Source organism: Leptodactylus fuscus, chromosome 1 (assembly GCF_031893055.1).
Source record: "Leptodactylus fuscus isolate aLepFus1 chromosome 1, aLepFus1.hap2, whole genome shotgun sequence".
Lineage (NCBI taxonomy): Eukaryota > Metazoa > Chordata > Amphibia > Anura > Leptodactylidae > Leptodactylus > Leptodactylus fuscus.
In genome coordinates this window covers 92219519-92342706 of record NC_134265.1, presented here as the reverse complement: position 1 = coordinate 92342706, position 123188 = coordinate 92219519, and the positions used below count along the sequence as shown (strand labels likewise).

General features: G+C 43.9%; 2 protein-coding genes across 2 annotated transcripts; one reads left to right on the top strand and one right to left on the bottom strand.

Annotated features, from left to right (window-relative positions):
- The first annotated feature begins 2291 nt into the window (after nucleotides 1-2291).
- Nucleotides 2292-61528, top strand: TCTN1 (tectonic family member 1). Its single transcript, XM_075272859.1, has 14 exons — nucleotides 2292-2655; nucleotides 3041-3161; nucleotides 13237-13364; nucleotides 15835-15989; nucleotides 46369-46456; nucleotides 46756-46862; nucleotides 48288-48308; nucleotides 48621-48746; nucleotides 51701-51820; nucleotides 53536-53617; nucleotides 57416-57557; nucleotides 59033-59204; nucleotides 59503-59625; nucleotides 61348-61528. The coding sequence occupies exons 1-14, from the start codon at nucleotides 2334-2336 to the stop codon at nucleotides 61489-61491; spliced, it is 1851 nt and encodes a 616-aa protein (XP_075128960.1). The 5' UTR covers nucleotides 2292-2333; the 3' UTR covers nucleotides 61492-61528.
- A 1010-nt stretch (nucleotides 61529-62538) lies between these two features.
- Nucleotides 62539-87297, bottom strand: HVCN1 (hydrogen voltage gated channel 1). The gene is made up of 6 exons (XM_075272846.1): nucleotides 87138-87297; nucleotides 72969-73224; nucleotides 72658-72762; nucleotides 69447-69678; nucleotides 67005-67117; nucleotides 62539-62694 (listed from the first exon to the last, which is right to left on the bottom strand). Exons 2-6 carry the CDS (start codon nucleotides 73146-73148, stop codon nucleotides 62614-62616), a joined length of 711 nt encoding a protein of 236 aa, XP_075128947.1. The 5' UTR covers nucleotides 73149-73224; nucleotides 87138-87297; the 3' UTR covers nucleotides 62539-62613.
- Between the last annotated feature and the right edge of the window lie 35891 nt (nucleotides 87298-123188).

Below are 123188 nucleotides of genomic sequence, written 5' to 3'. Positions count from 1 at the left end.
GCAGCCATAAGTGGTGACAACTGGTGAAAGGTTTTTTTTTGGCAGGTACTTCAATACCTTGGTTTTTAAAGGAGCTGAAAAAAAAAGATTTTCTAAGCAGCAAGTTTGTACTTTGACATAAGAAAGTATGTCCACTATGATACTAACCACTCATACAAAAGATGGCTGGAGACACACACAATATTCGTGCTGCTTTTTTTGCTGAAGTTTTTTAAGCCAAAGCCAGAAGTGCATTCAGCTGGAAGGAGCTGGAGAGAAGTCCTTCCTTTATATTTCTAATTCCTTGTTAACCCATTCCTGGCTTTGGCTCAAAAACTGCTGCAATCTCTATGCCAAAAACGATAACGAAAACTTCTATTTGTGTCTTCAACCTCTGGGAGCGTTCACACTACCGTCGGTGTCCGACATGTAGTGTCCGCTCCTAGTGTCCGCTCAAAATCTGTCACGGACATTAGGAGTGGACACGAGCTGTGTCCGTGACACCTGTCATTCATCTCAATGGGCATCGGGTGCGTTCTTTTGCACTCCGTGCCCGTCCTTCCCTGTCTGCAAGTGAAGATGTCCAACTTCTCAAGCGGACAGAAAAACCCTGCATGCAGGATTCTTCTGTCCGCTTGAGAAGTCGTAAAAGTGCAAAAGAACGCACCCGATGCCCATTGAGATGAATGACAGGTGTCACGGACACAGCTAGTGTCCACTCCTAATGTCCGTGACAGATTTTGAGCGGACACTAGGAGCGGACACTACATGTCGGACACCGACGGTAGTGTGAACGCCCCCTAAGTGGTTAAGAAGCGGTGGTAGACTCCCTTTGATGTGGCTCCCAGAAGTAACTACTGCCTGGCTCTGTTTTGTTTTCTATCCTATTATACATTTCATGTTCATTGTCTGTAAATTTCTATACATAATTGGAGTTCTCAGAATATAAATGGTCATTTACATATATGATGATAATTCCAATATATCTACAGTAAATAGTCATTGGACATGATAGCATACCTCCCAACCATCCCAGATTGCGTGGGACATTCACAGATTCGGTGTCCTGTCCCACAGTTCTGGTCGGCGGGAGGTATGTCCCGGTTTCAACTCATCTGCGTCCTCTGGATGCAGATAAGTTGAATACATAGGTGAGTGAAGCACAAGCTGTCACAGCTCAGCTACTGCTTTACTGCTGCTCTCCAGCTAGTGGATGTGTAGGCGCGATGTGATGACGTCACTCACATCGTGTCTACAACTCTATGAGTGAGACTTCGGAGAGAGCTGCAGGTGAGTGTTGGAAAGGGTGAGTATTAGTGTTTTTTTGCCTTAAACACTGTGTTAAACATTGAGGGGGAACATAATGAAGGGGCCCATGAAACTGGGGGCAGATGAAGGGGGGGGGGGAGAATGGCATGAAACTGGGGGCAGAGATGGAGTGGGGAGGGACATGAAACTGTTGGCAGAGATTGGGGGGACATGAAACTGGGGGCAGAGATGGGGGACATGAAACTGTGGGCAGATGAAGGGGTATATGAAACTGGGGGCAGAGATGAGGGGATATGAAACTGGGGGCAGATGGAAGGGTGACATGAAACTGTGGGAAGAGATGGGTAGACATGAAACTGGGGATAGATGAAGGGGTATATGAAACTGGTAAAGAGGTGGAGGGGTCATATAATTTACGGGTGACTGTAGGAGGATTATACTGTGTGGGGGCACATGAAAAATGAATGATAATGGGTGGAGTCAACATAAAAGTGAGCGGAGCTAAACTTGCTGCGGCGCGTTGTGCGCGCTGCACATTTTGTCCTTCTTTCTGTTCCTCGAAAGTTGGAAGGTATGCATCTATATCAAGCAGTACCGGATGGGGGGATTTGTAGCAGACAATATGGGTTGGGGGCATTGATGCACGTGGAGTGAGCGAGCTTGACACTTTTCTTATGCTTGAGGCTCATACCATTACTAATAATATGAGTCTTCAGTAGGTGATACCTTTTTTAATGGCTAACTCATAATGATGACAGAATATGACGTTTCGAAGCTTCCTTATGAGTTAGCCATTAAAAAAGGTATCACCTACTGAAGACTTAAAAAGTTTTTTTTTTTTTTTTCATATTTCATAACCACTGGCTAACACGGTACCAAAACAAACATTTTCCTTTTAATAATATGAGTGAATAGGAGGCTGCCACCAGAGGGCGCACCTTCCAGCAGCAGAGCTGGCTTGTCTTGGTGCTCTCTAGCTTATTCCTGAAGACTTTCACCCTCGCTGACAGGAAGTTGTGTGTCGTCATTGCCTGGATCCAGGACGGGATTGTGTTGTTTATAGCAACGTTTAGCAGGCGGCCGCCATGTCTGTATGTCAGCGCTGTATTGTGGTTCTGTTCGCAGCTGCAGTGTGCAGAGTGTCCGCTCAGGGCACTGAAGGACCCGATGCCACTGGGCAGTTATCTCTGGATAATATCACGGAGCCTGGCGAGCTGCTGGTCAGTGCCACTACCGAGGCAGCAGCGGGAGCCCTGACCTCTGAGCCTGCCACTGGGGGATCTACTAGTTCACCTGACAGGACTGTGCCCTCGGAGGTGCCCGTAGACTTCAGCACCACGTCTGTGCCTGCAGTGACTGTACCAATCTCCAGCCAGGCCCGCTCCATCACTCCTCTAGTAACCAGCGGTGAGCAGACCTGCAGCTGTCTCTATACATCACCTATACATGAGCACCCCCCTTACCCATTGTACATGACTCTAGTATCCATAGATAGATAAATATATAGCCATACTTCCCAGCCCAGGGTAGTAGTTAGTATTGTATGTGACTTTATATGCTCATGTCTTAGAGCTATCATGGCCAGAATATTTAGTGTCCATGTCACAAGAAAGGGAGCAATCCGATTGCCTAAATGTAAGAAATAATGTTTCCATTCACTGACAGCAAGGGCATATTGATCCATAAACTGTATAAGAAAGTTGTATTCCCTTTTTTATCAAAACCATGACAAACAGTTCAGATATTTCTGTGCTTGTCCTTGACACTTCTGACTGTATTTTGTTCCCCTTAGTTGCCAGCCTGTGTACCTGTAACCTTCTGGCAGGCGAGTGTGATGTAAACTGCTGCTGTGATCCTGACTGTAGCGCTACGGATTTTAGCGTCTTCTCTCAATGCTCCATCCCTGTGGTAACGTAAGTAAAAGACTGATGGGGTTAATCTATATGCTATTTTCCTCATAAAATATTGATAGGGTGGATAGAAGCCCCAATATACTTAATAATAAAAACAGTTTATAAATAGTTTTACTTGTACCCTCATTCAGTCTAAGGTTATGTTAAAGTTTTTTTTGATGAAACTTACAAATCATGTAGTCTCGCTGGGGACTTTGCTCCATTGATGTCTGGCCCAAGGTTTTATTTATTCTTTTCTTTTTTTTTCTGGGGATAATAACCTAATTTTGTTGGTACTGTAATCTATAGTTCACTCACAGTAAGGGCCCCTTCATACGGAGTTTACACTCCGTGTATTCTGACTATATGTGTAAAATGTAGTTAGCCATTGAGTTCAAGATGCGTAGACGCACGTTATACGAAAAAGCCATTGAACTCAATGGCTAACTACATTTTACACGTGTATTTTTACACATGTAAAATGGACAGAATACATGGAGTGTAAACTCCGTGTGAAGGGGCTCTAAGTGGGTGGAACTCTGCAAGTAGTTTACTGAGCAACACTTGCCTTCCAGCATTTCCTATGAGGCTCAGAAGTGTGTATATATTTACGTTCATAGAAATTCAGTCACTTGATTTTTTAATGCATTAAAGGATATTTACTGTTTCTGTCTGACCATGACCAGCTGTCAGCCATTTATGAACGAGTCAGACTGTGGAAAAATAGAGTAGTTGGTGGTTTGGCTTACGAACTCCACAGTCCTGGTCTTTTGATAAAATCCCATAATCACAGGTAAAGAGTACAGCTCCTGGTGGTATGTCATCCAATACAGTGGTGTGAAAAGGTATTTGCCCTCTTTCTGATCTCTTAATCTTTTGGATATTTGTCACACTTACATGTTTCAGATCACCAAACAGATTTAATTATTAGTCAAACATAACACAAGTGAACGCAAAATATCGTTTTTAGATGAAGGTCTTTAGTTTTAAAGGAAAAAGTAATTAAAGCCTATAGGGCACTGTGTGAAAAAGTATTTGCCCTCCCCCCCTCCACTTCCAAAAAACCCAAAACTTTGGGAAGCAGAGTTCAATTTCCATAGCCTTGACCAGACCTAATTACTGTCACACCTGTTCTCAAGCACTTAAATAGAATCTGCCTGACAATGTAGACCAAAAGATCATCAGAAGCTAAACCTCATGGGGAGATCCAAAGAAATTCAGGAATATGAGAAACAAAGTAATTGAGAGCTATCAGTTTGGAAAAAGTTATAAAGCCATCTCTAAAGCGTTAGGTCTCAAGAGAACCACAGTGAGATCCATTATCCACAAAAGAAAAACAAAGCATGGAACTGTGGTGAATCTTCCCAGGAGTGGCCGGAGGTCCAACATTACCCAAAGAGTGCAGCGATGAATTATCCAAGAGGGCGAAGAACACCCCACACAACAAAGAACTGCAGGCCTAAGTTAAGGTCAGTGTTCATAAGAAAGAGTCTATGAAAAAATGGGCTGCATGGCAGAGATCCAAGACGAAAACCATTTCTGAGCAAAAATAACATAAAGGCTCGACTCAGCTTTGCCAGAAAACATCTTGATGATCCACAAGACTTTTGATAGAATATCTTATGAACTGACGAGACAAAAGTTGAACTTTTTGGAAGCTGTATGTCCTAATACATCTGGTGTAGAAACAACACAGCATTTCAGAAAAGGAATATCACACCAACATTAAACATGGTGGTGGTAGTGTGGTGGTCTGTGGCTGTTTCGCTGCTTCTGGACCTGGAAGACCTGCTATTGATAAATTGAACCATGAATTCTGCTGTGTACCAACAAATTCGGAAGGAGAATGTCAGGCCAAATGTTCAAGATCTCAAGCTGAAGCGCATTTGGATTATACAGCGGGACAGCGGTCCAAAATACACCAGCAAGTCCACCTCTGAGTGGCTTAAGATAAGCAAAACTAAGACTTTGGAGTGGCCTAGTCAGTCCTGTCCTAAATCTGATTAAGATGCTGTAGCATGACCTTTTAAAAAAAGCAGTTCAGTGTGGGTGAATTGCAACAAGTCTGCAAAGATGAGTGGGCCAAGATTCCTCCATAGCATTGTAAAGACTCATTGGCAGTTATCACAAGCACTTGATCGTAGTTGTTGCTGCTAAGAGTGGCCCAACCAGTTATTACATTTACGGGGCACTTATCACACAGGGACCTGCTGGTTGTCAGTACTGTTTCCCTTAATAATAAAGAACGTCACTTAACACAAGTAAACACAAAATGAAGTTTTTATGTTTGTCTAATTTAAATTTGTGATCTGAAACATTCACATTTGACAAACATCCGAAAGATTAAGAGATCAGGAAGGGGGCAAATACTTTTTCACACCTCTGATGTCCTGACCATAGTATCTAGTAACTCCAGCTGTATATAAGACATGTAAAGCCTCCTCTGACCTTCAAAATAATACAAATAAAAAGAATAGTAAAATGTAAGAAATAGGCTAACACAAAGCTCAGCACTGTTAGGTTGGGCTGCCAGTCCAGTATTTACAGTGAAAAGATGGCTGTGCATATAATAGCATTATACACTGTGAGAAGAGCGTCTCATCTCTCTCCAAATAACAGGGGACCCGTTCCCTGACTGCAGATTAGATTACTTGATTTATATGGACATGGCGTCTGTTTTGTATGCCATCAGTGTTTTTCATACAATGCCACAAGGTGGCAGTCTGATCATTTACTTTTCTTGCAGGCATCCGTAAACACTACGCATTCTCTTCTACTGGTGTAACAGAAATAGCACAGCTAAGTAAGCTTGGATTCTTCTGCAATCGTGACCACATCTGTGAACCTAAATATGACAAGATAGGGCTAGGCAACCACCATTATAGAGATAGGTGCAGTCTCCAGAGGTGTGAATATGCCATAACTTCTGAAGTTGTGATATCCCTTTAACACCATAAACTGTTATAGAAGCAAGCTAACAGAGAGAATTATAGTATGTGGGCACACCAGGAGACACATTGAATTAGATTCAGAGCCTTGATGATAAGCTATGGTGACTATAATGGCTGCATCTCTTCTTTGAGCATCTAAGACTTACAGTGTTGGCCAAAAGTATTGGCACCCCTTCAATTCTGTCAGATAATACTCATTTTCTTCCAGAAAATGATTGCAATCACAAATTCTTTGGTATTCTTATCTTCATTTAATTTGTCTTCAATGGAAAGCCACAAAAAGAATTGTCAAAAAGCCAAATTGGATATAATTCCACAACAAACATAAAAAGGGGGTGGACAAAAGTATTGGCACTGTTTGAAAAATCATGTGATGCTTCTCTAATTTGTGTAATTAACAACACCTGTTACTTACCTGAGGCACCTAACAGGTGGTGGCAATAACTAAATCACACTTGCAGCCAGTTGAAATGGATTAAAGTTGACTCAACCTCTGTCCTGTGTCTTTGTGTGTACCACATTGAGCATGGAGGAAAGAAAGAAGACCAAAGAACTGTCTGAGGACTTGAGAAGCAAAATTGTGAGGAAGCATGAGCAATCTCAATGCTACAAGTCCATCTCCAAAGACCTCAATATTCCTGTGTCTACCGTGCGCAGTGTCATCAAGAAGTTTAAAGCCCATGGCACTGTGGCTAACCTCCCTAGATACCCAGGAAGACCCCACTTCTTACCCAGAGACATAAAAAAGCCAGTCTGGAGTTTGCCAAAACTTACCTGAGAAAGCCAAAAACGTTTTGGAAGAATGTTCTCTGGTCAGATGAGACAAAAGTAGAGCTTTTTGGTAAAAGGCATCAACATAGAGTTTACAGGAAAAAAAAAGAGGCCTTCAAAGAAAAGAACACGGTCCCTACAGGCAAACATGGCGGAGGTTCCCTGATGTTTTGGGGTTGCTTTGCTGCCTCTTGCACTGGACTGCTTGACTGTGTGCATGGCATTATGAAGTCTGAAGACTACCAACAAATTTTGCAGCATAATGTAGGGCCCAGTGTGAGAAAGCTGGGTCTCCCTCAGAGGTCATGGGTCTTCCAGCAGGACAATGACCCAAAACACACTCCAAAAAGCACTAGAAAATGGTTTGAGAGAAAGCACTGGAGACTTCTAAAGTGGCCAGCAATGAGTCCAGACCTGAATCCCATAGAACACCTGTGGGGGGAGGAGAGATCTCTTGATGGCAGTTTGGAGAAGGCCCCCTTCAAATCTCAGGGACCTGGAGCAGTTTGCCAAAGAAGAATGGTCTAAAATTCCAGCAGAGCATTGTAAGAAACTCATTGATGGTTACCGGAAGCGGTTGTTCGCAGTTATTTTGTCTAAAGGTTGTGCTACCAAGTATTAAGCTGAGGGTGCCAATACTTTTGTCTGGCCCATTTTTGGAGTTTTGTGTAAAGTGATCAATGATTTTACTTTTTTTTTTTTTCATTCTCTTTTGTGTTTTTTCATTGCAAGCAAAATAAATGAAGATATTAATACCAAAGAGTTTGTGCTTGCAATTATTTTCTGGAAGACAAGGAGTATTATCTGACAGAACTGCAGGGGTACCAATACCTTTGGCCAACACTGTACATTAGGTTGCAATGAGATTTGTTGCGTCTGTGCTTCTATAGGTTTAAAGAGGGAGCACCTTCTTTCATTGAAGTATACATTGATGTCTTTTTTTCCCTTATGTATTATACTGCCAGGTTTTTCATCTTAGTCTTGGAATACCCTGTTAAAGGAGGTCACCAGAATACAAAAGCAAAAACACTGTTACATAGATGAAGCTGACCTGAAGAAAACATGTTTGCCCCTAAAAAAAAATCTGTGTCTTCGATGCAGAGACATTGTTATTAGAGATGAGCGAACACTAAAATGTTCGAGGTTCGAAATTCGATTCGAACAGCCGCTCACTGTTCGAGTGTTCGAATGGGTTTCGAACCCCATTATAGTCTATGGGGAACATAAACTCGTTAAGGGGGAAACCCAAATTCGTGTCTGGAGGGTCACCAAGTCCACTATGACACCCCAGGAAATGATACCAACACCCTGGAATGACACTGGGACAGCAGGGGAAGCATGTCTGGGGGCATAAAAGTCACTTTATTTCATGGAAATCCCTGTCAGTTTGCGATTTTCGCAAGCTAACTTTTCCCCATAGAAATGCATTGGCCAGTGCTGATTGGCCAGAGTACGGAACTCGACCAATCAGCGCTGGCTCTGCTGGAGGAGGCGGAGTCTAAGATCGCTCCACACCAGTCTCCATTCAGGTCCGACCTTAGACTCCGCCTCCTCCGGCAGAGCCAGCGCTGATTGGCCGAAGGCTGGCCAATGCATTCCTATGTGAATGCAGAGACTTAGCAGTGCTGAGTCAGTTTTGCTCAACTACACATCTGATGCACACTCGGCACTGCTACATCAGATGTAGCAATCTGATGTAGCAGAGCCGAGGGTGCACTAGAACCCCTGTGCAAACTCAGTTCACGCTAATAGAATGCATTGGCCAGCGCTGATTGGCCAATGCATTCTATTAGCCCGATGAAGTAGAGCTGAATGTGTGTGCTAAGCACACACATTCAGCTCTACTTCATCGGGCTAATAGAATGCATTGGCCAGCGCTGATTGGCCAGAGTACGGAACTCGACCAATCAGCGCTGGCTCTGCTGGAGGAGGCGGAGTCTAAGGTCGGACCTGAATGGAGACTGGTGTGGAGCGATCTTAGACTCCGCCTCCTCCAGCAGAGCCAGCGCTGATTGGCCGAATTCCGTACTCTGGCCAATCAGCACTGGCTAATGCATTGTATTGGCGTGATGAAGCAGTGCTGAATGTGTGTGCTTAGCACACACATTCAGCTCTACTTCATCGGGCTAATAGAATGCATTGGCCAATCAGCGCTGGCCAATGCATTCTATTAGCTTGATGAAGCAGTGTGCGCACAAGGGTTCAAGCGCACCCTCGGCTCTGATGTAGCAGAGCCGAGGGTGCACAAGGGTTCAAGCGCACCCTCGGCTCTGATGTAGCAGAGCCGAGGGTGCACTTGAACCCTTGTGCACCCTCGGCTCTGCTACATCAGAGCCGAGGGTGCGCTTGAACCCTTGTGCAGCCTCGGCTCTGCTACATCAGAGCCGAGGGTGCGCTTGAACCCTTGTGCAGCCTCGGCTCTGCTACATCAGAGCCGAGGGTGCGCTTGAACCCTTGTGCAGCCTCGGCTCTGCTACATCAGAGCCGAGGGTGCACTTGAACCCTTGTGCACACTCTGCTTCATCAAGCTAATAGAATGCATTGGCCAGCGCTGATTGGCCAATGCATTCTATTAGCCCGATGAAGTAGAGCTGAATGTGTGTGCTAAGCACACACATTCAGCACTGCTTCATCACGCCAATACAATGCATTAGCCAGTGCTGATTGGCCAGAGTACGGAATTCGGCCAATCAGCGCTGGCTCTGCTGGAGGAGGCGGAGTCTAAGGTCGGACCTGAATGGAGACTGGTGTGGAGCGATCTTAGACTCCGCCTCCTCCAGAAGAGCCAGCGCTGATTGGCCGAATTCCGTACTCTGGCCAATCAGCACTGGCTAATGCATTGTATTGGCGTGATGAAGCAGTGCTGAATGTGTGTGCTTAGCACACACATTCAGCTCTACTTCATCGGGCTAATAGAATGCATTGGCCAATCAGCGCTGGCCAATGCATTCTATTAGCTTGATGAAGCAGAGTGTGCACAAGGGTTCAAGCGCACCCTCGGCTCTGATGTAGCAGAGCCGAGGGTGCACAAGGGTTCAAGTGCACCCTCGGCTCTGCTACATCAGAGCCGAGGGTGCGCTTGAACCCTTGTGCAGCCTCGGCTCTGCTACATCAGAGCCGAGGGTGCGCTTGAACCCTTGTGCACACTCTGCTTCATCAAGCTAATAGAATGCATTGGCCAGCACTGATTGGCCAGAGTACGGAATTCGGCCAATCAGCGCTGGCTCTGCTGGAGGAGGCGGAGTCTAAGATCGCTCCACACCAGTCTCCATTCAGGTCCGACCTTAGACTCCGCCTCCTCCGGCAGAGCTAGCGCTGATTGGCCGAAGGCTGGCCAATGCATTCCTATGTGAATGCAGAGACTTAGCAGTGCTGAGTCAGTTTTGCTCAACTACACATCTGATGCACACTCGGCACTGCTACATCAGATGTAGCAATCTGATGTAGCAGAGCCGAGGGTGCACTAGAACCCCTGTACAAACTCAGTTCACGCTAATAGAATGCATTGGCCAGCGCTGATTGGCCAATGCATTCTATTAGCCCGATGAAGTACAGCTGAATGTGTGTGCTAAGCACACACATTCAGCACTGCTTCATCACGCCAATACAATGCATTAGCCAGTGCTGATTGGCCAGAGTACGGAATTCGGCCAATCAGCGCTGGCTCTGCTGGAGGAGGCGGAGTCTAAGGTCGGACCTGAATGGAGACTGGTGTGGAGCGATCTTAGACTCCGCCTCCTCCAGAAGAGCCAGCGCTGATTGGCCGAATTCCGTACTCTGGCCAATCAGCACTGGCTAATGCATTGTATTGGCGTGATGAAGCAGTGCTGAATGTGTGTGCTTAGCACACACATTCAGCTCTACTTCATCGGGCTAATAGAATGCATTGGCCAATCAGCGCTGGCCAATGCATTCTATTAGCTTGATGAAGCAGAGTGTGCACAAGGGTTCAAGCGCACCCTCGGCTCTGATGTAGCAGAGCCGAGGGTGCACAAGGGTTCAAGTGCACCCTCGGCTCTGCTACATCAGAGCCGAGGGTGCGCTTGAACCCTTGTGCACCCTCGGCTCTGCTACATCAGAGCCGAGGGTGCGCTTGAACCCTTGTGCACACTCTGCTTCATCAAGCTAATAGAATGCATTGGCCAGCACTGATTGGCCAGAGTACGGAATTCGGCCAATCAGCGCTGGCTCTGCTGGAGGAGGCGGAGTCTAAGATCGCTCCACACCAGTCTCCATTCAGGTCCGACCTTAGACTCCGCCTCCTCCGGCAGAGCTAGCGCTGATTGGCCGAAGGCTGGCCAATGCATTCCTATGTGAATGCAGAGACTTAGCAGTGCTGAGTCAGTTTTGCTCAACTACACATCTGATGCACACTCGGCACTGCTACATCAGATGTAGCAATCTGATGTAGCAGAGCCGAGGGTGCACTAGAACCCCTGTACAAACTCAGTTCACGCTAATAGAATGCATTGGCCAGCGCTGATTGGCCAATGCATTCTATTAGCCCGATGAAGTACAGCTGAATGTGTGTGCTAAGCACACACATTCAGCACTGCTTCATCACGCCAATACAATGCATTAGCCAGTGCTGATTGGCCAGAGTACGGAATTCGGCCAATCAGCGCTGGCTCTGCTGGAGGAGGCGGAGTCTAAGGTCGGACCTGAATGGAGACTGGTGTGGAGCGATCTTAGACTCCGCCTCCTCCAGAAGAGCCAGCGCTGATTGGCCGAATTCCGTACTCTGGCCAATCAGCACTGGCTAATGCATTGTATTGGCGTGATGAAGCAGTGCTGAATGTGTGTGCTTAGCACACACATTCAGCTCTACTTCATCGGGCTAATAGAATGCATTGGCCAATCAGCGCTGGCCAATGCATTCTATTAGCTTGATGAAGCAGAGTGTGCACAAGGGTTCAAGCGCACCCTCGGCTCTGATGTAGCAGAGCCGAGGGTGCACAAGGGTTCAAGTGCACCCTCGGCTCTGCTACATCAGAGCCGAGGGTGCGCTTGAACCCTTGTGCACCCTCGGCTCTGCTACATCAGAGCCGAGGGTGCGCTTGAACCCTTGTGCACACTCTGCTTCATCAAGCTAATAGAATGCATTGGCCAGCACTGATTGGCCAGAGTACGGAATTCGGCCAATCAGCGCTGGCCAATGCATCCCTATGGGAAAAAGTTTATCTCACAAAAATCACAATTACACACCTGATAGAGCCCCAAAAAGTTATTTTTAATAACATTCCCCCCTAAATAAAGGTTATCCCTAGCTATCCCTGCCTGTACAGCTATCCCTGTCTCATAGTCACAAAGTTCACATTCTCACATGACCCGGATTTGAAATCCACTATTCGTCTAAAATGGAGGTCACCTGATTTCGGCAGCCAATGACTTTTTCCAATTTTTTTCAATGCCCCCGGTGTCGTAGTTCCTGTCCCACCTCTCCTGCGCTGTTATTGGTGCAAAAAAGGCGCCAGGGAAGGTGGGAGGGGAATCGAATTTTGGCGCACTTTACCACGCGGTGTTCGATTCGATTCGAACATGGCGAACACCCTGATATCCGATCGAACATGTGTTCGATAGAACACTGTTCGCTCATCTCTAATTGTTATATTTCTGTATATGCAAAACTGCAATGTGAAACACCCAGGGTGGCTCCGGTGCTCCAGGCTGCTATTCCCTACTTTGCTATGATTTACTTTCTAAAATTAAACTGGAACAGCATCTGGCTTATGTAAATCCTGGCAAACCTGTATTAGATCATTCCTTTCCCTGCATTAGTTGCAGCAAGGCAGTATAATATTACATGCCATTGTATGCCATGCCATTCACTGAAAAGAGGATTATATCTTTCATCAACTGCCCTTTTCCTTTTGACACATAAAGGGGGAACCCAAGTGGTGAAACTCTATGAAGTAAAAAAAAATAAAAAATTAAGGGGTCTGTCCAGTTTCAAACAAGTATTGCTGCAAGGAAAAGTCATACCGTTTTCTAATATACTTTCTGTATTGATTCCTTATGTTTTTCTAGATCTCTGCTGTCATTCGTTCTACTTACTTCCAGTGGATAAAAACATGCCATGGTCATGTGACATGCGGCTCGTGGACACATGTTGCACAGTCCATGGTGAGGTGATGGTCATGGATGGTATATCACATGACCATGACTGATTCACTGGAAGTACCGTAAGCAGAATAAATGACAGCAGAGATCTAGAAAACCATGAGTTGATACACAGAGTATATAAGAGAATTGTATTACATTTATTTATACCAATAGTAATATTTGTCTGAGAATGAAGAACCCCCTTAATAAAGCATATGGATGGGTTTTCAGATGTTATTTTATGTCTCTTTTTTTCATTTTTGGTTTTACAGTGATGACAGCCAACTGTGCACACGTGAAGCTGTTCTCTATTCCCTCAGTTCTTCAAAAGTCCCTCAGATAGTAAAAGAAACGGTAGAAATTGCAAACCCAAATATTTTCTGCATCCAAGCAACAAACTGTGAGTATTGCTAAAATCCAAAAGATTTGGCAGAAATTGCAATTGTGAGGTTTTGACAAAAGCGGCCTCGAAGAAGAAAGTGCTTTCTAGTTCTATTGAGCCACATGGTGTATTACATGACTCCTCACACCTAGTCAGCAGGGCTTTAGATGGTCATGTGATGCTCTCTGCGATTCATTTTTCTAGGACAGTGTTTCTATTCCTTTTCAAGCCACGTCCACCCTTGTGAAAAAAGTTCCAACCATGTACCCCCAACAGACACTGTGATATCTGTCATGTAACAGATCCTGCTTGTGATCTTAAGTGGGGGAGAAAATCTGGTGTGTATAGTGTGAGGGTCTTTTAGCTTCTGACCAGCTTTTCACACATCAGATCCTAGGTCAGAAGCTATCTGTCTATTCAGCACAGACTACCCACTGCTATGGAGGAGACCCACAGGTAAACCATTATTACCAGCTTGACCTACCAACGGCAGAACTGATTCTGCTCAACTAGAAATGACTTAAGAAGGTTTATCAGGTTGTCTGAAATTCTTAAAGAAGCATTCTGTTTGTTTAAGAAAAAAAAAATAAATTAAAATAAATAAATAAAAAATATATATACATATTCAGCCAGTATTGCCTTATTTGGTTGTTCCTTTCTGTGGGAATCTTTCTCTTTGGTAAGGTCATGTGACACTCTCTCTGATCAAATAAAATGCACAGGAGGAGGGGCCACACGGTGGCTCAGTGGTTAGCACTGCAGCCTTGCAGCGCTGGAGTCCTGGTGTTCAAATCCCGCCAAGGGCAAAAAACCATCTGCAAGGAGTTTGTATGTTCTCCCCGTGTTTGCATGGATTTCCATCCCATATTCCAAAAAAGACATACTGATAGGGAAAAATGTACATTGTGAGCTCCATGTGGGGCTCACAATCTACATAAAAAAAAAAAAAAATGCACAGGAGGTAAAGCTCAGGTCCGTGCCTTCCGGTATAATGGACTATACCACACATGGTCTGCACAGCGGCTGATAGAAGTTTCTGTCACTAGCTACTATTGAGCAGACCGTTCCTGTTACACAAATATAATGAAGGAGCTGACTGCTCAGCCTTTATACTTACAGTCTCTTTGATTATTTAAGACAATATAAGTTATAATTCCAGTGGCTCACAGCAGGTATATATAATATAGTCTATAGTTGCCCATGCGACGCTGTACTGAGGTATTGATCAAGTTCACACAGATTTTTGCAGCTGGATTTTTGAGGCAGATCTGCCTCCAAAAATGTGCCAACCCCCCCCCCCCCAAAAAAAAAATAAATAAATAAAAAAATAAAATTCCCATTTATTTCAATGGGAATCAGGCAGATTCTTTCCTTTAACTGATTTTTCAGGTAAAGGAAAAAAGAAGTATCAGAACCTATCTTCAGGTGGATTCCACCTTACAAGGTCCTTGAAATAAATGGGAGGCAGTGGTTTGTGCAGAGTGGTTCAGTGGTCACTGTATCAGGTAGGTTATTATGTTCATTGTACTCTAACTGAGCTAATATGGCATCTTCTGTATACGGAGTACTATGAATCAGCAGTGCACATTAGGCCTTGCGGGCTCTGTATTCAGGGAGTATGGCAGTTCCTGAAGAAGTAAGGGTAAGCAGACTTATGTAGTATTCAGTCAAATCTATTGCTTTACTCTTTTAAATCCTGAATTTTATGATCATTGATCTTATGTTGTAATATTTGATTGATTTTACAGTGTCTTCTTATCTGGCGTATCTAAATAACCCACTGTACACAAATCCTATGTACATAGATGATAGAGGACCTAAGAAGAAGTAAGATTAGTAGTCCATGAAATGAGATTTCTTATAATACACATGCAAATACCTCACAGTACACGGAGGCTTTACCCGACTTACTTTTATTAACTTTGGCTGTAGTTTCATTATCCTGAAGTACAGGTACATTAGTGTACTATCTGCAGACAGGTAGGATGCTAGGTTAGGGGATTTTCCAAACTATTGGATGTAACAATATGATGCTCATACTGACAACTGCTACATAATACAAATATTGGGTTGTCAAAGTGCTAGCTCTCTAAACTTCCCATTGGCATGACTGTCAATCTATAGTGGATCATGATCAAAGCTGGTTGTTACTTTTTGAGAAACCCTGTATTTTGGGAAGTAGCAGATCACTATAATGTTTGACCCTCCTAACACCACAATTCTTACAGCAATGTTTCTTTTATCCTTACATTCACGGCTGTGGAAACTTCTAATTGTCACTAAATGAACTTATTATTAGTACATTCACTATTTGTGAGCATTTTAAGGTTAAAAGCTGCGGAATGTATGCATGTACTTCAGGCCTATATCTTTTTGCCGTTTTTAGACAATTTACAATGTAGTTTTCTGTAAAAGAGACAAATGTCCAAATTTATGGATAAATTAACTGAAAGGTGATTTCTGTATATTTCAATAATTCTTGCTATAGATCAGCCGGCATTTTCCTTCATAACCCCAGTTGAGCCAACGGCAACAAACTTTGACAGTCTTCTCAAGGAATTTGGTGGATTGGATTTTAACAGTGGAAGTAGTATACAAAGCACAGTTGGCTCAGCTCAAGCCCGGATAGCCTCAAAATATGAGGTTAGTATTGTTTGGATCTCACTTAATATACTTAGTAGACTGAAAGCTCACTTTATCTTTAGGATAGGTCAATCATATAAGATTGGTGGGGGTCCAGCACCAGGCACTCTCATCCATTCACTGGAATTTGCAGCGTACAGTGCACAGTGTATGAAGCCAACAGAAAACACCTCTGTGCAGTAGCTATGCTGTGCATGTGTGTACATGTTGTGCCAGATGTTGGACCCCCACCAATCTCATATACAGTCCTATGAAAAAGTCTCCTCATCCATTTACCTCTTCATACACCTTCAGAGATGCTCTCAAGTGGCTCTTTGGGTGCCACAAATTTCAGGTACTTTACATGCTATAGAAAAAGGGTAGACAACTCCCTGCATGCAAACTTGCTGAGCCCTTCCTTGAATGGAGCATGCTGGGAGTTGTAGTTTCAGCAGCTGCAGTGCTGATCCCCCTTACCATCTTCAGACAAATCTAATATGTAGACTCTTACAGTCCTATGAAAAAGTTTGGGCACCCCTATTAATCTTAATCATTTTTAGTTCTAAATATTTTGGTGTTTGCAACAGCCATTTCAGTTTGATATATCTAATAACTGATGGACACAGTAATATTTCAGGATTGAAATGAGGTTTATTGTACTAACAGAAAATGTGCAATATGCATTAAACCAAAATTTGACCGGTGCAAAAGTATGGGCACCTCAACAGAAAAGTGACATTAATATTTAGTAGATCCTCCTTTTGCAAAGATAACAGCCTCTAGTCGCTTCCTGTAGCTTTTAATCAGTTCCTGGATCCTGGATAAAGGTATTTTGGACAAACAATTCAAGTTCAGTTAAGTTAGATGGTCGCCGAGCATGGACAGCCCGCTTCAAATCATCCCACAGATGTTCAATGATATTCAGGTCTGGGGACTGGGATGGCCATTCCAGAACATTGTAATTGTTCCTCTGCATGAATGCCTGAGGATTTGGAGCGGTGTTTTGGATCATTGTCTTGCTGAAATATCCATCCCCGGCGTAACTTCAACTTCGTCACTGATTCTTGAACATTATTCTCAAGAATCTGCTGATACTGAGTGGAATCCATGCGACCCTCAACTTTAACAAGATTCCCGATGCCGGCATTGGCCACACAGCCCCAAAGCATGATGGAACCTCCACCAAATTTTACAGTGGGTAGCATGTGTTTTTCTTGGAATGCTGTTTCTTTTTGGACGCCATGCATAACGCCTTTTTTTATAACCAAACAACTCAATTTTTGTTTCCAAAATGAAGCTGCCTTGTCCAAATGTGCTTTTTCATACCTCAGGCAACTCTATTTGTGGCATACGTGCAGAAACGGCTTCTTTCTCATCACTCTCCCATACAGCTTCTATTTGTGCAAAGTGCGCTGTATAGTTGACCGATGCACAGTGACACCATCTGCAGCAAGATGATGCTGCAGCTCTTTGGAGGTGGTCTGTGGATTGTCCTTGACTGTTCTCACCATTCTTCTTCTCTGCCTTTCTGATATTTTTCTTGGCCTGCCACTTCTGGGCTTAACAAGAACTGTCCCTGTGGTCTTCCATTTCCTTACTATGTTCCTCACAGTGGAAACTGACAGGTTAAATCTCTGAGACAACTTTTTGTATCCTTCCCCTGAACAACTATGTTGAACAATCTTTGTTTTCAGATCATTTGAGAGTTGTTTTGAGTATCCCATGATGCCACTCTTCAGAGGAGATTCAAATAGGAGATCAACTTGCAATTGGCCACCTTAAATACCTTTTCTTATGATTGGATACATCTGGCTATGAAGTTCAAAGCTCACTGAGGTTACAAAACCAATTTTGTGCTTCAGTAAGTCAGTAAAAAGTAGTTAGGGGAATTCAAATCAATAAAATGATAAGGGTGCCCATACTTTTGCACCGGTCAAATTTTGGTTTAATGCATATTGCACATTTTCTGTTAGTACAATAAACCTCATTTCAATCCTGAAATATTACTGTGTCCATCAGTTATTAGATATATCAAACTGAAATGGCTGTTGCAAACACCAACATATTTAGAACAAAAAATGATTAAGATTAATAGGGGTGCCCAAACTTTTTCATAGGACTGTAAATAACCTCTCCTAAGCACAGGTCCTCAATATGAAATCTTGGATAACCCCTTTAATATATATTGCCTGCTGTATGATTTTTTTTGTGATATTTAGGGCAGCACCCTTCATTCTAATGTCAATAAAAAGTTCCACTACAACGAAAGCAACTAGAACAAGCAGTGCAAAGTATGTACATATACATATATATATATATATATATATATATATATATATATATATAAAATGAAAAATATGAATGGGCACTCAGCCTCTCAAAAATATATATATAATAAAATAAATGAACTGGTGACTCACAGTTTCTCAATGAATAGAGTATAGGAATAGGTGTCCTTTAGGAAATTCTGAATGGATGCACGGAAAAGGCTCTCTCTGGCTGGAGTCGTAGCACAATGCAGACAAAAAGAAGAAGAAAATTCCGGCACGCCAGGACTCTGATGATTATAGATAAAACTTCGCTTTTATTGGATTTTCTTTAAAAATAGTACATCTTAGGAGTGGGGTAAGTCCACATGCAAGGGTAGTAACTATATGGCGTTATAGTTACTACCCTTGCGTGTGGACTTACCCCACTCCTAAGATGTACTATTTTTAAAGAAAATCCAATAAAAGCGAAGTTTTATCTATAATCATCAGAGTCCTGGCGTGCCGGAATTTTCTTCTTCTTTTTGTCTGCATTGTATATATATATCAATGCTGCATATTTAATCCACGACTTTCAGCTTGTACAGTGCAAGGGTTGAAAACTGTTAAAGGGGCTCTATCAGCAAAATCATGCTGATAGAGCCCCACATATGCGTGCATAGCCTTTAAAAAGGCTATTCAGGCACCAGTAAAGTTATATTAAACTACACCCCCCCCCCCCCCCCCCGTTTTAAAATAATAGCCTAAAAAAGAATGTGCTCTACTTACGGATCGTGCCCGCTGGCGGGCATTCAGGGTGTTTCTTCATCTTCTTCCCCGCCTCTTCTTCCTCAGATGTCTTCGGGTCCCGTCCTCCTCCGGCGCTCGCGAGCGGACACTGATATAAAAAAAAATAGCTTGGGCGCATGCGTAGTAGCATGCGGCTTCTACTACGGCTACTGCGCATGCGCCCAGGCTATTTTTTTTTATCAGTGTCCGCGAACAAGCGCCGGAGGAGGACGGGACCCAATGACAGAGGAAGAAGAGGCGGGGATGAAGATGAAGACACACCCTGAATGCCCGCCCAGCGTGCACGTTCGGTAAGTAGAGCACATTCTTTTTTAGGTTATTATTTTAAAACGGGGGGTAGTTTAATATAACTTTACCGGTGCCTGAATAGCCTTTTTAAAGGCCATTCACGCATATGTGGGGCTCTAGCAGCATGCTTTTGCTGATAGAGCCCCTTTAAGGGACCCGCAGTTATTCCTGCAGGTGTGTTTTTTGCTGTGGTGTTCTGTAGAGAAACATACCATAAATTCTGTACTATGTGCTCTGTATGTAGCTCTAGCCAAGCTAAGCCTTTGTTAATATTAGAGAAATTGTCTATATGAGGATTGATGAAGGCACATCGGGAGCTGATCCTGCTGATTTTAGCTATATATATTATAATTAGAGATGAGCGAACAGTGTTCTATCGAACTCATGTTCGATCGGATATTAGGCTGTTCGGCATGTTCGAATCGAATCGAACACCGCGTGGTAAAGTGCGCCATTACTCGATTCCCCTCCCACCTTCCCTGGCGCCTTTTTTGCTCCAATAACAGCGCAGGGTAGGTGGGACAGGAACTACGACACCGGTGACGTTGAGAAAAGTAGGCAAAACCCATTGGCTGCCGAAAACATGTGACCTCTAATTTAAAAGAACAGCGCCGCCCAGGTTCGCGTCATTCTGAGCTTGCAATTCACCGAGGACGGAGGTTTCCGTCCAGCTAGCTAGGGCTTAGATTCTGGGTAGGCAGGGACAGGCTAGGATAGGAAGGAGAAGACAACCACAACAGCTCTTGTAAGAGCTAAATTCCAGGGAGAAGCTTGTCAGTGTAACGTGGCACTGACGGGCTCAATCGCCGCAACCCAGCTTTCCCAGGATCCTGAATGGAATACACTGTCAGTGTATTCCCGTATACCCGATATATACCCCGATACCCGTTCCAACGGTGTGCCCCCCCACCTTCACCCCAGAAATACCCTGCAAGTCCCCTAGCAATAGAATTGGGGCTATATACACCCACAATTTTTACTACTGGTATACAGTGCCATTGTCTGACTGGGAATTCAAAGAATATATTGGGAATACAAATACCCTCATTTCTTGCTACTGCCATATAGTGCCAGTTTCTGACTGGTAATTCAAAGAATATATTGTGGTTACGTGCACCCACAATTTTTACTACTGGTATACAGTGCCATTGTCTGACTGGGAATTCAAAGAATATATTGGGAATACAAATACCCTCATTTCTTGCTACTGCCATATAGTGCCAGTGTCTGACTGGGAATTCAAAGAATATATTGGGGTTACGTGCACCCACAATTTTTACTACTGGTATACAGTGCCATTGTCTGACTGGGAATTCAAAGAATATATTGGGAATACAAATACCCTCATTTCTTGCTACTGCCATATAGTGCCAGTGTCTGACTGGGAATTCAAAGAATATATTGTGGTTACGTGCACCCACAATTTTTACTACTGGTATACAGTGCCATTGTCTGACTGGGAATTCAAAGAATATATTGGGAATACAAATACCCTCATTTCTTGCTACTGCCATATAGTGCCAGTGTCTGACTGGGAATTCAAAGAATATATTGGGGTTACGTGCACCCACAATTTTTACTACTGGTATACAGTGCCATTGTCTGACTGGGAATTCAAAGAATATATTGGGAATACAAATACCCTCATTTCTTGCTACTGCCATATAGTGCCAGTTTCTGACTGGTAGTTCAAAGAATATATTGGGGTTACGTGCACCCACAATTTTTACTACTGGTATACAGTGCCATTGTCTGACTGGGAATTCAAAGAATATATTGGGGTTATAAATACCCTCATTTCTTGCTACTGCCATATAGTGCCAGTGTCTGACTGGTAATTCAAAGAATATATTGGGGTTACGTGCACCCACAATTTTTACTACTGGTATACAGTGCCATTGTCTGACTGGGAATTCAAAGAATATATTGGGAATACAAATACCCTCATTTCTTGCTACTGCCATATAGTGCCAGTGTCTGACTGGGAATTCAAAGAATATATTGGGGTTACGTGCACCCACAATTTTTACTACTGGTATACAGTGCCATTGTCTGACTGGGAATTCAAAGAATATATTGGGAATACAAATACCCTCATTTCTTGCTACTGCCATATAGTGCCAGTGTCTGACTGGGAATTCAAAGAATATATTGTGGTTACGTGCACCCACAATTTTTACTACTGGTATACAGTGCCATTGTCTGACTGGGAATTCAAAGAATATATTGGGAATACAAATACCCTCATTTCTTGCTACTGCCATATAGTGCCAGTGTCTGACTGGGAATTCAAAGAATATATTGGGGTTACGTGCACCCACAATTTTTACTACTGGTATACAGTGCCATTGTCTGACTGGGAATTCAAAGAATATATTGGGGTTATAAATACCCTCATTTCTTGCTACTGCCATATAGTGCCAGTGTCTGACTGGTAATTCAAAGAATATATTGGGGTTACGTGCACCCACAATTTTTACTACTGGTATACAGTGCCATTGTCTGACTGGGAATTCAAAGAATATATTGGGAATACAAATACCCTCATTTCTTGCTACTGCCATATAGTGCCAGTGTCTGACTGGGAATTCAAAGAATATATTGGGGTTACGTGCACCCACAATTTTTACTACTGGTATACAGTGCCATTGTCTGACTGGGAATTCAAAGAATATATTGGGAATACAAATACCCTCATTTCTTGCTACTGCCATATAGTGCCAGTGTCTGACTGGGAATTCAAAGAATATATTGTGGTTACGTGCACCCACAATTTTTACTACTGGTATACAGTGCCATTGTCTGACTGGGAATTCAAAGAATATATTGGGAATACAAATACCCTCATTTCTTGCTACTGCCATATAGTGCCAGTGTCTGACTGGGAATTCAAAGAATATATTGGGGTTACGTGCACCCACAATTTTTACTACTGGTATACAGTGCCATTGTCTGACTGGGAATTCAAAGAATATATTGGGAATACAAATACCCTCATTTCTTGCTACTGCCATATAGTGCCAGTGTCTGACTGGGAATTCAAAGAATATATTGGGGTTACGTGCACCCACAATTTTTACTACTGGTATACAGTGCCATTGTCTGACTGGGAATTCAAAGAATATATTGGGAATACAAATACCCTCATTTCTTGCTACTGCCATATAGTGCCAGTGTCTGACTGGGAATTCAAAGAATATATTGGGGTTACGTGCACCCACAATTTTTACTACTGGTATACAGTGCCATTGTCTGACTGGGAATTCAAAGAATATATTGGGAATACAAATACCCTCATTTCTTGCTACTGCCATATAGTGCCAGTTTCTGACTGGTAATTCAAAGAATATATTGGGGTTACGTGCACCCACAATTTTTACTACTGGTATACAGTGCCAATTTCTAACTAGGAATTCAAAATGCGCAAGGCTCCCGGAAAGGGACGTGGACGAGGCCGTGGGCGAGGTCGGGGGAATGGTTCTGGGGAGCAAGGTAGCAGTGAAGCCACAGGGCGTCCCGTGCCTACTCCTGTGGGGCAGCAAGCATTGCGCCACTCCACAGTGCCAGGGTTGCTTGCCACATTAACTAAACTGCAGGGTACAAACCTTAGTAGGCCCGAGAACCAGGAACAGGTCTTGCAATGGCTGTCAGAGAACGCTTACAGCACATTGTCCAGCAGCCAGTCAGACTCTGCCTCCTCTCCTCCTATTACCCAACAGTCTTGTCTTCCTTCCTCCCAAAATTCCGAAGCTTTACAGAACAATAACCCAAACTGTCCCTGCTCCCCAGAGCTGTTCTCCGCTCCTTTCATTGTCCCTCAACCTGCCTCTCCACGTCACGATTCCACGAACCTAACAGAGGAGCATCTGTGTCCAGATGCTCAAACACTAGAGTCTCCTCCATCTCCGTTCGATTTGGTGGTGGATGACCAGCAACCCACCCTCATCGACGATGATGTGACGCAGTTGCCGTCAGGGCATCCAGTTGACCGGCGCATTGTGCGGGAGGAGGAGATGAGACAGGAGTTGGAAGAGGAAGTGGTGGATGATGAGGACACTGACCCGACCTGGACAGGGGGGATGTCAAGCGGGGAAAGTAGTGTGGATGTTGAGGCAGGTGCAGCACCAAAAAGGGTAGCTAGAGGCAGAGGCAGAGGTCAGCAGCTTAGGCGAAGCCAGGCCACACCCGGAATCTCCCAAGATGTTCCAGTTCGTACCCAGCCCCGAAAAACTCCCACCTCGAGGGCACGTTTCTCGAAGGTGTGGAGTTTTTTCAAGGAATGCGCCGAGGACAGATATAGTGTTGTCTGCACAATTTGCCTCTCGAAATTGATTAGGGGCTCTGAGAAGAGCAACCTGTCCACCACTTCAATGCGCCGTCATTTGGAATCCAAGCACTGGAATCAGTGGCAGGCAGCAACGGCAGGACAAAGGCCGCCTGCCGTTCACGCCACTGCCACTGCCTCTGCCACTGCCTCTGCCTCTGCCACTGCCACTGCTGACTGTGCTGGCGATGCACTCCAGAGGACGAGCCAGGACACCACTTCATCTGCCTCCGCCACTTTGTTGACTTCTACCTCATCCTCCCCTGGTCCTGTCTTATCTCCTTCTCCTGCACCATCAAAGGCACCATCAGGCGTTTCTTTACAACAACCCACCATCTCTCAGACATTGGAGCGGCGGCAGAAATACACTGCTAACCACCCACACGCGCAAGCCTTGAACGCCAACATCGCTAAACTGCTGGCCCAGGAGATGTTGGCGTTCCGGCTTGTTGAAACTCCCGCCTTCCTGGACCTGATGGCAACTGCGGCACCTCGCTATGCCGTCCCTAGCCGTCACTACTTCTCCCGGTGTGCCGTCCCCGCCTTGCACCAGCACGTGTCACTCAACATCAGGCGGGCCCTTAGTTCCGCGCTTTGCACAAAGGTCCACTTGACCACCGACGCGTGGACAAGTGCATGCGGACAGGGACGCTACATTTCACTGACGGCACACTGGGTGAATGTAGTTGAGGCTGGGACTGCTTCCCAAACTGGCCCGGTGTACCTCGTCTCCCCGCCTAACATTCCTGGCAGGGACACGAGAAGAACACCCCCCCCCCTCCTCCTCCTCTACCGCCTCCTCCTCCGCCACCGCCTCCTCCTCCGCCACCGCCTCCTCCTCCGCTGTTAGATTGACCCCAGCTACGAGTTGGAAACGTTGCAGCACTGGCGTTGGTAGACGTCAGCAGGCTGTGCTGAAGCTGATCAGCTTGGGGGACAGACAGCACACTGCCTCCGAGGTGAGGGATGCCCTCCTCGATGAGACGGCAATATGGTTTGAGCCGCTGCACCTGGGCCCAGGCATGGTCGTTTGTGATAACGGCCGGAACCTGGTAGCAGCTCTGGAGCTTGCCGGACTCCAACATGTTCCATGCCTGGCCCACGTCTTCAACCTAGTGGTGCAACGTTTCCTAAAGAGCTACCCCAATGTTCCAGAGCTACTGGTGAAAGTGCGGCGCATGTGCGCCCACTTTCGCAAGTCGACAGTAGCCGCTGCTAGCTTAAAATCTCTCCAGCAACGCCTGCATGTGCCACAACACCGGCTTTTGTGCGACGTCCCCACACGCTGGAACTCAACGTTTCAGATGTTGAATAGAGTGGTTGAGCAGCAGAGACCTTTGATGGAATACCAGCTACAAAACCCTAGGGTGCCACAAAGTCAGCTGCCTCAGTTTCACATCCATGAGTGGCCATGGATGAGAGACCTTTGTGACATCCTACGGGTCTTTGAGGAGTCCACAAGGAGGGTGAGCTCTGAGGATGCGATGGTGAGCCTTACAATCCCGCTCTTGTGTGTTCTGAGAGAATCCCTGATTGACATCAGGGATAACTCAGATCACACAGAGGAGTTAGGGATAGCATCCAATCCGTCACAGCTGGAGAGTAGGTCCACACATCTGTCCGCTTCACTGCGTTTAATGGAGGAGGAGGAGGAGGAGGAGGAGGAGGAAGAAGAGTTGTCCGATGATGTGATGGTGATACAGGAGGCTTCCGGGCAACTTCGAATCGTCCCATTGTTGCAGCGCGGATGGGTAGACATGGAGGATGAGGAGGAAATGGAGATTGAACTTTCCGGTGGGGCCAGAGGAGTCATGCCAACTAACACTGTGGCAGACATGGCTGAGTTCATGTTGGGGTGCTTTACAACCGACAAGCGTATTGTCAAAATCATGGAGGACAACCAGTACTGGATCTTTGCTATCCTTGACCCCCGGTATAAAAACAACATCTCGTCTTTTATTCCGGTAGAGGGGAGGGCCAATCGCATCAATGCTTGCCACAGGCAATTGGTGCAGAATATGATGGAGATGTTTCCAGCATGTGACGTTGGCGGCAGGGAGGGCAGTTCCTCCAGTAGGCAACCAAGTTCTCACCGGTCCACACAAACGAGGGGCACACTGTCTAAGGTCTGGGACACCTTGATGGCACCCCCTCGCCAAAGTGCCGCCACGGAGGGTCCTAGTGTCACCAGGCGTGAGAAGTATAGGCGCATGTTGCGGGAATACCTTTCCGACCACAGCCCTGTCCTCTCCGACCCCTCTGCGCCCTACACGTATTGGGTGTCGAAGTTGGACCTGTGGCTTGAACTTGCCCTATATGCCTTGGAGGTGCTGTCCTGTCCTGCCGCCAGCGTCCTATCTGAGAGGGTGTTCAGTGCAGCCGGTGGCATCATCACTGACAAGCGCACCCGTCTGTCAGCTGAGAGTGCCGACCGGCTCACTTTGATAAAAATGAACCACCACTGGATAGAGCCTTCATTTTTGTGCCCACCTGTGTAAAGCACCCCAACATGAAACTCCATGTCTGTACTCAACCTCTCCAATTCCTCCGCATCCTCATACTCATCCACCATAAGCGTTGCACAATTCTGCTAATACTAGGCTCCCTCCAACATGATTTCCCCCAACTCTGCTGGTTAGAGGCTCCCTCCACCCTGATTTCCACCAACTCTGCTGGTTAGAGGCTCCCTCCACCCTGCTTTCCCACAACTCTGCTGGTTAGAGGCTCCCTCCACCATGAATTTGCCCAAACTGGGCTGGTTAGAGGCTCCCTCCACCATGAATTGGTCCAAACTGGGCTGGTTAGAGGCTCCCTCCACCATGAATTGGTCCAAATTGGGGTTTTTAGAGGCTCCCTCCACCATGAATTGGTCCAAATTGGGGTTTTTAGAGGCTCCCTCCACCATGAATTTGCCCAAACTGGGCTGGTTAGAGGCTCCCTCCACCATTAATTGGTCCAAACTGGGCTGGTTAGAGGCTCCCTCCACCATGAATTGGTCCAAATTGGGGTTTTTAGAGGCTCCCTCCACCATGAATTGGTCCAAACTGGGCTGTTTAGAGGCTCCCTCCACCATGAATTGGTCCAAATTGGGGTTTTTAGAGGCTCCCTCCACCATGAATTTGCCCAAACTGGGCTGGTTAGAGGCTCCCTCCACCATTAATTGGTCCAAACTGGGCTGGTTAGAGGCTCCCTCCACCATGAATTGGTCCAAATTGGGGTTTTTAGAGGCTCCCTCCACCATGAATTGGTCCAAACTGGGCTGTTTAGAGGCTCCCTCCACCATGAATTGGTCCAAACTGGGGTTTTTAGAGGCTCCCTCCACCATGAATTGGTCCAAACTGGGCTGGTTAGAGGCTCCCTCCACCATGAATTGGTCCAAACTGGGTTTTTTAGAGGCTCCCTCCACCATGAATTGGTCCAAACTGGGCTGGTTAGAGGCTCCCTCCACCATGAATTTGCCCAAACTGGGCTGTTTAGAGGCTCCCTCCACCATGAATTTGCCCAAACTGGGCTGGTTAGAGGCTCCCTCCACCATGAATTGGTCCAAACTGGGGTTTTTAGAGGCTCCCTCCACCATGAATTGGTCCAAACTTGGCTGTTTAGAGGCTCCCTCCACCATTAATTGGTCCAAACTGGGCTGGTTAGAGGCTCCCTCCACCATGAATTGGTCCAAACTGGGTTTTTTAGAGGCTCCCTCCACCATGAATTTGCCCAAACTGGGCTGTTTAGAGGCTCCCTCCACCATGAATTGGTCCAAACTGGGCTGGTTAGAGGCTCCCTCCACCATGAATTTCCCAAAACTTGGCTGTTTAGAGGCTCCCTCCACCATTAATTGGTCCAAACTGGGCTGGTTAGAGGCTCCCTCCACCATGAATTTGCCCAAACTGGGCTGTTTAGAGGCTCCCTCCACCATGAATTGGTCCAAACTGGGTTTTTTAGAGGCTCCCTCCACCATGAATTGGTCCAAACTGGGGTTTTTAGAGGCTCCCTCCACCATGAATTGGTCCAAACTGGGGTTTTTAGAGGCTCCCTCCACCATGAATTTGCCCAAACTGGGCTGTTTAGAGGCTCCCTCCACCATGAATTTGCCCAAACTGGGCTGTTTAGAGGCTCCCTCCACCATGAATTTGCCCAAACTGGGCTGGTTAGAGGCTCCCTCCACCATGAATTGGTCCAAACTGGGGTTTTTAGAGGCTCCCTCCACCATGAATTGATCCAAACTTGGCTGTTTAGAGGCTCGCTCCACCATTAATTGGTCCAAACTGGGCTGGTTAGAGGCTCCCTCCACCATGAACTGGTCCAAACTGGGTTTTTTAGAGGCTCCCTCCACCATGAATTGGTCCAAACTGGGGTTTTTAGAGGCTCCCTCCACCATGAATTGGTCCAAACTGGGCTGTTTAGCGGCTCCCTCCACCATTAATTGGTCCAAACTGGGCTGGTTAGAGGCTCCCTCCACCATGAATTTGCCCAAACTGGGCTGTTTAGAGGCTCCCTCCACCATGAATTTGCCCAAACTGGGCTGGTTAGAGGCTCCCTCCACCATGAATTGGTCCAAACTGGGGTTTTTAGAGGCTCCCTCCACCATGAATTGGTCCAAACTTGGCTGTTTAGAGGCTCCCTCCACCATTAATTGGTCCAAACTGGGCTGGTTAGAGGCTCCCTCCACCATGAATTGGTCCAAACTGGGTTTTTTAGAGGCTCCTTCCACCATGAATTTGCCCAAACTGGGCTGTTTAGAGGCTCCCTCCACCATGAATTGGTCCAAACTGGGCTGGTTAGAGGCTTCCTCCACCATGAATTTCCCAAAACTTGGCTGTTTAGAGGCTCCCTCCACCATTAATTGGTCCAAACTGGGCTGGTTAGAGGCTCCCTCCACCATGAATTTGCCCAAACTGGGCTGTTTAGAGGCTCCCTCCACCATGAATTGGTCCAAACTGGGTTTTTTAGAGGCTCCCTCCACCATGAATTGGTCCAAACTGGGCTGTTTAGAGGCTCCCTCCACCATGAATTTGCCCAAACTGGGCTGTTTAGCGGCTCCCTCCACCATTAATTGGTCCAAACTGGGCTGGTTAGAGGCTCCCTCCACCATGAATTTGCCCAAACTGGGCTGTTTAGAGGCTCCCTCCACCATGAATTTGCCCAAACTGGGCTGGTTAGAGGCTCCCTCCACCATGAATTGGTCCAAACTGGGGTTTTTAGAGGCTCCCTCCACCATGAATTGGTCCAAACTTGGCTGTTTAGAGGCTCCCTCCACCATGAATTGGTCCAAACTGGGGTGGTTAGAGGCTCCCTCCACCATTAATTGGTCCAAACTGGGCTGGTTAGAGGCTCCCTCCACCATTAATTGGTCCAAACTGGGCTGGTTAGAGGCTCCCTCCACCATTAATTGGTCCAAACTGGGCTGGTTAGAGGCTCCCTCCACCATTAATTGGTCCAAACTGGGCTGGTTAGAGGCTCCCTCCACCATGAATTTGCCCAAACTGGGCTGGTTAGAGGCTCCCTCCACCATGAATTGGTCCAAACTGGGTTTTTTAGAGGCTCCCTCCACCATGAATTTGCCCAAACTGGGCTGGTTAGAGGCTCCCTCCACCATGAATTGGTCCAAACTGGGTTTTTTAGAGGCTCCCTCCACCATGAATTTGCCCACACTGGGCTGGTTAGAGGCTCCCTCCACCATGAATTGGTCCAAACTGGGTTTTTTAGAGGCTCCCTCCACCATGAATTTGCCCAAACTGGGCTGGTTAGAGGCTCCCTCCACCATGAATTGGTCCAAACTGGGTTTTTTAGAGGCTCCCTCCACCATGAATTGGTCCAAACTGGGGTTTTTAGAGGCTCCCTCCACCATGAATTTGCCCAAACTGGGGTGTTTAGAGGCTCCCTCCACCATGAATTTGCCCAAACTCTGCTGGTTAGAGGCTCAATCCACCCTGATTTTCAAAACAAATGTTGGTGCCAACCTCAACTTACTACAAGGGCCAAATTCACTGCTGGTGACAAGCTCTCCTCACTGCAAGTGCCAAATACACATGTTTCAAGGTGTTTTCCTACTGTCAGAGAGGTGGTATTGAGTGTGTAAAGTGTGTAGTTGTTAGGCTGTGATGTTGGGGTAATAGAGGGTCTTTGGTGTGTTAGATGCCCCCAGACATGCTTCCCCTGCTGTCCCAGTGTCATTCCAGAGGTGTTGGCATCATTTCCTGGGGTGTCATAGTGGACTTGGTGACCCTCCAGACACGGATTTGGGTTTCCCCCTTAACGAGTATCTGTTCCCCATAGACTATAATGGGGTTCGAAACCCATTCGAACACACGAACATTGAGCGGCTGTTCGAATCGAATTTCGAACCTCGAACATTTTAGTGTTCGCTCATCTCTAATTATAATGTGTATGCAGGCTTTCCAGCCCAATAGTAAATGTTGGGGGATATAAGAGTGCGGTGTGTAAGATCTCAACCCAATCCTTTTGTTGTTAGAGGAGATCAACTACCGTTACAGGAGTCTGGCAGGGGCTTACTCCTCTATATACCCACTGAGAACACATGCAAGGCCCAGCCTAGCCTTTGTGTATGGATGTATGTTGAAGGTGGGGTCAGGCAGAATAGGTGTCTGAATTCTAGGGCCACTTTAAGTATACTCAGCTTTTAGAGAAGTAGGATTGCTTTATAATAATTTGTGTAGTCAGCTGGCAAGTTTAGTTAAAGCCCCCTTGGCAATTCCGACCTCATTCTTATGTATAGTATTATATTACTCTAACGTCCAAATTTAAATGTATTTTAAATACCATTAAGCAGAAATGTCAGAAAGTTGGGAAACCCTATGTATGAGCAAAATGGCTTTATTTACAACTAGTAGGAGGACCCGGCTTCACACGGGTATATTTAATTTTTTGTTTGTGTAGTGGCCCTATAAGAATTGCCTAGTTTTGCACTGGTGTATTTTGTATGCTGTTTGTGTGTGTGTCTCTGCCCCCTACTTTGTCTGCGTGTTGTTGGTGTCGATGACCCACTTATATTCAGCAAATTGCTGCCGTCGATGGTTTGCCTGTTTCAGTGTTTCGGCAGCTCTTAAGTTGTCCTACTGCTGAACTTGTTCCTCACGCACTGCCTATGATTGTTCCAGAATCTCAGCAGCTTGTCGGGACGCCATATAATGAGCATGTTGTGGGCATCGATGATCCCCGTCGGCTCCGCCTGAGGAGAACTCTGTTGACTTCTGGCTACCATCATAGCTGTCGTTGTTTTAGAATTTTGCAACAAATTAGATTTTCTTTATCATGGCATGTTTAAAAGTAGCAAACTGCCAATTTGGATTAAAGGTGTTTTCCCATCCAGTGTGTCAGCATGTTGACTGGAGCAGATCAGATAATATGCAAATGCATGTACAGAATGGACTGAGGGTTAGCTGAGTGTTTACATAAAGAGATAACAGACCTGACTTTATCAGAAGCTGAGATAAGCTGCTAGCAAGAGCAGTGTAATATAGTATGTGAGCATAAATTCATAACAGTCGTGAAGCCATGTCATTTACTGGGATAAAAAGTAACCTATGTGTTAATTATGATTACAAACTATCTATGGGCCAAATTTCATCCAAATCCTTTCAGCCGTTTTTGCGTGATTGAAGAACAAACATCCAAACACACAAACTTTTACATTTATAATATTAGTAGGATTAGTAGGATAACATTGAAGTACAAATCTATATGTGATTGTAGAAAAGAACTATGGACAGAAGAGGATCAGTCCCAAATCAGAATGACACAGAAATGACCTGACATCCCACGCATCATAGACTTTTGATATCAAGTCCTCTCACCTATGTTTGGTGTGTAATACTAGGTATTTAGTTTATACTGGGGATTATATTCCTTCTTTTGTGACTTTTTTGACTTATTTCCTAGCATCTCTTTATTATTTTTTTATAGTTGGGGTTATACTCAGTGTGATTGCCGGTGGGAGGGTTATGGTACTCCTCTGCTATTCAATGGGGAAATGTATCTTTTTCTCCATATGTCTCCCCTGTTTGTTTATGTATTGTATTGTTCTGTGTGATATTTATTAATAAAATTATATATATTTTTTACGTTTAGTGTCTCAAGTTGTTTGAACTATGTTCCTGTGTTTGTTTTGAGGCCAGTGCATTGTATTCTGCTGGGTTTTTGTTTTTGGTTTTCATCATAGACTTTTGCCATACAAGCCATATCGGTCATGAGGGAGAACGTTAAAATGTAATATATGGCCAGAAAATAAAGATGATGATCTCATTGCAAGTCATTTCAGTGTATGTATGATCCATACACAATAAACTGCAGTGAGGCTGAACCTTGTGCTTCATTTATGTTGTGATTCTGTTCTAGATCTATTTTTAGTCCTGGTAATTTGGTTATTTGTTTGGCTCAGATATTGCAGACTGAGGTTTAGTTCCTCTTTCTATGTAAATATACATACAGGTGCACGACACCAGCACATCGCCCAGCCCGTCTATATACTGTCCTTATTTTGTATGTCCTAATATCCTGTTTATCTTCAAAGGAAGGTTTCCCACACCAGATGAAGCAAACATATAATCTCTTATATATAGCTCTGTATAATAAATAATCTACACTGCTTAGTCTCCTGACTGTAAGAACTACTCCTTTATTGAGCAAATAAACAAAGATCTCTTAAAGAGACCCCGAGACGGGGACACAATACCTATCTGGTAGCCAATTTACAGTAATAAAATCAAAGGGGAAAAAAATAAATAAATCCGCTCTCAAAATCCAGCTGTAGGTGTGTATATACACCCAAACTTCTATTATACCCTCTGCCGAGGATGCACTAAAAAGAGTGAAGATCAGATGCTAAGGTGTCTATACTTTGGATAAAACTCAACTAAACTTGCCTATTTCAGTAGGATTGACCAATCTGCATTGGGGCCTTCTGACTCTCCTCCGATTTTAACAGGCCTGATCCTTAGTTGGTAAAATTTTGAATGAAAAATAACACAACCAGTAGATTTCTACACTTTTTTTATTTTTCTTGCATCTTGGCTTGCTAGGACTATTGGCGCATTAATACATCCTTTAGAGACATCGCCCCATATGTATAGAATGTAATCGCCAGCAGACACTTGATGGATCACCCACTATGTGATATTGGTGATGCTGTTGTCTCGATAACATTACCTTAACCTGAAATGCTCTTTTCATGTTATTAAGATTTAGTATGTGGCATGTTAAGTGCTTTTTAGGGCAGCACGGTGGCTCAGTGGTTAGCACTGCAGCTTTGCAGCACTGGAGGCCTAGGTTCAAATCCTGCCAAGGGCAACATCTGCAAGGAGTTTGTATGTTCTCCCCGTTTTTGCATGGGTTTCCTCAGGGTACTCCGGTTTCCTCTCACACACCAAAGACATACTGATAGGGAATGTAGATTGTGAACCCTATATGGGACAGTGTCTGACAATATCTGTAAAGCGCTGCGGAATATGATGGCGCTATATAAGTAAGCATAATAAATAAATATATTGGGCCATATGAATTTGTTACTATGTATAACCACGACTCCTCACAGTCTCTAAATTTTCTAACTCTTCTCTGCCGCTTTCTGACCACAATCTTCTATCTCTCACCATTAGAGATGAGCGAACACTAAAATGTTCGAGGTTCGAAATTCGATTCGAACAGCCGCTCAATGTTCGTGTGTTCGAATGGGTTTCGAACCCCATTATAGTCTATGGGGAACAGATACTCGTTAAGGGGGAAACCCAAATCCGTGTCTGGAGGGTCACCAAGTCCACTATGACACCCCAGGAAATGATGCCAACAACTCTGGAATGACACTGGGACAGCAGGGGAAGCATGTCTGGGGGCATCTAACACACCAAAGACCCTCTATTACCCCAACATCACAGCCTAACAACTACACACTTTACACACTCAATACCACATCTCTGACAGTAGGAAAACACCTTGAAACATGTGTATTTGGCACTTGCAGTGAGGAGAGCTTGTCACCAGCAGTGAATTTGGCCCTTGTAGTAAGTTGAGGTTGGCACCAACATTTGTTTTGAAAATCAGGGTGGATTGAGCCTCTAACCAGCAGAGTTTGGGCAAATTCATGGTGGAGGGAGCCTCTAAACACCCCAGTTTGGACCAATTCATGGTGGAGGGAGCCTCTAACCAGCCCAGTGTGGGCAAATTCATGGTGGAGGGAGCCTCTAAAAAACCCAGTTTGGACCAATTCATGGTGGAGGGAGCCTCTAACCAGCCCAGTTTGGACCAATTAATGGTGGAGGGAGCCTCTAACCAGCCCAGTTTGGACCAATTAATGGTGGAGGGAGCCTCTAACCACCCCAGTTTGGACCAATTCATGGTGGAGGGAGCCTCTAAACAGCCAAGTTTGGACCAATTCATGGTGGAGGGAGCCTCTAAAAACCCCAGTTTGGACCAATTCATGGTGGAGGGAGCCTCTAACCAGCCCAGTTTGGGCAAATTCATGGTGGAGGGAGCCTCTAAACAGCCCAGTTTGGGCAAATTCATGGTGGAGGGAGCCTCTAACCAGCCCAGTTTGGACCAATTAATGGTGGAGGGAGCCGCTAAACAGCCCAGTTTGGGCAAATTCATGGTGGAGGGAGCCTCTAAACAGCCCAGTTTGGACCAATTCATGGTGGAGGGAGCCTCTAAAAAACCCAGTTTGGACCAATTCATGGTGGAGGGAGCCTCTAAACAGCCCAGTTTGGGCAAATTCATGGTGGAGGGAGCCTCTAACCAGCCCAGTTTGGACCAATTAATGGTGGAGGGAGCCTCTAAACAGCCAAGTTTTGGGAAATTCATGGTGGAGGGAGCCTCTAACCAGCCCAGTTTGGACCAATTCATGGTGGAGGGAGCCTCTAAACAGCCCAGTTTGGGCAAATTCATGGTGGAGGGAGCCTCTAAAAAACCCAGTTTGGACCAATTCATGGTGGAGGGAGCCTCTAACCAGCCCAGTTTGGACCAATTAATGGTGGAGGTAGCCTCTAAACAGCCAAGTTTGGACCAATTCATGGTGGAGGGAGCCTCTAAAAACCCCAGTTTGGACCAATTCATGGTGGAGGGAGCCTCTAACCAGCCCAGTTTGGGCAAATTCATGGTGGAGGGAGCCTCTAAACAGCCCAGTTTGGGCAAATTCATGGTGGAGGGAGCCTCTAACCAGCCCAGTTTGGACCAATTAATGGTGGAGGGAGCCGCTAAACAGCCCAGTTTGGACCAATTCATGGTGGAGGGAGCCTCTAAAAACCCCAGTTTGGACCAATTCATGGTGGAGGGAGCCTCTAAAAAACCCAGTTTGGACCAATTCATGGTGGAGGGAGCCTCTAACCAGCCCAGTTTGGACCAATTAATGGTGGAGGGAGCCTCTAAACAGCCAAGTTTGGACCAATTCATGGTGGAGGGAGCCTCTAAAAACCCCAGTTTGGACCAATTCATGGTGGAGGGAGCCTCTAACCAGCCCAGTTTGGGCAAATTCATGGTGGAGGGAGCCTCTAAACAGCCCAGTTTGGGCAAATTCATGGTGGAGGGAGCCTCTAAACAGCCCAGTTTGGGCAAATTCATGGTGGAGGGAGCCTCTAAAAACCCCAGTTTGGACCAATTCATGGTGGAGGGAGCCTCTAAAAACCCCAGTTTGGACCAATTCATGGTGGAGGGAGCCTCTAAAAAACCCAGTTTGGACCAATTCATGGTGGAGGGAGCCTCTAAACAGCCCAGTTTGGGCAAATTCATGGTGGAGGGAGCCTCTAACCAGCCCAGTTTGGACCAATTAATGGTGGAGGGAGCCTCTAAACAGCCAAGTTTTGGGAAATTCATGGTGGAGGGAGCCTCTAACCAGCCCAGTTTGGACCAATTCATGGTGGAGGGAGCCTCTAAACAGCCCAGTTTGGGCAAATTCATGGTGGAGGGAGCCTCTAAAAAACCCAGTTTGGACCAATTCATGGTGGAGGGAGCCTCTAACCAGCCCAGTTTGGACCAATTAATGGTGGAGGGAGCCTCTAAACAGCCAAGTTTGGACCAATTCATGGTGGAGGGAGCCTCTAAAAACCCCAGTTTGGACCAATTCATGGTGGAGGGAGCCTCTAACCAGCCCAGTTTGGGCAAATTCATGGTGGAGGGAGCCTCTAAACAGCCCAGTTTGGGCAAATTCATGGTGGAGGGAGCCTCTAACCAGCCCAGTTTGGACCAATTCATGGTGGAGGGAGCCTCTAAAAAACCCAGTTTGGACCAATTCATGGTGGAGGGAGCCTCTAACCAGCCCAGTTTGGACCAATTCATGGTGGAGGGAGCCTCTAAAAACCCCAGTTTGGACCAATTCATGGTGGAGGGAGCCTCTAAACAGCCCAGTTTGGACCAATTCATGGTGGAGGGAGCCTCTAAAAACCCCAATTTGGACCAATTCATGGTGGAGGGAGCCTCTAACCAGCCCAGTTTGGACCAATTAATGGTGGAGGGAGCCTCTAACCAGCCCAGTTTGGGCAAATTCATGGTGGAGGGAGCCTCTAAAAACCCCAATTTGGACCAATTCATGGTGGAGGGAGCCTCTAAACAGCCCAGTTTGGACCAATTCATGGTGGAGGGAGCCTCTAAAAACCCCAATTTGGACCAATTCATGGTGGAGGGAGCCTCTAAAAAACCCAGTTTGGACCAATTCATGGTGGAGGGAGCCTCTAACCAGCCCAGTTTGGACCAATTCATGGTGGAGGGAGCCTCTAAAAACCCCAGTTTGGACCAATTCATGGTGGAGGGAGCCTCTAAACAGCCCAGTTTGGACCAATTCATGGTGGAGGGAGCCTCTAAAAACCCCAATTTGGACCAATTCATGGTGGAGGGAGCCTCTAACCAGCCCAGTTTGGACCAATTAATGGTGGAGGGAGCCTCTAACCAGCCCAGTTTGGGCAAATTCATGGTGGAGGGAGCCTCTAAAAACCCCAATTTGGACCAATTCATGGTGGAGGGAGCCTCTAAACAGCCCAGTTTGGACCAATTCATGGTGGAGGGAGCCTCTAAAAACCCCAATTTGGACCAATTCATGGTGGAGGGAGCCTCTAACCAGCCCAGTTTGGACCAATTAATGGTGGAGGGAGCCTCTAACCAGCCCAGTTTGGGCAAATTCATGGTGGAGGGAGCCTCTAAAAACCCCAATTTGGACCAATTCATGGTGGAGGGAGCCTCTAAAAACCCCAATTTGGACCAATTCATGGTGGAGGGAGCCTCTAACCAGCCCAGTTTGGACCAATTCATGGTGGAGGGAGCCTCTAACCAGCCCAGTTTGGGCAAATTCATGGTGGAGGGAGCCTCTAACCAGCAGAGTTGTGGGAAAGCAGGGTGGAGGGAGCCTCTAACCAGCAGAGTTGGTGGAAATCAGGGTGGAGGGAGCCTCTAACCAGCAGAGTTGGGGGAAATCATGTTGGAGGGAGCCTAGTATTAGCAGAATTGTGCAACGCTTATGGTGGATGAGTATGAGGATGCGGAGGAATTGGAGAGGTTGAGTACAGACATGGAGTTTCATGTTGGGGTGCTTTACACAGGTGGGCACAAAAATGAAGGCTCTATCCAGTGGTGGTTCATTTTTATCAAAGTGAGCCGGTCGGCACTCTCAGCTGACAGACGGGTGCGCTTGTCAGTGATGATGCCACCGGCTGCACTGAACACCCTCTCAGATAGGACGCTGGCGGCAGGACAGGACAGCACCTCCAAGGCATATAGGGCAAGTTCAAGCCACAGGTCCAACTTCGACACCCAATACGTGTAGGGCGCAGAGGGGTCGGAGAGGACAGGGCTGTGGTCGGAAAGGTATTCCCGCAACATGCGCCTATACTTCTCACGCCTGGTGACACTAGGACCCTCCGTGGCGGCACTTTGGCGAGGGGGTGCCATCAAGGTGTCCCAGACCTTAGACAGTGTGCCCCTCGTTTGTGTGGACCGGTGAGAACTTGGTTGCCTACTGGAGGAACTGCCCTCCCTGCCGCCAACGTCACATGCTGGAAACATCTCCATCATATTCTGCACCAATTGCCTGTGGCAAGCATTGATGCGATTGGCCCTCCCCTCTACCGGAATAAAAGACGAGATGTTGTTTTTATACCGGGGGTCAAGGATAGCAAAGATCCAGTACTGGTTGTCCTCCATGATTTTGACAATACGCTTGTCGGTTGTAAAGCACCCCAACATGAACTCAGCCATGTCTGCCACAGTGTTAGTTGGCATGACTCCTCTGGCCCCACCGGAAAGTTCAATCTCCATTTCCTCCTCATCCTCCATGTCTACCCATCCGCGCTGCAACAATGGGACGATTCGAAGTTGCCCGGAAGCCTCCTGTATCACCATCACATCATCGGACAACTCTTCTTCCTCCTCCTCCTCCTCCTCCTCCTCCATTAAACGCAGTGAAGCGGACAGATGTGTGGACCTACTCTCCAGCTGTGACGGATCGGATGCTATCCCTAACTCCTCTGTGTGATCTGAGTTATCCCTGATGTCAATCAGGGATTCTCTCAGAACACACAAGAGCGGGATTGTAAGGCTCACCATCGCATCCTCAGAGCTCACCCTCCTTGTGGACTCCTCAAAGACCCGTAGGATGTCACAAAGGTCTCTCATCCATGGCCACTCATGGATGTGAAACTGAGGCAGCTGACTTTGTGGCACCCTAGGGTTTTGTAGCTGGTATTCCATCAAAGGTCTCTGCTGCTCAACCACTCTATTCAACATCTGAAACGTTGAGTTCCAGCGTGTGGGGACGTCGCACAAAAGCCGGTGTTGTGGCACATGCAGGCGTTGCTGGAGAGATTTTAAGCTAGCAGCGGCTACTGTCGACTTGCGAAAGTGGGCGCACATGCGCCGCACTTTCACCAGTAGCTCTGGAACATTGGGGTAGCTCTTTAGGAAACGTTGCACCACTAGGTTGAAGACGTGGGCCAGGCATGGAACATGTTGGAGTCCGGCAAGCTCCAGAGCTGCTACCAGGTTCCGGCCGTTATCACAAACGACCATGCCTGGGCCCAGGTGCAGCGGCTCAAACCATATTGCCGTCTCATCGAGGAGGGCATCCCTCACCTCGGAGGCAGTGTGCTGTCTGTCCCCCAAGCTGATCAGCTTCAGCACAGCCTGCTGACGTCTACCAACGCCAGTGCTGCAACGTTTCCAACTCGTAGCTGGGGTCAATCTAACAGCGGAGGAGGAGGCGGTGGCGGAGGAGGAGGCGGTGGCGGAGGAGGAGGCGGTAGAGGAGGAGGAGGAGGGGGGTGTTCTTCTCGTGTCCCTGCCAGGAATGTTAGGCGGGGAGACGAGGTACACCGGGCCAGTTTGGGAAGCAGTCCCAGCCTCAACTACATTCACCCAGTGTGCCGTCAGTGAAATGTAGCGTCCCTGTCCGCATGCACTTGTCCACGCGTCGGTGGTCAAGTGGACCTTTGTGCAAAGCGCGGAACTAAGGGCCCGCCTGATGTTGAGTGACACGTGCTGGTGCAAGGCGGGGACGGCACGCCGGGAGAAGTAGTGACGGCTAGGGACGGCATAGCGAGGTGCCGCAGTTGCCATCAGGTCCAGGAAGGCGGGAGTTTCAACAAGCCGGAACGCCAACATCTCCTGGGCCAGCAGTTTAGCGATGTTGGCGTTCAAGGCTTGCGCGTGTGGGTGGTTAGCAGTGTATTTCTGCCACCGCTCCAATGTCTGAGAGATGGTGGGTTATTGTAAAGAAACGCCTGATGGTGCCTTTGATGGTGCAGGAGAAGGAGATAAGACAGGACCAGGGGAGGATGAGGTAGAAGTCAACAAAGTGGCGGAGGCAGATGAAGTGGTGTCCTGGCTCGTCCTCTGGAGTGCATCGCCAGCACAGTCAGCAGTGGCAGTGGCAGAGGCAGTGGCAGTGGCGTGAACGGCAGGCGGCCTTTGTCCTGCCGTTGCTGCCTGCCACTGATTCCAGTGCTTGGATTCCAAATGACGGCGCATTGAAGTGGTGGACAGGTTGCTCTTCTCAGAGCCCCTAATCAATTTCGAGAGGCAAATTGTGCAGACAACACTATATCTGTCCTCGGCGCATTCCTTGAAAAAACTCCACACCTTCGAGAAACGTGCCCTCGAGGTGGGAGTTTTTCGGGGCTGGGTACGAACTGGAACATCTTGGGAGATTCCGGGTGTGGCCTGGCTTCGCCTAAGCTGCTGACCTCTGCCTCTGCCTCTAGCTACCCTTTTTGGTGCTGCACCTGCCTCAACATCCACACTACTTTCCCCGCTTGACATCCCCCCTGTCCAGGTCGGGTCAGTGTCCTCATCATCCACCACTTCCTCTTCCAACTCCTGTCTCATCTCCTCCTCCCGCACAATGCGCCGGTCAACTGGATGCCCTGACGGCAACTGCGTCACATCATCGTCGATGAGGGTGGGTTGCTGGTCATCCACCACCAAATCGAACGGAGATGGAGGAGACTCTAGTGTTTGAGCATCTGGACACAGATGCTCCTCTGTTAGGTTCGTGGAATCGTGACGTGGAGAGGCAGGTTGAGGGACAATGAAAGGAGCGGAGAACAGCTCTGGGGAGCAGGGACAGTTTGGGTTATTGTTCTGTAAAGCTTCGGAATTTTGGGAGGAAGGAAGACAAGACTGTTGGGTAATAGGAGGAGAGGAGGCAGAGTCTGACTGGCTGCTGGACAATGTGCTGTAAGCGTTCTCTGACAGCCATTGCAAGACCTGTTCCTGGTTCTCGGGCCTACTAAGGTTTGTACCCTGCAGTTTAGTTAATGTGGCAAGCAACCCTGGCACTGTGGAGTGGCGCAATGCTTGCTGCCCCACAGGAGTAGGCACGGGACGCCCTGTGGCTTCACTGCTACCTTGCTCCCCAGAACCATTCCCCCGACCTCGCCCACGGCCTCGTCCACGTCCCTTTCCGGGAGCCTTGCGCATTTTGAATTCCTAGTTAGAAATTGGCACTGTATACCAGTAGTAAAAATTGTGGGTGCACGTAACCCCAATATATTCTTTGAATTACCAGTCAGAAACTGGCACTATATGGCAGTAGCAAGAAATGAGGGTATTTGTATTCCCAATATATTCTTTGAATTCCCAGTCAGACAATGGCACTGTATACCAGTAGTAAAAATTGTGGGTGCACGTAACCCCAATATATTCTTTGAATTCCCAGTCAGACACTGGCACTATATGGCAGTAGCAAGAAATGAGGGTATTTGTATTCCCAATATATTCTTTGAATTCCCAGTCAGACAATGGCACTGTATACCAGTAGTAAAAATTGTGGGTGCACGTAACCCCAATATATTCTTTGAATTCCCAGTCAGACACTGGCACTATATGGCAGTAGCAAGAAATGAGGGTATTTGTATTCCCAATATATTCTTTGAATTCCCAGTCAGACAATGGCACTGTATACCAGTAGTAAAAATTGTGGGTGCACGTAACCCCAATATATTCTTTGAATTCCCAGTCAGACACTGGCACTATATGGCAGTAGCAAGAAATGAGGGTATTTGTATTCCCAATATATTCTTTGAATTCCCAGTCAGACAATGGCACTGTATACCAGTAGTAAAAATTGTGGGTGCACGTAACCACAATATATTCTTTGAATTCCCAGTCAGACACTGGCACTATATGGCAGTAGCAAGACATGAGGGTATTTGTATTCCCAATATATTCTTTGAATTCCCAGTCAGACAATGGCACTGTATACCAGTAGTAAAAATTGTGGGTGCACGTAACCCCAATATATTCTTTGAATTCCCAGTCAGACACTGGCACTATATGGCAGTAGCAAGAAATGAGGGTATTTGTATTCCCAATATATTCTTTGAATTCCCAGTCAGACAATGGCACTGTATACCAGTAGTAAAAATTGTGGGTGCACGTAACCCCAATATATTCTTTGAATTCCCAGTCAGACACTGGCACTATATGGCAGTAGCAAGAAATGAGGGTATTTGTATTCCCAATATATTCTTTGAATTCCCAGTCAGACAATGGCACTGTATACCAGTAGTAAAAATTGTGGGTGCACGTAACCCCAATATATTCTTTGAATTACCAGTCAGACACTGGCACTATATGGCAGTAGCAAGAAATGAGGGTATTTATAACCCCAATATATTCTTTGAATTCCCAGTCAGACAATGGCACTGTATACCAGTAGTAAAAATTGTGGGTGCACGTAACCCCAATATATTCTTTGAATTCCCAGTCAGAAACTGGCACTATATGGCAGTAGCAAGAAATGAGGGTATTTGTATTCCCAATATATTCTTTGAATTCCCAGTCAGACAATGGCACTGTATACCAGTAGTAAAAATTGTGGGTGCACGTAACCCCAATATATTCTTTGAATTCCCAGTCAGACACTGGCACTATATGGCAGTAGCAAGAAATGAGGGTATTTGTATTCCCAATATATTCTTTGAATTCCCAGTCAGACAATGGCACTGTATACCAGTAGTAAAAATTGTGGGTGCACGTAACCCCAATATATTCTTTGAATTCCCAGTCAGACACTGGCACTATATGGCAGTAGCAAGAAATGAGGGTATTTGTATTCCCAATATATTCTTTGAATTCCCAGTCAGACAATGGCACTGTATACCAGTAGTAAAAATTGTGGGTGCACGTAACCCCAATATATTCTTTGAATTCCCAGTCAGACACTGGCACTATATGGCAGTAGCAAGAAATGAGGGTATTTGTATTCCCAATATATTCTTTGAATTCCCAGTCAGACAATGGCACTGTATACCAGTAGTAAAAATTGTGGGTGCACGTAACCCCAATATATTCTTTGAATTACCAGTCAGAAACTGGCACTATATGGCAGTAGCAAGAAATGAGGGTATTTGTATTCCCAATATATTCTTTGAATTCCCAGTCAGACAATGGCACTGTATACCAGTAGTAAAAATTGTGGGTGCACGTAACCCCAATATATTCTTTGAATTCCCAGTCAGACACTGGCACTATATGGCAGTAGCAAGAAATGAGGGTATTTGTATTCCCAATATATTCTTTGAATTCCCAGTCAGACAATGGCACTGTATACCAGTAGTAAAAATTGTGGGTGCACGTAACCCCAATATATTCTTTGAATTCCCAGTCAGACACTGGCACTATATGGCAGTAGCAAGAAATGAGGGTATTTGTATTCCCAATATATTCTTTGAATTCCCAGTCAGACAATGGCACTGTATACCAGTAGTAAAAATTGTGGGTGCACGTAACCCCAATATATTCTTTGAATTCCCAGTCAGACACTGGCACTATATGGCAGTAGCAAGAAATGAGGGTATTTGTATTCCCAATATATTCTTTGAATTCCCAGTCAGACAATGGCACTGTATACCAGTAGTAAAAATTGTGGGTGCACGTAACCACAATATATTCTTTGAATTACCAGTCAGAAACTGGCACTATATGGCAGTAGCAAGAAATGAGGGTATTTGTATTCCCAATATATTCTTTGAATTCCCAGTCAGACAATGGCACTGTATACCAGTAGTAAAAATTGTGGGTGTATATAGCCCCAATTCTATTGCTAGGGGACTTGCAGGGTATTTCTGGGGTGAAGGTGGGGGGGCACACCGTTGGAACGGGTATCGGGGTATATATCGGGTATACGGGAATACACTGACAGTGTATTCCATTCAGGATCCTGGGAAAGCTGGGTTGCGGCGATTGAGCCCGTCAGTGCCACGTTACACTGACAAGCTTCTCCCTGGAATTTAGCTCTTACAAGAGCTGTTGTGGTTGTCTTCTCCTTCCTATCCTAGCCTGTCCCTGCCTACCCAGAATCTAAGCCCTAGCTAGCTGGACGGAAACCTCCGTCCTCGGTGAATTGCAAGCTCAGAATGACGCGAACCTGGGCGGCGCTGTTCTTTTAAATTAGAGGTCACATGTTTTCGGCAGCCAATGGGTTTTGCCTACTTTTCTCAACGTCACCGGTGTCGTAGTTCCTGTCCCACCTACCCTGCGCTGTTATTGGAGCAAAAAAGGCGCCAGGGAAGGTGGGAGGGGAATCGAGTAATGGCGCACTTTACCACGCGGTGTTCGATTCGATTCGAACATGCCGAACAGCCTAATATCCGATCGAACATGAGTTCGATAGAACACTGTTCGCTCATCTCTACTCACCATCAGTGCTCTCTCCCCTTCACAAGACGCCCCTACCCATCACACATATAGGAACTTGCGTGCTATTGACACCCAGCACCTCTCAGATACTCTACAGTCCTCCCTGTCCCCCATCTTTTCAATCTCCTGTCCCAATCTGGCCACCAGTCACTATAATGAAACCCTCAAAAACGCATTGGATGAGGTTGCTCCCCCCTCCACTCGTAAAGTCCCACATAGGAGGCAGCAGCCCTGGCACACGCCACAGACACGATTTCTTCAGCGCTGCTCTAGGTGTGCCGAACGTCTCTGGAGAAAATCACGCTCACCTGCAGATTTCCTCCACTTCAAGTTTATGCTTAAAACATATAGCTCTGCCCTTTACCTCGCCAAACAAGACTATTTCACCGCCCTCATCTCTTCTCTCTCCAGCAACCCTAAAAGGCTTTTTGAAACCTTTCACTCCTTACTCACACCCAAGGTGCAGACGCCATTCACAGACCTTAGTGCTGATGACCTGGCCATGTATTTCCATGATAAAATTGATAAGATCCCTCAGGAAATTACTGCCCAAGCCCCAGGTGGCATTGACTCCCACACCTACGATAGTACTGATCCCCTCACCAGCCGCACTTTAGACTGTCCATTCTCATCTTTTGAACCTGTCACAGAAGAGGAAGTCTCCCAGCTACTTTCTTCATCTCGCCCCACAACCTGCAGTAGTGACCCCTTCCCCTCACACCTTCTCCAATCTCTGTCCCCTGCTGTCACTACTTACCTTACTAAAATATTTAACCTCTCTCTCTCTTCTGGAATCTTCCCATCCTCCTTCAAGCATGCTGTTATAATCCCGCTACTGAAAAAACCCTCCCTGGACCCATCCTGTGCTGCTAACTATCGACCCGTCTCTAACCTCCCCTTCATCTCTAAACTTTTGGAATGCCTGGTTTATTCTCGGTTAATCCGTTATCTCTCTGCTAACTCTCTGCTTGACCCCTTACAATCTGGTTTCCGCGCTCTGTACTCTACTGAAACAGCTCTCACAAAAGTCTCTAATGATCTACTAAAGGCTAAATCCAATGGTGACTTCTCTCTTCTTATTCTTCTGGACCTCTCTGCAGCTTTTGACACTGTTGACCATCAACTTCTCCTCACTATGCTCCGCTCAGTCGGCCTCAATGACACTGCGCTCTCCTGGTTCTCCTCTTATCTCTCAGACCGCACTTTCAGTGTATCATTTGCGGGCTCTGTTTCCTCCCCTCTTTCCCTTGCTGTTGGGGTTCCTCAGGGCTCGGTCCTCGGCCCCCTGCTCTTTTCTCTCTACACAGCCCCCATTGGACAAACCATCGCCAGATTTGGCTTCAGGTACCATCTTTATGCTGATGACACCCAATTATACACATCTTCCCGTGACATCACCCCTGCACTCATACAGAACACCAGTGACTGTCTCTCTGCTGTCTCTAATATCATGTCCTCGCTCTATCTGAAACTAAATCTCTCTAAGACTGAACTACTACTGTTTCCACCATCTAATAGATCTGTCCCTGATCTATCCATTGCATTCTCAGGCCTTACTATAACTCCTAGGCAGCATGCCCGCTGCCTTGGGGTCATATTTGACGCAGACCTTTCCTTCACCTCTCATATTGAATCACTCGCACATTCATGTCACCTGCACCTCAAAAACATCTCCAGAATACGCCCTTTCCTTACCAGAGATACACTAAAGACACTTATTGTCTCTCTGATTCATTCTCGCCTTGACTACTGTAATTCCTTACTAATCGGTCTTCCCCTCACTAAACTCTCTCCTCTACAATCTATTCTGAATGCAGCAGCCAGGCTCATCTATCAGGCTAGACGCTACAGCGATGCCTCCGGTCTGTGCCAGTCGCTACATTGGCTGCCTATTCATTATAGAATAAAATATAAAGTTATCACCCTCATCCACAAGGCTCTCCATAATGCCGCACCTCCCTACATTTCCTCCCTCATCTCTGTCTACCGCCCAACCCGTGTTCTCCGCTCACTCAATGACCTAACACTTACATCCTCTATTATCAGAACCTCCCACGCTCATATACAAGACTTCTCCCGAGCTGCACCACTTCTCTGGAATGCTCTACCCCGGACAATAAGATTAACTCCCAACTTCTACAGTTTCAAACGCAAACTAAAGACGCATCTTTTCAGACAAGCCTATCACAATTCCTAATGCACAAAATTGTCTGAACACTGTATAAGCAATGCCGCCCCTGCTACCTCTTGTGTCACCCCCTCTACCTCATAGATTGTAAGCTCTTTTGAGCAGGGCCCTCAGTCCCATTGTGTGAAATGACGTTCTTTGTTATGTATGTCTGTATCTGAACCCTATAAATTGTACAGCGCTGCGGAATATGTTGGCGCTATATAAATAAAATGTATTATTATTATTATAACCACTGTTATTACTGGAATCCCCCCTCTTTATTGGAGCTGCCTTGCATCCATGATGATGAACTTTGTATTGATGGTTTATACTGAATATTTATAGAGATAGATACTCATATTTTTGTATATTTTGTCTGAATGTACAGGATTTTAATCACCTGCATTCCTTTTTTTTTTTCTTTTCTTGTTGTAGTATGGTTCTCCCATCCTGACTCGAAACTCTTACCTAAAACTTCCTGCTCCTCTGGGTACAAATGAATGCACAGACAATAACCCTGTAGGTAAGACTATTTCTGGCTGGTGAAGGTGCCTTTTGTTTTGGATTGTTTCATATATCCATCTAAATTGCATCTATGATTTCTGACGATATAAGGCTCTTTTTTTGTTTTTAACATTATTACATAGAGCAGTGAGGATGTCATCTGGTTTTGAATGGACACTGTTCTGTTAGTTCTCTATATGCCAGATATGAGAAATGTTATGTCTCTGTAAGTTCAAAATAAGTGTAATCAATAGGCAAACCCAATTGGATTGTACTATCCATATGAATACTGTAAGAATAAGCTTGTCTTTTCAATAGGATTTCTGGAGAACCAAGATTTTACTTGTACTCGAAACATACAGCTAGAAAACTGCTCAATCCCTGCTCTGACTCTTGGGACGTACAAAAATGTTGAAGTCCTGACTGTGAGTTGTTATTATTGATTATTTATGTAGGTCAATCATATTACATAGCTGTGTACATAATACCACTGCTGCTCATGGCGGGGGGTAAACATATATATACTGGTGTGTGTGTGTATATGTGTGTGTGTGTGTGTATATATATATATATATATATATATATATATATATATATATATAGTCAGGGTCTGGGCTTAGACACACATATCCAGTTTCTTTAGTCCAAAACAAAGGTAGAGTTTTATTTTCACTCAAAAAGGCAATGCAGCAACAAAAGGAAACAATACAAAAATAAATACCTGCCCGGCTAGGCTCTAACTAAACATAAGAATAGGTTACCTCACCTAGAATAACAGAAATCCAAAAGCCAGTAGAATCATTCAGGACACAACTCCCAAAAATATGACCTCTCTCTTTGGCTCTCCAGCCAAACTCTGCCAGAGTGTTGCTGCTGGAGCTGGCTTCTTAAGCCTCCTTGACGAGCAGACTTTCTGCAGCTGAGTCGCTGGCAGAACATCCACAAAGTGTGGACTTTAGGGGGGTGGAATGACGGGTCCCACTACCAATCCTACCTGTCATTCCTAAAAATCCAGCCCAGTACTGAGCATTTACCAAAATGCTCAGCAGACGAAAGTTGTCTGCTGAGAACAAATATTCCTGGAGCTTTCTCATCTCACCCACCTGAGTAGTCTGGGTGAGATGTACACCCCCTCCATTACCTGACCAGCCATCGGCTTACAATATATATATATGTAATCGGTATATATGTGAGTGGGGTCTTCATTTTGTGAGACAACACATTGTTCACACAAATGTTTTTGCAGCAGATTTAGGTGCATATTTCCACCAGAGATCAGTGTTAAAAATCCTTCATATTCCTATCTCACTGATTTCCTTGGGTCTGCTCTGTTTTCCTTTGTGCAGGATACAATTAAAAATAGGAGCAGCATGTAAACCCATTGAATTAGGTGAATAAATATAAGGACACCTGGCAGTTTAAATGGCAGAGGCGAGACTCCGATTTCTCTGGTGGATTCTACAAATACTTGTCATATTTTTTTCAAAATGTATTTGCAATTTGTAAACTTGCCCAAGGTAATATAACAAAAAGTCAGGCCAGCAGCTTTTTCCTAGCAAGCATTGTACACAAAAAGCACTAAATAGAGAAACATCATATTAAGTTATGTCTTTAGCTGCTTGTTGATGGTTTCCAACCAGCAGTGCAAAAACACCAACAATTGCGGATAGGTAGATTGTTTTTCAAGGGTTATATTTATTATGAGAAGCAATATGTTGTGCATATAAGTGTGATACTTCTGCGCAAAGCATAATCGTTTCAATATTATTAAAGATATTATACATTGAATTTGTTTTAATCTGTATTTTTAATATTTGTTGTTTTGTTGTTTTTCTTTTTCTTCATGGCAGGTGCCCAGTTCTCAAAATACGGTAAGAATTTTTTGTGCTGCTAAGGCTGTCATAGTGACAGACACAGTTGGTGTTAACGTCTGTTACTCTTATCCTATGATGAATGAGAGCAGCAGATGTTCACAATGGTAGTGTGAACGTCTCCTAAGGCTGTTTTGACCATATGATTTGTGTGTATATGTGTCTATATATACACAAAGCATATTCTTTCTGTTTGTGCAACAGTCTTCCTACTCGTCCAAACATTGTCAAATCTGATTTCAATAAAATTCCTTTATATTGCAATGTACAAATTGGGTAAATGTCTTAAAATAGACTTTTATTTTACTTCAGGTTATTGTGACTCTTCAGGCTGTTACAATAAAATCTGTAGATGGTGCTGTTTTTCGTGGAAATCTAAGTGACTATATACCTTCCTATGACACAACTACAGGGATTTGTAATAATGTTGTTCTTGGGGTGAGTATGCTATGTCATGTAAGGCGTAGACAAAGGGTAATTTTTGTTGTTATGATGGGTATTAACCCTTTCCACCAAACTATTATTATTATTTAGCGGAGACCTAACAGCAATGCCGGAAGAACACGCTCTGATCATGAGTATTAAACCTCCAGATGCCGCAATAAAACATCACCTATGTGTCTTTTTACCAGCGCTACATAGACACCCCCATTTTGGCTAGGATCACCTTCCCTGTGATAAGATGTGGGGTGACGATCTATTGCTGTTAAATTTGGGAACCTTTTGAAGGTTTCCTGGGCCTGTCTTCAATACAGTTCTATTACAGGCTATGCTAGGCAGTTTGTAATAGAAGTGTATGGTTTTTACAATACACTGCAATGAATTTGCTTTGCATTGTATTATTTTAGTTATCAGGCTGTCTGGCGTTCAAGATTCTTAGGGGTTCCAAAATGACAAGTTTTTTTAAATATGTTTTTATATAATTTTTTTTAAAAAAAATTAAAATTGGCCCCTTTTCCCTAGAACACATATAAATAAAGTGGTTATCTACACATTTGAAAATGCTCAAACTAAAAAACTTATTAAAGTATTTTTCCCACTTGGTGAACACCGTAGCAGGAAAAAAAAAAAATCAAAAGCGCCAAATCACTGCTTTTTTGCCATTTCACCTCTCAAAAAAATGTGATTAAAAAGTGATCAAAATATCAGACATTCCCAAAATGGAGAACAAAGTACATCTGGCTTTACATTTGTAATGAAGTAAATTTACAAAGTTTATAAATGACACAAATAAAGCCAGAAAATCAAAAGTTGTTTTTAGGATTAGTTACGCTTTAAAGGGGTTTTCTGGACAAAAAAATTAATTTTTAAAAAAAGGTCTTTTAGTGCTATCAGTTGGTTAACAAGTGCACCCAAATACCCTTAGCAGTGTTTTGAGTGATTTCTGGCTTTCTCTGGGAGCTCACGGTGCCCTCTGCATTTGTTTATTGGGCAGCTTCCTGCTGTCTTAGCCTACAGCTACCATGATGCATTTCAGTTCACTCAGATCCCCCCTCTTACTTCCTCCCTCACAACCCCTTCCCCCCCCAGTTTCCCTAGCTAGCCAGCTAGCCTGCAGACTGCTAGCCCTATCTACCTACCTAGCTACCTAATTCAGTCCCCCAACCCCCTCCCCACCCTATCATACTTACCTGTCTTCTTGTCCTGTGCCGCTGTTTCCTCTTCTGTCCGCACCTGGGATCCGGAACTGGCACCTGCACAATAGAACGCAGTCAGAAGCCACACATGTGCAATAGAAAAGTGCTACTTCTTGCTTCTGCTGGCGTTCTATTGTGCAGGTGCCAACTCCGACTCCTTGTGAAGGAAGTGACGCCCAGAAGAAGAGGAGGAAGTGAGCATCGGTGAGTGGGAGGGGGGTGAGAAGTACTGGTGACCTCCTGTCTCCGGAAACGCCGAATCGGAATGTCGCCAGGAAATCAGAAAATGTGCCTGGGGCAGTCGTGTGACCACACCAGGCATATGGGTAAATATAAATATACAGTATATATATATATATATATATATATATATATATATATATATATATATTTTTTTTTTTTTTTTTTTTTTTTAAGGGAGTAAATTAGAAGTTAGTCGGGGGAGGGGGGTTTAGCTTAGTGGTAAAGTTTTAATTTATCCCAAACAACCCTGTGTAATGGTAGACTGCGTGCACAACATTATGTCTTTAGAGAGATTGCACTAACACTGCTTCAGCTTGCTTTTCTGCAATAATAGCTCCTTGTTACAAACAAAATGCCAAGTGAGCCCTGTGATCAGCAATGGGATCAACGTGCCAAGAAATGTTAGTGAAAATAGATATACAGGACTATAAACTGGACTATTAATATAATACAAGTTACACAAATCTTTACCCAGAACGCTATATGTATCTGCCAGCTTATCCTGCTCTATAAACTGCTGCCTGCAAATAGGACTGAATGTTCAATGTGACAGATTGCCTTTAATGTGGATGGGTAAATAGTAACATGTCAGAAATACGGAATGATGTCCACCAGCATTCAATTTTATAGTGTAATAAAAGGACTATGCAAAGGAAACAGTGAATGCGATTTATAGTAAATATATTTACACTGCTCTCTACATGTAGGAAAAGTCATCAATTATACTATTTATTTTTATGGGATTTGTGTATACAACATTAGACGAGATTTAACAAGACTTGTGTTATGTGTGGTGCTTTTGATAATCCGTGTGCCATCGGAGGATGTGCCTAATTTATGACAAGTAGCGCACCTCCTCATAAATATGGCGCCTCCTCTGGTTGATGGTGCACCTACTACACCTACTCACTGCTGACTTAGACTTCAGGCATCATTTATACCAGACAAGTGGAGCAAATAATGATAATCTGCCAGGGCTGATGGCCCACCACAATGGCGTAAGAATACTGTATGCCACAAATGTTGTTGTGAGTGGTATTTAAAAAGTGGGAAACCTGAGGTTTGGAGCTGTTTTCTGGCATAGGGTATAAAAAAATCTGCCCCATGTTCAGTATACAGTTTTTAAATTCTTGGGCTGTCGCTGGCATAGGTTATTATTGTGTAATCAAAGGGGTCCAACTCCCAAGACCATCACCATATTCGGTGCTTATTAGACGCAACAACAGTGATCGTAGTGTTGTACGGCTGAATGGAGGGAACATTGTTTTACAGTAATGGCATTATGACAGAGGAAACTTTTGGAAACCTTTCAAAGGCAGGTCGATGACAAAGCCTGTTACACAAACATCCTGTGCTTTGTGGTCTGTTCAGAGGAACCGATGGCTGAGTACATATGTGAGGAATATTACATGTACAAGGTGAAAGGGCTTTTTTTTCAGGTTTGAAGCATGTGTGACATAGACAGTAATGACTTTTGTTATAGGGCTTCATATCCTGTTTTCTCCTCCGTAGGTAAGCTATACATTTACATATACAGATACAGGTGGGATCACAAGTATCGCTGCATCTGTTATTCTTGGAGCCATTGATAAGAATACGGTTCAACAGAACTTCCAGGCGCATTTTATTCAGGTACAGAATACTGCATTGTTATTTAAGCCCTACTGTATATCCTACAATGCTATCTGAGAAATGTCCAGAGAAACAAATTGGGTTAGAAAATAAAGAAGTGATCTGTCTGGTTGCTCTGGATTACTGAGATGTTTCCAGGTCTCCTATGTATTATGATAGGAGACCCTGTATCTTCTAAAATAAATCTAAAATGTAATACTGAAATACTTTCCTTTACTCTTTAAATGACCTATCCAGCCACATTTATTACATCTTACCAATGTAGAGTGAAGCAGTAACTCACTGGGTGCATTGTTCAGTTTATTCGGCCTCCTAATGCCCCCCCTTCCCGTCGGCTGGTCATGTGATCAGCAGTCTTAGTTGCCAATTCACACACTAGCTGGAAGTTACTTTCTTTGTTCAGCTTCAGAAATTTTTCCTAAATAAAAATCCAGCACTTGACCAAATTTTGCACCTGCTAGGTGATATATTTCCATCTCCCATTCACTTCAAGAGTTATCAGGCAGAATCTGTCTGAAGATTGAGCTCAACCTTTTTCGCACTGACAAAAATCAGAGTCTACCTCCCATTGAAATCAATAGAGGCTGGTTTTAGGAGGAGGAATTCACCTCACATTCAGCACCTAATGCCTCTGTGTGAACACATACTAGCTCTGTATGAGCATGGATATTACACTCTCATAGACTTGCTGCACATACAAATTAAAGACTTCTAGCTGGTTGTACCAGCAGATCAGTCTGCTGATCACATGACCTGGTGAATGACTGCATTGTTTGGTTTACATTAGCATCCTCTATTCTACAAGGCTAAGATATAATACATTTGGCCAGAGTGGTGCTTTAAGTACTGTTTTGCGTACATGCTACTACTTTTATAGCTGACTCCTCTGCACTTGTTGCGGTTTACATATTTGACTTGGTTATGATAATGTATCTGTCTTTTGAGCTCCCATAAAGCACTAGTCATTGGAAAGCTTCAGGACAACCATGTCCATTATGCGATGGATATGTGATAATTCTCTGATCATTGAGAATCCGACCTCTGGGATCCCCACCAGTCATACGTACTGTAGTCCTGTGTCTCAATATAGTGTGAATGGATTGGCATCACACATTCTCCATTCAGAACCCTCTTCTGTTGACTATGGGGGTCTCAGCAGGTGGACCCCCTCTGACCTTGGACAAGCAGTATATCTGCCATATAGAATACTGCTCACCCCTAGATAGTCCTGCAATATGAAATCTGTGACATTTGTATGGAGAACATAGGTATGCTATAGTAATGTGTATTTCCCGACATTACTAAGTATGAGGGCAGATTATCTAATGTCTTTTATATCAGTATCTTAGTATTTATGACTTGATGGCTGTCACTTTTTGCTTCTGTCTGGATGCCGTACAACTGAACCTTGGTGTCCAAGCCCCAGAGAGAACGGTTTACAGGAGCCTGACTAAACCAATGCTTGTCTTCTCACCTGAGATAACGGGAGATTAATGGCGAATTAGTATTTATAAAGCTTTCCCTGTGAAATCATTAACCCGACATAGAAACCGTTGCTGATTGCTGAATGTCGTGGGTACAGATTGTGTTTCTGTCATTTTCTGAGCTGAAAGGAATGGGAAATATTACTGCAACATAGTCAACATTGTCTTATTGACTTAAGTGTTATCTTTGTATATATCAGAGTACAGCACTTACCTTGTGTTCTGTTACAGAACGGCACAGCACCCACCCCGCTCAGTGGAAATCCCGGCTACATATTTGGGCTTCCTGTCGTTGCTGGCTTTAAACTGTCACAATATCCTTTGTGAATTTGGTCTGTGACTAATACAGTGGGGAATGGTTTTGTGGGTCACATGTTCAGATTTACCACATTGTACAGTTGTTAGACATATTTAATATGTAAAGAAATTTAAAGAGGACATTTTACCACCGCCTTCAAGTCTAGATCTCTGCACCCTAATAAATGCCGCTCCACTCCTGGTGCAACTGAAATCATTTATTTCCTCCTCCCTTTACTGCTGTGCCGCAATCTTTAGAGCTGCGCCTATTAAAGGACGGAAGGAACTGTAGTTAACGGAGGTGGTGGAAGGTCCTCTTTAAAGGGATTGTATCTGATACAAGACAACTTGTTCATAGCAGCTGTCACTGCCAGAAGCTGATCACTGTGGTATGGCTTGTGATAACATCTGGCCCTACTTTTTCTTAAAAATAAATGTTTGCCCATGTAATACATTGATAGACAGGATCCATAAGAGCAAGTTCTTCTCATACATGAAAGCTCTCAGTTCTGGCTCCCATGTATTATATCATGTGTCCTTATAGGGCATATGGTCAGGAGCTGCAATACTCCAGAATAAAAAGAAGAAAAACAAAAAACCTAAACTGATAAATTTAGGAGTCAAAGCTGTATAATACTACCATGTGCCTCCTCCCATACACTGTATAATGCTCCCCCGGGGCCCACACACAGCGTAATACTACCCTGGGACCCCCACTCAGCATAATGCTCCCCATGGGCCACCACACACAGCTTAAGGCTATTGTACTGATGTGGCCACATGTGCCGCATCTCTCTATTTTGAGGCTAGTGGCAAATGTCATCAAGTCTTGGTGGCAAAATCTTAATCGATTTGGTGACAATTTTGTTTTCCATCTGCAGGCCTCACTTGTCTTTGAGACAACCCCTTTAATAACTATGAGATTTATTGTTAGATATTAACTGCTCCCTCCATACAACTACTGTAAGCTCTTTCCTGCAGCTCGATCCTTTCTCCACCTGAAGAATAACTATATCACTGCTCATTTGGTGCTGATGGCCATTGTGCTTTCAGTGCAAACACACACCCTTGTAGTTAGTATTATATACTATACACACTATAAAGAGCACAATTCCACATCCAGATCAATGAAGGTAAAAGGTCTTCTAGGAGGAAACCTATGTCACAGGTTACTCAACTTTGCGAATGCTCCATAGTTATGAGTGGAGTTCCCAGTGGTTATACACTGTTAGAAATATGTGTGATTAGGACTCTCTATCAATTGGTTATTAACGGGGTTATCCAGGATCTTAAGATGGTCAATTCTGATCATCTATGGGTATGATAGGTCATCAGTGACAGGTGCAGGGACATGATGTCAGACCGCAACTGATCTATTGGTTCATGCAGCTGCCTGAAGACATATACCAGGTATGTGGCCAGAAGCAGCCCTGCTCCTATTCAAGTGATCTCTGTACACTGTAGTGCTGCTGACAGAAAACTGCAGCCTTTCTCCTGTTCACTTACAGTCCTATGAAAAAGTTTGGGCACCCCTATTAATCTTAATCATTTTTTGTTCTAAATATTTTGGTGTTTGCAACAGCCATTTCAGTTTGATATATCTAATAACTGATGGACACAGTAATATTTCAGGATTGAAATGAGGTTTATTGTACTAACAGAAAATGTGCAATATGCATTAAACCAAAATTTGACCGGTGCAAAAGTATGGGCACCCTTATCATTTTATTGATTTGAATTCCCCTAACTACTTTTTACTGACTTACTGAAGCACAAAATTGGTTTTGTAACCTCAGTGAGCTTTGAACTTCATAGCCAGATGTATCCAATCATGAGAAAAGGTATTTAAGGTGGCCAATTGCAAGTTGATCTCCTATTTGAATCTCCTCTGAAGAGTGGCATCATGGGCTACTCAAAACAACTCTCAAATGATCTGAAAACAAAGATTGTTCAACATAGTTGTTCAGGGGAAGGATACAAAAAGTTGTCTCAGAGATTTAACCTGTCAGTTTCCACTGTGAGGAACATAGTAAGGAAATGGAAGACCACAGGGACAGTTCTTGTTAAGCCCAGAAGTGGCAGGCCAAGAAAAATATCAGAAAGGCAGAGAAGAAGAATGGTGAGAACAGTCAAGGTCAATCCACAGACCACCTCCAAAGAGCTGCAGCATCATCTTGCTGCAGATGGTGTCACTGTGCATCGGTCAACTATACAGCGCACTTTGCACAAATAGAAGCTGTATGGGAGAGTGATGAGAAAGAAGCCGTTTCTGCACGTACGCCACAAATAGAGTTGCTTGAGGTATGAAAAAGCACATTTGGACAAGGCAGCTTCATTTTGGAAACAAAAATTGAGTTGTTTGGTTATAAAAAAAGGCGTTATGCATGGCGTCCAAAAAGAAACAGCATTCCAAGAAAAACACATGCTACCCACTGTAAAATTTGGTGGAGGTTCCATCATGCTTTGGGGCTGTGTGGCCAATGCCGGCATCGGGAATCTTGTTAAAGTTGAGAGTCGCATGGATTCCACTCAGTATCAGCAGATTCTTGAGAATAATGTTCAAGAATCAGTGACGAAGTTGAAGTTACGCCGGGGATGGATATTTCAGCAAGACAATGATCCAAAACACCGCTCCAAATCCTCAGGCATTCATGCAGAGGAACAATTACAATGTTCTGGAATGGCCATCCCAGTCCCCAGACCTGAATATCATTGAACATCTGTGGGATGATTTGAAGCGGGCTGTCCATGCTCGGCGACCATCTAACTTAACTGAACTTGAATTGTTTGTCTAAAATACCTTTATCCAGGATCCAGGAACTGATTAAAAGCTACAGGAAGCGACTAGAGGCTGTTATCTTTGCAAAAGGAGGATCTACTAAATATTAATGTCACTTTTCTGTTGAGGTGCCCATACTCTTGCACCGGTCAAATTTTGGTTTAATGCATATTGCGCATTTTCTGTTAGTACAATAAACCTCATTTCAATCCTGAAATATTACTGTGTCCATCAGTTATTAGATATATCAAACTGAAATGGCTGTTGCAAACACCAAAATATTTAGAACTAAAAATGATTAAGATTAATAGGGGTGCCCAAACTTTTTCATAGGACTGTATATAGGAGCAAGGTAGTTCTGTGTGGGGATCAGGTGTTGGACCCAGACTGATCTGATACTCATAACCTATCCTGTGGAAAAGTCATCAGTATCAGTTATTTTCAGATCCTGGACAACCCCTTTAATACATACTAAAGCCAACAATACATAAAAACCTTTCCAAAGACCTATCATTAATATCAGATCAGCGGGGGTGCCACACTTAGCATCCCCACCAATCAGCTGTTCTTAGTGGCTGATACATAGACAGTGGATCAGAGTTGTCTCCTTTCTGCTTCATTCTTAGTAGCTTAGAACAGCTGAGCAGTGGAGGTGCCAGGTGTCGAGCTTTTCCTTAGGAGATCAAGGTGATCATTGCCGTCACGGCTCCTGAGATGGCTTAGTATATTCTAGTATTCTCCATTAAATAACAATTTCTTATTACTCTGTGCCATGTCATTCCTCTGCTATTCCCTCTGAAATCTATGAAAAAATTGACAGCAGACAATATCCAGAGGAGAGGATAGGCCATTGATCTAGAAACCGGATAACCGTTTTAACTAGATTCTGTCTCTGCCTCCTCTCTTGGCATCAGTGATTCCTCCGCCTTCCTCTTCCCTCTCTATAGACTTCTGTGTGCTGCAGCATGTAGCCTGATCTTGCTATGTGAACTTCTATGTGGAATTATCAGTGAATGTCCTTAACAACCTTGTGCAAATCCGGCATTATTCAAAGTACCAATAGACTTGGACAACTGACTCTGCTTAAGAGCTCCAGTGGTCAAAACTGCTTAGCAGAAGAAGGAAACCGGAGCCCCGTGTTATTTGGTTATAACATGATGTCTGGCTGCAGATTGCAGTAAGGAAACTTTTTTTTTTCTTTTCTTTTCCAATTCACACAGGACTGTCTTTACCTTTTTTTTTTTTCTTGTCTACATCATGTAATCGACCATAATAGTCATACACTAAAGCTAATATAGATGATTGATCGTGTAAAAGATCTGTTTGGTTCCTATATTCACAATCTACCGTCTGGTCAGTCGGTTGCTATTATCCAGATAGATTTTAAGAAAAATAAAATAAAAATTGGATGTCTTTATCTTATTTTCATGCTGTGCTCACAGTCCTGTGAATATTACCAGATTTCTCACATCATGTGCTGGAATATTTAGTGGATTCCATTCCTTCAATATCCTAATAATATTACCACAGCCACTGCTACTTTCCAGAATACAGTTCACCATGGCAAGCTCCGCAGTCATTGAAGGGAATGCTAGGACATACAGAACAGAAACCTACTGATGACTGACTAGAATACACGCTCTAGCTCAAGATTAATAAAATTGCATGTTTGTGAAACTGTGAATTTTTTTTTAGCTTTGCAATATATTTTTTTTCTTTTTATGTGACCCTATTAAAGGGGCTCTATCAGCAAAATCATGCTGATAGAGCCCCACATAAATAGGCTATTCAGGCAGCGCTAAAGTTATATTAAACTACCCCCCCCCCCCGGACTTTGATTAAAAAAAATGACCTGGGCGCATGCGCAGTAGCATGCGGCTTCTACTACGGCTACTGCGCATGCGCCCAGGTCATTTTTTTTTAATCAAAGTCCATTCGCGAGCGCCGGAGGAGGATGGGACCCGAGGACTTCGAAGGAAGAAGAGGCGTGGATGAAGATGAAGACACACCCTGAATGCCCGCCCAGCATGCACGATCCGTAAGTAGATCATATTCTTTTTAGGTTATTATTTTAAAACGGGGGGGTAGTTTAATATAACTTTTACGGTGCCTGAATAGCCTTTTTAAAGGCTATGCACGCATGTGTGGGGCTCTATCAGCATGATTTTGCTGATAGAGCCCCTTTAACAAAAATATATAAAAATCAGTGAGTTAAAGAGGACCTTCCATGTCCTCTGGCACCTGCGGTTTTATATACCACAAAAGCTGACAGTGTACTGAATTCAGCTTTGACGGTACGTACTTGGGTTCCGGAGATATTGGTGCCGTTCGTTTCGGCACCACTATCCCTTCGCTGTCAGAAGGACGAGCCTTAATGCTCAGCGTCATCACTAGGCAGTAAGGAACGCCCCCTATAACAGTGCAATGCTATGGCAGATTACTGTCCAGGGGGTGTAGCTTTCCGCCCAGCCATAACACTAGGCAGTAAGGCCTGCCCTTCGATATTGGTGCTGAAAAAGGTATAACGTTAGATGACTCACAGATACCACTTTATCATGAATCTTTCTAATGGGTGCAACTTTGAGATCTACTAATGTTTTACAGGGATCCTGTAGAGGTGCAATGTCTAATGAAAGTTTGTTTCTTATTTAGAGTGAATTATACCGGTGATGCATTTTGTAAGCTTACCAGAGCAGCCATTCTAAATGTGCTACAAGGACAACAGTTTCCAAACTACGTGGCCCAGTTTGGGAATTCTCTGCCAGAAAATGTATTAGACTGGGTGCCCATTAATGTCATTACCACGGATCAAGCTGAAGTTCAGGTAATTTGCTTATATAAAATAGATGATACATTTTGAAAACTGCATCCATTGGTCTGTCAGTAATAATTTTGTCAGGTACAGTAGTCATAGCCAAAATTATAATCTATTTTGACTTATCCATGTGGCATCTAAGTACTAAAGGAACGGTATAAAGTACTGCTATATATCTCCTGTACAAAGTGTAACTAAATATACATTTGACATTTTAGGTAGTTTGAGCTTCATTGTTGCTTTTTGATTTTGACTGCTATTGCTATGACTTTCAGAATGTTTTTATGATTTTCTTCTCATTTTCAAGGGTATGTGTAAAATCCCAGTTTCTTTAAAGTTGGACATTAGATGGACAAAGTATGGCTCCTTGGTGAATCCACAGGCCCAGATTGTAAGCGTAGAGGAGAATATCGCCTATGCTTTTTTCCCAGTAAGTATTGTTATCGAAACCCAAACCAGGTTCAAAATTCTGATTGTCAAGTGGTGCCAAATTATTTGTAATCCATATATATAATATCGCAAGCTCACAGAGAGTGAACTAGCCTTACACACGTAAAATAAGTAATTATGATAGACCATGCGCTGGAGGGGTGTCTTGACACAACCCTTACTCCTTGCCATAATCAAAGCATATTAGTCCTAAGAATCTCCTATTGTAAGGCTTGCTGGGACCCTTAGTTCTACACTGGGAGAACATTGATTCTTAGTAGCCCAGCTACGCGGTGGCAGGGGGGGAATGTTAGCCTCCAAACTGAAGGACAAGTTAGAGAGACACTAATGTTGATCAGTTATGGTGACCTATGTTGTCTGTGATCTGACCTTGGGTATAGTACACTCTTATCAAGGAACTGTAAGCTTCTGCTTCTATGATTAAAGGGATATTCCCACGTCGCATACTCACCAGTCTTCGTTGCTGTAAAATCTTCTGTCTGCCTGCTTTGTTGCGTCATTGGTGGGTGGGGTTACATATGCAAAGCCAGCGGCGAGATGCCGCTGGCCCTGCGTGCACGCTCATAGATGGTGAGACCAGTCTAGCCTTCACAATGCGAATATAGACCCGGCATCCGACTCTCTCTATTACGGCGGATGCCGGGTCTGTATTGGCATTGTGAGGGCTAGACTGGTCTCACCATCTATGAGCGTGCACGCAGGGCCAGCGTCATCTCGCCGCTGGCTTTGCATATGTGAATACAGACCTGGCATCCGCTGTAATAGAGAGGTGGATGCCGGGGACGGTTAGACACCTGCACAGATGCCTGCGACATCGCTATGTTCCTGCCCTGAATGAAGCCAGCAGTGATGTTGCAGGCATCTGTGCCGGCGTCTAACCGTCCCCGCCATCCGCCTCTCTATTACAGCGGATGTCAGGTCTGTATTGGCGGCCCCTTCCCCCCAAAGGGTAAACTACCCCTCCTCCCTCCCCCTTCAGAGCAGCAGATACATCACTTGACTTATGACCAGATAAGTCAAGGGATGTGTCAAAAAAAAAATGAATAAAGTGATATAGTGGACAAACAAAGCCGTTTTGCTGAAGCAATGTATTTAGGAAAAGTCTTACATTCCCATTAACAAGCAGTATAGATAGGATCCTTGTGATGGGACAACCCCTTTAAGAAACGTAAGAAAAGCAAGCTAAGGATTAAAGAGACGTTTCTACAACAGCATCTTTAGTGCTAGCTACTCTTAAAGGAGGACCTGTGAGATGGTTTTTCCACCATACACTGGTCTGATCGTGCGCAGGATGAAGTACTTGCCTTTCCATTGGTGCCCTCTGTAATCTTTTAGCTGCAGTATCATGAAGTTATAAATGGCAGACGGCATGACCAGGCTGCTTGCACCCCCTATGACTAAAGATAATGGAATGACTGTGGCATACATTGGCACACTGTAGTGCATATAGTTTGGACTAAAAGTTTTTGATTTGTTAGATATGTGGCTGTGAATTCTCAGAAAAAAAGGGGCTCAGCATGAATGTGCCAATATCCAGCTTAAAGGTGGTGTAAACATAAACTAGTCAGTCCAGAGCTATGCCAGATTCATCATCCAGCGTCTGCTTACACTTTTAGTAAATCTGGGCCTAAAGGAAGAACATAGTGCCAGGTCTTATTTCTCGAACTTCTGTACCTAACTGTACAATGTCTTTCATTCACAGAATAATCTGGAAGGTGTACGATTTATACAGATCTCTTCCTCCGTGAACTTTCTTGATGTGTCACAGCCAGCAAGTCCTGGTTACAAAGCTCAGCCGACTATTGATGCAAAATTGCCCTTTGATTTCTTCCTCCCCTTTCTATAAAGGCGCAGGTAAAACATTACTCGTTACCGCCTCACGTATTAAATGGGTTCTGTAAATGATTGGGCAGGTCGATGCTTTCTGATGCTGAATGTCCTTTAGTCAAAGTATTTTGTATACACAAGTGTAACTTTCAGGAGCACTAAAGATAGAAATGGATGGTGAAAGTAAATGGGTAATCTGCTGCGTTTTGTGTGTATTCCTCAAACAGTTTTGTAAAAATCTTGGCATACTTTCACTGTATTTCGGTTTTTGGTAGTTTCTTTCAGCCTGGCCTGCTACAACTGGATGGGAAGTGTATATGGAAGACAAAGCCATCACTAATACCCAGCCAGCTAAGAACATGGCTAAAGGTCTAAGATGATAACTGGAGTTATACACTGGGAAAAGTTACAAAAGGCTGAAACTTCTACCACACTATATGTATCCACATCTACGATAGTGGGATAAGTTTGTATCACTGGATGCCTGTGTATAGGAGAACAGAAGGGGACACCAACCCAAATTCCAACACCAGGTGAATGGAGACTAAGGGATATGCTGAGCATCTTCTATGATCACAACATGATCTGAACAAGTCCTAAGCATTACCAGTCTCCTGAAGACACTGAGCACATATATCCACCAGTGCCATTTGTTTATTACTAACTGCAGTTGCATTTATCCCAGCGCTGACATTTTGGGCACCATTCATAAAGAGCAGCAAATGAAGGATCTTGGGCGAGACATTCTTAATTCCAATCAAGTTTAAAATCCACTTGAACACACAGACAGATTATGTGTTACCATCGCCTTCTTTATATGAATCTGTCCAGACTATGGCCGAGCTGTCAATCAACTGTACAGGGGTAGAGAGAGTCCTTGGAGACAGACATTACACCCGGTGGCTGGCGCCATCATGCTTTATTTTTGTCCAGTAATAATACATTTTATACATATTTTTACTACTGTTCAGTGTACAAAAATCACATATTTATTAAAATGTACATATTTTATACTGTGAGAGATTAAACATTGAGAGAAATCAAACAAACAATCTCTGCTTTTTTTTTTCTTGGCATAATACTCCTATTACTCAATCTTCCAAAATAGGTATTTTCAAGGAATACAATTCACTTCATATGTTCAAGCAGTGCCCAGTTTGTAAGGCTCTGGGAATATGTTGTTTTGCTGTAATAATGTTTGGAGTCTTGAAATCTCTCGTTCCTGGAAAATGTAGAAATTTACATTTAGATTAAACTCTTAGAGGATCAATTGCTACAAAGGCAAGTTAAAAAGTTGCTATAATTCCTACTAGTAGGGTTGTCTGACCATTATGTATTTTATTTTTAATCAAAAGGCCCAGAAGAAGTTGGGGGTGCGAAGAAAGGGACGGTAAATAAAATAAAACTTGGGTGCAGCCTTTGACCCAGACAATGACTGGGCTGAACAACAGTTCCCGTGTTTAGAGAGGAACTAGGAAGCAGAGACTTGTGCAATGTTAGAGAATCAATGAGTATTGTTTTGTTTTATAAAATATTGATTTTTATTCTCTGCCTTATTTTATCCACCTGACAACACCTTTAAAGGGGCTCTATCAGCAAAATTATGCTAATAGAGCCCCACATATGCGTGCATAGCCTTTAAAAAGGCTATTCAGGCACCGTAGATGTTATATTAAACCCCGGTCCGGTTTTTAAATAAAAGCATTAAAACATATATGCTAATCGTACCTGAAAATGCACCATGGGCGGGGATGCAGGGTGCGACATCAGCTTCGGGCACGCCTACCTCTTCTGTATTCTTGTAGTGACGCCCTCTGGTTCCGTGTCTTCTTCTGGCTTCTTCTCTTCAAATCCTGCGCCTGCGTAGTAGCGCTTCCCTCTGGAGCGCTACTGCACAGTACACTCGCAAGCTGCCATTAAGTAAAATGGCGAGTGAGTCCGGAGGGAAGTGCTACTACGCAGGCGCGGGATTTGAAGACAAGAAGACAGAAGAAGACACGGAACCAGAGGGCGTTACTACAAGAAGACAGAAGAGGTAGGTGTGCCTGAAGCCGACATTGCATATATGTTTTAATACTTTTATTTAAAAACGGGACCGGAGTTTAATATAACATTTATGGTGCCTGAATAGCCTTTTTAAAGGCTATTCATGCATATGTGGGACTCTATTAGCATGATTTTGCTGATAGAGCCCCTTTAACTCCTTCCCAGCATCCGCCATACTAGTTTAACAATGGCGGCCGCCATAGGTGCTGGGTGTCTGTTTTATACAATAGAAACCCAGTGCTAATGCCCCCAGTCTGTGACTGCACCAATCGGAGGCATTAACGCCTCTGGTGTCTCGGTCAAAGCTGCTTGAGGCGCCATTTTCCCTGTGATCTCCTGCACCCGGAGTAAGCTCCGGGGCCAGCGTCACATTGCTATGACAGCCAGGAGCCTTGTGAAGGCTCCCCAACCGGTCATATTATTGCAGGCTATGCTAGGTAGCCTGCAATAGAAGTGCCGGTACTTTGCAATGCATTAGCATTGTAATGCATTGCAAACAATGCATTAGTGATCAGACTCCCTGGGGTTCAAGACCCCTAGGGGATCTAACAAATGCAAAAAAAAAAATAAAAAAATGTATATTAAAAGTTCAAATCACCCCCCTTTCCCTAGAACACATATAAACGTATGTAAATACTGTGAAACACATACACGTTAGGTATCCCTGTGTCCAAAATCGCCCGCTCTACAAATCTATAAAAATATTTTTCCTGTACGGTAAATGCCGTAGTGGGAAAAATAGTCCAAAGTGCCAAACCGCTGTCTTTTCACTGTTTTGCCTCTGATAAAAATTTTAATAAAAAGTGATCAAAGCAATATCAATTCCCCAAAATGGTAGAACTAAAAAGTACACCTGGTCCCACAATAAAAACTCCCTATGCATCCTTGTACACGGAAGTATAAAAAAGTTACGGCTGTCAGAATATGGCGACTTTTAGAAAAAAAGCATTTTTTAACACAGTTTTGGATTTTTGTTAAGGGGATAAAATGTAAATAAAACCATATAAATTTGGTATCCCTGGTACCGTACCGAAACATGGAATACAGATGACATGTCATTTTGGCTACACAGTGAATGCCGTAAAACCAAAGACCGTAAGCAAGTCACACAGATGCACTTTTTCTTCAAATCCACCCCATTCTGAATTTTTTTTCCACCTTCCCAGTACATTATACAGAATAATTAATGGCAGCATCATGAAGAACAATTTGTCCCGCAAACATTAAGACCTCCGCTCTGAGAGTGGAGAAATAAAAAGTCATGGGGTTTGGAAGGGAAAAGTCAAAAATGAAAAACAAAGATTGAAATATGCCATCACCCTTTTGCTCATATACAGCCTGCACCCCCATTCCCCCGCCTGCTCACACACACCCTCTACCCCACGTCACACTTGTTAACATACACCCTGCACCCCTAGGTCACCCTCTTGCTCACACACCCATGTACCCCTCTTGTACAAGGCATACATCACTGCTCTGGTAAAAAGTGATTGTAAACACTGATGAAATCTTATGACAACTGATATTTTTGGAGTAGCAATTTGTGAAAGCCTGATGACAACTGATGCATTTTCGCATCAGTTTTGGTATCAGTTGTAATGACTAAAGGACAAAAAAACCTGATACTGATGCAACTGACATGCGTGAACTTACCCTTACTCAGACCACATTTCTGCAATGGATTTTCAACCTCACCCCCAAGACGACCACTCTCTAATGTAATTTTGGGAGGTAATTTCAAAGAGGCTTCAATGACAAGGGCCCCAATAATGTATTTTACTACAACATTTTATGACTAAACAATAAGATATTAAGTCTGGGGGTGGAGGGGTCCCTTTTTGGTACACTTTGCATAAATAGGTTGTAAAATACCATGGTGTGAAAACACCAACAGACCAGGGTCCCCCTGTTGCAAATATGCAGCGTTTTGGCTACAGCAAAAACCACTGTGTTTTAAAGTACCTGCAAAGTGGCATTTTCTGTACAATAGAGGCTGAAAGTCTGCAGCGGAAAACTCTGCAGCGGATCACTACGTGAGGCCTTAGCCTCAAGATGTCTTTTGCACATTAAAAACCTGCAACACAGACAGGTCACATACAGCTGAGGTCTGCCAAATATATATATATTTTTAATGTACAATGTGAGCCCCATTTAGGGATCACAATGTACATTTTTCCCTATCAGTGTGTCTTTAGAGTATGGGAGGAAATCCACGCAAACACGGGGAGAACAATACAAACTCCTTACAGATGTTGTTCTTGGCAGGATTTAAACCCAGGACTCCAGCGCTACAAGGCTGCAGTGCTAACCACTGTGCTGCCCCTAACTGCCAAATATTTTTAGTGGTAAATATGTGCTTTAGGCCTTATTCACATGTTTGTATTGTATATCAGTTATTGTGTGCCAAAATCAGAAGCTCGAAAACACAGAACAGGTCATCTTTCCATTATACCTCATCTCTGTGTAGTCTTCTCTTGTTTTGGTTTACAATCATTGAAGTAAATCACTGGTGTGTGAATAAAACCTTACAGAAGATGACCAGGCTGATCAGCACAAGACTGGAGATGCAAGGTTTATTTATTGTATGGATTGTGTGAGATTTTGTTTCCTCCAAGTTTATGTGTTTACTGACTTTTACAGATGAGCCATTTCCAATAGCACGCTTCCATAGAAATCAATGGATGTAGCCGGCACGCGGGGGTTAAATGGCCGGCTGCCGGCAAAGTCTGCATGCCGACCGCTTCCATTCATTTCTATGGGAGCGTACTTTTTGAAACGGCTATTTCGAATAGTGTTCGCTCATCTCTACTGACTTTATTCCTTCTGTGAGTGTGGAGAAAAAATAATCTTCATATATAAATACAGTTCTGGCATAAAATATATGATAAATGCACAAAATCTTTGGTACAATGGTGTTTTTCTGGCAAAATTTGTTACTTTTGATGCATTTGTGTCAGCATGAGCATGGTGGGGCCTAGTGGGAGGGGTAGGCCTCTCACTGGATGGCAGATTTACCATCATTTACACCAGAAAATTTAGTAAATTTATAGGAGGGCAGGAGAAGCGGTCAGGCTGCGAGGCACAAGTATTGTGCACAGGTCCTATCACATTAATGGGTCGAGCACACAATACTCTGGGTGGCAGCCTGACCACACTACATGCAGTTGCATTTCTCCCACCTAATCTGACATCAAACATGGAGAATAAGCCTTGGCAATCCCAGTAAAACTGCAATAATTTCAGTTTCTCTGCATGTGTAATTACATGGAAATTCCACCAATGACTCACAACTGTAATACATCAATAGGAGAACAAAATTGAAAGCTTTTGTTCTTAGAATAAGATATATTGCCAGGATTGTCTGTGCAAGGAATTATTTTTAATGCAATTCATGTATATTGTTAAAACTAGCTCCACATAGGACCCAGAGTCTAGTTCTGCTAATGTGTTTCTTTCAGGTTTGTATAGCACAGAGATGACCAGTACCTGCTGGGTACACTGCTGCTCCAGTTCTGACACTCTGGCAAGTAAGGTCTCTTGTTTCTCCTTTAACTTATGGATCTTCTCTTCTGCTCTACTCTTCACAGACAAAATAACACCTTAAAAACAGAACACAAAAAGTGATGTATACAGGGCTGTATTAAGCACACTGGCCCAAACAGAAGCACAGAACCCACACCTCTCCTCCCCCAAAAAAACAAAATAAAAAAAAAAACAACAACAACTTGCATTGTTTTATTCACATTTATTAATCAAAAGAGGGTTGCAGTGGTTGCCAAATACATGTCCAGGTCCATGATCTGCAGCTACATTAATTTCTGATGACTGAATTACACGGTCCTGTGTGTGGGCCAACAGTCCGTGGCTTCCATTTATTGAATGAGAGGGGCCACCATAGCACGGGCGGCACACAGATGACATCTTTGTGTTGCTTATTCACAGACGGCGGCTAGCACACAATTGTTTGCAATCCAGCTTAAACCCACATTTATTTAGTGGAGGGCTTATCGATGAAGATAGAGAGCCATTTGTTACATAAACTCAATTTGCTTAATTTAATTTATTTCTTTTAAAACACTGATAGTCAACGTTTAAAGGGGCTCTATCAGCAAAATGATGCTGTTAGAGCCCCACACGCCTCCTCTTCCAGCAATGTCCTCAGGTCCCGTCTTCCTCCGGCGCTCGTGAACTGCCATTGATAAAAAAAAAAATGGCGCGGGTGCATGCGCAGTGGCATGCTGCTACTCCTACTGCGCATGCACCCACACCATATGTGGGGCTCTATCAGCATAATTTTGCTGATAGAGCCCCTTTAAAACTATTTTGTTTTTTAGTTAAACTAATTGACCCATATGTAACCCAATGGCCCTCTATTTCATAATTAGTTTTTGCATCCTTTAAATGGATGTTATACATGATGTGAGTGGCTACTTTCAGCTGAATGTTTACATTCACAACATCATGTGTCAAAAAGAATCCAAAAAGTATTAATAAATTGTGTTGGCACCCAAACAGACTCCTTTGACAGCCTATTTGTTAGGGCTAGTTCACAAAGAGTTTTTTTGCAGGCAGATTTTGACACGGAATCCGCCTCAAAATCTTCCTGCAAAAATGGCTCCCATTGACATCAATAGACTCCGCTCGCTTTTTTGTCCACTAATAGTGGAAAAAAGAAGCAACACGCCCTACCTTGCTGCAGATTCCGCGGCTGAGTCAGTCGCAGTGTCCACGGCCCAACACACACTCCTGTTTAGGTCCATTCATTCAGGCCTAATCAGGAGTGGGATGCTGCACTGGAATGCCGATGCACTGCATCAACATGCCGTCATGGCTAGCCGCACTGATTGGTTTCATAGGTCATGTGAGGCTCATGGCTTTCAGCAATGCGCTACTGGTATGAAAATTAATGGACACCAGCGGGGCTAATGCAGCACCAGGGAGAGGCGAGTTTGGTTTAGTAGTTATACCTCCACGTTAAACATGGATATGTTTCATTTAAGGGGCTCTATCACTGGGAAAAGTCATTTTTAGCTAAGCACATCCTTGCATAGGCTTTAGAAAGTCTATTCCACACATACCTTTTGTATGTAAATCACCTCAGTGGTTTTTGAATGAGCCCGTTTTTATTCATATGCTAATTAGCCTCTCGGTGTACCCCGGATGTCTCATTGTGCACCCTCTGCCTATCCTTTCCTATGTATGTGTACAGCACAGGCTGCTGCTGATGACTTCCTGTTTGCACACACAGATAGGAGAGAATAGCAGGGACGAGTGCTGCTGGGAACTTCCTGTGCTGGCTGCAAGTTAATTAGCATATGAATAAAAGCGGGCTCATTCAAAACCCACTGAGGCAATTTACATACAAAAGGTAGGTGTGGAATAGCATTTCTAAAAGATATGCAAGTATGTGCTTAGTTACAAATGACTTTCCCCAATGATAGAGCCCCTTTAAAAGGTTTTCCCGGTTTCACAATATTTTTAAGGACAGGTCGTTTATGATGGACCCCTATTAATACTGTGAAACTGCTTTGAAATGACAGCCCTCACTTTGTGTAAATACTGTAATGACAGCTTGAAGACATTTTCTCCCACTCCGATTTCACCTACCAACCTTTTATGTAGTACAGTGCCTCACAGACATGTCCTTTAGTCAACATACAGAAAATCATATATAGATTTATTACAGAAGACTAGCCACCACATTGTAATGGGGCCAAATACAAAGGTTTTTTTTTTTTTTTTTTTTTTTTAAATGGACCTTTATCCTTTAGGGGGAAAAAAAAGAAAACCACTTTCCTCAGTTTTAGTACAACATGAGGACCAAGATGTCTATGAAATGAAGATCTATCTATGAAAAGTAAATATTGCTTGTGTAAATAGGGCCTTAAACATGTGAAAAAGGAATATATTACAATGTAACATACTTACCATTGACAATTCTGGCCACTCTCCAAAGTCTGAGTAAGATTAACAGTCCCACTGCGCTGAAGATATCTTCCCGGGTTATATAGATCACATCAATGATAAATGATATTATAACAATAATGGCGTCAAACACTTCAAATTTGTGGTGGAAGAACTCTAGTCGAAAGGCATAGAGTTTACCAGCAATTTCCAGCAAAAAGAAGGACAATACAGAAACGCTCAAATAATGGAATATCTGGTGGAGAAGAAAACAGAAAACATTTGTGTATGCAGAACGGAGCTAGACAGGCAGATATAGAAGGTGCAATAGCCAAGAAAGTGGGGGCATGTTTAATGCCGCTCATGTATAGGTCACTTACAGAACTGTCACTAGTTAGAATATATGGCTGGAATGAAGGAGCACGCCTTTCATAATATGGCCTTTTATAAAAATGTACATATATATATATATATATATATATATATATATATATATATATATATATATATATATTGCACTTGAAATATCATCCCTTAAAAATTGCCAACCTAAGTCTCCCCAAGCTTTTATACTTCCAAGACTCTATTCAATCCTATAGTGGAGACCAAGTCCGGACCATAAGATAACTGACATGTGATGTCTATGGTTACATATTGTTTTACGTTTTTCCCCCAATGTATGGAAAATGGTTATAATAATTCAATAACAAAGTTCTGATTTAACGCTAGCTTCACACTAGTGTTTGAGTCTCCGAACGAGAGTCCGTCTCTCATTCTGATTAAAGCTGGCAAAGCCCAGTATAATCTATGGAGTCAGCGGGTTTCCGCATGTAACCGCTTTTTAAGTGAATAGGGTTTTGGTCTTTCAGGTCCCCTGAACGCTAGTGTGAACCTAGTGTAAAAGAGGAAAAAAATGCAGGCCCTAAACCTAAGGGTAAGTTCATACAGATTTTTTCTGGTCAGGGTTTTGGCATGGTCAAAAATGGACCAGAAATCGCGTGAGATGTTTCCTGAGGCGTTTTTTTTTTTTTTTTTTGCCATTTGATGCGTTTCCTGAAACATGGTTTGTTTTTTGTTTTTTTTAGCCGTTTTTCCTGATCCGTTTCCTCTTCGGATGTGGTAATGAATTATTTTTTTTTTAAAAAAACGCCTGGCATTTCCTGATCAGGTTTTTGACCAAAAAACCGCAAGCAGGAAAAAATGGCTCACATTGACTTGCATTGAAGCTGTGAGCTGGAAAACGCTCACAGCTTCAAAAAGAATGGACATCTCACTTCTTTTTTGCCGCTAGTGGAAAAAAACGCTAGCGGAAAACACTCAGAAGCATTTTGTATACTTTGAATGGTGAGGTGTTTTTTTGGTTCAGGGTTTAGAGGGGGATTTCTGCCAAAACCCTGACCAAAAAAAACTCTGTGCGAACTTAGCCTAAGGCTGCATTACTAAAACATTCTAATTTCTGGTAGGTACAATATTGTCCTGATGATCTTACAGGTTTTTAAACCAACACTCTCACATATACGAACATATTTGCACCAGTTAGGAGATGGATTATCCTTTGGGCAAACACGCTTAAAGGAGTATTCCCATGTACATAATCATATCTATATTTGTAGATAATTAAAAGTTAGACATTTTTACAAATATAAGTACCATATTTTTCGGACTATAAGACGCACTTTTTTCCCCCCAAATTTGGGGGGAAAAGAAGGGTGCGTCTTATAGTCTGAATGTGGCGCCTGGCACCCGCCGTAATATAGAGGCGGATGTCGGCAAGGGATAGACGCTGGGGCCTGAGACATCGCTGCGCTCCTCTGCCCTGCATGAAGCCAGCAGGGGTGATGCTATTCCGCTCCGCCGCTGGCTTCATGCAGGGCAGGGCAGCGATGTCTCAGGCCCCGGCGTCTATCCCTCGCCGGCATCCGCCTCTCTAGTACAGCGGATGCCGGGTCAGTATCGGTGGCCTCTTCTCCCCCGGGGCCGGTCCCCACCGGCCCCGTACCTGTGAAGTTGCAGGCCGGCTCCTGCGCGGCGATATCGCAGGAGCCGACCTGTTCGGGTGACAGCCGGGAGCCTAATGAGGCTCCCAGGCCTGTCACTGCTATATATTAGTATTGCGGCTGGGTCTATGACCAGCCGTAATACTAATAGACAGAATGTCCCATAGACGGCAATACAGTTGTATTGCCGTCTATGGGACTTGCAATCAAGTGACTGCAGGCTCAAGCCCCCGGGGGGGAATAAAATAGTAAAAAAAATACAAAACCTTTAAAAATATATAATAAAAATATGAAATAAATAAAAGTTCTAAATCACCTCCTGTCCCTAGAAAAAAAAAAATTATATATATGTAGAAAATCATATATCATAAACCACCGTTTTTTTTTTTCAATACAAGGTGATCTAAGCAATATATAGTCCCCAAAATGGTATAACTAAAAAGTACTTCTGGCCCCGCAAAAAAAAAAAAAACACTATGCATCCCCGTACAGCTGCAGGGTCACCTGTCAATGTGGCCTTGCAGCTGTTGCAAAACTACAACTTCCATATATTAAATATTTAACCATTTTTTGCTTCCAAATTTTTTTTCCCTATTTTCCTCCTCTAAAACCTAGGTGCGTATTATAGTCCAGTGCGTCTTATAGTCCGAAAAATACGGTAATTAAAAATTCTGCAAAGTTTTAAAGATTTTCTCTGACTTTCTTAGTGGTTAGAGTCTCTTTATCTTGATCCGTTGCCAATGGCTACGACCACTAATGCAGAAACTTTCTATGGTCGGGGACTTGTCAGGAACCCAGTTATGATTTTCTTATTGTAGCTGGGTTATCAGGCAGAGACACTACATGTATCAGAAGATATCCCGGCCACAATAAAGAAATCATGGCTGATTTTCTGACCTTAGAAAGTTCCTGCATTGGTGGTCGTATCCAATGGCAACCGATCAAGGAAACAGACTGTGACCACTAGATATTTAGAGAAAATCTTTAAAACTCTGCAAAATGTTTAATTACTTATATTTGCAAAAATGTTTAACTTTTAAGTATCTACAAATTTAAAAATAATTATGTAAATGGGAATGCCCCTTTAAGATCCTTAAAAAGTACAGAAAAACACTTTTCTTTCTAAGACCAGTTAAGCTACACACGGATCCAGTACGGTTTTAGACCATTTGTGATGGCAACTCTCTGCATACTCCTTACTGGAGAGCTTTACTTTACAGAATACGGACAGTCCTTACCTCTGGGACAATTTCGTCCACTTTTTCATGTAATAGTTCCAAGTCCAAAAGTACTTCAATGAGAACAAATAAAGCATCCAAAATAACCAGGCATATAATAACAATCTGAAAAAACAATAATGACATTTCAGTTGAAGATCAGGATTCATTTATCATGTAAGGAAATAAGAGTCTACATATTAGATTTGTCTGAAGATGGTAAAAGGGGGATCAGCACTGCAGCTGCTGAAACTACAACTCCCAGCATGTTCCATTCAAGGAAGTTTGCATGCTGGGAGTTGTCTACCCTTTTTCTATAGCATATAAAGTACCTGAAATTTGTGGCACCCAAATAGCCACTTGAGAGCATCTCTGAAGGTGTATGAAGAGGTAAATGGATGAGGAGTCTTTTGAGATGGTTCTTCTGGCTGCTTCTCCTCATCATCGACATTCCACTGCCTTTCATTCTGGTTGTCGCCAACAGAAGTAAAATGCTTCAGGTACTTGGACATGTTTGACAGCAGCTAAATGTTCATCACTCTAAGCAGCGGCACTGAAATGGTGTGAGGCTCCAGCCACCTACAAGATCTGGAAGAGAAGACAGTTCACATTTACAAAACAGAGACCGGTGGAAAAAGCTGGAGGGGGAGGTTATAAAGCACAACCTTCAAGCTGACCCATCACAAACCTTCATTGCAGAACTTTCCAACTAGAACAGTAGAAACACTGGACATAGATGCAGTAATCTCATAGAGATTGGTAATAACATTGCACACTATATGTAACACTTCTCTTCTCTGTACAAAGTCTGTGCCTATGGCTTCCTGTTCAGCACTGTATTCTCCCATTCAACATGCCTTTATTGGTTTGTCCTTACAGATCCAGCCGGCACATGCAGGGATACAGTAGGAGCTGCTAAGCCTTCATGCACATGAAAGATAGCTGAAGACTTGGTGTAAATTATGCCAGAATATGATAATGTTTAATCACGGAGGGCAAACTGCGATCACTATGTGAATGGGGTGGTAATGCACATGCGATCACTGATCCCTGGTACAGCAATGTACTCTGTTACCATTCAGTCCCTACAGAAGGGAATCTATAGCAGAGGGAGCCTGGGACCCCTGTTCTTGTGCTTGCTGTGGGTCCCAGCGGTCAGACAAGCTCTCAATGTGACAACTCTTGTGAACTTACTTGTGAAATAACTGAACGCTGCCTGCTTATTGTGGACTGGTGGTCTATAACCTGTACAGGGTCCTGAAAAATTGTGCTCATTACCCAAATTAGATGAATATACAGATTGATAAATCCCCCCATGTGTTCAGCTACTTGTAGCCATATTTGTCATATGTGACGTTTTTAAAAAGACACAAAATTGTTGCAATCTAAGTCCAGTGACAGTGAGTGGGTGGAGAAAGAGCCAAGGACAGAAGTTTCTCATAAATGCATCAAATTTATCAAAAGGCTGTGCAAAATGTGGCAATTTGGTGTAAATGATGCCAGTGCAGACTATAAAAATTCTCCTTAGGATAAATCTCCCCTAAAGTCTTCTGCTCTGATGAATATTGTGCCATAGTCCGTTCCTGTGCATTTCCCCTTTACAACACTTTCCGCAATACATTAGAACACTTGTGGTTTCAATGGTCACATCTAGGACTTAAGCTTTCTAGATAATGATATAGTAAAAAGGAGAACGAATACGCCAGATACATAACATTGCTCATTTATAACTACAGTGCCTACAAGTAGTATTCAACCCCCTGCAGATTTAGCAGGTTTGATAAGATGCAAATAAGTTAGAGCCTTCAAACAAGAGCAGGATTTATTAACAGATGCATAAATCTTACAAACCAAAAAGTTATGTTGCTCAGTTAAATTTTAATAAATTTTAAACATAAAAGTGTGGGTCAATTATTATTCAACCCCTAGGTTTAATATTTTGTGGAATAACCCTTGTTTGCAATTACAGCTAATAATCGTCTTTTATGAGACCTGATCAGGCCAGCACAGGTCTCTCGAGTTATCTTGGCTGGTTCTTTGGGTGTCTCATGTGGACTTTAATCTTGAGCTCCTTCCACAAGTTTTCAATTGGGTTAAGGTCAGGAGACTGACTAGGCCACTGCAACACCTTGATTTTTTCCCTCTTGAACCAGGCCATGGTTTTCTTGGCTGTGTGCTTTGGGTCGTTGTCTTGTTGGAGGATGAAATGACGACCCATCTTAAGATCCTTGATGGAGGAGCGGAGGTTCTTGGCCAAAATCTCCAGGTAGGCCGTGCTATCCATCTTCCCATGGATGCGGACCAGATGGCCAGGCCCCTTGGCTGAGAAGCAGCCCCACAGCATGATGCTGCCACCACCATGCTTGACTGTAGGGTTGGTATTCTTGGGGTCGTATGCAGTGCCATCCAGTCTCCAAACGTCACGTGTGTGGTTGGCACCAAAGATCTCGATCTTGGTCTCATCAGACCAGAGAACCTTGAACCAGTCTGTCTCAGAGTCCTCCAAGTGATCATGAGCAAACTGTAGACGAGCCTTGACATGGCGCTTTGAAATTAAAGGTACCTTACGGGCTTGTCTGGAACGGAGACCATTGCGGTGGAGTACGTTACTTATGGTATTGACTGAAACCAATGTCCCCACTGCCATGAGATCTTCCCGGAGCTCCTTCCTTGTTGTCCTTGGGTTAGCCTTGACTCTTCGGACAAGCCTGGCCTCGGCACGGGAGGAAACTTTCAAAGGCTGTCCAGGCCGTGGAAGGCTAATAGTAGTTCCATAAGCCTTCCACTTCCAGATGATGCTCCCAACAGTGGAGACAGGTAGGCCCAACTCCTTGGAAAGGGTTTTGTACCCCTTGCCAGCCTTGTGACCCTCCACGATCTTGTCTCTGATGACCTTGGAATGCTCCTTTGTCTTTCCCATGTTGACCATGTATGAGTGCTGTTCACAAGTTTGGGGAGGGTCTTAAATAGTCAGAAAAGGCTGGAAAAAGAGATAATTAATCCAAACATGTGAAGCTCATTGTTCTTTGTGCCTGAACTACTTCTTAATACTTTAGGGGAACCAAACAGAATTCTGGTAGTTTGAGGGGGTTGAATAATAAATTACCCTCTGAATAAACTTTTCACAATTTAAAAAAAAAAATTAAAGAAATAACATTCTTTTTTGCTGCAGAGCATTTCACACTTCCAGGCTGATCTACAGTCCAAATGTCACAATGCCAAGTTAATTCCGAATGTGTAAACCTGCTAAATCTGCAGGGGGTTGAATACTACTTGTAGGCACTGTAAGTGTAACTTGTGCTTTACAGACCATGACATTTTTAAGTGAATGGGGCCGAGTTGCAATACCAAGCAACACCACTATAAAATGTATAGTGCTGCACCCCCACTGATCTGAGATTGATGACCTATCCTGGGGACAGGTCATCTATATCTTCATCCCAGAAATTTCCTTTAACATATTTGGCATTTTTCCCCAAAAAAAAAAATTATTTCAAGGCTGTTGTATTCCACTGCTTCCTCTGCACTACATCAATGTTACTCTTGTGGCATTCTTTGTAGGGGTGTGGTATATTAATAGTCACTACTAGAATTTCCTGTGCATTGCCAGAAAGAAGGCAAGATGGCTGACACTTTCCACAATACAGGCTGCTTCTATAATTGGTGTTTTCACTTTTACGTTTAGTCATGGCCTCAGAAATGATATCCACGTCCACGGATGGTTACCTGATATTACATTAGCATAAACAGAACTGTAAAACACATTAGTTGTCGGGTATTTTTCAAAGCAATATAGTAATATAGCTTGTTGTGTTATGGACACAAGGCTGATGTGTACACTGTACATGCAGTCATGTCACAAAAGGTAGGGCTCAAAATTATATTGTTTACACTCTCCAGCCCAATAACATCCAAGCACCGGCCATCACCTGGCCATGGGACTTCAGCTGAACAGGTTCCTAATCCTTCGGTCTTCTCTTTTGCAGACTACAGAACACTCACAAAATGAAATCTAGTAAAGAGAGGCAAAAAAAAGTTTGTATCCCAACAGGGGGCCTTTTACCTTTTATTTGCAGTATATACCACCAATTTTTCACAAAATGTACAGATGTACAACCTCCCCCCCCCAAAAAAAAAAAAAAAAATAATAATAATAATAAAATACTAATGAGGATAGAGCCCATACGTGTTCCTTATGCTTGGCATGACATTAGTGTATCACACTGAAATGGGTCTAGCTTAGGACCGCACCGAAGACACCCCAACCCTGAGACACAAGCCACAAGGCCCCCTTTCTTTCTCATTCCCAGTGTGATTGGTTGCTTTCCCACTTCCAGATGGCCCCATCACTTCTAGTCCTCACAATGGCTTTCCTCTCATTCCTAGTCGTCAATGAGTGTCAGTTTCCTTTCCCCAAATTGCAGCGCTGCTGTTACCATACATAGAAACATTTCACTGGCCAAAAGCAGAATATTTAGGCCCTGCATTAGAAATACCACAAAACTGTCTGGTGATGCCCACTTTGGGCAAGACTTTTCCTAAACTTGATCCTTGTGTCAAACCATTTCTGGGATAGTCTCTGCAAAATGAGGACTGTTGGCATGTCGGCTTGACGCCTCAGCAATCTCAAGGCGGTTAGTGCCACATGACATGAACTGCACCCTCCCTTGTTGCTGCCATATTCAGAGAGCGGCAACATATTCCACAGTGGTTTATAGACATTATCATTACTCAGTGTCCCAGCTAAAGACCACAATATAAATTCCCTATCTTTCGAGTGTGGGCAGAAGCCCATGCAAACACGTGGTGAACATACAAACTCCACGTAGGCGTGTCCTTGGTCAGATCCAAACCCAGGACCCCAAATCTGCAAGGCAACAGTGCTAACCATAGAGCTGTATTAGTTTCTGATATTTGCACCATTTTGGTGGTCTATATGACTTTGATTGGCACGGTTATTTATGCTTGTGTGATTTTTCATTGTGTGGGCAACTATAATTTGGGCTAAGAGGACATTCACACCATTCACTCTGCTGTTGTGAACATCAAGAATCTAGGCTTTAAAATAAAACCAACATCCTGTCTGTAGCCCAACTGGATTTTGATATAGCCCTGGTAAAGTGAAGCTGAATATACTTGTAGCTTGATTTCAACTATGTGCAGGAGAACACATGCAGCTGTGCAGGGAGAGGAGAAGGATTTTTTTAATTCTCCTGTCCCTGTCACTTCAGATAACCCCAGGAGAGGGGATACCATGGACTTTTGCTCATAGTATCACTCCATTATGAATCAGAAAGCATACTTGCTATTTAACCCTTAGATAATGCAGTCAATGCTGACCGCAGGACCCCAGTCATTTTACAGACTAGTTTTATTTGGTTAATGAAATAAACACAAAATTGGTATTACCACATCCCTAAAATAAAATTAACATGCTATTTATTCTACATGATAAACACCGTAACCCTTAAAATTCAGATGCCAGAATTGAGGTTTCACCCTTCCCTCCCCACATTGTCCCCCTGCCCTATACATGTTCTGTCTTATGTCTTATGTACTGTTTGTTTCTATTAGCTTGGATAATAAGGAAAAAAATGAAAACCAAACCTATGTTGTTTTAGAATGCACTTTGTATGTTAAAACCTTTGTAAAATTAATAAAAACTACAATTTAAAGTAATAAAAGCTAATCTTAAAGAGGACCTTTCACCACTTGGGGCACATGTGGTTTTATATACCGCTAGAAAGCCAACATTCAGCGCACTGTCAGCTTTCACAATCTGTATCCCGGTGAAAAGCTATTGATGCTGGTACCGTATCTCTTCACCGTCAGAAGGGTGTTTCTGACAGCCTATAGCGCTGTACTGTGAGAGTGGTGAGGAACCCCCGCCCCCTCCCCTCCTGATAGTGCTTGTCCATAGACTAGTACTGGGAGGCGTTCCTCCCCGCTCTCATAGTATAGCGCTATAGGCGCTGCTGTGAGGAAAGGCATTCCTGACTGTCAGAAACACCCTTCTGACAGTGAAGAGCTACTGTACCGGCACCGATAGTTTTTCACCAGGGGCACAGAACGTGAAAGTCGACAGTGTGCTCAATTCAGCGCACTGTTGGGTTTCTGGCAGTGTATTAAACCGCATGTGCTCCAGGAGGTGAAAGGTTCTCTTTAAATTATTATGTACCCACGAAATCCAAGGACCCATAAAGCTAAAAAACATCCCCCACAGCCATATAGAACCAGCAATACCACATTGTTACAATACATAATAAATGTAAATCTCAGTGGAATAAAAAGAACAGAGGTGTAAATCCTGAGGATACTGGCCTAATGCCAAAAGGATCACTGAGAACACATGTAAAGAGCAGCACTGTTAACTACACTAGATAGGAAAGACCCGGCACGTAGGTTCTTTCCTATCTAGTGCAGTTATCAGTGCTGCTCTTTACATGTGTTCTCAGTGAGGAATTAGAACTGATCCTGTTGGCATGAGGCCAGTATCCTCAGGATTCACACCTCTGTTCTTTTTATTCCACTGAGAACTACATTTACTGTACATTGAGGAGCGACATGCTCCCATCTTATGTGTAGTTAGTGAGTTTTTGTGAGTGTTAGTGAGTTAGATGTTTCAGGTGAGGGATATTCAGGTACACACTTTGTATGGCGATACCTGTACTTTAAATGAGTTATCTATTGCACTCAGGTACATATAAACTCTACTCATACACACTATATTATTATAACAATGTGGTATAGTTGTTGTTATAAGGCCCCCGGGGCGTTTTGTAATGAGAATTAAAAGCTAAGTATTATATAATATCATACATTTCTCATATTTTCTAAGTGAAGTGACTCATAAAGCTACATTGAAATATAATGTAAAAAGTTACGAAAGCAGGAATGCAGAGCGGGATAAAATGTTACTGGTAGAAGGCTACAATGTGTTAGACCGCTAAAGGGTTAAAATGTACATTTGCCCAAGTAATAGGAAAGTTAGGGTTCTTAGCAAAACACATAACATCTGTCAAAAAAATATCCATGTGCTTTATAAATGAACGTTAGGTGACCTTCACATGTGGTCGTCGGAGCACCCAAGTCAGCATACATAGTATAGGCGCAGCCTGCGGCAATAAAGGAGTGATGTTTACATATAACCTTCTACTATTTCACTTAACTGCTGGTCAAACCATTAGTAAAAGGTCAAAATATTTCTGGTTCGGGTGAACCTGAGCAAAGGTGTGTTTATGTAAACTAAGCCAAAGCGGGGGGTGGAGAATAAACGTTTCTATAAATATACCGAACATCATAAACCAAAAAAATATTCTGTATACCAAACACGTTTATAGCGTCTATTAAATTACAGACAGGATACAGACTCTACTCCATCAATTCATGTAAGGTAAAAATACTGCATATTTACTTAAAGGGATGTTATCACTATCAACATTTATCCCCTAGCCACAAGATTGGTGATAAAATCTCCTCATGGGGGGGCTCCTGCCTGCTAGAATTGGGCCACAAGCTCCATGACCTAGCTTGAGGAGGAGGGTCCAGCACGTGCCCTGCCATTCCATCCACTGACTATGGGGCTGCTGAAGATACATGTACAGCCCTTTGTAATCCCTGTCAGAATGTTGCACCATGTAAATTCCTTTCACTGCAGGGGCTCGGGACTCATCTTATTGATCGGTCTGGCCAATACAGATCAGACATTTATTATCTATCCTGTGGATAGGTGGTGAATAATGAATGTGGGGATATCCCTTTAATTCTGCTCTAGAGTTTTGACCCTTTAGGCTTCCTTCACATACAGTTTTTGTGGCAGTTCTTTTAGGCTTGCAATTTAATAAATAGCTTTTTGGAAAGTCAAAGAACAGTAATTCTAGTTACTAAGCCTTCAATAAGACAGTCCTTCCTAAAAGGTTTAAGGTTTCCCTAAATGACATGGCAGCATTTGTCACTGATTATTTTTAGAATATACTTTAACTGATTTTGGCTCCTTTGTGTGAAATCCTGTGTTGAAATCCACTTTCTGTTCCCCATGTATACTTTTGCCCAGATGCTGGTAACCAAAATCCACAGTGCTTCTGACTGTGAGTACGGGGTAATACGGGGTAAATCACTTATATTTCAGGCATTATACAACATAAAAACGGTGGTTCTGGAGTCATCTGTAAGAATCTCATGTTACAGTTCTACCAATTTTATTTCAGAAGATATTCCCAGTTGAAAAACATGGTGAGGATTGGCATCTTGAGTTTTTGTGGACAGAAGCACTGTGTTAACGCACCCTAATAGGACCCTCAGGCTGGGTTTACAAGGCACTTTTTTAAATAATAATTAAAAAAACAAACACTACACAAAATCCCACTCCTGATTTTGGCTCTAAAATCTGCATCTGAAAACCTGAACATATAAACCCAGCGTAATACTCTCTCAGATGACATCATCTGAAATGCCTTGAAGATTCCTCACATGAGTATCATCTAAGAGCAGGTGTCAGGAGTGTTTTGCTTTTCCTCCCTCAAAACTCATACCACTATACCTGCTGAACTACTTGGTCAACTTGTGTAAAACAACCTACATATCTCGGCCTCATCCTTAAAACCGGTGATCATTTTCAGGCCAGACACTCGCTCTGTATTATTTTGCGCCAACCTGCTTTCCAGCTTTTGGTATAAATCTCTTTTCTTTCTGTACACTACTAATCCTACACTGCCCCTCTTCTTAAAGGCTTTCTTTTTCCCGTTTTATAGTTTCTTCATGTCCTTGGTAATCCGTAATACGCAAACATGTTGGTAATGCCTCTTCTTCTTCCCTGTTCCCATGGCTATTATTTTTGATTACTGAACCCCTGTACAACATTTAACACCCGCATAAACCAGATCTACAGTCTCGGTCCATTCACACGGAGGCTTTATTTGATGCTGAACTTTTCATGCTGAAAAAAAGCCTCCCATTGATTTCAATGGGTTCCGCTATCTTTTTTTTTCACCCACTGAAGTCAATAGGAGGCTTTTATTCAGAGTGGAAAATTCAGCACCAAATAAAGCGCCATTTTCCTCCGTGTGAATGGATCCTTACAATCTCTGCAGAGGCCATATTCGGATAAAACTTTTGGAAACATTAATAAAGTCCCCTTTTAACAAAAGCAGTGAGTTTGGGTACCTTCCTGCTATATCACAAGCAATGGGAAAAAGCAACCCATTCATTTCTATGGGGAGCGCACGTATGCTGGCTCCCATAGAAAGCAATGGGACCTGTTTTAAATGCTGCTGATTCGGAACGTTTACACGTTCAGAATCAGCCAGCGTATCCTCCATGTGAAGGGGCCCTTATGTGTAGCCAGTGACCTTATCACACCCCCAGCCCCAACAATAGCAGCGCAATTATCAAATATGTCGAGTAATAGATGGGCAACACAGGGACCATCAAACTAATAAATGCAATTGATACAGTTCCAAGACAGTAGGAATAGGCCTGTGGTTTATCCTATATCACTCACCAGGAACATTCCCCCCCACACACACACACACACGTCTCTGCTCCTCTATACTAATGCCGTCGCCTCCTCTCCTTACCTTCTGCCCCAACCAGCCAGCTATTAATAAAAGTGAATTGAACTAAAACCAAAGTGCTTGCTGCCAATAATACGGCGCCATCTACAGAATAGGGTTATATTAGAAAACAGAATCTATGCTTTCAAAGGCATACCAAAGCTCAAGCAATAATAGGGGCACTGCCATGTTGTACAGATGGGGAAGCAGGAAGAAAAGTTATACATTCTGAGCCTGATTCTCTATATGAGCAGGGGGGGACCTGAAAGCAAAAAGATCACTGTGTTACTGTACAACCTAAAGAGATCAAAGGATGGGGGGTGAGTACTGTACAATGATTTTTGTTATGCCCCGCTCTTCGCAACTGGAGGATTTCACATAAACTGCACTTAGCTTTTTCTGTCTCTCACAAGGAATTGGTATATATTAAAGTGTAACTGTAGCTCAGTTAGAGGGTTGCTAAGTAGAATGTTACAGTCTGTTTTATATTAAAAAGGAAGTTAGGACAATAAAGTATATTCCAAAAAAATGTGTCACCAAACACCACCAACACAATAGAAAAAAATAATAATAGTAACTCCCGAGCTATACTTTAAAACATTGTATAGGCTTGTAGCATTGTCTTACCAAAGAGCTGTCCACTACTAAACATAATGTTTCATCATAATCTGGTTGCCAGAATATTTCACTAAAGCTGTTGCCCAAAGCAAATTGGGAAGCAAAAACTCCCTTTCCACATGTAAGTGATGATACAATATTTACCACATGATATTTGTAACTCTCCCATATCCTCATCAAGATTGCGTGTAAAGAATGCCTACACAAAATGGGTGTATCTGCCACTGGAATGGGTTGTGAATAGTCCCGATTTATCATGGTTTTGCTAATAAAACTGCAGGATTACTATTGAATTGCTTAGTCATGTAACAAAACCCCACTCGCCCCAAGGTGCAGCACCTTCACTTCGTAAGTCATTGCATGTGGATGAGATTAGTGCAACGACACCTAGTACGCTCCTCACATACATCTCATTAGGTACACCCAATGTATCTCTAGCATCATACGGATCATTGCACTGCGTAAACATGGCCACGGTCAATTTATGTAGACATTAATATTATTAGGCGAAGGCAGCATATCGCCCCACATGTAAACAAGGATCTTTAGACTGTGACTAGGTGACTGAAATGGTAAAATTTATGATGCAAGTGAACACAATCATATTTTTTCCCTCCCGAAATGATTTCAGCTGGGAAAAATGCAAATTGCTTATCAATGACAAAGCGGTGCTCTGTCAATAATGAAAAATCACAAATCAATGGCCATGTATGTTGTACAATGGAGACAAAAAGATCAGCACAATATCAATAGAACATTAAAGGGGTTTTTCCATCTCTTCTTTCACTTCCTACATTCTTCAGCAAGCTAGGGTAAGTGGGTTCAACTGTTAGATGAACAGGACACTATGCAGTATCACAGTATAACATGTGAGATTATTTATTATAATTACTAGAAATCCAATATAAATGCAGATGAAATAATATGCACAGTAAATGTATATTACATTACACAGGGTTGTATAGAACACTTACCATGCTTCTACAGAGAACAGACTCTGTGCTATCTTTGTGTTCATACCGAGAGATAACATACAAGCTCTGGAGCCCTTATCAGCAAACTGCTATTAGCTAAATTGATTGTCCTGCAAGCAGAGTTGTCAATAACAGTGAGAGAACTCAACCCCAGAGAGCAGTGACGCATGTCATCTGTCCTGTCTTATCACATAGGCCATGCTTCATGGAAACAATGGGAGGAATAATATCTCATAGCGGGCAAACAAGCAGCTTTGCTAATGCAACGTATTTAATCCCATGAACATAACCAGATTTAAATTTGTAGACAATAAAAATTAAACAATTTGCAAATATAAATAATTTCAAATTCTGCTGAGTTTTAAAGATTTTCTCTAACCTTCTTAGTAGTGACAGTCTTGTCGTGTTGCCAATGGCAACAGCCATGAATTCAGGAAAGTTCTTTGGTCAAGCACTTGAACCGCAACAATAAATTTCCTTATTGTGGGCAGGCTATCATGTAGGGATACTGCATGTGTGAGAAGAAACCCTGGCCACAATAAGGAAACCATATTTGCAAAAATGGTTAACTTTTAAATATCTACAAATTTAAATATGGTTATGGAAAACCCCTTTAGGCTAAGGCTCCACAGGCCAGAAACACAGCGCTAAAAGCGCTGCGGGAAGAATCGCAACGTGAACGCATTGCAGTTCTTCCCTCAGCGCTTTGAACCGAAAGTTCACAGAGTTTTCCTCCGCTGACTTTCTGTTACAATTATATCTATGGTAAAGCCGTCGGGGTTTCCGTAGATACAACTGACATGCTGCGATTTTCAAAACCGCAATGTTTTTGGAAATCGCAGCATGTCTGCGCTGCGATTTTTTCCGCAAAGTGGGCATGGGACTTGCATGAATCCCATCCACTTTGCCTATACTGTATAACACCACGATTTTTCCCGCAGCATTTCTGTTGTGGGCAAATCGCGGCATTTACAGCCCGTGGGGCCCCGGCCTTAAGCCAAGTCCTCAAGTTGCAGAAACGCAGCTTTTTGTGTTGTACATTTTGCTGCGTTTTGAGCCAAAGCCAAGAATGGCTACAAATTGTATAGGAAGTACTTAGAAATACAAAAAATATTGTGTCTCTAGAATGTGTGGTTTTAGCCTAAGGCTATGACCCCACATTGTGAAAACAAACCTTTATTTTGTCAGCACAAAAAAGAAAAAAAAGAAAAAAAAGTGTACAAGTGAAAAAGGTTACAGTACCAATTTTTAAAATTTTTATATGGATAACTTATCCAAAAATAGGATATCCATTTATTTATTTATTTTAAAATAGACATATTGGAAAAGTCATCTCCTATTTTCAAGTGGAATGGGAACAGAATCCCCAAACGGTCACACATCGCTAGTGTGAACGTAGCCTGATTATGCACTTCAAATTAATTACAAGAACTTTTAGATCAATTTAACTTTTTAAACTGATGCTTGAAAAAGAAGCTCGTTTTTTTTCTTAAAAGAATTTACATTTACATTTTTTTTTTATTTTTAACTTTTCAAATTTTAAATTACATTTTTTTAAACTTTTTTTCCTGTGCCACAAGGTAACTTGAACTTGAGATTTCTGATCACCAGCGCATATGTGCCACAATACATAGTACCCATGTGAATTGTGTATAGTCAGGCAGGAGACCATTGCTTCGCCTCCTTGCTGCCTTCGCAATCTTGCCCCTAGTCTCCCTGGATGCCGTGATCGTTATTGATCACGGCATCCAGGAGTTCATCCCTGGAGTTGGAGTATCTTCTGATTTTGAAAGCTATTCCTGAGCCTCGGCTAGTTAACAGAGCAGAGTGCTGGAAGTAATATCGCAGACACAGCTCCTATTCCTGCAGTATTACAGTACCGTACTATTATGCCAATGAACATTAAGTACACGCTCAGTGATGTAATAGTGCAGATCAGGAAATCCACAGAATGTCAATTCTCTCTGAATTTTCATTGCGAATTTTACTATCTGCAACACATAGGCTTCCTGTTTGACATCTGTGGTTTTCACTGACCCATACATTGGAAATGAACTGACTGAACCACAAGTACGGACAGATATAGGACCTGCTCCATATTTTGCGGATCTTCAATTAGGCCTGGACACACAGCCGCAAAAACTACAGCTGTGTATGAGCCCAATTGCAGCTAAAAAGTACGATCATGTGCATGATGCCTTAGTGTGAAACCAGTCTAAGCCAAAGGATACACTTACGAGGCACCAATAAAAAAAAATCATGGAGTTTTTACTGCATTTTTTTCTTCCATTGTTAAATATATAAGGAAAATGCTTGTGATTCTGCTGCTAAAATTATCATGCTCCTTTTTGGAAAATACAGCTCAAAATACAAGGTGTGGATGAGATTATTCGAAATCCTATTCACTTTTGTGGTGTTATTAAATGTAAGTGTTGACTTCTGCTTTGTTTCCGCAGCATCCGAAAGCGCAGCATTACCACAATGTGGGTCCTTAGTCTGCAGGAAGTCCAAGTACTGCGCAGACTGCGGGGCAAATACTTCCATTATAATACCCTTAGGGTCAGGCTGCATTTTTATTTCCATTGAGTTACAGGTATAAAAAACGTAAAATGACAGGATCAGCGCGTCAGACACCAACAGTACCTAACAGGTCCCTTCTGACCCATAAAAAACCCATACTATATAAATACACATATATATTTATATCACCACATGAAGAGCAATTTTTTTTTACAATTGGATGTAATCTGCAATGCAGACGTAACAAAAAAAAACAACTTCAAAGCAAATGTGAATACAGCCTTAGGCTACATCCCATTTGGGATGACATATCCAGTATATAGATGCTATACTACAGTTTCCACTGTATAATGTATACTGGATGGCACAGGATGGAGTAGTATTGTTCACAAAGCCTTACCATCCTTTTTTCGCCCTCTATGTGTTTAACGAGGGACCAAAACAAGATGTGAACAGAGCCCTATGCATCCCAGGAATGGCAGGAGTCACTTGTGTGAACTATCTGATTATGGAGAGAGAAGGGCACATACAAAAGTTATGGAAGAGAAGTCCAACATCAGACTGTACAGCCCAGCTACCTGATCGTGCAGACACTGCATAAAGATGCTACATACGGCAGAAGAGAACGCCTCAGCACCCTGCTACCCAGGACTGACGTGTATACAGTCACCTACAGAACCAGTGCGGCTTCCTCTCACAGACTTCTCAGTCATAGTTGTTGGTTGTCATGAAGTCCGCAGCATGGAAACTGCTGGGTAGTAACCGAGCACCCAGCGCTATGGCAGGAGAGCCTGTACTACAATGGACTGCAGAACCTGGCAAGCCTTGTGCTACTCACCTGTACAGAAGAGTGCCCAGTGCTCAGTGCCCGCTGCCCAGTACTCAGTGCCCGCTGCTCAGTGCCCGCCGCCCGGACTATCTCACTTCTCCCTCACAAACTTTACAATACATTTAAATCGCGGTGCATTGATCCCGTGTTTTCCTTCCGCCGCTGTAATGTGGTCAGAGCCATATCACACAGAGAAAATAGTTCCCTCAGAACCTCCCCAAATCCTGAGTCGACAAAGTCCATTTCCTTACACATCACATCGCAGCACATGACGGTGTCTTAGTTTCCTGCTGTTGTGCAGAGACTCAGTTGGGGTTTATTTTATGGGGTTTTCTTCTTAGGAACTTCAGTTTACCTCACAAACTGTGAATCTTCTTCCCACTTTCCCCACACATGCCTGTGTACTTACAGCTGCTCTTCTCTTATACCTTATTCAGCTAGATTTGTTATTTTAATTAAAAAAAAAAAAACTCAGGCGTATAAGGTTGGCTTCATACCTGCATTTTTTGGAGTTCTTAAAGGAATTTTCCATGAACATAACCATATTTATCTGTAGACAATCAAAAATTTAGCAAATATAAATAATCCATCTTTGTGGCGATGGTCTGTTGTCTTCATAGGTTGCCAATGGATACGATCCGAAATACAGGACCTTATAAGGGTATGTTCACACGGCGGAACATGGATTCTGCGAGTGAACGTACCACGCAGCTAGACGCAATGGAATACCAATGTAGGGCATCGGCATCTCGTCGTGGCATTTCGCTCCAGATTATGCCCAAATGAATGGGCCTAAACGGGAGGGAGTCTCGCGCCACGGATGCTGCAGTTGAGTCGGCCGCGGAATCCACAGCAAGATAGGGAACATTATTTCTTCTTTTCACTACTAGCGGAAAAAAAAAGTGAGCGGCTCCCATTGAAGTCAATGAGAACAGTTTTTGGCAGCAGATTTTGAGGTGGATTCTGCATCAAAATCTGCTGGCAAAAAATTCTGTGTGAACTAGCCATGATTTCCTTATTGTGGACATGGATGAGAAGATATCTCAGCCACAATAAGGAGATCATGACTGGGTTTCTGACAAGTGCCAGACCATAGAAGGTTCCAGCACTCATGGTTGTATCCATTGGAAACCTATGAAGACAAAAGACAGTCAAAACTATAGTAAATACTTAAAGGGTTTGTCTAGGCAAAAATGGACAACCCTTTTAAAGTTTAAATAAGCTGGGGGCAGTGAAAAAATAATAATAAAAAGAATGCATACTCACCTGTTCTCATTGCCCTGGTGTCCTCTCGCACCTTCTTCATAGAGCTCTCTCTCACCTGGAGAAACCCGGGAACACTGTGAGAATAATGTTCTTTGATTTCTCCAGTGCTTTCAACACCATTCAGCCAGGGCTACTGAGGGAGAAGCTGAACCTTGGTGGAGTGGACCATCACCTGTCCAACTGGATCCTAGACTACCTGACAAACCGCCCTCAGTATGTGAGAGCCCAGGACTGTGTGTCTGACACTGTGATCTGTAGTACAGGGGCACCACAAGGTACAGTTCTTGCCCCATTTCTCTTCACACTGTACACTGCTGACTTTAGGCACAACTCCTCCAGCTGTTACTTACAGAAGTACTCCGATGACTCCGCTATAGTAGGCCTTATCACTGATGGCGACGATAGGGAATACAGAGACTGAAACCAGAACTTTGTTGAATGTATCAGCAGAACCAGTTCAGGATTAATGTTGGGAAGACCAAGGAGATGGTGGTGGACTTTAGTAAACAGAGAAGTGCTCCGACCCCAGTGGAGATCCAAGAAACATGCATTGAGATAGTCAGGACCTATAAGTATCTGGGTGGGCTCCTCAATATTAAACTAGACTGGGCTGATTACCTGGAGGCGCTGTACAGAAAGGGCCACAGCAGACTCTACCTGCTCAGGAGGCTGAGGGCCTTCGGAGTCCAGGGGCCACTTCTTAGGGCCTTCTTCAACTCTGTGGTTGCCTCAGCCATCTTTTTCGGTGTAGCCTGCTGGGGGAGCAGTATATCAACCAGGGACAGAAATAGACTTGACAGGCTGATCAGGAGGGCCAGCTCTGTCCTGGGGAGCCCCTTGGACCCAGTACAGGTGGTGGGTGACAGAAGGATACTGTCAGTGGTGACCTCCATGCAGGAAAATAAATCCCACCCCATGTATGGGACCTGGATGGCACTTGGCAGCACTGTAAGGGCTCGTTCACATCTGCGCCCAGTCATCGTTCTGCAGGTTTCCGTTTCCTGCACAAAACAGAGCAGGAGATGGAAACCTGCAGGACTCTTTCATACCCATTCAATTGAATAGGTTTGAAAGATGTCCAGCCGTGAGCGGTGGTGAGCGTTTCATGCTCTGCGCCACGAAACCGTTTTTTTAAAATCAGACACAGAGTCGGACATTCAGTACTCTGTGCCCGATTAAAAAAAAATGGTTTCACGGCGGAGAGCATAAAACGCTCACCGCCGCTCATGGCTGGACCCGATCCACAGAATGGACTGCCGAACGCTAGTGTGAACCTAGCGTAAGTGATCATCTGCTTCCCCCAAATGTGAGAAGTAGCGCTATCGTAAGTCTTTCCTTCCAACCGTGACCAGGCTACATAATCTACATCAGACCAAGCGAAAATCACTCCACACAAAAAACTAATGATTATGAAGTCTTCCTTCTTTCTTCTTCTGTTCCTTAGCTAATATGGACTCCTAGTACATCTTCTCTTCTCAGCTTATGTGTGCCTACATCTGTAATATATTACTGTGTATTATCCTTTATCTGTATTACTATGCTGCTGTAACATACTGAAATTTCCCCGCTGTGGGACTATTAAAGGATTAAAGGATTATCTTATCTTATCTGCTCCTGTAGCGTCTTCCGGCATTGTGGTGAAGCTGCTGATTGGCCTCAGCAGTCATGTGACCACTGAAGCTAATCAGCAAGGGGCCTGAATGTCACTTCCTCAGCAAAACGTTGGAAGAGACCCGGGAAGCGTGGGAAGACACTGGAGCACCAGGGACAGGTGAGTATGCTTTTTTTTTTTTTTTACTGCCACAGTAGTTTTAAATTTTAAACGTTTTGCCTGGACAACCACTCTAGGACTCATTCACCCCGAAGAAAATTTTTCCACTGTGTGGTCTTTGGCGCAGCTAGCCGCGATGGGGTGTAGATGCAGTGCATCGGCATTCTGGCGCGGCATCGCACTCCTGGTTGGGCCTGACTCAACTGTGGAATGCGTGGCAAAATAGGTCATGTCGCTTCTTTTTTCCACTACTAGCTAGTCAATGGGAGCCATTTTTGCAGGCGGATTTAGAGATGTTAAAATCCACCTGCAAAAAACTCTGTGTGAAAATACCCTTAAAGGGGCTCTATCAGCAAAATCATGCTAATAGAGCCCCACATATGCGTGCATAGCCTTTAAAAAGGCTATTCAGGCACCGGTAAAGTTATATTAAACTCCCCCCCCCCCCCCCGTTTTAAAATAATAACCTAAAAAAGAATGTGCTCTACTTACGGATCGTGCACGCTGGGTGGGCATTCAGGGTGTGTCTTCATCTTCTTCCCCGCCTCTTCTTCCTCCGATGTCCTCCGGTCCCGTCCTCCTCCAGCGCTTGCTCGCGGACACTGGTAAAAAAAATAGCCCGGGCGCATGCGCAGTAGCACGCGGCTTCTACTACGGCTACTGCACATGCGCCCAGGCTGTTTTTTTTTTTTATCAGTGTCCGCGAGCAAGCGCCGGAGGAGGACGGGACCGGAGGACATCAGAGGAAGAAGAGGCGGGGAAGAAGATGAAGACACACCCTGAATGCCCGACCAGCGTGCACGATCCGTAAGTAGAGCACATTCTTTTTTAAAAAGTGCACTGAAGGGGGATAGACTCATCCACCATCGGAATATTAGTAGATAAAACTTTACTTTTATTGGATATACTTTAAAACTGGACACAAAGAAAAGTATAAAAAAATTGTCCCTCACCAATACCCGCTATATACAAAGTGAGCGATCCATAGGGGGAGGAGATACTGCACTGATTGTCCCTGCAAGTAAAACCTCACTCACTCCCTAATTAGTAAATGATAGCCACCAGCAACTTCACAGATTTAAATGTGAACAAGACCGTATACATAGGCTCAATGGAATACTCCCCCACCCCTCTGAGGCTACTGGCCTAACGCCACACCAACAGAGAAGGGAGGTACCATCGGTCAGGTCACTGTTCAGATTATCCGTGTGTGGGTGGTATCACTAACTTCTCAATTTGACCCTACGCGTTTCTTCTCTATGGGAGAGAATCATCAGGGGTCTATCTGTAAGGTCCTCACTCCAGGAACACAAACATAATTTTAACAACAATAAGCGGTAGATGGTCTGACCGCTAGCAGGACTGCCGCTCAAATGTTCAGCGGTGAATAGCCCTGCTCCCTTGCAGGTATTTAAGTCACTTCCCACTCCCTCCATCAACAAAGTAGCCAATCAGTTTCATTGGCCGATCACACCCTCTCAAAGACATATCAACCAGTGGATACCCCCTCCGTAACGAGCACCTCCCACCTCCACTCTTATTGGACCGGGACGACACTCCCTTACTGGGATACACATATACGGCATACAGAAAGTCCAACGCGATGTTCGCGCATGCGCCTGATAGGAATAAATGAACTTTCGTTCCTTCACCCAGCGCTTCACATTAAGTGTTCTCGCTGGCTTGCCTGCGCATGCGCAGGGACTTACACACTTCGATCTCTTCATCTATCGCCCATTAAGTCTCTCATTCAGTGAGCTTTCTCCTTTGTTAGTCTGTTCTTGACTCATATCTGGTTTCCTTAAGTATTTATTTAACCCCTTAAGGACGCAGGGTACTTTGGGCCTTAAGGCTCAGACCCTGTTTTTCAAATATGACGTCTTTTACTTTATGTGAGGATAGCTTCATAATGCATTTACCTATCCAGGTGATTCCAAGATTGTTTTTTCGTGACACATTGTAGTTTATGTTGGTGGTAAATTTTGGTCATTATACTTTGCGTTTGTTTGTTAAAAAACGGACAATGTACTGAAAATTTCATAAAATCATCAATTTTGAAAGTTTCTGTTATTCTCGTGAAAACACAGACAGTCCTATCACACAAAATTCTTCCTAATTAACATTTCCCATATGTCTACTTTATATCGGCATTGTTTCTTCAATGTCTTTTTACTTTTCTAGGAAGTTAGAAGGCTTATAACTTTAGTAGCAAATTGTCAGATTTTCAAGAAAATTTGAAGATTTTGTATTCTAGGGACCTATTTAGTTGTGAAGTGACTTTGAGGGGCCTATATAATAGAAAACACCCATAAATGACCCCATTTTTGAAACGGCAGTCTTCAAACTATTCAAAATTGTATATAGGAACTTTATTAACCCTTTAGGTGTTCCACAGGAATTAATTCAAAATGAAGGTGAAATTTCCAGAAGTCACTTTTTTATGCACATTTTCCATTTCAAACCACATTTTTCCGTAACAATGAAGGGGTTAACAGCAAAACATACCATAATATTTATTTCTGTGATTCTGCAGTTTGTAGAAATATCCCATGTGTGGCCCTACTGTGCAACGTGACTCAATACGTGTCCTCAGAAATCAAAGAGCACCTTTAGGGATTTCGGGCAGCAATTTCATTAGGATGGTTTTTAGACACCATGTTGCATTTACAGAGCCCTAGAAGTACCGCAATAGTGGGAAACCTCCAAAAGTGACCCCATTTTGGAAACTGCACCCCTCAAAGAATTTATCAGGGGGTGTAGTGAATATTAGTATCCCAGACGTGAATGCACAGCGGATGGTGAAGAGGTAATATGTAAGCGGTGCGGAGGACATTGGGAGCACCAAATTCCCTACTATGTCCCAGTAGCTCCTATGATTGGGGGGGGGGGGTCGCTTTGGGAGTCTCTTCTATTGTTTTTTCTCTTGTAAGCTGCAAAACCGGTCTGTACCCTGACATACGCCCGCACCACTTATATATTACCCTTCTGACGCATTTGGCGATTTTGTGGTTTTTTTGTATTCACATTATTCAAGCTATATTTTTTTTATTTTTGTGTTGATGTGGCCATATGAGGGCTTGTGTTTTTCCGGGATGTGATGCATTTTGTAATGACACCATTTTTGGGTGCCTATAACTTATTGACAATTTTTTATTAACTCTTTTTTTGCTGGATAAAAAGAAATCAATCAATTCTGGCATTGCATTTTACTTTTTAAATGTTTTTCCACATGGCGTACAGCATAAGTATCATGTGAACTTCATTTTGCGGGTCGTTACGGTTACGGCGATACCTCATTTATAGGTTTTTTATGCATTAGTAATTTTGCCGAACAAAAACCCATTTGGGGACATAAATCAATTTTTTTGCATCGCCATCTTCTGAGATGCGTAACATTTTTATTTTTCGATTGACAGAGTTGGTTGAGGGCTTATTTTTTGCGAGACAACCTGTGCTTTTCATTGGTACTATTTTGGTGTACATACGACTTTTTGATCACTTTTTATAGCATATTTTTTAAGGTGAGATGGCAAAAAAACATTTCCGGCGTTTTTTTTTCCCGACATTTACCATATAGGTGAAATATTGTTTTATTTTTATGGTACAGGTTGTTACGGACGTGGCGATACCAAATATGCATTGTTTTTATTATTTTTTAGGTGTTTTTTTTAATAACTCATTTGCTATAGAAAAAGGGAATTTTGGGGCTTTATTAATTAATTTATTTATTTCACACACTTTATTTATTTTTTACACTTTTTTCACATTTTTTATTTGTCTTATTAGTGTACTTGAACCAGCAATACTCTGATTGCTGGTCCAGTACTATAGCCTGCAATACACGTGTATTGCAGGCTATATAGGAAGTGTGTCTCTGCAGACGCAGAGACACACTTCCGGGCATCACGGCAGGACAGCAAGGATCCAAGCAGGTAAGCAGGGGTCCTAGCAGCCCGGGGTCACTAACCAGACCCCGGGCTACATAAAATTCATCAGGGCACCCCCCGATCTCGCCGCGGTGGGGTGCCCGGGGGGGGGGGTGTGTGATGTGACCGAAAACGCTCTCGATGTCGCGGACATGTGTCCGCGGCATCGGGAGGGTTAATACCGCCGATCGGAGCGGAGCTCCGACCGGAAATTCACATGGGCAGCTCGTCCTGGCCCTCGGCTGTGTAATGCAGTCGGGTGTAATGGCGCAGGCACAGCTTCTGTGCCGGCGCCATTACTGGTCAGTAATAGTACTGACCTGAGCGCGAACTTGCTACTTGCCAGGACGTACTATTACTGACCAGAGCGTTAAGGGGTTAAACTGCTGGTTAACTCTAAAGAGTGTATGCAATAATAAACATCAGTATCTATCTGACATAGAGATTTCTCACCATCGTTACTACTAGAGATGAGCGAACTCATGTTCGATCGGATATTAGGCTGTTCGGCATGTTCGAATCGAATCGAACACCGCGTGGTAAAGTGCGCCATTACTCGATTCCCCTCCCACCTTCCCTGGCGCCTTTTTTGCTCCAATAACAGCGCAGGGTAGGTGGGACAGGAACTACGACACCGGTGACGTTGAAAAAAGTAGGCAAAACCCATTGGCTGCCGAAAACATGTGACCTCTAATTTAAAAGAACAGCGCCGCCCAGCTTCGCGTCATTCTGAGCTTGCAATTCACCGAGGACGGAGGTTTCCGTCCAGTTAGCTAGGGGTTAGATTCTGGGTAGGCAGGGACAGGCTAGGATAGGAAGGAGAAGACAACCAACAGCTCTTATAAGAGCTAAATTCCAGGGAGAAGCTTGTCAGTGTAACGTGGCACTGACGGGCTCAATCGCCGCAACCCAGCTTTCCCAGGATCCTGAATGGAATACACTGTCAGTGTATTCCCGTATACCCGATATATACCCCCGATACCCGTTCCAACGGTGTGCCCCCCCACCTTCACCCCAGAAATACCCTGCAAGTCCCCTAGCAATAGGATTGGGGCTATATACACCCACTATTTTTGCTACTGCCATATAGTGCCATTGTCTGACTGGGAATTCAAAGAATATATTGGGCTTACATATAACTTCAATTCCAGGGAGAAGCTTGTCAGTGTAACGTGGCACTGACGGGCTCAATCGCCGCAACCCAGCTTTCCCAGGATCCTGAATGGAACACACTGACAGTGTATTCCCGTATACCCCATATATACACCCCAAATACCCGTTCCAACGGTGTGCCCCCCCACCTTCACCTCAGAAATACCCTGCAAGTCCCCTAGCAATAGAATTGGGGCTATATACACCCACAATTTTTGCTACTGGTATATAGTGCCATTGTCTGACTGGGAATTCAAAGAATATATTGGGGTGACGTGCACCCACAATTTTTGCTACTGCTATACAGTGCCATTGTCTCACTGGGAATTCAAAGAATATATGGGGGTTATGTGCACCCACAATTTTTAATACTGGTATACAGTGCCATTGTCTGACTGGGAATTCAAAGAATATATGGGGGTTACGTGCACCCACAATTTTTAATACTGGTATACAGTGCCATTGTCTGACTGGGAATTCAAAGAATATATGGGGGTTACGTGCACCCACAATTTTTAATACTGCTATACAGTTCCATTGTCTCACTGGGAATTCAAAGAATATATGGGGGTTATGTGCACCCACAATTTTTAATACTGGTATATAGTGCCATTGTCTGACTGGGAATTCAAAGAATATATGGGGGTTATGTGCACCCACAATTTTTAATACTGGTATACAGTGCCATTGTCTGACTGGGAATTCAAAGAATATATGGGGGTTATGTGCACCCACAATTTTTAATACTGGTATACAGTGCCATTGTCTGACTGGGAATTCAAAGAATATATTGGGGTTATGTGCACCCACAATTTTTACTACTGGTATACAGTGCCATTGTCTGACTGGGAATTCAAAGAATATATGGGGGTTATGTGCACCCACAATTTTTAATACTGGTATATAGTGCCATTGTCTGACTGGGAATTCAAAGAATATATGGGGGTTACGTGCACCCACAATTTTTGCTACTGCTATACAGTTCCATTGTCTGACTGGGAATTCAAAGAATATATGGGGGTTACGTGCACCCACAATTTTTAATACTGGTATACAGTGCCATTGTCTGACTGGGAATTCAAAGAATATATGGGGGTTACGTGCACCCACAATTTTTAATACTGCTATACAGTTCCATTGTCTCACTGGGAATTCAAAGAATATATGGGGGTTATGTGCACCCACAATTTTTAATACTGGTATACAGTGCCATTGTCTGACTGGGAATTCAAAGAATATATGGGGGTTATGTGCACCCACAATTTTTAATACTGGTATACAGTGCCATTGTCTCACTAGGAATTCAAAGAATATATTGGGGTTATGTGCACCCACAATTTTTACTACTGGTATATAGTGCCATTGTCTGACTGGGAATTCAAAGAATATATGGGGGTTATGTGCACCCACAATTTTTAATACTGGTATACAGTGCCATTGTCTGACTGGGAATTCAAAGAATATATGGGGGTTATGTGCACCCACAATTTTTAATACTGGTATACAGTGCCATTGTCTGACTGGGAATTCAAAGAATATATTGGGGTTATGTGCACCCACAATTTTTACTACTGGTATACAGTGCCATTGTCTGACTGGGAATTCAAAGAATATATGGGGGTTATGTGCACCCACAATTTTTAATACTGGTATATAGTGCCATTGTCTGACTGGGAATTCAAAGAATATATGGGGGTTACGTGCACCCACAATTTTTGCTACTGCTATACAGTTCCATTGTCTCACTGGGAATTCAAAGAATATATGGGGGTTATGTGCACCCACAATTTTTAATACTGGTATACAGTGCCATTGTCTGACTGGGAATTCAAAGAATATATGGGGGTTATGTGCACCCACAATTTTTACTACTGGTATACAGTGTCATTGTCTGACTGGGAATTCAAAGAATATATTGGGGTGACGTGCACCCACAATTTTTGCTACTGCTATACAGTGCCATTGTCTCACTGGGAATTCAAAGAATATATGGGGGTTATGTGCACCCACAATTTTTAATACTGGTATACAGTGCCATTGTCTGACTGGGAATTCAAAGAATATATTGGGGTTATGTGCACCCACAATTTTTAATACTGGTATATAGTGCCATTGTCTGACTGGGAATTCAAAGAATATATGGGGGTTATGTGCACCCACAATTTTTAATACTGGTATACAGTGCCATTGTCTGACTGGGAATTCAAAGAATATATTGGGGTTATGTGCACCCACAATTTCTACTACTGGTATACAGTGCCATTGTCTCACTGGGAATTCAAAGAATATATTGGGGTTATGTGCACCCACAATTTTTACTACTGGTATATAGTGCCATTGTCTGACTGGGAATTCAAAGAATATATTGGGGTTATGTGCACCCACAATTTTTAATACTGGTATATAGTGCCATTGTCTGACTGGGAATTCAAAGAATATATGGGGGTTATGTGCACCCACAATTTTTAATACTGGTATACAGTGCCATTGTCTGACTGGGAATTCAAAGAATATATGGGGGTTATGTGCACCCACAATTTTTACTACTGGTATACAGTGCCATTGTCTGACTGGGAATTCAAAGAATATATTGGGGTGACGTGCACCCACAATTTTTGCTACTGCTATACAGTGCCATTGTCTGACTGGGAATTCAAAGAATATATTGGGGTTATGTGCACCCACAATTTTTAATACTGGTATACAGTGCCATTGTCTGACTGGGAATTCAAAGAATATATTGGGGTTATGTGCACCCACAATTTTTACTACTGGTATACAGTGCCATTGTCTCACTGGGAATTCAAAGAATATATTGGGGTTATGTGCACCTACAATTTTTACTACTGGTATATAGTGCCATTGTCTGACTGGGAATTCAAAGAATATATGGGGGTTACGTGCACCCACAATTTTTAATACTGGTATACAGTGCCATTGTCTGACTGGGAATTCAAAGAATATATGGGGGTTATGTGCACCCACAATTTTTACTACTGGTATACAGTGCCATTGTCTGACTGGGAATTCAAAGAATATATTGGGGTGACGTGCACCCACAATTTTTGCTACTGCTATACAGTGCCATTGTCTCACTGGGAATTCAAAGAATATATGGGGGTTATGTGCACCCACAATTTTTAATACTGGTATACAGTGCCATTGTCTGACTGGGAATTCAAAGAATATATTGGGGTTATGTGCACCCACAATTTTTAATACTGGTATATAGTGCCATTGTCTGACTGGGAATTCAAAGAATATATGGGGGTTATGTGCACCCACAATTTTTAATACTGGTATACAGTGCCATTGTCTGACTGGGAATTCAAAGAATATATGGGGGTTATGTGCACCCACAATTTTTACTACTGGTATACAGTGCCATTGTCTGACTGGGAATTCAAAGAATATATTGGGGTGACGTGCACCCACAATTTTTGCTACTGCTATACAGTGCCATTGTCTGACTGGGAATTCAAAGAATATATGGGGGTTACGTGCACCCACAATTTTTAATACTGCTATACAGTTCCATTGTCTCACTGGGAATTCAAAGAATATATGGGGGTTATGTGCACCCACAATTTTTAATACTGGTATACAGTGCCATTGTCTGACTGGAAATTCAAAGAATATATTGGGGTTATGTGCACCCACAATTTTTAATACTGGTATATAGTGCCATTGTCTGACTGGGAATTCAAAGAATATATGGGGGTTATGTGCACCCACAATTTTTAATACTGGTATACAGTGCCATTGTCTGACTGGGAATTCAAAGAATATATTGGGGTTATGTGCACCCACAATTTCTACTACTGGTATACAGTGCCATTGTCTCACTGGGAATTCAAAGAATATATTGGGGTTATGTGCACCCACAATTTTTACTACTGGTATATAGTGCCATTGTCTGACTGGGAATTCAAAGAATATATGGGGGTTACGTGCACCCACAATTTTTGCTACTGCTATACAGTTCCATTGTCTCACTGGGAATTCAAAGAATATATGGGGGTTATGTGCACCCACAATTTTTAATACTGGTATATAGTGCCATTGTCTGACTGGGAATTCAAAGAATATATGGGGGTTACGTGCACCCATAATTTTTGCTACTGCTATACAGTTCCATTGTCTCACTGGGAATTCAAAGAATATATGGGGGTTATGTGCACCCACAATTTTTAATACTGGTATACAGTGCCATTGTCTGACTGGGAATTCAAAGAATATATGGGGGTTATGTGCACCCACAATTTTTACTACTGGTATACAGTGCCATTGTCTGACTGGGAATTCAAAGAATATATTGGGGTGACGTGCACCCACAATTTTTGCTACTGCTATACAGTGCCATTGTCTGACTGGGAATTCAAAGAATATATGGGGGTTACGTGCACCCACAATTTTTAATACTGCTATACAGTTCCATTGTCTCACTGGGAATTCAAAGAATATATGGGGGTTATGTGCACCCACAATTTTTAATACTGGTATACAGTGCCATTGTCTCACTGGGAATTCCACAAATAATTTGGGGATTCATTCACCCTACATCTCAGGCTCTTGCCATATTCACCCAGGTTGTCAGTGCTGCACCAGCTCGTTCCCAGACAGCTCGGCCCGAAAAACACGTTACCTATATAGAGGATTTGGACAATGAAGACAACATGTTCTAAATCTAATGTCTGCACCTTCTCCAGAATTAAAATAAAGGCAGCGTTTAACTTTCAAATAGCACTGCACAAAGGAAGAGCTTATCAGCTTGTCTCATGACATGCTACTGAAAAGTTTCATTTGTGTATCTTAATGTAAATATAGTTGTATAAGCTTTTTGGGTTTTAGGCACTGCCAAGTTATTTATTACCACCCGCTCCCTTATAATGATGATGACGCCAAAGTCACTGTGGCTGTTCAGAGCTCACAGCTTTGGGTGACATTTGTCTTGCTCTCTGTCGGTACCAGCTGTCTTTTTGGATACCGTAAAGTTATGTTGACTTTATTAACAGCTATAGAAGCTTTAGCCAGGTTGTGACGGTGTGTAACCCTAACAACACTAAGTGGGATACACATTAATAGTCAGTCTATGTACGCTAAACGTATCACTGAAGTAATTTTTTTTCCCTCTCCCCTAATATAAGAAAGGAACAGACATTAGACCTAGACCGGGGTTCGAGGCTTGAAAAAATCCAGTATTATTTGTTCTTCATGATGTGAAATATGTGTTGAAAAGCAACCCAAGATGAAGTCAGCCATGTGTGCCAGTGTGTTACTTGGCATGCCTTTGCTGGCCCCAACTGTAAGGGTCACTCTCCATTTCCTCCATTTTCCACTCCCCTTCACACCATTTGTGGTGAAGCAATGGGATGCACTGAAGTGCACCCTCTAGCCTCGTGTGGGATAGGGACATCAGATGCCACTCCAACCCCCTCGTCTTCCTCCGCCAGCCAACGGTGCGAAGATGAGAGGAGTGTGCTCTGAATGTTTTCTGCCTAGCAGAGGCTAGTTCTCACTTACGAAAATGGCCCCACTTTGACCTGTATATCAGGCACAATGGTGTAGGTTTCAAAGAAACATGGCACCAACAAGTTGGAAAACGTGGGCCATGCGTGGACCGTGTTTGAGTCTGGCAAGCTCCAGATCTGCTACCAGGTTCCAGCCATTATCACAGGCGCAAAAATGCCAGGCCCCAGGTGTAGCAGGGAAAAAAAAATGCCATCTCAGCCAGGATGGCATCCCTGACCTCGGAGGCACTGTGCTGTCTGTCCCCCAAGCTGATCAGTTTCAGCACGGCCTACTGACATCTCCCCATGCCAGTGTTACAGTGTTTTCCGCTAGTAGCTGTGGTGGAGGTTGCAGCTTCGTAGGGTTTCAGTCTACTCCTGCCATGAATTTTGGCCTGGGAGAGGAGATAGGCCACCCCAGTTTGCACCCGGGGAACAGACTCCACCACATTCACCCTGCCTGTCATTAAAGATAAGCACTGCAGCATCCCTGACCACAGGCGCTTGTCCATGTGTCGGTGGTCAAGTGGACCTTGCAGCAAAGCGCAGAGCTCTGGGCCCGACTGATGTTATGGGACACATGCAGGCGCAAGGCAGAGACAGCACACCAAGAGAAGTAGTAACGGCTAGGCCCAGCATAGGGAGGTGCCCCAGCTGCCATCTGCTGACGGAAGGCCTGGGTCTCCAGAAGCATAAACAAACACCAACATCTCCAGGGCCAGCAGTTTATCGATGAGGCTGTTACAGGCTTGGGCATGGGGGTGGGTTGTATTGTACTTCTGCCTGCAATGAAAAGCTTGGGAAATGTGGAGTGGCTGGGAAGAGGCGCATGATGGTGCAGGCCAAAAGGGCGCATGAGGGTGAACTCCCCAATGTGTCAGAGATAGGTGTGTAGGTGTCCTTGCATCATATACTTGCACCATATTTGGCTTTGGAAGTTAATTTTGTGCCAAAAAGTGGTTAAGACAGCGATCCCTCAGCTACTCCCGTTACACTGTCTATTGAAGTTACCATCTGTGGAAGTGGACCACCATTTCTAAGATCCCAAAGGAAGCAGGCAAGAGATGTGCAGTTCAGAAAAAAAGATGAGAAAATAAGTTTAGGCTGTAGAGCACAGAGGGATCGGAGAGGACAGAGCTGGTGTCGGCCAGGTATTCCCACAACATGCGCCTATACTTGTCCCTCCTGGTGACACTAGGCCCCTGAGTGGCAGTAATTTGTCCAGGGGGGCCATTAACGTGTTCCAGACCTAGGAATAAGTCTTCCAACAGCGTAGAGTTTTGCATGCCTTTGCTTCTACCCACTGTTTTTGCTGCTTAGCTTCCCTCCACATCTACTCTGCTTTCACCCCTAAACATCACCCCAGTTTATGCCTTTGCTTCTACCCAGGTTTTTTGTTGATTTAGCTTCCCTCTACATCTACACTGCTTTAGCCCCTAGACATCACCCCTGTCCATGTGGGGTCGGTGGCCTCGTCATCCACCAACTCCTCTTCCAATTGCGCACTGCCCCCTTACTGCAAACCGCACATGACCACAGCTTGCCTTGATGGCAACTGTGTCTCATGATCCCCACTTAGGTCCAGACAAGTCGGTGGCGGGTCCAAAACCCCAAAATTGGAAGGAAATGGCAGATGCTGCAGTATTTCTAACACCTGTTCCTGGTGCTCGGGCCTGGTCTGTGTTGTACCCTGCACCCTGCTTAACGCATCTGCCATATCCGAAGTTGTGCTGAGCGCATGCTAATGTTTCGTGTCCAGTGCAATGGATGGGATGGGATTTCACATAAGTCTGCCACCCATGGCCACTCATGGTTGAGCAACTGAGGGAGTTGACTTTGACGAACCCGAGGGTTTTGGAGTTGGAACTACATCAAAGGTCTGTGCTGCTCACACACTCTGCTCAACACATGATATGTTTAGTGCCAGCAGTGTGGAGACGTCGCACAACAGCCGTTGTTCCAGCAGGTACAGGCGTTGTAGGAGTGCATAGAGGCTAGCAGCGGCAACTATACACTTTAAAAACTATCCGCACAAGCGCCACACTTTCACCAGTAGCTCAGGAACATTGGGGTACCTTTTTCAAAAGATTAGCAGCAATGAGTTAAAAACGTGGCCCAGGCATGGAATATGTTGCAGGCTGCCAAGCTACAGAGCCAATCCCAGGTTACGGCCATTATCACACATGACAACATGCCTGGGCCCAGGTGCAGTGGCAAAAACCACATTGCCGTCTCATCGAGGATGGCATGACTCACTTTGTAGGCAGTGTGCTGTCTGGCCCCCAAGCTGATGAGCTTCAGCACGGCCCGCTGACGTCTCCCCACACCAGTGTTGCAGCGTTTCCAGCTCGTAGCTGGGGTCAATTTAACAGCGGAGGAGGGTGGTGTTTCAGCCCTCCTCCCAGGAATGTTGTGTGGGGAGACAAGTCAGGCCACCACATTTTGCGACCCGGTCCACGCCTCAACTACATTCAACCACTGTGCCCAAATTGAAAGGTAGCGTCCCTGTCCGCATGCACTTGTCCATTCGTAACTGGTCACATGGAACTTTAGGGCTAAGCGCTGAATTTAGGGACCGCCTCATGTTTGGGGGAAAGTGCTGGTGTGGACGGCACAGTGCGGTGGCGCAGTAGACACTCTGCCCAAAAAGGGCAGAGTGTCCCCCAGCCGGGATTCCAACATCTCCTGGGCCAGATTTCTTGAGATGAGGCCGTTGAAGCCTTGGGCATGTGGGTGGGTTGCGCTGTACTTTAGCATGAAATGAAAGGCTTGGGAGATGGGGAGTTGCTGGGAAGAGGCGCATGATGGCGCGGGCAAAAGGAGAAATGGCAGGAAAAGGTGAGGATAAGGGTGAACTCCCCAAAGTGTCAGAGGCAGATGTGGAGGTGTCCTGGCTCCTGGTCTGGACTGCAGCGCCAGCCCTGTCAACAGTGGAAGAGGCAGTGGCCGCCAGGCCAAACGACGATTATCCTGCGCTTGCTCTCACCCACTGAGCCCAGGGCTTGCCTTCCAAATGATGGCACCCGCAAGAGGTGGTGAGATTCCTCTCCGCAGATCTCCAAACCATCTTGGACTTGCAAATTGCACTAAATTTGTCATGTAACTGACATGTATATGATGAGTCTATCCATTGTCTGTTCATTTTGGTGAAAGTCAGCCTGTCAGCTGACAGACAGCTGTGCTTGTCAGTGATGATGTCACCGGCTGCTTGTACCCCCAGTTTTTGCTGCTTAGCTTGCCTCCACATCCACACTGCTTTTGCCCCTACACATCACCCCTATCCATGCCTGTGCCTCTAGCCATAAGTCTGCCACCCATGGAAACTCATGGTGCAGAAAGTGAGGGAGCTGACTCTGAGGAACCCTTGGGTTTTGTAGCTGGTACTCCATCAAAGGTCTCTGCTGCTCACACACCCTGCTGAACATACGGTATCTAGGGTTAGAGCGTGTGGTGACCTCGCACAACAGTAGGTGCTTCAGGCAGATGTAGGCCTTGCTGGAGTGTATTGCGGCTAGCTCCAGGTACTGTAGACTTGGGAAAGTGGGTGTCCAAGTGCCGCACTTTCACCCTTAGCTCAGCTAATTTGGGGTATGTTTTTAAAAATCATTGCACCACTACATTGAACATGTGGGCCAGGCATGGAACGTGTTGGAGGCTGGCAAGCTCCAGAGCCCTCCAACAAGCTAAAAAACCTGGCCCCAGGGGCAGCGGGGATAAACAAATTGCCATCTCATCCAGGATGGCATCCCTGACCTCAGAGGCAGTGTGCTGTCCGTCTCCCAAGCTGATGAGCTTCAGCCCAGCCTGCTGACGTCTCCCCACACCAGTGTTGCAGCGTTTTCAGCTCGTAGCTGGGGTAAATCTAACAGCGGAGGAGGAGGAGGGTGGTGTTTCAGCCCTCCTCCCAGGAATGTTTTGTGGGGAAACAAGTCAGGAAAATTCTTGAAACGGGAGAGTTTTGCATCTTTGCCCTTGCTGCCTATGGACATCCCTTTGCCTCTAGCCACCATTTTCCCTGCTTTGCTTGCCTCCACATCCACACTGCTTTTGCCCCTAGACATCACCCCAGTCCATGCCTTAGCTTGTACCCCCAGTTTTTCCTGCTTAGCTTGCCTCCACATCCACACTGCTTTTGCCCCTAGACATCACCCCAGTCCATGCCTTAGCTTGTACCCCCAGTTTTTCCTGCTTAGCTTGCCTCCACATCCACACTGCTTTTGCCCCTAGACATCACCCCAGTCCATGCCTTAGCTTGTACCCCCAGTTTTTCCTGCTTAGCTTGCCTCCACATCCACACTGCTTTTGCCCCTAGACATCACCCCAGTCCATGCCTTAGCTTGTATCCCCAGTTTTTCCTGCTTAGCTTGCCTCCACATCCACACTGCTTTTGCCCCTAGACATCACCCCAGTCCATGCCTTAGCTTGTACCCCCAGTTTTTCCTGCTTAGCTTGCCTCCACATCCACACTGCTTTTGCCCCTAGACATCATCCCTATCCATGCCTCTTCCCCTAGCCATAACTCTGCCACCAGTGGAAACTCATGGTGCAGAAACTTTGGTTGCTGACTTTGAGGAACCCTTGGGTTTTGTAGATGGAACTCCATCAAAGGTCTGTGGAGCTCACACACCCTGCTCAAGATATGGTATTGTAGGGTTTCAGCGTGTGTGAATGACGGACAACAGCCTGTGTTTGGACAGATGTAGGCCTTGCTAGAGTGTTTTTAGGCTAGCAGCGACTCCTGTGCACTTGCAAAAGTGGGCGCACAAGCGCCGCATTTTCAACAGTAGCTTCGGTACATTTGGGTATGTTTTTAAAAAACTTTGCACCACTAGGTTAGACGTGGGCCAAACATGGAACGTGTTGGAGGCTGGCAAGCTCCAGAGCCGCTACCAGGTTCCAGCCATTATCACAGGCGTAAAAATGCCAGGCCCCAGGTGTAGCAGGGAAAAAAAATGCCATCTCAGCCAGGATGGCATCCCTGACCTCGGAGGCACTGTGCTGTCTGTCCCCCAAGCTGATGAGCTTCAGCACCGCCTGCTGACGTCTCCCCACACCAGTGTTTTAGCGTTTGCCGCTAGTAGCTGTGGTGGAGGTTGCAGCGTCGTAGGGTTTCAGTCTACTCCTGCCATGAATTTTGGCCTGGGAGAGGAGATAGGCCACCCCAGTTTGCACCCGGGGAACAGACTCCACCACATTCACCCTGCCTGTCATTAAAGATAAGCACTGCAGCATCCCTGACCACAGGCGCTTGTCCAAGTGTCGGTGGTCAAGTGGACCTTGCAGCAAAGCGCGGAACTAAGGGCCCACCTGATGTTGAGTGACACGTGCTGGTGCAAGGCGGGGACGCCACACCGGGAGAAGTTGAGACGGCTAGGGACGGCATAGTGAGGTGCCACAGTTGCCATCAGGTCCGGGAAGGCGGGAGTTTCAACAAGCCGGAACGCCAACCTCTCCTGGGCCAGCAGTTTAGCGATGTTGGCGTTCTAGGCTTGCGTGGGTGGGTGGTTAGCGGTGTATTTCTGCCGGCGCTCCAATGTCTGAGAGATGGTGGGTTGTTGTAAAGAAGCGCCTGATGGTGCCTTTGATGGTGCAGGAGAAGGAGATAAGACAGAAACAGGGGAGGATGAGGGAGAAGTCAACAAAGTGGCGGAGGCAGATGAAGTGATGTCCTGGCTCGTCCTCTGGAGTGCATCGCCAGCACTGTGAGCAGAGGCAGTGGCATGAACGGCGGGCGACGTTTGTCCTGCCGTTGCTGCCTGCCACTGATTCCATTGCTTGGATTCCAAATGACGGTGCATTGAAGTGGTGGACAGGTTGCTCTTCTCAGGGCCCCTACTCGATTTCGAGAGGCAAATTGTGTAGACGACACTATATCTGTCCTCGGCGCATTCCTTGAAAAAACTCTACACCTTCAAGAAACGTGCCCTCGATGGGGGAGTTTTTCTGGGCTGGGTACAAAAGGGAACATCTTCGGACATTCCGGGTCTGGCCTGGCTTCGGCAAAGCAGCTGACCTCTGCCTCTGGACATGTCTCTGCCTCTAGCTACCCTTTTTGGTGCTGCACCTGCCTCAACATCCACACTACTTTCCCAGCTTGACATCTGCCTTGTCCAGGTGGGGTCGGTGTCCTCGTCGTCCACCACCTCCTCTTCCAACTCCTGTCTCGCCTCCTCCTCCTGCACAATGCGCATGTCAACTGGCTGCCCTGACAGCAACTGCGTCTCATCGTCGTCGATGAGGGTGGGTTGCTGGTCATCCGCCACCAAATCGACCGGAGATGGAATGGAGGAGACTCTAGTGTTTGAGCATCTGGACACAGATACTCGTCTGTTAGGTCCGTGGAATCGCGAAATGGAGGGGCAGGTTGCGGTACAGTCAAAGGAAGGGAGAACAGCTCTGGGGAGCAGGGACAGTTGGGGTTATTGTTCTGGGAAGATTGGGAATTTTGGGTGGAAGGAGGACAAGACTGTTGGGTAAGAGGAGGTAGAGGCTGACTGGCTGGTGGACAATGTGCTTTAAGCGTTATCCGACAGCCATTGCAAGACCTGTTCCTGGTTCTCGGGCCTACTAATCTTTGTACCATTCAGCCTAGTTAATGTGGAACTTTTGTGCAAAGCGCAGAACTTAGGGCCCGCCTGATGTTAAGGGACACACGCTGGTACAAGGCTCAACTCACCCTAAGTGCCAAAAACACTGCTGGTGCAAGGCTCTACTCATGCCAAGGGCCTCAATCTCTGCTGGTAGCTCAGCTTAAGGTCATGTAACTTTGTTTGGAAGGGCTCATGTTAAGGGCTAGAAAAGTGAATTTTGGAAGGTCTTACCACATCACACACACACACACACACACACACACACACACACACACACACTCAAAATGACAGTTAAGGGTGAGGGCTTTTGGAATTCCCATTGCCTATTCCATTTGTGGTTGTCATGGGGAACGTGATTTAAAGGGGTGGTTGTTACTGTTTGTTGAGCTTAAATTGGGGTTTGTGTCCATCCATTTGGGGAGTAAAGAAGGTTTCCAGGTATTTTCCCACTTTGATAGAGGTTTTTTTGAATGTGGAAAGTGTGTAGTTGTTAGGCAGTGATGTTGGGGTAATAGAGGGTCTTTGGTGTGTTAGATGCCCCCAGACATGCTTCCCCTGCTGTCCCAGTGTCATTCCAGAGGTGTTGGCATCATTTCCTGGGGTGTCATAGTGGACTTGGTGACCCTCCAGACACGGATTTGGGTTTCCCCCTTAACGAGTATCTGTTCCCCATAGACTATAATGGGGTTCGAAACCCGTTCGAACACACGAACATTGAGCGGCTGTTCGAATCGAATTTCGAACCTCGAACATTTTAGTGTTCGCTCATCTCTAGTTACTACCACTCTGATACGTGCATATAATTGATACAATGTGTATAACGCCCCAGTAAACTCAGGTAAGTATCCAAGACTATATTGAAACCTGTACTGGTGTGATGAAAACGTCATTCCAAGTATCATTTCCAAAGTAGCAACATAAAGTGGCATTTTTAGAACAATCTCATCTCTCTACATCATCAATATTTCCCTTGTTAATTGATACATAATGTATTACATGTTATAAACCCAACACCATCTGGGTGTGATCGTGAGATGATGGATCCAGGCTAAAGGGGTAAGTATAACGTTACTAGGGTAAATGGCAACAAGTTGCCCAATTGCAAGAAAAATGTCATGGTGATTTATCACCTACATCAAAGTCTCCAGGATCTCGCTTTGTGTATTATGGGTCTAGATCATCAGTACACTGGATCTAGATTAACCACATGAAAATGTAGCTGTAATGGCCATAAAGATGTGAGTAATGCTAAACACATATATGCCAGTCCAGCCACATGGGACTACATGCCCCCTACTCCAGGAAGCAAGTGAAATCCATCTGTTCGTTGAGGCCCTTAGGAGATAAACTTTCCATTCTATAAATCCATTGGGTCTCCCTTCTCAGTACAAAATTATCCCAGTCTCCTCCTCTCGGGTGGGGCTTGATCACCTCCATAACCTGTACCTTGAGACCAGAGGTATCTCCCGAATGAAAATTTACAGACAGACTAACAAAGGAGAAAGCTCACTCCTTTGTGAGATGCGTGAATGAGAGACTTAATGGGCGATAGATGAAGAGATCGAAGTGTGTAAGTCCCTGCGCATGCGCAGGCAAGCCGGCGAGAACACTTAATGTGAAGCGCTGGGTGAAGGAACGAAAGTTCATTTATTCCTATCAGGCGCGTGCGCGAACATCGCGTCGGACTCTCTGTATGCCGTATATGTGTATCCCAGTAAGGGAGTGTCGTCCCGGTCCAATGAGAGTGGAGGTGGGAGGTGCTCGTTACGGAGGGGGTATCCACTGGTTGATATGTCTTTGAGAGGGTGTGATCGGCCAATGAAACTGATTGGCTACTTTGTTGATGGAGGGAGTGGGAAGTGACTTAAATACCTGCAAGGGAGCAGGGCTATTCACCGCTGAACATTTGAGCGGCAGTCCTGCTAGCGGTCAGACCATCTACCGCTTATTGTTGTTAAAATTATGTTTGTGTTCCTGGAGTGAGGACCTTACAGATAGATCCCTGATGATTCTCTCCCATAGAGAAGAAACGCATAGGGTCAAATTGAGAAGTTAGTGATACCACCCACACACGGATAATCTGAACAGTGACCTGACCGATGGTACCTCCTTTCTCTGTTGGTGTGGCGTTAGGCCAGTAGCCTCAGAGGGGTGGGGGAGTATTCCATTGAGCCTATGTATACGGTCTTGTTCACATTTAAATCTGTGAAGTTGCTGGTGGCTATCATTTACTAATTAGGGAGTGAGTGAGGTTTTACTTGCAGGGACAATCAGTGCAGTATCTCCTCCCCCTACGCATCGCTCACTTTGTATATAGCGGGTATTGGTGAGGGACAAATTTTTTTTATACTTTTGTTTGTGTCCAGTTTTAAAGTATATCCAATAAAAGTAAAGTTTTATCTACTAATATTCCTATTCCTATTCCTTATTATTTATATCTGAAAAAAATGTTGTCAAGGCTAAATAATATTTTCTAATTAGGTGAGGGAGGTTAAAAAAGCAAACAAAAAAACATACTCACCTGTCCCCAATGCTCCAGTGTCCTCCCAGGGTGGTCCAGTCCTGCAGCTCAACTACCTTCTTGCTGTTGAATTTCCCACTGGCTGTGATGTCCCAGCTCCCTTCCGCTTCCAGGTTCCCTTCTTGAGGCCGTTTATTGGCCTCAGCTGTCATGTGCAGAGGGTACTCCAGAAAACAAGAGAGCTGCAGCGTTTTCCTCTGCAGACTTTCTGTCCCTATTATACCTATATGGAAAACCACAGTGTTTCTGTGGATATAATTACCATGCTGTGATTGTCAAAAACATGATCATTTTGGAAATTGCAGCTTTTCTGTTGCAGATATTTTTGGGTGATGTGTGGATGGGATTATCTAGAATCCCATCCAATTTACAGGTAATGGAAAACACCACAATGTGTTTTCACATCATGTGCTCCATGTCTTACCCCTCATTCACATCTGCGTTTGGTAATCCGTTCGGGGAGTCCGCATGGAGCGCTTGCAATTGCGTTTGGTATTCCGTTCGGGGGGGCTCCCCATGTGGACTCCCCCAAATGGAATACAAACGCAGATGTGAACGAGGGGTTAATCTTATTCACACATTGCGGGAAAAAAAGCTGCAATTTTATTTCCACATGTTTATCAAGCTGCCTTTAGCAAGTTGGCTTTTTTTTTTTTTGCCTTTTTACCATTTTATTTTTATTTTTTTTAACATAACATACTCTGGTCTGCACACAGCTCTACCTTACACAGCGTTTTGTTCACTGCTAGGGCTATCAAGTTTATTACTGTTTGTTGTCGCCAACAAATCCTCTGAAAAGCACCCACTAAGTGGGTATTAAACGGGTTGTGTGTGTGTGTGGGGGGGAGAATTAACTAGGGTTTGTTAAGGACAAATGTAGGACCACCCTTGTTAGGATGAGAGTCTTGTTACATTGGGGCTTTAGGGCAAATATAGGGTTATATAAATATAGGGTTCCCTCCCATACTCCGGCAGTGACTCCAAATTTAGAGGATTGTTCCACCTCTGTATTCCATTAGACAAAGCCACATGGTAAGAATGTTCCATATTTCAGGTATTTGGCTTGGTTGCTGTTTGTGGACACATGCAGATGGATCTATGGGAATAGCACAATGATGTGTGTGCTGTATAAAGGCTTGTCAGAGAGAAAGTTGAGCCAGACATACCTTTTTTACATCAAAGCGCCAGGTGGCAGCTTTGTGTCCTTAGTACATGATGAGACTGCTCTATAGGGACTATACAGGGCAAGGGGGTCACTAAGGCCACGTTCACAACTGTGCTGGAGCCTCTGCCACAAATTCTGTCATAAATTCCTGAGAAAATAGATCAGGAACAGATAAATTAACACTGTTATGAAGCAGCAATGTGCAGAGAAATACCCTTTAATAGGGAATATGGACAAGGGTTATTGTCCTGACAGGTCTCCTCTTAAAAGTTTTCTGCATGCAACTGGCCCGTGAAATGTTCCAGCTGCTGCTTACGGAAGATACTGCCTCGCTGGGAGTCTGGTTTCCTGTTTTCCACATTTTTTTTTTTTTTTTTACCTCATTGCTTCATAGCATCAGCTTGTCCATAGTTTATGGATCTATAAAGACAGAAATAAACAGTAAAACTGCTTGATGTTGTCCTAGCACATTGAGTTAGCATTGACTGCTACAGTGAGGTAGACCTCTGCTTGGGAGCCACTTTATATATTACATTACTAAAAGCATTATGAAGAGTTTTTCACAATACAGTTTTTATCTGAATCTGACCCCTTGCGTGTGGGAAAAGTGTAGTAACCCCATTGATAATGCTGCTTTTATCTGAATCTGACCCCTTATGTGGGATCAGTGGTTAAATTGGACCAGAACATGCTGGAACTCAGTTCTGGCATAATTACAAACTGTCTTTCAGCGTTCCAGTATAAAGAAATCAAAGCCTCAATAATCAAATGTGTCTAAACTGGAAAGCAGAACATACAAAACTCTGTTACTTACAGTAAGTAATAATGTTTTTTATGTTCCGCATTCCGCTTCAGACACATTTGATAAGTAACTTACCTCTCCTGGCTCCAGAACGCTTCAGGCCTACTTGGTGATGTCCCAGATGTCATGTGGGTCGGGGCATGCGTCATGCAAGCTCCGCCTCAAGTGACATCTATTCCATCATTGAAGATGGTCAACATCAGCCGGGAGTGCACCAGAGCCCAGAAGATGTAAGTAAGATTGTTTTTATGTTTGTATTTTCCCCATGGTCTCCAATTATTATACTCTGGGGTCTGAAAAGCCCCCAGAGTATAATAATTGTACACGGGTGGTCCACTATGAGGCATAATACTGTGTGCAGGGGTCACTATGAGGCATAATACTGTGTACTGGGACCACTATCGGGCATAATACTTTGTGCAGAAGCCACTATGGGGCATAGTAGTGTGTGCAGGGGAGGGAGGGAGTCAGTGGGAGGGGGGGATTATTCTTGAGTTCCCCCTAAATTTCTTTACCAATTTAAGCACTGTGTCAGATCAATGTGGTAACCCTGAAGAGTATTAGTGACTAATGACCTGTCAGTGCCCTGAGAGAATACATGATGTTATCAGTACATTGCAAAAGTCCCTATAAGTGGTAGCACCACAGAATATCGGATGGTAAACCACAGCACCAAGGCACAGGGTGAATGGAGAAGTAGCTGAGCATATTCATCTCACCATTCACATCTATGGTAGTGACACAAGCAGCCAAGCAGTTATTCTCCTCCCCTGCTACCTCTTGTGCACCCTCTCTACCTCATAGATTGTAAGCTCTTTTGAGCAGGGCCCTCAGTCCCATTGTGTGAAATGACGTTCTTTGTTATGTATGTCTGTATCTGAACCCTATAAATTGTACAGCGCTGCGGAATATGTTGGCGCTATATAAATAAAATGTATTATTATTATTATTATATTATTATTATTCTCAAAGCTATGAATAGAGAGTGATACACGAATCCATAGCTCTGTCCATTCACAATTTATCTGGATGTGGGTCTCAGAGACTCCCATTCTAGAGAGATGCTACCAGAGGTGGGACTCTCATCTATCAGACACTTGGCATATCCTGTGGTAAAGGTTTTACTTCCCTTTGCTAACATCTACTCCAATACTCGACAATGATCCTACTTAATGGGGGACTGATCTGTTAACACAGTGGAGGAGTGGAGTTTATGTGCATTTGTATTCAAATGTCAGTTTTGGTATTTTGGGGGGCATTCCACTTAAAAAGGACTTTTCAGGTCCTCAGGCACTTGCAGTTTTATACACCGCTAGAAAGCCGACAATGCGGGAACGCTGACAGTGCGCTGAATTCATGTATATATAAAACCGCATGTGCAGGAGGCAATGAAAGGTCCTCTTTAATAACATGCCACGCACAAGCTTTAAATGTCCCGTGAAATTTTATTCTATTATTACACTAGTTTTGGCAAAGTTATGGAAGGAAAAAAGAATCACAGTATAAGGCGCATCAGACAATATAAGAGAGCAGTGCTATATAGTTTTATGAAGTATAAACAGGAAACTTTTATTTTAGCCTCTTCATATTCAAGTTCAAGCATGAATCAGTAGGGAAGCTTTTAATCCATCTGAATACATAGTAAACCTGAGTCCTCAACTTGTTTGACTTGGTATGGCATCACTCCAAATTGACTTTAGTATATTTACATATAAGCAATGTTATCAAACCCATAATAATCTTTTATAAAACTGTGGAATTTGAATGGCAGATTCAGTGTTTAGTCATGTCCTTTCTGTCCGTAAACCGCCTCCAGCAAATAATCTGACTCTCACGAAGCTCGAGAGGTTGTCCTGTCTTATGGACAACTAAATAATAAAAATGTATCCAACTTTCTAATACCTTAACTCCACATGTTCATGCTCAATCCCTTTTTTTTTTTACATAAGACTTGACATTATGGTCACATCTGTGTCCTGGTCTCCATTGTTCTGGTCCATCAGCCCACTAACACGGCTGACACCAACGGTGCCCACCGGGTCCCATAAACTATAATGGAAGCGACGGATGTCCATTGTTTAAAATTGAAACCGCTGGCCAAAAAAAGTCAGATTTGCAACACTTTCCAGCAGTCACTGCAAATGGAGACCCCACACACATGTGAACCCAACCTTAGTGAGTTGTGTTCCCATGACTGACCAACTTTTCAGGCCTGAAAATTAAATACCCATTGCCTCTTATCTGCTGGTTTGTTCACCACAGCTGGACTTTGGAGTAGTGGAGGAATATTCTCTGGAGTGATTTGTGAGTGTACACTTGATAGAGGAAGAGATTTGCTCTAGCACTTTTGTCACAAACATGTCAACTATGCCCATCTTTCTTACCTTAAAAAAACCTAAAAATTATATTTATATGTAGACTTGAGAAAGGTTCCAGATGGGACCGTAACGTGGCTACTTGGAATAAAGACACTTGTTTTTGCTTTTTTGAAATTCCTGGAGTTCTGCAATTTTTCCTTCTGTATGTCAATATTGGAAGTGGTCAATTTCCAATTTCTCTATAGGAGATTCCGCCACAGATTCCGCCGAAAATCGGTCAGAGAAAAGTCCTACATGAAAGACATTTTTCTCCTCCAGTTCCACCTGACAGACCCCATTATAGTCTATGGGGTCTGCAGGGTGTCCATGGGTAACTGTTTTTATTTAGTGGGTGGACTCTCTATCATTGGGAGCCTCTGGGGGCACATTGCAAGTGTGAACCTAACCTGAGACCGTGGCAAAAAAAAACATTGATGGAAAATGAAGAGTATGTGTTGGACAAACCTTGCAAGACTCATCGGGCCAGGTTTGCCCAGTGGTTTCATTCAGACCACACATTATACTGTGTGAAGGGGACAAAATGGGAAATTATACTGTGTGAGGGCCTAAGTGGGACACTATAGTGTGAGCACTTTGGGACATTATTCTTAAAAAATGTAACATTAAGGGAAAAAAAAAACGCCTGTCCCCAGCCTGTGCCTCATTTTCCTTGTACCCCACTTGACCACTGAGGTCATTTAGGCAGTCGCTAGAGAGAGACCGGTGATGTCACTCCTATACGTCACCAGTCCCTCTCCAGCAAGCTCTGAGGCTGCTGATTGGCCTCAGTGGTCACATGGGCTCTGAGGACCCAAGCACAGTGCGTGACTGTTCTGCGGACACCAGAGCGCCATGGAACATGTCTTTTTTTTTTCATGTTACACCTGCCCCAGCCCTTCCAGAGTTTGTCCAAATCCTGAGGACCTCTAGACTGAGGAGTCAGTGGACTGTGAGTTTGCTGGCAGCTGCTTCTGCTCCTACAATTTAGTTGCCACTCTGACCCCACTGCCTTTAAGTTTACTTACATAGGACTGCTCCTTTACATTCAAAGCCGCCAGCCCTATGTAAGGCCTGGTTCACATCTGCGTTCAGTATTCCGTTCGGGAAATCCGCGTGGGGCTCACCCGAACAGAATACTGATCGCATTAAAAAGCAGTGAGCAATGAAAACACACGGACCCCATAGACTATAATGGGGTCCGTGTGTTTTCCGCACGGGGTCTGCACAAATCATGCAGAGAGGAAAGTAGTTCTTGAAGTACTTTTCTCTCCACATGACTCATGCGGATACCGTGCGGAAGACACACGGACCCCATTATAGTCTATGGGGTCCATGTGCTTTCATTGCTCATCGCTTTTTAATGCATTCGGTATACCTTACGGGGGTCCCCAAGCAGACTCCATAAACAGAATACCGAGTGCAGATGTGAACCAGACTTAACAGAAATGTCTACTTCACATTGGAGTGACAGACAGTCCTGTCTGATACAGTTTGTCTGATATGGTAACTTACATAGGACTGCTGCTTCTCCTTCCATGTAAAACAGTGCTGTGCAAAATTACTTGACATACCAACCCACTGCCAAACCGGTCATGCTGAAGGATATTGCAAGCAACAGACCACTCTCCACAGCATCTGCAGACATGACAGAGTATGGAGACGACGTGGAGAGAGATCGGCTGCCTGCAACATTCTTCAGCATGACCAGTTTGGCAGTGGGTCAGTAATGGTGTGGGGTGGCATTTCTTTGGAGGGACACATAGCCCTCTGTGTGCACGCCAGAGGTAGCCTGACTGCCATTAGGCACCGAGATGAGATCCTCAGACCATATGCTGGTGTGTTTGGCCCTGGCTTCCTCCTAATGCAAGACAATGCCAGACCTCATGTGGCTGGAGTGTTGTCAGCAGTCAACATCATGTCTCGCTCCATCTACCAATGTCACGTTGCACCACAGACTGTCCAGGAGTTGGCAGATGCTTTAGTCCAGGTCTGGGAGGAGATATCCCTCAGGAGACCATCCACAACCTCATCAGGAGCATGCTCAGGCGTTGTAGGGAGGTCATACAGGCAGGTGGAGGCCACGCACACTACTGAGCCTCATTCTGACATGTTTTAAGGACATTACATCAAAGTTGGATCAGCCTGTAGTGTGTTTTTCAACTTTAATTTTTTGGGTGATGCCAAATCCAGGCCTCCATTGGTTAATAAATTTGATTTCCATTGATGATTTTTTGTGTGATTTTGTTGTCATCACATTCAACTTTGTACAGAACAAAGTATTCAATGAGAATATTTCATTCATTCAGATCTAGGATGTGTTATTTGAGTGTTCCCTTTATTTTTTGAGCAGTGTACAATGGCATTGGTCTTAACATAGAGCTAACATTCCTAGTGAAGAAATGCTACTGAGCCAATGGAAGTGCAGCCTACAATATAAAATGGAAGAGGGGGGGGGGGGGTGTATAAATGCATTTCCACACATTTTCTGGCATAGTTTTATTGAAAAGAATGATATTCATCAGAAACTATCCAAAGCATTTGTTAGGCAGCTTTATGGCATACAGTAGAAGTGTGCTGAAAAGAAGAACAATAATACTAACTGAAATAGCGCTTAAGAAGGTGAGAAAATAAGATGGGAAAGAAAATGCAAACCAGATGATTTATTCTGGAGAAACAGGTAGATGAAATTGTGGAACAGATGTAATTCACAGAGGATATATTTTTGGCAGAATGTTCAACTCTAACATTTAATAATATTAGTACAAACATGCAACAATATCGCCATCTACTGTTTTAGAATGAAATTGCATTAAATACAGAAATAGTGTCTAAATATACAATGTTAACCCCTCCCTGCAGGCAGCCATCTTTTTGTTTTGTACAGTACTTACCACCTTATAAAACCAATAACTTTTTTTTCTTTTTCAGTTCGCTAAGCTATATGGAGGCTTATTTTTTTGCAGGACAAATTGTACTTCATAAAGGTACCATTTATTATTCTGTATAATGTCCTGGCAACCTGGAAAACAGCAGAATGTGGTGGAATTAGGAAAAAAAAAAAACAAACAAAAAAAAAAACCCTGCATCTGTAACATTTTCTTATGGGTTTTCTTTTTACAGCATTCACTAAGCAGCCAAGATGAACTCCCCAGTATTCCATTCGGGGAGTTTGCTTGGTTACCGACCCTCACCCCGCCCTGCCCCCCCTGAAGCAGTCAGATGATAGTCACATTAATATCCTCAAAGTAATAAACAACCTTAATTTTTTTTTTACATAGTAGTTGATCAGCAGTAAATTGGTTATAAACCTAATTCCAATATCTTGTAGAGAGGATTCTACAGTTTCCAAATATGGCTGGTATTCAGTTCTGGAGCCCCAATTTCACAGGAATCACAGTTTTATTTCTGTGCAAATGAGGAGGGAAAAATGCTTTGCCCAGCACAAAGACCAAGCCCAAACAAGCTATCACACCCCCAGAGCACTTTTCACCTCCTTGGCATATGAATTAAAACAACCTGGTTCACACTACCTTTGGATTCCATAAGGGTTGGTTCACACTAGCGCTTGTATTCTGTCTGGAAGGAGTCCGCACGGATACCCCCCCGGACGGAATACAATCACAATTGCAAGCGATATGCTGTCAAACCACACGGACCCCATAGACTATAATGGGCTCCGTGTGCTTTGTCAGCACATCGCTTGCAATTACGATTGTATTCTGTCCGGGGAATGTCCATGCGGACTCCTTCCGGACAGAATACAAGAGCTAGTGTGACCCAACCCTTAGAGTGTAATCACACGGATAAAAATGGTGAGGAATTTGGAGTGGAATTTCAGTGCTGAAAAAAAAAAAAGCCTCCTTTTGACTTCAATGGGTTATTAACCCATTGAAGTCAAAGGGAGGCTTTTTTTTCAGCACTGAAATTCCACACCAAATTCCTCCATGTGAATGCACCCCTACGAAGGTCAGTTTAAAAAAATAAAAATAAGACACCTATCATAACAGAGATTAACTGATGTCAGTGTCTGTGTTCTTAAGTGAGCCATTTAGTGGATCAGTTAGTGTCCATTTCTTATACTGTCTTTTTTTGTTTTGTTTTTTAAAGGGACACAAAATAACAGACAGTAACTGATTTCTACATGCAGGACTTTTGTGTCAGTTAAGAAAAATGGTTTCATGATTTATGTCAAGCATCTGTTATTTTTTACATTGAAGTCTATGTGTAATGGACAGGTGTGCGTTTCTTGCTGTCTGTTTTTTTCTGAGTATGCTCAAAAAGCAGAAACAAACAGGAAAAAAAAAAGGACAGCAAAAAAACCCAGACACTAATTGATGTTAATGTCAGGCTTTTTTAATTGATCCATTAAATGGATCAGTTTAAAAAAAAAAAACAACAACACACATTAACATCAGTTATTGTCTGTTATGAAAGGTGTCAGTTTTTTTTTTTTTTTTTTTAATGGACACCTTCATAATGGATATCCAATGGTAGTGTAAACCCCACTTTATAAGTCGTTTACCAATAGACTTCAGTGTTAAAAAATAATGGATGCCATGATTCAGGTTTTTGTTTTACGGACACAAAAATCCGTCATGTAGGATTTTTTTTGATCGCAAAAAAACACCCCAGACATGTGACAGATCGGGTGTATAAGGGCCCCTTCACACGGAGGATACGCTGGCTGATTCTGAACGTGTAAATGTTCCGAATCAACAACGTTTAAAACAGATCCCATTGCTTTCTATGGGAGCGCCCATAGAAATGAATGGTCTGCTTTTTTCCCTATTGCTTTCAATTTGATACGCTCCCATAGAAAGCAATGGGATCTGTTTTAAATGCAGTGGATTCGGAACATTTACACGTTCAGAATCAGCAAGCGTATCCTCCATGTGAAGGGACCCTAACAGACACTAACAGTCATGAATGGACACAACATAAAATCCCATTGAAATCAATGGAAATTTTAATGGATTTGTGACAGTTCAGCTAGTGTCCATTGCTAAAATCTTTTAATGGACAATAGGAATGGACACTACTGATGGTCACCAAAGGTAATGTGAACACCCCCTTAGACTATTCATATCACTTTTTTTTTTTTTTTTTTTTTTAAATGTAGATTGTGAGCCCCACATAGAGCTCACAATGTACATTTTTCCCTATCAGTATGTCTTTTTTGTAATATGGGATGGAAATCCATGCAAACACGGGGAGAACATACAAACTCCTTGCAGATGGTTTTATGCCCTTGGCGGGATTTGAACACCAGGACTCCAGCGCTGCAAGGCTGCAGTGCTAACCACTGAGCCACCGTGTGGCCCCCATATCACTTTTTTTCTATCCATGGAACGGATATTTAAAAAAAAAAAAATGCCTGTCAGACATCAATGTTTAAAAGATATGTTTTTTTTTTTTTTTTTTGATAGACGCAAAAAACCCTTTTTCTGAAAGTTTTTTATGTAACTGGATGGCAATCCATTTGTGTCCATTTAATGCATCTGTTCAATGGAAGTGTGCATTTTATATTAAAAAAAAAAAAAAGCCAAAAAACCCCCACATGCTCTGAATAAAGTCTTACCTTCTAAACGGACATGAGTTCATTTCTGAGCAATGTTCTAGCCACAAAATCCAGCCATGTCTTTGACTAAGCTTCCTGGCCTGAATATGGCCATGTGGTCTTGTAGAAATCTACCAGAGCTGTACTTTGGTTACTCTATCACTGATTTGTAAATGGTAATTCACAAGTATTCTTTGGTCTAAGGCTATTTTTACATCTGCGTCGAAGACACCATTGCAGTGGCTGCCTGAAAACTGGCAGAGGAAAAAGTCCTGCACTCAACTTCTTCCTCTACCAGTCCATTCACATGGAGGAAAATGGTGTGGAATTTGGTGTGGATTTTCAGCACTAAAAAAACCCGCCTCCCATTGAACTGAACAGAAGGCTTTTTTTTTTTCAGCATAGAAACTTCTACACCAAATTCCTCACCATTTTCCTCCCTGTGAATGGACCCTAAGGCTGCGTTCACATGGAGATTTTTTGGTCAGGAAACTGACTCAAATTCCTCCTCCAAAAAAATGCCTCACCATACAGTCCTATGGTAAGGCGTTTTTAGGCCGGGTTCACACGGAGTATTGTGGCTCGGCATTTGGTACGTACACGCCGCGGGATCTTTTGCGGGCCGTATATGCTCCCATTGTTTTCAATGGGAGCCCGTACCGTACACGCGGCGCTATTTTGCGGCGGCCACAAAATAGCGGCGCGTGTACGGTACCGGCTCCCATTGAAAACAATGAGAGCGTATACGGCCCACAAAAGATCCCGCGGCGTGTACGTACCAAATGACGAGCCACAATACTCCGTGTGAACCCGGCCTTAGGAGGAGGAATTTGAGTGTTTCCTGGCAATAAAATCTCTGTGTGAACACAGCCTAAGGGTAAGTTCACATGGCAATTTTTGGTCAGGATTTTGAGGCCATATCTGCCTCAAAATCCTGATCAAAAAGACAGCTCTCATTGAAATCAATAAGAGTCGCTCACGGAAAAAAAGAAGTGAGGTGATCACTCATTGGGCCTAATCCAGAGTGGAATGCGTGGCTGGATGCCGCTGCAGTGCACTAATCTTCAGTCGCGGGTACCCAGTTTTTGGACCAAAACCTGAGGCGGCCTCCGCCTCAGGTTCTGGTCCGAAAATCTCTGTCTGAACTTACCCTAAGGGTGCATTCACATGAAGAAAAATGGTGAGGAATTTGGTGTGGAATTTTCCCTGTGGAAAAGAAAAAAAAACCCCTCCCTTTGATTTCAATGGGTTCTGCTAGCTTTTTTTTTTCCCCACTAGGGAATTCCTCACCATTTTCCTCTGTGTGAATGGACCCTTAGGGTGAGTTCACACGGGATTTTTTGGTCCGGAACCTGAAGCGGAGGCAGCCTCAGGTTCTGGACCAAAAATCGGGTAGCTACGACTGAATGCATCCATTCGCGCACGCCGCTCCGGATTAGGCCCAATGAATGGGCCTAATCGGGAGTGTCTTCAGGCCGAATCGGGAGGAGGGAGTGTCTTCAGGCCGAATCGCGAGGCGAATCGGCCTGAAGAATGAACATGTCACTTCTTTTTTCTAGGAGCTGGAATTCGGTCGCGGCTACCCATTTTTTGGTCCAGAACCTGAGGTCCGGACCAAAAACAAAAACCATTGCGTGAATCTGGTCTAACAGATGTCAATACAGATTAAGAACAGAGCCATTAACTTCTGCTGGGTCTGTGAAAACAAAGTTTGTGCCATCCACCGTGCAGCTTAAAGGGGCTCTATCATTGGGAAAAGTCATTTTTAGCTAAGCACATCCTTGCATAGCCTTTAGAAAGGCCATTTCACACCTACCTTTTGTATGTAAATCACTTCAGTAGTTTTTGAATAAGCATTTTTTATTCATATGCTAATTAGCCTTCTCCGTGCACTCCGGAAGTGTCTGACCACCATCTGCTATTCTCTTTTTATGAAAGCAGGGAGAAGAGTCATCAGCACAGCAGCCTCTGCTGTACACGTACACACACACACACACAAAGAATAGCAGAGAGGAGTACACAGTCAGACTTACGGTGCACAGAGAAGGCTAATTAGCATATGAATAAAAACAGACTTATTCAATAACTACTGAGGCAATTTACATACAAAAGGTACATGTGGAATAGCCTTTCTAAAGGCTATGCAAGGATGTGCTTAGCTAAAAATGACTTTTCCCAATGATAGAGCCCCTTTAAATAACCAGATAAATATATTCACTGGGTCATGGTTACAAAATTTGTAAACTTTTACAACTACTGCAAAGTAAAAACCACTTTGACTTTTTTTTTTTTTTTTTTGTTCAATGGAATTGTGTGTTTCTTTTTAATGTCATTTTAGAACTTTTTTAAAAACAACATATAAAGAGTAAATTGCCCAAGTTATGCGGTTTTCCAATCCAACAGGTAACATGCTAGAAGATAGTCATAGAAAGTTTGACAGTCACTGATGGATTAAAAGCAAATTGTCATTAATAAGTTAGTTATAAACCTAAACAGAGAACATTGTAGAGGAAATTCTACAGTTTCCAAGTATGGCTGGTCTTCAGCTTTGGAGCCCCTTTGTCATGGATATTTCCTCTGTGACTTATTTGATAACATATCCTTAAGACAGGTCATCAATATGTGACTGGCAGGGGTCTCAGCCAGGAAGTTCAGCAACTGAAGTGGTAACAGTACAAGCCATGACTAGCCCAAAGAACAGTGTTATCACGCTCATTTATCTCGTTGCAAGTGTTCAGCTCAGTGAAAATCAATTGAATGGGACTGACTATAGTATTAAGCACAGCCTCTATACAATGTATAGCACTGTGCATGGTTAGCAGTGAAGGGGCCTTTTCAAATAGCAGAATGGTGGAGGTGCTGGTTATCTGTTCTGATATCTTAATTATAGGTCAGCTATATTTTCATGGCAGTTCAGCATCTGTCCTCAGAGATTCCTTATAACTTTTAGTCTGAGTGATCCATGAGAAAAAGGGCAGCAATGCCCCCTTTTTTTTTTTTTTGGATGGGCCATATTAATGAGGACCTTTCACATCCTCTGGCACATGCGGTGTAGTACACTACTAGGAAGCAGAGTGTGCCGAATTCAGCGCACTATCAGCTGTCCACAGAATGGGACCCCGCTGAAGAGCTATGGGTGCCGTTACCGTAGCTCTTCAGTGTCAGAAGGGCGTTTTTGACAGTGTCAGGAACGCCGCCGCCGCCGCCCGCCCCCTTTTTTTAAATAGCAAATCCCATTCACAAATTGCAAAAAAAAAAATAAATAAAAATCGCACAATGCGATTTCTAAAAACTGCCACTGTTTTGGAAATCGCAACGTCAGCTACTCTTAGAGACACTGATGTTTTTCCTATAGGTACAATGGAAGCAGAAAGGCCAGAGGAAACCTGTTTCCACTGCAGTTGTTCTTGCATTTATTTATTTTTTTTTTTTGGCTCTGCCCC

Excerpts from the sequence above, each read along its gene's own strand:
- TCTN1 (XM_075272859.1), top strand. The coding sequence starts at position 2,334 with ATGTCTGTATGTCAGCGCTGTATTGTGGTTCTGTTCGCAGCTGCAGTG. Across the intron at positions 15,990-46,368 it reads GGATAGCCTCAAAATATGAG|TATGGTTCTCCCATCCTGAC; the intron begins GTTAGTATTGTT and ends TTCTTGTTGTAG. Across the intron at positions 57,558-59,032 it reads ATGTCTGGCTGCAGATTGCA|AGTGAATTATACCGGTGATG; the intron begins GTAAGGAAACTT and ends TTTCTTATTTAG.
- HVCN1 (XM_075272846.1), bottom strand. The coding sequence starts at position 73,148 with ATGTCCAAGTACCTGAAGCATTTTACTTCTGTTGGCGACAACCAGAAT. Across the intron at positions 67,118-69,446 it reads AGTGGCCAGAATTGTCAATG|GTGTTATTTTGTCTGTGAAG; the intron begins GTAAGTATGTTA and ends TCTGTTTTTAAG. Across the intron at positions 62,695-67,004 it reads AGCAGCAGTGTACCCAGCAG|GAACGAGAGATTTCAAGACT; the intron begins GTACTGGTCATC and ends TACATTTTCCAG.